The sequence below is a fragment of the Papio anubis genome, chromosome 5 (assembly GCF_008728515.1).
Source record: "Papio anubis isolate 15944 chromosome 5, Panubis1.0, whole genome shotgun sequence".
Taxonomy (NCBI): Eukaryota; Metazoa; Chordata; class Mammalia; order Primates; family Cercopithecidae; genus Papio; species Papio anubis.
This window is the reverse complement of record NC_044980.1, coordinates 31,950,271-32,094,449: the sequence shown is the minus strand read 5'-3', so window position 1 is coordinate 32,094,449 and position 144,179 is coordinate 31,950,271. Positions and strand designations below refer to the sequence as shown.

Sequence of the window (144,179 nt, the reverse complement as noted above, 5' to 3'; positions counted from 1 at the left end):
CTTTTCCTTGGTGCTTGCACACAGAAAGAAAAACAGAGCAATCTCTCTGGTGTCTCTTCTTATAAGGACACTAATCTTATCAGATCAGGGCCCCACCGTTATGACAATATTTAACCTTAATTACTTCCTTGAAAGCCCCATCTCCAAATAAAGCCACACAGGGGCTTAGGGCTTCAACATATGTATTTGTGGGGAACACAAACCTTCAGCCCCATCTCCAAATAAAGCCACACAGGGGTTTAGGGCTTCAACATATGTATTTGTGGGGAACACAAACCTTCAGCCCTTAACAGGAAGATATTACTAAACAATGTGAAGGAAAGCATTGCGGACCTAACACAGCATGAGAGAAAATGAAGAGGTAAGTGTATATGTATAGGGGTGTGTGTGTGTGTGTGTGTGTGTGTGTAGAGTGTGCACATGCACATGAGAGGACATTATTTCTGAGCAAACATTAATTGAGCACCTACTGTGGGCCAGGCACTGTTCTAAGCACAGGGACACATCAGTGAACAAAAGAGACAAGGCTCCTACCCTCATGAAGTTCACCTTCCAGCAGGCAGAGACAAACATGAACAGAGTGAGTAAATTAGGTAGTAAATTTTATCAGATGTGTACATGGGATAAGCACTATGGAAATAAGAAGAAAGTAGAGCAGGCTATGGAGACCAGGGGTAGGGATGGTGCAGGGAGGAGGCTGAGAAGCTCAATTAGGGTAATCAACATGGGCTTCATGAGAAGGAGAGAACTGAGCCAAGACTTGAGGGAGGTAGTGAGGTGGATGAGCCAGAGAAAGCGTTGCAGGCAGAGGGAACATAAAACAAAGGCATGAGAGGCAGGAAAACGCAATGACATTCAAGAAAGAATGAAGAAGTGGGAGAGGAGGGAGGGAGAGCAGGAGCTGTAGACAAAGTCAGAGTGACCTCCAAAGCCACTCCAAGGAGGACTTGGTGGGTCCCCTGCATCATTGGGAGCCACTGTAGGGTTTGAACAAAGGAGTGACACAATCTGACTTCCTGAAGCCTGGCTCTAGCTGATGTGTGTAGGGCAAGGAGCTGAGAAGTCAGTAAGCGTTTATTGCAAAGATCTAGAGGAGACATCATGGTGGCTCAGACCAAAATAGTGACAGGAGAGGCAGGAGCAGGGGTCTGATTCTGAAAGTGTTGATGGTAGAGCCAAGAGAACTTACTGACAGGCTGGGAAAGAACATGGGGAGGCAAGAATGATCTCTAGTATTATGTATACATGTTACACCAGATCGTTTCACTAGTTAGAGCTCTCCACCTCCTCCACCCTGACCTCACCACTCTTACTTTAGGGATGAGAAATGCAGGATGCAAAGAACCTCACTGAATTACCCAAAATGTCTATGTGGTTAAGGGATTCAAGCCCCAAACTTTCCTGTTTGTAATACTTAGCATAACTTCATTTTACATTGGCTGAGATCCATATTGTTAAATACAGGCATTCCTTGACCATCCTTTGAAAAATTGCCATCCTACTCTCCCTATTTCTCTTTCTTAATTTAGTTTTCTCCCTAGGAACCGCCAAAATCTAACATAATATATATTTTACTCATGTATCTTGTTTAGTATATATTTCTTCCCATGAGAATATAAGAGCAATTTTTCTGAGTTTGTTCACTACTGTGTATCTACTGCCTAGAAGAATGTCTGGTGTGTGGAAGGTGTTCAGTAAATATGTATTAATGGAATGCATGTACCAGTGCGTGAAAGGACAAGGGGAAGGAAGGAAGGAAGGAAGGAAGGAAGGAAGGAAGGAAGGAAGGAAGGAAGGAAGGAAGGAATGGAAATGGAGGGAGGAGGGAGAAGGAAGAAGGAAGGAAGGAAGGAAGGAAGGAGGGAGTGGAGGAAGGGAAGGAAGGAAGGAGGAAGGAAGAAAGGAGGAGGAGGAAGGAAGGAAGGAAGGAAGGAAGGAGGGTGGATGGAAGGAAGAATGGAAGGAGGAAGGAAGGAAGGAAGGAAGGAAGGAAGGAAGGAAGGAAGGAAGGAAGGAAGGAAGGAAGAAAAGATGGAAAGAAGGAAGGAAATGAGTCAGGAAAGACAAGTAAAGAGAGAAAAAGAAAGACAGGAACTTAAACCTCTCCAGATTTTTTAGTCTCATATATCTACACACATACATACAAATAACAGAACAAAAATTAGAAGTAATGAAATTAATTGAAAAAATTGTTTTAGAAAACCATAAAATTTACTTTTATATGTTCATTTTCCCCAAATGATACTGAATCTGGGCACATTTTCTTTATTCCAGAATATTTGCAATCCTGCCAATGTCCACTGGATGGGTAAGAAGCTATGGTAGGAGTTAAAGAAGCTATGAGATAGATTATATTTTAAATGGGTATTAAGCAATTAAATCCAGTGACTCCATTCTTTCAAGTAATGCTGAGCTGTTTGTATCAGCAGCATTTAGTGGCCCATAATTCTGAAACCCCTCAGGGAAGAAAATGCATCACTGGCTTATGTATGAACTGAGCAACTAAAATTTGAGGGCACAAGTTCAGGACCAAGAAAGCTGGCCTTTTCACCCCTGGTCCCTGTGAATCCAAATGCAGTGTAGCCGGCAGGCATGGAGGTGATGTTCTGTTCCTGACTGAATAACATTGTTCGCTGCAACTCTTCCCATATTGGAAAGGGGTTGAGTTGTGTGAAAACCCATCTCCAGAAATAAGATGTGAATACTTTCAATGAAACCATATGCAATATATGTATTTCAGTTTGCAGTTTACAACATGTTTCACATATTTAGCATATCCAGTAGGAAAGGTGGAAATCCCTTCCCCAGGTAGAAGGCAAATCACTTAAACTCAAGTTTTTCATAGTCCCTGAGCTGTGTATCTTCCATTTGCCACCCAAGCACCATTCTCCTCCCTTCTCCCTCTCCCTGTTTTCTGTGCTCCTTTGTGCCTAGAAAGTTGATCCCATTGCAGCAAGGATTCCCTGGGCTTCTGGTTTCTCACTAGGCTCATCAATGAGACACTGATGGGAGAAGGAGGGCAGTGGAGAGTCAACCTTGGACATTTTTTTCCCTTCCTTTCTTCCTACGAGGTCTTAAGTCCTCTAGGCACACCACAGTTCCTTTCTGGCAGCTTTTCGGGGTCCCAGACATGGCCTCCTTCCCTTTGCTCCTTCAGGCCTGGAGATGGCAACCAAAGTGTGAAAGAAAAAGGGGAAGAAATGTCAACAATAGCCCCAAATATCGAACCTGGTTTGAGTGTACTATCTATTTCCTGCTAGGATCCAGCAACACACACACTTAATAACGGAATAGCGGGGCTCAAACCACATCTGTTAACTCCAAGCCCAGGCCTCTTCCTCTGTGTAATAGCTGAGGCTATCAGATGATAAAGCTATACACCTTCTAGAAGAAACCAGATTGCCCCCTTCATTTTTTTAAACAATAACAAACACGTCTCTCACTCTGACTATCATTTATTCAACCTGACCACCAACACTTATTGAGAGCATGCTCTGAGCTAGGCAGTCTGCTGGGTGCTGAAAATACAAAGATGAATGGGGCACAGTCTCTATTCTCAAGTTGTTCAGGTTAGACAAAGGTGGTTGATCCATATCAGGACCCCGGGAAACTGACTTTGAGATGAACGTCAGTGTGCAGGAGTTTTCTTAGGGAGCTCTTGAAATCAACACCCATGGAATGGCAGAAAGGAAACAGGACTAGCCACAGGGAGAAGCTGAGATGTGATACAATCTAAATGGACACCTCAACCAATACTGCAGAGAGTTTTGAAGCTTAGATGAGGTTTCAGACCTGAATTTACCTGGGTTTAAGGGTTAAAATTTTTCATCTCTGTGTTGATGAATCATTGGATTCTGACCACCCCAGAAAGGGGATGTGACTTGGCTCACATGGCTCTTTCCAACAAAGGCAATCCCTTGAAGGGACTGACAGCTGATAGTTCTATAGTGGCACTTCCAGTATCTGAGGGAATATGTTCTTCATCTCTGAGGGGAATCAGTATCCCTCAATGTAGGGGAAGGAGGAGAAACAGATAATTATATAAGAATACCATCAGGTCAGCCATGGGGATGAACACAATGTATTAGGGATGCCCAGATAAAAAACTTAATCCAGTCTTGGAAGTCTTGAAGAAACTTCCTGAACAAGGTGATGCTTGACTTGAATCTTAACGGCCAAAGAAGAAATTCGCCAGACAAAGGAGGTGTGGCATACAAGGGAATCATGGACATTATGGACAAAAACAGAGGCTGACCATGGCATGATACATCTCAAAGAAGAAGGATTTCTGGTGCATAAAGTTTAAGACTGAAAGACAAGAAATAAGCTGGAAAAGTAAGCAAGATTATTGCAAGGAGATTTTGAATGCTGTGTCAAAGAACTGGAACTTTAGGCAAAGGGAAGCTACTGGGAAAGGAAAGAAAGCCCTCCTCCAGGACACAACCTTCCTTCAGCAGGTTTGCAGTGACAGAGAATGCCCTGATTAGGGGAGGGGGCTTCAAGCTCTCACCATCTGGATTGTATTCATACTGTGAGTACATGCAGCTTTCTGCCTTTTTCTTAGCTCCGTCTTCTCTACTTTGAAGGATATCCATTGAGAAGGTATCTGTTCACTAACTGTCCCACCTCCAGATATACATCCAATTTCAGTCCTAGAGGCATAGATGTGGGTTGAGGCCACATACAGACTAGCGGAAGCTCAGAGGAATTGACCATTCTGGAGAAGCCATAATTTCATTCTGTTCAATTTCATGGGTATAAATCAGCCCCGCCTAAGATGCTCAGAAGGAAAGGATCCCTGATTCTCATCCTTTTCATTACATTAGTCAAGCCCAAGAAGTGATACTCTTCTCTATATGATGCATGAACCGGAGTGCAGCCTCTGAGGAATCAGAAGGCTGTTAGGATCCTTCAGTAGCAACTGTCAAACTGAGTAAACCAGGTGTCAAAACACAGTCCTGTGCCATGACGAAATTAATCACAGCATTGAAGGTGACAGCTGAACATGTTCACACCTGACATGAATTTTGTTCTTTAATAAATGTTCCTGTTGTGTCAGGAACGTCCCTCAGGTTGGCGTGGGGACAAGCATCACTCCAGAGAACCATGTCTTCTCATAAGTCTATTTAGACAGCCGTTCAGAATTTTCATTCTAGTTAACAGGCTTAATTATAGTTGAACCACACAGAATTTATTTTTTAAAACATGATTTTTCCCAAGTTAGACAAAGGCTCCAAGTTCAGTTTCCTCAGTTTAGATGACTGAAGTGTTAAATACACAACACTGTGAAAAAAGAAGACGTTGCACACCTGGATCCTTCCATTTTCCTGGACAGGGGACCTTTGGGCTCTCTTCATCGGCCACAGAAAGTTAAAGATAAAATTCCAGGCAGAACATTTTGCTCTCTTCCAGGGAGTAAAATGAGAACACCAAAGGAGAGAAAAGCAGCTGTGGCCAGGAAGGAGCCCTGTGAAGGTCAGAGTTGAGAAAAGGCTCAATTTGTCTGAGCTGTTGCTATAGATTTAAAATCTACAACCAGGCAATGTTTTTGGCTGATTTTCCAAGGGAATATATGCTCCAAATTCATAGTCATCTATCAGGAGCTGTAAGTTGTTTAATGTTGCTTAAGATGTTTTGGGTGTTGCCAATATAGCCTTCCCTTCAGGGAACATTTTTCTCCTATAATATTTTCATCTTGGCTTGTTTAAGGCAGAGGCTTTAACAGCACATCAAGGGCTTTGCTCGGGGTATCACCACACCCTGACCACACCTCCTCATTCTATACCTCACGACATACAGAAACGAGTCTTTTCATTCATTCTTTCATTCACTAAGCCTTAAAGGATTATATCTCTTCCAGATACTAAGCTTAGAGGCCTTAAGCAAATGGGACAGATCAACAAGTCAACACAAAACCATAATCCAAGATGGTTATTGCCAAGAGATTTGGAACAAAGTGCTTTTAAAACATTTTCAACAAACTTGTCCTCAACTAAATTATGGCTTCATCTCAGTGAGTTTGCCTTCTTAGAATCTTTACTATGCTCAAATAGAAATACCTCTCATTTAACTTAGTTCTTTCCCGAAGAAAGCATTATTTTCTATTCTTTCTAATGGATCGGTCTAGAAAGTCTAAGTATGTTTTACATAACGCTATCAATTATTTATTCTCTTATATCCATATTATAGTTCCCGTATCATAAAGACCATCAGGAAATTTCTTCAAAATTCCAAGCCATTCCATCCAAAGGGCTTTTGTGCCATGAGATTCATTCAAGAGGAAGATGGCTTCCTCCTGAAGAACTGTATGCAGAATACTGAAGATATGAACCCAGTCATTGGTCTCTTAAACAGAGGGTTCTTGAGAAACAGGAAGAAGTGTCAGCTTAATGTTCTTTCAGTTAAATCATCTAAAACCATAAACAGAGGAATTCCACTTCCTGATCAGTTTATTTATCTCCAACGCCTCTGATGGATAAAACAGGCAATCTCACATTGTTGATTTGGATGGGTAGCGAAGCATTATTTGGAATATGCTAGAGGAAAGAAAAGTAATGCCAATTCTTTAGAACAATTACAGAGAAGCTGCCAATGGAGCTGGCACTTCTTTATAAACAGTTGGCTTCGAATGGTCCAGAGATTAATTGACTGGAAGGAGGAATGGCCTCATCAGCTTTCACCTTGATGTCATGAAACTACTATTACTTGCTCTTCCCTTCACAAACAAAGGCACTCAAAGCCCTTGGTGACTCAGTTTCCCTATTCCTGTCACCAAAAGCCTTCATGCCTTTCAATGACAATGCCTCTCTAAAGGGACCCCAGCCCTGCTGAACCAGGAAGAGAGAGAGCAAACAGATGCTTATCTGCATGACCAGAGGAACAAACTGCTCTCTGGTCTGAACCTGAGCCTGCAGCTGAGTCAGGCACCACCAGAATACTGTCTGGCAGGAGGCCACCGTGCAGCCCTCTGTGGAGGCCCGGGGCCCTAAAAGCGTTCATTCACTCCACGTGGGTCCGCAGTTCCCTCCCAAGTGCTACTCACCAATGGCAGACCCAATTACAGACAAGATTGATGGGTCTGCCTGGATTGCTGAACCTATCTTCATTTTTTTTTTCTTTGAAAAAACTAATCTTCACACACGGAAACTCTAGTACAAATAACAGGAGGATTTCTTTAAGCAGAGTTTAAAAGGAAACAAAGAAGAAAGCCACAAGAAATATCGCAGAAAGTGACTCAGGAAGCACTGACTGCCACACCTCCCTTCTATACCCACACCCACCCTGCACCTCCCCAACACACACACACCCTAGAAGGGCAATAATTCTTGAGGCCAAGAGTTGAAGATCCTGTCTTGCTGTGTGGGAAAAGCCATAAGCTCTGCCTACGGGAAGCGCATGGGCTTTGAGTGTGTTCTCTCGCTTCCTGGCTAGATTCCTGCAGCTTAGGGGATGAGTTTGCCCTTGTGCCATAACTTCTTAGTAAAGCTGTATTAGAATCCCAAGGCCTCTAATTTCACCTACTAGCATTTTTATTCCAGAGGAAATTACAGAATTTATGGAGCCCAGTATAAAATAAAAATCTGGGCCCCCGTTTACAATAGCAGGAGGAAAATAGTTTTTTTCTTCTTCTTTCTTCTGTGGTTCCTTTTTTGACCTGACAAAGCATTTTTTTTTTTTTTTTTTTTTTTGTAGAAGGATGTCCCTCTTTACCCAGGCTGGAGTGCAGTGGTGCAATCTCCTCTCACTGCAACCTCCACCTCCTAGGCCCAAGCCATCCTCCGACCTCAGCCTCTGGAGTAAGTGTACAAGCCACCACGCCCAGCTAATTTTTGTATTATTTGTAGAGACAGAGACTTGCTATGTTACACCCAGCCCCATTGTTTTCTTAATTTGCCACTTAATGTTGCATTTCCTTCAGTGCAAGAGAGAATATCAGAGCAAATGGAGACCCTCACAGGTGTCCAGGGTCTAACACTGCAATATACAGGCATATGCACTTGATCTCAAGCCTCCCTCCACCCATGCCTGTGCCCTCACTGCAGGCAGAAAACAGCAGTAATAACTGGACAGTCTCATGGGAGAGAGGCAGAGAAGCCATCCAGTGGCGGTAGCAAGAGACAGGGTCACAAGTGAATCAAGGCTCCACATGCCTTGTGCATGTTCCATTGTCCCATCGGATTTCACTTACAAAGTGAAAATCCAAACAGAAAACTACAAAGAATTTCAAGACAGTGACCACAGAGCATTAAACCCCAAGTAGGGAACTCTTTTCTGAGTGTGGGAACCTAGGCAACTACACTGGTGGCCCACCCATAAAGCCAGCTCTGCTTTCTTCTAATACAGGAAATATTGTGTGAGCATAAAAACTACAAGAGTTTTCCCCACCAAACATGTAGCTGTCGATTAACAGGTAGACACGTGCACACACACATTTACATTAGTGTGTAACTGGTTCTTCCCTTATTGTTTTCTTAGACTAGTTGCTCAGATGCAGGATTATTGAGACAAAGACATGAACATCGTTGGGGCTCTTGATGCATACTGACAGATTACTTTGCTAAAGAGTGTGGTGACTTTCAGTGACACCAACAAATCCCAACAGGACGGGTTTACTACATCTGCTTAGGCACTGGATAGTATTGTGTGCTGGTAAATAGTTCTGTTCACTTATGGGAAAAAAAGAGTAAACATAAAAAAATTCCATTTTAGGCTGGGCTCGGTGGCTCACACCTGTAATCCCAGCACTTTGGGAGGCTGAGGCAGGCAGGTCATGAGGTCAGGAGATCAAGACCATCCTGACTGACACGGTGAAACCCCGTCTCTACTAGAAATACAAAAATTAGCCGGGCGTGGTGTTGGGCACCTGTAGTCCCAGCTACTTGGGGGGCTGAGGCAGGAGAATGGCGTGAACCTGGGAGGCGGAGCTTTCAGTGAGCCGAGATCACGCCAGCACTCCAGCCTGGGTGAGAGTGAGACTCTGTCTCAAAAAAAAAAAAAAAAAAATCCGTTTTAATTTGGTTTAAAATATTATTTCATATACTTTTTGTATGTCTGAAATATTTTGCAATTTTTTTTTTTGAGACAAAGTCTCACTCTTGTCGCCCAGGTTGGAGTGCAATCTCACGATCTTGGCTCACTGCAACCTCCACCTCCTGGGTTCAAGCCATTCTCCTGCCCCAGCCTCCCGAGTAGATGGGATTACAGGCACCTGTCATCATGCCCGGCTAATTTTCTGTATTTTCGGTAGAGACAAGGTTTCACCATGTTCGTCAGACTGGTCTCGAACTCCAATATCAGGTGATCCACCACCTTGGTCTCTCAAAGTTCTGGGATTACAGGTGTGAGCCACCGCACCCAGCCTATTTTGCAATTTTTTAAAGAGAAAATGTCTCACTGTGTTGCAGAGGCTGGTCTCAAACTCCTGGCCTCAAGCCATCCTCTTGCCTCAGCCTCCCGAGCAGCTGGGACTATAGGGGCACGCCACCACGCCCAGCTATTTTTGCAGTTTTTAAAACATTAAAGTATGCTTTTTAGTGATATCATGTGATACTATTTCAAAATGTCACCTTTTGTGTTGATCTTAAGGTAACTATCTGTATTTATCAGAAAAGGAGAGAAGAGGGAAGGAGAGGAGAAGAGAAAAGAAAAGAAAATGAAAAATTAAACTTCAATGGGGAAGTATTTTACCTTAAAGTTATCATTGTTCAATGTGGCAGCTGTCATTGTAGAACTTGTCATTGTAACTGGACAAACACCTCTAGTCGTATGGCATGTGTTATCAGCATTCATTTTAAGGCCTTTATCATTTGCTGTTTTGTACCACGGTTGCTTGTATGCATGTTTTATTCCCCATCCTTCCACCCTGGAATAAATTGTAAACCCCCTAGGTCTTATTCAGCTTTTCATGTTCCCACATGGCCAAACACAATAATAGGAACATAGTCACCACCAGACTTCTGAAAGCATCAAGAAAATTCAAATATCTCATACATGCTGAGGTCCTTTATTCTATCCTTTCACCCTCATATGTCACTATTACTAGATTGATGAGTTTCAAGTAGAATTATATGGTAACCTTGGGTGAAAAGATAAAGAAATGAGTACAGAGTTGGTGTTATATAGATGTAAATATAAATATAAATGATAGATAATGATATTCATGAAACTGGAATATCTTCACTATTCAGATATATTTTTATTTGCTAAATCTGGCAACCCTAGAAGTCGGCTTCCCAGGCAAGAAGCAGTTGGTGGCCTGGCCCAAGCTTTAAGGATAGTGAATCCACTAATAACACCACGGGAGGTGTTCTATTCACTATTCACTATTCATTATTCACTATTCACTATACAATAGTTGCACTTTTACTATTTCCTAATTAACACTGAAATCCAGGAAATTTGGGGTGTCTTGGAACAATAGTTTCTAACTCAGCAAATCCACAAATTAAAAGTGTACAATACATTATACATTAAAAGTCTGAAAATATTATGAAATAACCAAACAATGTTGAAGTTAAACATACTATATTTTTAAAATTTTTAACTGAATACAATACACTTTCCTTTTTCATGAACCAGAGTTGAAACTAATAACAATAACATAGACAACTCAATACAAAGCTGTCTAAAAATAGAGAAACATATTTTTAAGAGATTCACCAGACAGTGCAGTTACTAGGTACACATGTCCTGTCCGGTTAAATAACCCCTGATATAAATCATATATATGGATGTAGACAGATCATATATGTCTATAGATATAGATACAGATAGATATATAAATAGATTGTGGATAATTTAAAGGATTACCATTACAGTGTTCTCTGGCAGTATATAAAAATATTAACATTAAAAACAGTTTATTGAGCATTTACTATGTGAAAGATATTCTGGATTATTGCATTAATTCTCACAACAATCCTAAGGAAACGGACTGCTGTGGTCCAGCATTTTACAGAGAGGGGAACTGAAGCTCCAGAAGATACAGGAATCTAGTGACGATGCAGGAACCGGGAATATGAACTCCAAGCAACTGAGTCCAGCTTTAGCCTCTCCAGTTTTCTACCTCCCATGGTGTCATTAATGGATTCGCTATCCTTAAAGCTTGGGCCAGGCCACCAACTGCTTCTTGCCTGGGAAGCCGACTTGTAGGGTTGCCAGATTTAGCAAATAAAAATACAGGATACCTGGTTAAAACTGAATTTCAGATAAACAGCAAGTAATTTTTAAAAATATAAGTATGTCCCAATATGGAATGGAACATACTTGTATTAAAAATGATTCATTTTTTCAAATTTAACTGTGTGTCCTATATTTTATCTGGCAACCCTTGCAGCTTGTCATCTCACAGTAACTCTGAGTGACGGTCGCAGTTTCTGAAATGACAGCAACGTGGCTTTTTGGGAAAGATAGAAGTGTAATTCTAGGTTAAAACTGGCATCAGAAACAAGAACAGACCCTGTTTCCATGGACAAAATCTCCACTTAATAGCAGCCAAAATGAACATCTCCCTTAAGCCTGCAGGTTGGACCAAACGTCCCCATTGCACACCTCCTCCCATAGGCCCTGTAAACCTTAATCAATATTTACAGAATGAGAGCCTTCTGACCTTCAGTTTCTCACCCTGTAAATAATGATAATATTTCAATGGGTTGTTTTGAAGGTCAAGCAAGGTTATGTATGTAAACATTTACTACAAATGCCGTTTCCTGTCTCATGTTTTTGGGTTTGGACATACAAAATTAAGAAATTATGTCATTTTTTCCCAAAACCCAAGAATAAATGTTAATCCCAGCCACTTTCCGTGAATATATAAATCAGGAAGTCAAATATTTAAACAGATTAAGATTAAAAACTAATATATTTGAAGGGGTATTTTTAAAGAAAGATTTAAATTTTGAAATCAGATGCAAAAAAAAAATCACTTTGCATTTGTTCTGACAATTACATACAAGTGAAAATAGCTCTTTATTCATGTTGCATTTATTCTTTATTTCCATTATTATGTGATGTCAACTTTTAAAAAATGGTATGGATACACCAAAAGCCAGTATTATCATTAAAGATCATTGTTTTTTAACTGAAAAGCTACCAAAACAATTAGACAGAACAAATATTAAAATAGGTAGTAGCTAAGAATAATATGGGCAGAGAAAAAACCAAATACATTATAGACACACAGAGTGATAATGAAACAATGATTTTCAAGAGTCATTTACCAACATTTTTTTGACATTATCTCAAGTGCTATGGAAAAAGAAGGTCTTGTTGTTTTTAGAAAGCTCCCCAGTCCCACAAATGGGAATTTCAGACTCTACTTCTGTGGAAAAGTTAATTGAACAGAAGTCTCAAATATTCAAGTTGAATTGATCAGCTAAAGAAATTTGTTCCTCAAAATTCCTTTGTAGACTGGCAGTGCTCCGTCTGACCAGGGTCAGAGTGTCAAAGTACTTGAAATATAACTCTACTGCTAGAAACTTCTGAAAGTGTTTGAAGAAACTCCAAGGAGTCTGAAGAGAAACAGTGGAGTATAGAAGAGAGGAATCGTTAAAGCCCATGGAACTGAATGTAATTCTGTGGCTACCGAGAGCAAGGAGCTGAGGAGGTGAGGTTGTAAGGAAAAGATTGTAGACTTTGCAAATCAGAAAAATCTGAATTCTTATCCTGGTTCCACTTCCAACTTGCTGAGCAGATCATTCTACTCCTCTGAGCCTCCATTTCCTCATCTTCAAAATAGAGACAATAATATCTCACAGGGATGTCATGAGTAGTAAATGCGATACTGTGGTAAAAATACACCCACTTAAAGTTAATAAATGGTTGTTATAAGTAATGTTCGTACAATATTTGTAAGAGAGTAGAACCTGGGGGCTAAATCAATGCTCGGAAAAGAGGAGATTCTATGTGGGAAGGTTTCATAGGCAGAACTCAAGAATTTTACATATGGAGTTCATTTGGGTGCAAAGAGAAAAAACTGGGGATGAAACAATAGTTATAGTGTCTAGAAAAAGAGCCGTGATTCCAGAAAGCTCTGATGTTAACTGGAACATAGACCTGGAAATTGTTGTGAAATTGCTTCCATTGTCTGTGGACTTGTCACGGAAGTCATTGGACACATAGCTCACCTTACAGATTCACTTCACACAATAATCACATCCTCGTCTGTGCTGTGCCCAGGTTTGTCGTATGGAGGCGGCACAGGAGGGGAACGATGACTCGGGACAGTGTAAGAGAAAGGTCAGGGGTTTAGAGGAGAAATGCATGATGGGATGTGATAGAGGAAGGTTTCCCATTTGTCAATCAAACCAGATAAATGCATTCTGGGCAGGTGATTTCACAGTTTGCAATGGTTCCAAATTGGAAACAGTTGGCAGACAGTCAAAAGGGAAATCATGTCAAATCAAATCAAATTATGAGTTCAGTCTCATCTCTTGCCTCTGCTGCTCTGCAGGGGTGACAGCAGCTGACTTTAGGAATCAATGAGATACCAAGCACTGCACTTCCCAAATTCCAGTAGTTGCATATGAGGGCCTCTGAGTGATTTTTTGTGAAGCCTTCTCCCCAGCTTGGCTTAAGGTAAGAGATAAGTACTCCCTGTCCCCATACCCCCAGGATGGGGATTATTCCCACCATACTGAAAATATTCTCCGGAGATGTGCTCCTACTGACCTTGTTAACCTCCTTGTGAATTCACAGGTTTGTCTAATAGAACCTCTTGTGCGAGCTAATAAGGCCAATCCCACTCCTGGATCAGTAATTTTGCAAATTCTGCGTAAATGGTCTGTTAACCCTACTCTAAAAGGTAGATATTGGCATCTCTTATTTTGTTCTTGGCTTTATAGGCCTCTGAAAAACTGAGACATCAAGAAAAATCTGAATTAATGTCCCATTTCTTAGCATATTGGTAGAAAAAAGCTGAAGAAATATATGTAAAAGTACATGCAGTCATTTTCAAGGAAGTGAGAGTGATCACAAGGGACTTTGATTTTCTACATGACGTAATTCTACTAAGTTCAAATTTATATGTGTATTTCTTGATTTTGCAATCAGGAAAAATAAGGTAATTAATGTGGATGTCCCCAAAGATCCGAGGTTAAGGTATTCATAGGGAATGTTGAATTGAATATGAAGTCCAAGGACAGAGCTGACTCTGGCTTCAAGGCATGGTGACTCCGTGAGTTTGAAAGATGACATCAGCTCCCTGCCCATCTCTCGCTCTTACACTTGACTTTGCTTTTCTCTATTTTGGCTTCGTTCCCAGGCAGACTCTCTCCACGTGGAAGTCAGTGTGCCTCCTGAAGCTCCAAATTCACCTGGTTTCTTGACGCTCACGAAGTCGGGAATAGGGAGAGTCTCTTCTTCATCTCACTCTTCTCCAACCCCAAATATTTTCAGCGGCCCTGCTAGAATTTTTGGACCAATCACTGTGTCCAGGGAGTGGGACAATTTGATTGGTCAGCCTGCGTTAAGTGGCTGCCAAGTGGCAGATGAGATAAGATCCACTTGATTATCAGCTCCATCTAAAACATATGGAAAGGGGAAGAGGCTATTCCCTAAAGTGACATAGGCAGGTAAAAGAAGGGAGAAAAGAAGAGAGAAATAGAGGAATGGAGGGAGGGAGGTGGGGAGGGAGGGACACAGGGAAGGAGATGTCTACTGTATCAGAGAGACAGCTTTTATAAGAAATATTTACCAATTGCCTACTGCATGTATAGTACTGAAGACCCTTGGAAATCTGGAATTTACCATTGAAAGCTTTAGCTGTAAGAGACTTGAAAGATCCATGACATGATGGAAAGATCAATGACATGATGGCATGTAATAAATTATATGGTGATAATACTGCCTACACCTGTGGTTTCCAAACTTTAGTGAGCACTGGAATGATTTTGAGGGCTTACTAAAAGACAGATTGCTGGCCCAGTAAGTCAGGGTAAGACCCAAGGACATACATTTCCAGTAAGTTCTTAGGTGATGCTGATGCTGTGAGGACCACACTTTGAGAACCACTGCCCTGTATCAAATGGTTTCATGAAGACAAACTAGATTACATAAGTAAAGTGGCTACTACTAATTTGAAACTCTGGTTCAGCGACAGTGGTTACCTTATTTGATGAACAAATCTATTGAACCTCTGCGTCTCGATTAGTGGTGTTCTTGAGGAATACCCTAAAATCTATTATTCTTCATCCCCTAAAATCTAATTATTCTTCACAATTGTCAAGAGTTTGATGTCCAAAGATGTTTAACCAATGGTCAACTCTGGAGAACAGTGAGATTCAACATCAGATATAAGTTCTCTGGCTAAAGCTAAAGTTTGAAGCAAATGGCCCATCCCAACCTTTCCTCAGTACTGCCCTATCTTGTGCAAAACAACGTAAGGCATGGCCAAGTCAAGGATATCATTTGAAAGAAGCCAGAAAAACAGACAGAAAAGACAGCAAAAGCTCTCAACTCAATATGCTTTCATCTCCAAAACAACATGTTCTTTCTCTTTGGTTCACTCAGTGTTTCTGACGGAAGTGAAATTCTTCTCTGGCATCCAAGAAAGATTTATGACTGAAAAAGAACAGATTTTACCTGGCAGTGGGTGCATGCAAGGTTTATTCTCTTTCATACCAGGCCCAATTACTCTTTATTTTTCAGATACTAATATTAGACCCAGTTAATCATTACACATTCCTTTTATTAGGTGAGGAGCTACATTCTTGAAACCACTCTCAAGAAAACAATCCTTCACTTCCAGACCACCCTGAGTTGTAGACTTGGGGTTTCAGCAGCGGTAGAACTATTGGGCCATGTGGCAGACTTTTGGGCAGCCCATAGACATCTGCTCTTCAGCCTCAACCCTTTGGAAGTGGTTCGAGAACTTCCTCTTTTCTTGTTCACTTGGCACAATGTTACTCCCTCTACAAACATCATGAAGGTGTTAGTACCACCAGAATATTAAACTTTATTACCTCTTTCCCTATGGGCAAAGCTGCCTGTGATGAGGTAAAGCCTGCTGGAATAGGATGTATTCAATAGAATTTATTTGCAAGTCCTAATTCAGACAAGTTAGAGCCATCTGAGTTTTTTGCAGAATCTGAAATATGAAATTTTAGACCATATTCAATTTCGTTAGTTGTAAGTGAATATGTCTTCTCTGACAGTCTTTTCTAAGTTGATTATTGGCAAATTAGCAGTCAATTTGCCATAGAAACATTGTGGTTAGATTCCAAGCCAACCCCTAGATGCCTCCTTAACTCATTTGTGCCTGAAGTAGAGTACTACCCAACAGTACCATGAAATCTCATCACCAATTGCAACTGTGTTTTTGAAATAAAAACAGTCCAAGCTCCAACTCAGAACTAGAGGATGTGGTTGCTGGGTCTCCCCTTCATTTCCTTCTGTTCTTTCTGTGGTCAGCAGACCTCCTGACAGTGGGATGGGGACTCCAGAAAGAGACTTCAACAAGGACATTTTGGGTGATGGCCGTGACAGAAGTCTAGGTCTTCAGTGAACATAAGCAAGCAGTGGCAGTTATCGACGTTTTCCATGGTAGTCCCAGTCCTTCCTGAGAGACAAGGGTGGTGGCAGTGGGGAGTAAAGAAACCTGAGGGGGAAAGGGTGGTCCGTTACAGAAGCGACCGGTTGCCAGCAGGGAGTTACATCTCTGGTTTGGCCTCCAAGTCACAAGTCACAAGAAGAAAACACTTAAGAGTCTAGAATTAGTAAGTGGTCCATACGGTGACCACAGAAGAACAAAAAACATGTTATGAACAAGATCCTTAGGAATCCACTTCACCAAACAAATAAAGTGATTTATAATTGGCAAATCAACTTGAAACCTAAATGGTTCCAATATGCTTGAAAATCGTTTATTCCCTTAAGTCTTTTAGCACCTACTTCTCTGCCACCCTTAGCTCCATTATCAGAACTGAATTCATCCAGCAACTATGTGTCGAGGGCCTACTCTGGACCAAGACCAACCTCATACATCTACTATTAGTTTGCACAACCTGCAACAATGCCGTGTGTATAGGAAATCCACTTACCTGATTCTTTCCCACAGAATGGCTTCTGGGCTCCCTCTTTCGCTCTTCATTTGTTCCTTCTCTTAGCTCTCTAAGATCACTACACCTGGCCAGTCCCCTCTGTGCACTGCTCATTCTAGAATCTCACGTCTGGTCATAACCCCAGGGACCAGACAAACAGGGTCTACCCTGCTTCCAGAACAAGAAAGCAGACATGAGTCCTGGCTGCAGCCAGGCCGTGAAGCGGAATAAATGAAGCCTGTCTCTGTTTCCGTATGCATTCTATTTTCTAGGCCATTTCTTTGGAATTGTTTCTTTTTCTTTCTTTCTTTTACTTTCTTCCATTTTCCCCCTTGTATCCTTTCCTTTTCTTTCTCTTTAGATTTTCATTTCTTCCTTCAGACATTTATCTGAGAAACTCATGCATTCCGCTAAGCAGCACGGAACATCAAGAGAGATGTTAGAATATGCTCACCCAGCACCCGCACAGGAGAGATGCACACACTGGGCTGTAAATGGTGAAGTATGAAATCCAAAATTACCTTTCCAAAAGAATTCTACTTGGGAAAGACTCCTTAGAGGCGTTCATGGAGGGCTCCAGCCTCTTAAGCTTCGTTTACATTTTATAGCTTTTACTGAATTTTCTTCAACTGTCTCCCCAAACATACTTCTCTGATCCATAAACCGTTTCCAGCGAAACTTGGATCCTATTTGGTGTAATTCCTGTAACTCTATGAGAATCTGAGACAGGCCATTCATTTCTAAGCAAAGGTCTCTGTTTAAAAGATTATGCTTGCCATTTCTCTGTCAATGTCGTCAACGCCAACGGCGTCACCCTTCCTCCTCCCGATAATCAGGGTGGTCGGAATCTTCCTAAAATAGCAGCTACTGGGACCCTGCTTGCCACTTTTAATTTCACTGCTTCTTTATAGAGCCTTATTTATATGTTAAACTATGAACAAGTCAGCTTGAATCGCCTGGGGCCAAGTGCGAGAGAAATGTTGATAACATTTGGTATTCCTGGCCTTCCCCCATGACTCCTCCATAAGTAAGAATCTTTCATACTAAAATTTAAAGAATGGATAAGGCTTAGAAGTGGCTCTTCCAGTGTGTTGTATTCTAGTTGGGGCTAAGTAATGTGGAATTCGGTGGGGGCTGTAGTATCAAGGATATGTTCTGAAGCTCTGGGAATATTATATCGTGAAGGTAGCCGCTGACTGGCAGAGTCTGAGGACTCTGAGAAATGGGAGGAATTGCTCACTGGTCCACTGTGTCCTGGAGTTTCACTTTTAAAATAATCAGAATATAATTAGGAGGCAGTCTGATCCATAACAACCACCTAAGTCAGGGAACTTCACCAGTAGGAGAGGCGTTAGCTCGGTCTTCATCTCCCCAGGACATGAGAACACACAGGCCTCTTTAAGTCACCTAGGAGATACGGAGTCTTTCTTCCAGGCATCTCACCAAGGAAAAGAACATTTTGTTAATCGTTACTCACTATCAGTTTGGCCAAAGAATTGTTTTGAGTTTTGGGGTGTTTTTGTTTCATTTTGTTTTGTTTTGGCATCTGGGTGGCACAAGCTCAAGGCCAATTTCATCATGTAAACATCCAGTTTACAATTCTGAGTGGTTTCCCTGGGGTAGAAACTCTCAAAACTGTCCTTCTGAACTTTCAGTGGGATCTATTTCACCTTGAGCCTATCTCAGCATTTTCAGTCATCCTCTGGACTCGGCGAAATTCAGTTCTCAATGCCTCTCTTCAGAGCTCAGGTTTTTCTGGCATATAACTGTTTCTCTGGTATTCCATTTTCATGTACATTTGCCCCAAAATGGAATAATCATTGAGAACAGTTTTGAGCATTCTTCAGCTCCTTCACCCCATGCCCTAGTCTCCAGGGCTCGGCATGTCTTTGGGAACAGGGCTATGCTTTGCAATGCTACTACTGGCTCTTCTCTTCCTCAAGATTTATTCTTCAAATAGTGACCTTATTTAATTCAACTTGTTCTCCTGCCTTTAGCAAATGGAAAAGTCCAGTCTAGTTTGCTTTTGTGGATGACATATATGCATTACTGATTAGTGTAATCCTCAAAGGTACTTAGAAATAACAGTCCTGGGGAAATCACAAGCAAAAAGCATTTGCTCAGGTAAGTAGGAAGCAATTGTTATTACTTCATGTTGTTTTGCTTCCTGAGAGGACTTGAAAAACTGAGAGACTCCCACTCATCTGATATGGGACAAAGAAAAAATAAAATTATTCTTAGAACCCACCTCAAGGCACAAGCTAGTCTAGCCAACACCATCTTGATTATTTAATAAGATCAACTCATTCAGATCAAAGTCAAATTTTACTTTTCCAGAGGGTAAACCTAAGAGAATATTTTTCAAACTTTTGTTTGGGCTACAACTGACAGTAAAAATATATTTTACAACATGACATGTATGATGTTGCACACACATATTTACCTGAAATACATTTTATGAAACATAACTTACCCTTGCTATGTTATAAACTCAATATTTTTGTCTATTCTATTTCATTCCATTCAATTCTATTTTGTTCTTTAAAAAATGCTAGTTGTGAAACACAAAATTGATTTCTCAAGCCACAACTCACCATGTGAAAAACACTCTTGAGGGTGGGGGGTACAGAAGTGAATCCTTCTCACAAATTCTCCAAGTCCTCCCTTTTTTATTGAAGATGGCTAAAATTTACCATTGAGGATGTCTTTGCTGTGGTTAAAAAAAAAGTTATCTTTTATTAACATGTAAGTGAACCCTGAATGGGTAACAGATTACACCTGGTCCATCATTTACACCTTTATGAAGTTGAGTTGAGGAGATCACATTGCACCTCACATCACAAATATCGCGTTACATACAGTAGTGAAAGAAAGTCAGGTTGGATAAGGGAGGGACTGGAAACGAGAACAGGAAAGCTCTGAGGCAGGAGCAAGTAAAGGGTTCCTGAGGAAGAGGATAGGTTGCCTCAATGATTCTGGGGCTTTGCCCCCTCCCCATACATAGGTGGGGAGAAGCCAGGCTGAAGGCCTCCTCAGTCCACCCAGGGGTCCCTTGCTGCCCACTCCATTTCTGCACATATCTGGGGCAGGAATGGGAATCGAACCATGGAAATGGAAGGGACACCACCAGAGCACGGTGAGGTCTGCAGGGCTGCAACCAGGAGCAGGAGGCTGCACCTGGGCCACCTCTTCCCCTTTACTGCACTCCCTCCCTCTGGGAAGGCTCTTCCCATTCTTCTCTACCTTGATCACCTTTTCCTAAGAAGGTCCCAGCTCTGCCAGCCCTTCCAACAGCACTTTCTGCCATACCATCCTGATATGGTTTGGTTGTGTCCCCACCCAACTCTCATCTTGAATTGTAGCTTCTGTAATTCCCACGTGTTGGGGGAGGGACCCCGTGAGAGATAATTGAATCATAGGGGCGGTTTCCCCCATACTGTTCTCGTGGTAGTGAATAAGTTTCATGAGATCTGATGGTTTTTTTAGGGGTTTCCTCTTTTGCTTGGCTGTCATTCTCTCTTGCCACCACCATGTAAGACGTGTCTTTAGCCTTCCACCATGATTGTGTGGCCTCCCAGCCACATGGAACTGTGAGTCCATTACACCTCTTTTTCTTTATAAATTACCCAGTGTTGAGCATGTCTTTATCAGCAACATGAAAACGGCCTAATACACATCCTTTCAAAGCAACCTGCATGCATGTCCCTCAGAGCCCTGCACGCAAGTCATCATCATTGGTTGATCAGCTGCCTGGGGTATTAGATTATCAGTTCCTTGAGAGTCCTATGGTCATTTCCAGTACCCAGCACAGTGACCACACCCCATCATTCATTCGTATATACTCCATTCACATAGCAAATATTAATGCAGGACTAGTCCATACCAGACACGGTGCTAAGTGTAGAGAGTATCATGATGAGCTGCTCTTGCAGAACTTGTCTGCTTGCTAATGTTGTCTATTTGTTAATGAATAACTATTTGCTGAATGAATGAAGGGATGAAGGAGTGCATAAATGAATCCTATGCTGCCATGTATTGTTATCTCACTGTTCCATCATACAGGCCCATCTACCCCAGATGATTTCAATGGTGAGAAAGACTTTATATTGCATGAAAGTCTGTGGCTCTGAAGTTTCTATACACTAATTCATAAAGAATGCAAGCAGCTGACAACAGCTATGTCCCCAGACCTTCTCCTCTCCAGTCTAAATGTCCCTGGTTCTTTCAGGATTTCCTCAAGATAGCAGCATTAGCAATAATATGGAATGATTTGAATTATCCCACCAGTCTAGTTGCTTTCCTCACAACAACCTCCATTTGGTCTATCATCTCCTCTAAACATGACCCCCAAAACAAAAGCCCAACCCCAGGTGCACTACCTGATTCACCCTAATCTTTATGTCCATGGATGCACCCTCCACTGTACGAGTGACTCTGTAAAACACAGCCTACATCTGGCTTCATATTAACAATGACCACCTGCTTATACTTGGACCTTATGGAGTTATTTATCCAGAAACTCCTTTTACTTCTTGAAAATTTAAAAAAACCCTCTCTTTTCCTCCCTCCCCGTAAGCATGTTTAAATGGCTATCTTGAGAACTGCCACTTTTTGACATGATTCTGTCTCCCTGGCTGCAAGGAGAGCCCTTACCAGGTTTCTTATCAGAATTCTTCCTCAGGTCTTGTCTGGCTGTATCTGAAGACCCAGCCTCTTCCAAGTCCACTAGCAAAAGTTAGAAGAGATGATCTTCAGAAGCATTTAAGGGCCATAATCCTGCCCTGTGCAGAAAGATGGTCTGTAGCAAGAGAGAATAAAACGCAGAAGAGAGAATGCCACCCAAAGAGAGGTCAGCTCAGACAAGAAATGGAGAGAGCCCAAGGCTTTTGTGTCCCTTGCCCATTTATCCCTGAAACCTAGCAGCCTTCCCTGCTCTTCCCTCAGTCTGGTTGTTCTTGGATTCTGAGAGTCAATAAATTCCCCTTTTGCCCTTTTGCCTAATCCCAGCTTGGTTTCTGTAAGTGGCAACCAAAAAATTCCTGACTAATATAACCACTAATTTTTTCTTCCTGAGTACCGCCGTGCTGTTCCTAAACCAAATATTCGCATCCTGTACTTACATGTTTTTGAACCCAAAGGCAGGATCCTACATTTACTGCTGTGAAATATCATCTTGTTTTCTTTGATTCGTAATTCTAGTATAGCTGGTTGCAAATTTGCACACACTACTATCAACTGCACTAAAAAAATGTGGCTTTTGTCCATGTTTTTTTTAACAGAGTTAGTCACCCTCATAAGTCTCATAGGTCCTTGATGGTAACACACACACACACACACACACACGCACACACTTTTCAGTAACAATATCACATTCAAAAAAGACTTTTAAGCTGGAAGAAACAGTTTATTTCTTCTGAGTTGTCAGTCCCCAGGAGCACTGCAGCCCCAGTTCTCCAAAATGTCAACTGGCTTAAGGAGGGAATCATGAGATTTGCCCATGACTGTGGCAAAGGAGCTCCAAGTCTAATCGACATCCTCTGATCCCAACTGACCTATACACTATGGAGCAATTTGTCTAGTCTTGTCCCTGGGGCGCAGAGGGCCCCATCTGAGCCTAGGGGCATCCTACTGGCACCCACAGCTGGAGTCAGTGGCCTTGGCTGTTTGCCTCTGGCCACAAACTCACCATATGCTGTTGTCAAATAAAAGCAAATCCAGACTTAGACAGAAGAGACTTCATTCAAAATAATTATTGCAAAAGGAGTAAAGGCACTATTGCAATAGGGAAGGTGTCCTATGGTAATACAGAGAGCACTGTGATCCCACATTCTACAAAAATCTTGAGAGTCAGGCAGAAAGGGGGTTTTCTTTTCTACAGAGGAGTAAACAAGGCTAAAATGAACTATAGGCAAGTGGGATGAAAGGGTGGTGTGATCAATCAGAAGATAAGATTTTACCTCAGGGCAGCCTACTCTTAGGAGGAGCTGCATGCTGCTTCAAGCTGAGCCTGGGACAAAGTTCAGAGGCCCGGGGGAAGGAGAGAATCCTAGTCAAAGTGTGATTAACAAGTGTCTTGTTCCAGCTGATCAGTGGACACAGGCAGTTCGGCTAATCATTTATGAGGCAAAGAATGGGAATTTGGAGGGTCTGTGGGTGGTCATGTCACAGGTAAGTAGAGGGCATCGATGAGTCTTATCTGTGTGCTAAATGGAAGGGTGGTTCTTTGCAGTAAGCCCTTTGCCAGAACGCCAAAGTATGAGGGAACCTCCAATCATTTTCCATGATCACAGGGCTTAGGTAAGGTTCCACGTTGCTTCTGTGAACCTTTGTTTTGACTCCAAGCTCTCTCAGCACCTCATGCCCGCCCTGGGTCATGTGAGAATTCTGGATTCCAAGAATGACACAGACAGATCATAGGAGGCTGGGAGTGGTACCTCAGGTCCATCTCTCCACCAGCCTGATACACCATGGTGGAAATTATGGCTGCCCAGCCAATTGCAAGGCCAATTCCAGAAGTTTGCAAGTTTCTTCAGGCTACACCTAAGAACAAAGGCCAATCTTCCCCAGTATGACAGTTTCCATATACCTGTCTGGATATATCTGCAGCCCTTGGACTTCTGACCTTGAATAAGGTTTCTGAGGACCCTAGCATCTGACCTCCATACCCTCTCTATCTCATTTATTTCTTCCCACAGTCCACTGGGATCCCAAGGGGTAAACTTGCCTTCATTCCTCTATAGCAGAGGCTTCTGTGACATCACACCTCAATTCCCTCTTCCCTGTTACTTAAATTGAAACTCAGTGATCAAAAATGTTGATGAGAGCTAAAGTTGAGAAAATCTTTTCTTTCTCACCATAGCTTGTTTTTCAAAATTCTGTCTGCGAGCTCAAAACTTCTATGTTGAAATATAAAAGCTGGGCTTTGCCTTTTCTTTGCATTTCTACACAATAATTCCAGTTTCTCCCAAAGAAAATGGATGTCTCCAGCGGAAAAGAAGGTTACATACAGGGAAGTTCAAATGCAAAAATCATTTTAATAAACATCAAAAATAGCATCCCCATTACATTAGCAAGGAAATAAAATTGGAACCTAATTGTGGCATCCAAATTATTTGCTAACATTCTGATTCATCCATAAATTTGAAAAACTTGTCTTTTGTATCTTCATGAGTCACTGATAAAATGGATAAAATTAATGAATGATATAGGGGATAGAGCACTGCGAAACATGACCAGAAACTTATTTGCAAATTAATTGTAATTCACAGTGAAAATTCTGTTTGCCTGAAATGTATTCCTGTTAGCCCAAGTAAATTACTTGCTTGGGGTCATGGTGCAGAGATCCTAAGGTCCTCATCTTCTAGCATTTATGTCCCCATATAATCTCTTCTCCTTGAGTTTGGGTGCTACTTGTAACTTGCTTCTAACTGATAAAATATGGCAAAGGTGATGCAATGTTTTCTCCATTATTATGTTAAGTTATGTAAGACTCCGTCTTGCTAGATAGAGACTTTCTTGCAGGCTTTGAAGAAGTGGGAACATTAGGAGGTGCAGATGGCAAACAGGTGAGGATGACCTCTAGGAGCTGAAAACGGCCTCTGGTCTGTGGCCAGAAGGAAGCTGGGACCTGCAGTTTTACAGCCTCAAGAAAATAAATGCTGCCACAACCTGAAGGAACTTGGGTATGTAAACTTCTCCAGTCAGGCCTCCAGATAAGAACACAGCCTGGCTGATACTTTGATTATTGCAGCCTGAATTCAGAGACCCCACCTAAGCCTTGATCAGACTGCTGACCCACAGAAATTGTGGGATAGTAAACATATGTTGTTTTTAGAGGCTATGTTTGTGATTATTTGTTACATAGCATAGAAAACTCGTCCAGTGATGGGACAAACTCATCAGACATGTGCCTTTTTTCTGATCCCTGCTTCAGATTGTATCACCTCTTTTTGCAGGTGATGGAGTCAATACTCCAAAGACCTAGGAACTAAGACAGCTCCCTTCCCTTCTCTGTGCCTACATTTTCTCATCTGTAAAATGAGAACATTGTACTTGGGGAAGTTTAAGAGACCTTTCAGCTAAGAGAGTTTAAGTCCCATGGTCCAAAAAGGAGATATCCTTGAAATTCATTTAAACTGAGGTGAAACAGAAAAGAATGAAGCTTGGAAACAGTGGAACAGAAATTAGCAAGTACTGAAGACAAAAAAAAAAAAAAAAATCAGCTTTGAGTATACAGTAAAAAGAGCCCATAAACTTGTAGCCCCATAGAAGTCAATGAAATGAAATGATAAGACCAGCCAGAGGCATGATGCTGGCATATTCAGCCAAGTGGGCAATGGGACTTTTAGCACATCCCAGCTTGTTCTTATGGACATTATTCTGAAGGCATCTATTAGTTTTTTAAAAAGAAAAAAAAAAAAACTAAAAAAAGTCTAATCTGAGAAACTTAGCGTGAAAATTCTCTTATCTTCACCACCCCTAATAACAGACATTGCTGTTATTCAACTGCTGTCTCGACCTCTGGATAGTTGGAAGAGCAGAACCAATGATCTTAGAAGTAAAGCATAGCAACAAACTCATGCAAAATCATTTTGTAGGTCTTCGTTTTCTAATGCAATATAAAGAAAAGCTTTGAATGGTGCTGGATTCTGGAAAGAACCATGGTGAGTATTTTCTAAGATTTCAAAGTCAATGGGGGATATAACTGAGAACATAAATTCTAAAACCATCATAAGCTGAATGCTGGAAAGAGAGACACAAGTGTTCTTTCCAGTGTGAAAAAAAAAAAAAAAAAAAAAAAAAACACAGCTCTGCTCATTAGAGCCTTAGAATGAATCTACTCTTACAGGCCTAATCCATGAATAAACTAAGAAATAGAACTTTGCTGAAAAATTCCTCATGGATTTACAAGTTGCTATAAGTCCCCAAGGAATGGGGTTTGAGCTATAAAGTTGCCTGGGGTACACAGGTCTGTACAGTGTAGTGAGAATTTGGGAACTGACATCTTTCCACAACAAAGACACTACTGATACTAAAAACCAGACCTATCTGGCTGTCTGTCCCCTGTGTTAAATAGTACTTAGTGTGGGTTTAAGAGTAACTTAATGGTTGCTGGCTTAAGAAAGGGGGAATTTTGAGGGACTGTTGGATATGTAAAAATAGAAGAGCCAATCTAGATTTCTTAAAAACCTGGGATTTGAAATCATTTAATTTAATTTTTTTCTAACCTTAAATTAGTGACTATAAATAGTCAAATAATATTCAAATTCTAATTACTTAGAGATATGTAGGTAAAACCAAAAAACATGTGTACATATATCTTTATTTCTTATTAAAAAAATAGCTATGTTAAAAAGTCCAGCAAAGAGAAGGCTTCAATAAATTTAAGCTTTATCTTCCATTTGGTACTTTATTCAATTGGCGCAAAGGAAGAGTGGACCAATAATTTGCCAACTCTCGGATTTTGTAATTAATTTAGCTGAATGTTAAATGTGTTGTTTTGGATGGATATCAGTTAAAAACAGTCACAAAACAGAACTTTGGTAAGACCAAGCTGATAATATTTGCTATCTTAAAGATTATAGGAATTTCTGATGCCAAATTCATTTTTGGAGCCTGCTTTGGCCAACTGCAACATTGCTTTATTCCTCAGCCGAAGAAGGATGCAATCTGGGAGTACAGATACTCCTCAATTCCCAAGAAGCCCATCATAAATTGAAAGTATCAGAAGATGAATACGCATTTAATATACTTATCCTAATCATAGTTTAGCTTAGCCTACTTTAAACATGCTCAGAACACTTACATTAACCTACAATTGGACAAAATCATCTAATGTAAAGGTTATTTTACAATAAAATATTGAATATCTCATGTAATTAATTGAACACTGTATTGAAAGTGAAAAACCGAATGACTGTATGGGTACTCAAAATACAGTTTCTACTGAATGTGTCTCATTCTTTAAAAAATCATTAAGTCAAACCATTGTCAGTCAGGGACATCTGTACTACAGAAGATGGGAAAATGATCAACTCCAGAGGACATAAGAATGCCGGATTCAAATAAGGACTATTTTGTCTTCTGTGTGCTTTAATCATCAGATTTAATTAGAAATCTGGAAGTTAGTGGTTAGTAGTAACCTTACAACCTGTAACAGACAGCCAGATGTTCACCAGGTGGAGAACTTCAGGGGCATGTTCTGTGACCTTTAGATCTCTTCAGGGTAGGCTTTTTATTTACCTTGAAGTTCAATCAGATGTTCTAGTTCACATTCAAGAATTCAACAAAAGGCCAGGCACAGTGGCTCACACCTGTAATCCCAGCACTTAGGGAGGCCGAGGCGGGTGGATCACCTGAGGTCAGGATTTCGAGACCAGCTTGGCCAACATGGCGAAACTCCATCTCTACTAAAAATACAAAAATTAGCCCGGTGTGGTGGTGGGCACCTGTAATCCCAGCTACTCAGGAGGCTGAGCCAGGGAGAATCCCTTGAACCCGGCAGGCAGATGTTGCAGTGGGGCACTCCAGCCTGGGCGACAGAGCAAGACTCAGTCTCAAAAAAAAAAAAAAAGAATTCAACAAAAGAAAGTTTATAGCCATTTCATTAAGTATTTTTACTTACTTACCAAACACTCATTCATCAAAGAATGTATTGATTTCCAACAGTATACAAAAACACTTTGCCAATTAAGGAGAGTAGTCTGGGAAGAGAGGTAGAGAAATAAATAAGACATAATTCCTGGCCTCTAAGAACACCTAATCCAGTAGGATAAATGAGACATATTTGCCCATAAGCACATTACAAGGTAGAATATGCCATAAGAAGAATGTAGATAATATGCAATATGAGTTCAAAGGCAGAAGGGATTATTTGCGATTGGCCAGAGTCAAAAAATCAATTCAATGGTTTTAACATTGATAACTCAATATGGAGCAATCAGAATTATCTTAGAAGCAAGGATCTCAGAAATAGGAGAATTCTGAGAAATCATCAAGTCCAGTCCTCTCTCCCATGTGTTCTAAAGTGGAAATCCATGGACTTGTTTTAGGTCTATGTGTGTTCAGATTCTCTACATTGTCTTTCATTCTGTTTCCTTTGGGGACGCACTTTATTCTACCCTGCCATTAACTATGAAAGTTCCTCAAGGATCAACCACAGGCCCATCTACCCACATCCATGACTTCAATAACTCTCTCTCTCTCTCTCTCTTTCTCTCTCATGATACGTAATCTCTCTCCAGCCTAGATTTCACTTCTAAGTTCTAGATGCACATATTTCACTGACTTCTTGACCTCTCCACTAATGAAACTTAAAGACAGCTTACACATAACATATCCAAGATCTACCTCATAATCTGCCGCTTCACACTTGGTCCTTTTTAATGAACTTCTCCCTACCCCTCCATCCAGTCCTTAAATCCCTACAACCCAATCTCTACACCCGGGAGCATGATTTTTTAACCCACATCTGACCATATTATACTTTTTCTAAAACACTTTAGCAGTTCTCCATTGTTTGTTAAAGGCTAAACTCCACACATGGGCTGTATGATTTTGAATTTTTTTGGCTGCAAATAACAGAATCACCCACTCAACTGGTTTCAATAATAATGATGTCACTTAACAAGATGTCCTTAAAAATGGTGGCTCCAGATGGATCATCCACATCTCCAAAAGCCCAGTTTCCTTCCTTCTTTCTTATTGTCATTGAATTTTGTTTAAAGATTTCTGGTTTGTGCTCACCATGGTTGTAGTCATGAAGGAAACATTTTCTTTCCATATCAATCCCTCACTAAACTATTACCAAAGTGCCCTTTCTTTGTCCCATCATTATAGTGAAGGTATTTTTGCAAGGCACTGTCAAGTGTGAGCCTGTGGCTTTGCAGGGTACGGCCTCTGTCCTGGCTGCTTTCACAGGCTGGCATTGTCTGCAGCTTTCCCAGGCACATGGTGCAAGCTGTCGGTTTATCTACCATTCTGAGGTCTGGAGGACTGTGGCCCTCTTCTCACAGCTCCACCAGGCAGTGCCCCAGTAGGGACTTTCTGTAGGGGCTCCAGCACCACATTTCCCTACCGCACCGCCCTAGCAGAGTTTCTCCATGAGGGCCCTCCCCCTGCAGCAAACTTTCGCCTGGGCATTCAGGGGTTTCCACACATCTTCTGAAATCTAGACAGAGGTTCCAGACCTCAATTCTTGACTTCTGTGCATTTGCAGACCCAGCACCACATGGAAGCTGCCAAGGCTTGGGGCTTGCACCCTCTGAAGTTACAGCCTGCGCTGTACATTGGCCCCTCTCAGCCACAGCTGGAGCAGCTGGGACACAGGGCACCAAGTCCCTAGGCTGCACACAGCACAAGGACACTGGGCCTGGCCTATAAAACCACTTTTTTCTCCTAGGCCTCTGGGTCTGTGATGGGGGCACTGCCATGAAGGTCTCTGACATGGCCTGTAGATATTTTCCCCACGGTCTTGGGGATTAACATTAGGCTTCTTGCTACTTATGCAAATTTCTGCAGCAGGCTTGAGTTTCTCCCCAGAAAATGGTTTTTTCTTTTCTACCACATAGTTAGGCTGCAAATTTTCCAAACTTTTATGCTCTGTTTCCCTTATAAACCTGAATGCCTTTAACAGCACCCAAGTCACCTCTTGAATGTTTTGCTGCTTAGAAATTTTTTTTTACCAGATACCCTAAATCATCTCTCTCAAGTTCAAAGTTCCACAAATCTCTATGGCAGGGGCAAAATGCCACCAGTCTCTTTGCTAAAACATAACAAGAGTCACCTTTGCTCCAGTTCCCAACAAGTTCTTCATCTCCATCTAAGACCACCTCAGCCTGGATTTTATTGTCCATATCGCTATCAGCATTTTGGGCAAAGCCATTCAACAAGTCTCTAGGAAGTTCCAAACTTTCCTACATTTTCACGTCTTCTTCTAAGTCATTCAAACTGTTCCAATCTCTACCTGTTACCCAGTTCCAAAGTTGCTTCAACATTTTCGGTTATCTTTTCAGCAATACCCCACTCCACTGGTACCAATTTACTCTATTAGTCTGTTTTCATGCAGCTGATAAAGATATACCCAAGGCTGGGAAGAAAAATAGGTTTAATTGGACTTAGAGTTCCACACGGCTGGGGAGGCCTCAGAATCATGGAGGGAGGTGAAAGGCACTTCTTACATGGCAAGAGAAAATAAGAAAGAAGCAAAAGGAGAAATCCCTGATAAACCAATTAGATCATGTGAGACTTATTGAGGATCATGAGAACAGCACAGGGAAGACCAGCCCCCATGATTCAATTACGTCCCCCTGGGTTCCTCCCACAACATGTGGGAATTCTGGGAGATAAAATTCGAATTGAGAGTTGAATGGGGACACAGCCACACCATATCATGATCTCATACCAACTTATTCACAAAGCACCAGCAACCAATGAGCTGCAAGATCAGAAACATTCAGTTGTGTTGGACTAAAATGTTTAATTGTGTTTGGTCCAGCATATATTGGCACACCATGTTGCCTTTGGGCTATCTCCCAACAAAATAAAATATTCATCAATTATGAGTCATACATTCTCTCCTTGCTATGTACTTTGCTGTGTTGAATGGGTGCAGGGCTATAACTTGAGATAATGAAGGTAAAGGAAATATAAGACATATGCTTTTTAAAATTTTAGTGCCATGTATTTGAGGAGAGTCACACTAGATAGAAAGGCAACATGAGATATCCAAAGGTGTGTCTCCCTTTCCCTCCTTGGGAATGGCTTGATGCCGACAGAAGCACAAGGTTGTTAAGCTAAATACTGCAGGTTCTGATTCAATATCAACTGCAAACAAAATCTGATTAACAAGAAAGTAATTTGAGGTGAAAACAATATGTTGCTTATGGTCATTCCTTAAAGGTAGCCAAAGTAACCTTTGTGACCTCGAGAAGAAGCCAGCTGTTTCAGCTTAAGGAAAGACAGAAATTAGGATCAGGAGGGAGTAGTAGACTCATGTAGCTCTAGTCTAATCCAAGAGTGTAAAAGTTGCAACACAATGACCCTATGATGAGCTCACAGAAGAAAAGCAGAAGCCAAGATGAAGTGGTCTTTCCATCATTAGCAAAATACACAGAAGACTTGTAAGGAGAGCTCTATAAAGTTTATGTAATGAAATCAGGTGGAATTTGGTGGTGAATGTTAACCAAGTGACAGTTTTGGATGAAAACCAAACATGAATGTTCTGGATATTTTCCAATCTTGATCAGGAAATGCTTAATTTGTCAAAACTCAAAACCGCTTTGCATTTTAAAGATCATTTGAATCTCCATCTGCCTTTGAAAGTTGAACTAAGTGATCTAAAGTTAACTGATCAAATGTTTTCAAAACATCCATAATTCCAGGAATCTTATAAAGAAGTATAAGAAAGACATTGCCATCTCATACCCATTAGGATGGCTACTATTAAAATAATAATAATAATAACAGAAAATAATAAGTGTTGGCAAGGATGTGAAGAAATTGGAACGCTTGTGTACTGTCAGTAAGATCATAAAATGGTGCAACTGCTATGGAAAACAGTACAAAGCTTCCTGAAAACATTAAAAATGGAACTATCATATGACCCAGGACTCCCATTTCGGGATAGATATCAAAAAGAATTAAAAGCAAGGTATCCAAGAGCTGTTTGCACACCCATGTTCATAGCACCACTATTCACAATAGCCAAGAGGTGAAAGCAACCCAAATATCTATCGACAGATAAATCAATAAAGAAAATGTGGTATATACATACAGTGGAAATTCAGCCTTAACAAAGAAGGATATACTGTTGCATGCTGCAACATGGATAAATCTTAAGGACATTATACTCAATGAAATAAGCCAGACACAAAAGGACAAACATGTTATGATTCCACTTATAGGAAGTATCTAAAGCAATCAAATTCATAGAAACAGAAAGTAGAGTAATGGTTACTAGGGGCTAGAGGGACAAGAAAAAGGAGACTTGTTGAATAGGTACAGAATTCCAGATTTGCAAAACAAAAACGTTCTGGAGATTTGTTTCACAACAATATAAATATACTTGACACTACTAAACTGCACAGTGAAAAATGGTTAAGATGGTCAATTTTATGTTATGTGTCTATTACCATAATATAACAGAGAGACAGAGAAAGAAAAGCATTGCCAATACTTTTGCTGACAATTCACTTCAAGAGAGATAGGGTGGGAGACTTCCTCACAAACAACAGAAAAATGGGTGGGAGAAGGAGTACAGTTTTAAGGGGTCAAGATTCTCTCTCCCAGAAACTTAAGAGCTACTGGGGCTTCAGTGTATTAATGAAGACAGAGTTAAAGTGATAATCTCAGGGTATCAGAGGGACTGAATAGAGTTGTACAAGTCCTCCTTTCTGCTAATTTCAAGTCTCCTCAATTCTGAATATCTTGGTAGATCCACATCTTTTGCCAACACAGACTTACTCTCTCCTCCTTAGAATATATACTACCTGAACTTTCATGGCAGGATCTTCATATGATTTGTCCCTGTCCATTTTGGGGAGATGAATAAGAGAAAGTGTTACACGCTAGGAACTAAAACACGAGAGTGGACTGGGCCTGGGGCAGGGGGAAACCTGAGTCTAAAGATGGATATGCACGGTTCTTCAGGTTGGAGCAAGGAGAGAGTTCAAAACAATCAGGCAGTGAGAAACCGCATGACAGCAATGAACTGAACACAAGGTGAGTCAGTGGGTCCGAGCCTTAGAAATGAGATCAATAGTGTGAACTGTTGGTATGAATCAGAGCCTAGGTGTTAAATGGGACCAACAGAGGTTTCAGGACTCAGATAGTTGATCTGGGTATCAGACCCAGGAGCCCTGCAGCAAAATATCACCTGCTGCCCCCGTCAGACAGCTCCTCCCAAGAGTAACGCAGACCACCCCTGCAAAAACTCACCGCACTCACACATCCTGATGCAGGACTGTGGCAACCCTGACAATTCCTACTAATGAAGAAAGGGCATCCACTGTGGATCTCATTCAGATTACATCAGATCACAAAAACTTCATCTCTGGCAGCATGGAGGACATGATTACCTGGAAATCGCCCACTACAGAACAGCTAGAAATACTGGATGAATATAACGAATATTCTTTTAAATGCATAACTGAGCTCACAAAAAAATTAAGGGAAAGCTCCAGGGGTCTGAAATGCAGAAAGAACTAAATGAACACCAGCATAGTAAGAGTAGGAGCCAAAGGGCCATTTTTCCAGGTACTAAGTGAGTGGGGAGGTGACCAGTTTGCATAAATCAATACTTGGGCTTTAACGGCCTTGCAGGAACAGAGAATAAGTGCTTCATGGAAAATTTGCCACGACTAAGTATCTCTCTTGGGTGACCCTGGGTGACTCTCAGCCTCCCAGTCAGAACCAGCCCCAGATCTTTCTTCCCATTGGCTGGTCCTGAGGAATAACAAGATAAACTTACTTCAGTGCTTCTCTGGATACATTTCTCCTTATCAGAAAGCAGAGGACACTAAAGTCACCTGACTCCAATGACAGATCCTGGAGAATCTTGGGGTCCTCAAGCCTTAGCAGCATTTAGTCACCTACAGGTCTTTGACTACTCCTCTACTTACCTAGATTCACAAAGGTTACAAACACATCTTCTAATCTCCCCGTATGCCCCATTCCAAGGCTAATGGATTCTAGAATCTATAGTCTAGAAGACCTCTGGCCCAGAACCTACCTTGCCTTAAAAAGAACAGTCAAGCTCTGAGTGTTCTTTCAAAAATGAAACAGTTCCTCCTCTTAGAAGGAAGGAGTTTGCCTTTTTCAAAAGCCAAATATGATGTCTTTCCTTTAACAAATCTCTTTGGTGACAGCTTTGGTCATGGCTACTTCAAGTCTGGGAACAGTACCTGGGAGGAGAATTGGAGGTCTTAGGAAATGGCACCAAGCTGTAAAGTCAGGGAACTAGTAGGTACCTGGATGGGGGGTGCAGGGGGAAAGGAGCACATGGTTACAACAAAAACAGAGCTCGTTGTTGGTGGTGTTCATTCTCCTCAGTAAGGAATTCCATGTTTTCCTCAGAAGGTGAATATGAGAATATCAGTTAGCCCTGTGATGATTCACTGAAATGCACCCAGAGTAGCTGTATGTTCACTGGGAGACCCCCATTGGCATTGCAGGCTGTAAATTATGGTCATTCCTAAGAGGTAACAAGAGAGGTTCTGTCAGCTGTGCAATTACTTCGTTTTGGCAGGACACTTTGGAGTCAAGAAAACATTGGCTGGAGTTCAAGGCCAAGATTTTGGATCAGCTGCCACCATAATTTTTCAGAAATGTGATGACTGTTCCTCAAGAAATAGTTTCCTAAGTAGGCTGCAGGAATGTCTCCTGTACATACTCGAAAGGGATTTAAAGAATGAAGCCCTTGGGGACCTACCAGTGCAGCTGAGTTACCATGGGCTTTTCAAGCAAAGGGTGAGAAGTCCAAGTTGCATCACGAATCCTCCTCACCAAAGGTAGTGAAGGAATTAGAGAGTGGCTTTCAATGGAGCTAAGACATGCCTGGACTCTGTATCTTCTACCTGATATATGAGCACAATAATATATAATAAAATCTGTCTAGACAACCTACATAGAGCTTCTCTTTTCTTCATTGCAAGATCTGTGCTAAACTAAACGGTGTAAGCTCCCTACAATGCCCAGCATCCTGTTTGGATGTAATGCTAATTTAGCAGACAGTCATGTGAACTTCTAAACCACCCTCCAGCTCTTGAGAGGACCACTGAAGTCCTGGTTGCTCTCATTTTCTCTTTATTGTCTATTCCCAATCCTTTATTTGTGTATCAGAAAGCATCACTCACACTTTAAAAATTCAGAGGATCAATGCAAGTTGAATACCCAAGTCTATGGCTTGGTATGAAGAACATTCTCTACCCCCCACCTTTTTTTTTTTTAGACGGAATTTCACTCTGTCCCCAGGCCGGAGGGCAGTGGTGCAATCTCAGCTCACTACAACCTCCACCTCCCTGGTTCAAACGATTCTCCTGCCTCAGCCTCCCGAGTAGCTGGAACTACAGGCATGTGCCACCACACCCAGCTAATTTCTGTATTTTTAGTAGAGGCAGGGTTTCACCATGTTGGCCAGGATGGTCTCGATCTCTTGACCTCATGATCCACCTGCCTCGGCCTCCCAAAGTGCTGGGATTACAGGCATGAGCCACCGTGACTGGCCTCTCTACCCTTTTTTATGTAATGTAACATTGTATCTAGACACTCTGTAATTAACACCATATGTTGTGGTTGTCAAGGGAAACATTTAGAATGGCCTGACTGAGGTCCTAAGATAGAAAAGAAGATAAACTTTAGGTGACGAAAGGTTAGGTGTGAAATAGAATCTGTGTTGAGTCAGAAATACCATTCTGGAAGCACAGCTATAATGCCTAGGGAGACACTGAGCATGTTCAGCCAATAGGGAGGAAGAGAGAAAACACTAGTGTTTTGAGGGCAGTAGCTTGGCCTTGCAGATAATATCCTGAAAAGATGAGATAAGACATTAATTTATTGAGCTGGGCACGGTGGCTCGTGCCTGTAATGCCGACACTTTGGGAGGCCGAGGCAGGTGGATCATTTGAGGCCAGGAGTTCAAGACCAGCCTGACCAACATGGTGAAACCCCATCTCTACTAAAAATACAAAAAAATTAGCCGGGCATGGTGGTGAGTGCCTGTAGTCCCAGCTACTCGGGAGACTGAGCAGGAGAATCACTTGAACCTGGGAGGCAGAGGTTGCAGTGAGCTGGGATCGCACCACTGCACTCCAGCCTGGGAGATACAGCAAGACTCTGTCTCAAAAAAAAAAAAAAAAAAAAAAAAAAAAAAGACACTAATTTATTATCAATTATTACATTCCTTTTAGAAATTTTGTAGGAATAAAATTAAGTATATTAAAATACTGCTCTATAGGAGATTTTAAAAGATAGCAGCTGATCTCTGAACGTTTATATAGTTAACACAAATGATTTCCAAAGTGGAAGTTGATGCTGAATTCTTCATTCTATTTAGGAAATTATAATCATTATTCCTGGGGGAGCCTGTAAAAATTCCTCTGCTTTAATATAAATGTGCTTAGATTGGTTCTACCTTATAAATATAATATTTCAAACGTCACAAGAGATAATATCTTGCAAATAGATATGGACTGAAGTCTTACTTGGAAGGCCTACAGTTTCAATTGTTTACAACTGAATTTTTATGTTCCATATATTTTATGTTTCCACCTTCACCATGTGTGCCTTGCATTTGTAAGTGGTGTGTGGCAGTAGATGCAGTAAATTTAGAAGGAGGTAAGAGGCCTGAAAGGTTCAATAGCAGAACTTCCTGTTGTCAGATTCCTAGTGATTCTCTTCCTTTTGTGTCCCCCACTCGCTTTCCTATCCATCCCCCAAATTACAATGCACACACAAACCTCACTGAAATACTTAAGGTTTCTGGTGAGACAACAATTTGGGGCTTTCAGCTGAGACCATAAAAGAATTTTTGTATTTTAAGGATTTCTGTTTCAGGAATCGAGATCTCTGATCTCCTGACAGACCTCAGAACAGAACTTTCTCCAGGGCCATTATGAAGCTGGAAAATTCACCCTAAAATTCAAGACAGTTTTCAGGGTCAGAGGTGTCCTCATTCACAAGCAAAAAAAGAGCACTAGTTAGGTTTTTGAAGCCCTGGGTTGGCCATTTTTCCGCCTTGAGTTTTAATTTCATAGAACATCGATTTCCTTACCTCTGAAAGAAAAGTGTCATTGATGGGCTGGGTTCTGGGTCTACCTAGTAGGAAGAAGAGAATGGGAGGCAGTGGTGTCCTGGTAAGCACATAAGAACCAGGTCTGAGGAAAATGTGCCATGATTTGCAGCATTTGTTGATTTCCATGCTGTAAATACTTGCACCGTGGCCAATCTCAAGCTACCAACGTGACATCATGGAACACAGAGTTGGGAAGAAATGCACAGAGCCCATCATCACATAGGATTTCCATCCTACAAAAAGGTAAATATAAATAACCTCAACAACATAGATAATAGTAATATGTAGTAAAAATCATTAGGAAGTAGTGTTTTGCATATATATAACTCAAGATTGAATTAAAGACTCAAAACTTAAAACCCAAAACTTAAAAACAAAACCCAAAACTTAAAAAAAAAAAAAACCCTGGAAGATAATCTAGGCAATAACATTCTGGAAACAGGCAAAGATTTCATGATGAAGATGTCAAAAGCAATTCCAACAAAAGTAAAAATTGACAAATAGTATCTAATTAAACTAAAGAGCTTCTGCACAGCAAAAGAAACTATCAACAGAGTAAAGAGACAACCTACAGAATGGAAGAAAATATTTGTAAACTACACATCTGACAATGGTCTAGTACCCAACATCTATAAGAAATGTTAACAAATTTAAAAGAAAAAAAAAACATTAAAAACGGGGCAAAGGACATGAACAGACATTTTTCAAAAGAAGGTATGTATGTGGCCAATAAGCATATGAAAAAAAGCTTAACATCATTGATCATTAGAGAAATGCAAATCAAACCCACAGTGAGATACCATCTCACACCTGTCAGAATGGCTATTATTAAAAAATTCAAAAATAACAGATGTTGGTGAGATTGCAGAGAAAAAAGGAATACTTATACACTGTTAGTAGGAGTGTAAATTAGTTCAACCACTGTGGAAGAAAGTATGGTGATTCCTCAAAGATCTAAAAACAGAAATACCATTTGACCCAGCAATCTCATTACTGGGTATATACCCAAAGGAATATAAATCATTCTATCATAAAGACATATGCATGCATATGTTCATTGCAGCAGTATTCCCAATAGCAAAGACATGGAATCAACCCAAATGCTCATCAATGGTAAACTGGATAAAGAAAATGTGGTACATATACACCATGGAATACTATGCAGCCATAAAAAAAATGAGATCATGTCCTTTGCAGGGACATGGATGGAGCTGGAGGCCATTATCCTTAACAAACTAACACAGGAACAGAAAACCAAATACCACATATTCTTACTTCTAAGTGGGAGCTGAGTAATGAGAACACATGGACACATAGAGGATAACAACACACATTGAGACTCATGAGACAAACCCCCATGACATGAGTTTGCCTATGTAACAAATCTTCACATGTACTCCTGGACTTAAAAAAAAAAAAAAAAAAAAAAAGTGGTGCTTTGAGTATTCATTATCTTTTTTTTTCATAAAGCTTATTTAATTATAAGCTTTTATAATTTTGTTCTTCAAGAATGGCTTAGTTTCCAACCAGTTCACAAAATTTCTAACAATTTAATCACTTGTTCTCACAAGCCAATCTCAGCCAGCTCCAGCACACTGCCAGCGGGTTGGTTTCTTTTATATGACAGAGACGAACCAGAGAATGCCTAGTCATTCTTAAATAAAATATAATAAATAATAGCTTTGAGCCGAGGCTTACTTGAATGAGAAGATACAGGATCTTGGGTGGGTAGAAATGAGAATAAAATGCAAAAAGCATCCCTGATACGCAGGGATTTTGGAGACATGGGATTTCCTTTTTTATCTCTCAAGTTAAAGCAGCTAAGTTTAGAAAAGTCTTAAAGTTAGAAAAATACGTTTTAGCGTCATCGTTTGGAAGGAGCCACTGAGTAAAACGTCTCTAATGCGTTGTCACATTATTATCATTCCCATTATTGCTGTTGTTATAATAAGCCGGTGAGTAGTGATCTGTTTCACTATAGAGGCTGCTTGTAAATGCAGCTGAAAGTTCAACCTTGGGGCCTGGTTTTGAGAAGCAGCTCTGAAAACCTTTCAAGGGAAGAGCAGTGGTCTGAGATGTTTGTTTTGCCAACGGTTTTGGTTTGAGGATGACTTGTTCATCACTCAGCTATAGTCAGAATGTGAGAGATCTTTCACAGAAGGACAGAGATACACTATTAGGAACCTGGGCTGGGACATAGGTTTTGTGTGGCCCTTAGAAGAATCAGCCAGCAGGGATTTACTGAACAGATAGCTCTAAGTCACTGGGACGAAATGAGGGAAAAACTGAATCCTGATGCCCGGAAGACAAGACACATTCTCATGTTACCATGAGTAAGTAAGCATGCAGACATGATGTCATTCCACGTAGCAACAGCCTAAAGCAATGTTTCTAGATTCAGCGATTTTATGAATTTCATTCAAGTAAAAAAAAAAAAAGTGAGTTTGCCAACTCTTTATTTTGTCAAGTAAGAATATAAAAAAAAAATCCACAATTATCACTATCATTTTTAACAGAAAAGGTATTTTCACAATTCATACACAAAATCATGAAGTTATAATGTGAGTAAAAAGCTTTACATATTGTTTTAGTATTGATATTTAATATTTGATGTTTAAGGCTGGGTCTGGTGGCTCACGCCTGTAATCCCAGCACCTCGAGGGGCTGAGGTGGGAGGACCGCTTGAACCCAGGAGTTTGAGACCAGCCTGGGCAACATGGCAAAACCCCGTCTCCACCCAAAAAAACAAAAAAGCAAAAATGTCTTGGGTGTGGTGGCATGCGCCTGTAGTTTCAGCTACTCAGGAGGCTGAGGTTGGAGGATCACTGGAGCCTGAGGAAGGCAGAGGTTGCAGTGAGCTGAGATCAGACCACTGCACTCCAGCCTGGGCAACACAGCAAGACTGCTAAAAAAATTGATATTTAAATATTGAATCAGTTTATGTTTATGAACACTTCCCTACATCATCTTAATTCATCTTAATTTTTCTGTATTTCTTAATTTACCACAGACTGGTAAAACTTTCTGAATTGATACCAGTCTACAGATGGGTATTTGGGAAGCCCTGAGCTGTGATCCTCAATTCTGCTGTAAAGACAGTCTTTTCCTCTCATCATGATTGATAGGGCAGCAGGCAACAGGGGTGAAAGATGGCAGGGCCTCTAGAGGGTTCTCCAGGTATTCATAAGGCATGCACCCTGGAGACCACCAGCAGTGCCACTGCAGCCATTGGAGTGGAGGAGCACCTGGGCTCTGCTGCCAGACTCCCTGCTATCATGTTCTGGCCCTGTCATTTCACGGCTGGGTGACTGGGACAAGTTGTTTAACCACTCTGTGTCTCATAGATGACCACAGTGCCTGCCTCATTGGGGTACAGTGAGGATTGTGTGAGACTGGTGGCTTAGCCCAGAGTGTGGAAGACAGTCCGTGTCACACACATCAGCGCTCATCCTTGCTCCAGCCAGGACCCTCACACCCACAACTTTGGGTGTGCCTCAGTGTCCTTATCTGTTGAATTGAGAGGTAAAGCCAGCTGGACTTCCTGGGTCCAGTGGGGACTTGGAGAAATTTTCTGTCTTACAAGAGGATTGTAAAACGCACCAATCAGCACTCTGTAGCTAGGATTGTGAAATACACCAATCAGCGCTCTGTAACTAGCAAGAGGATTCTAAAAGGCACCAATCAGTGCTCTGTAAAAATGCACCAATCAGCACCCTGTAGCTAGCAAGAGGTTTGTAAAAGGCACCAATCAGTGCTCTGTAAAAACGCACCAATCAGCGCTCTGTAGCTAGCAAGAGGATTGTAGAACTCACCAATCAGTGCTCTGTAAAATGCACCAATCAGCAGGAGTCTAAAAGTGGCCAATCATGGGGAGGATTGAAAAAAGGGCACTCTGATAGGACAGAAATGGAACATGGGAGGGGACAAATAAGGAAATAAAAGCTGGCCACCCCGGCCAGCTGAGGCAATCCACTCAGGTCTGCTTCCACGCTGTGCAAGCTTTGTTGTTTCGCTCTTTACAATAAATCTCGCTGCTGCTCACTGTTTGGATCTGTGCCACTTTTAAAAGCTGTAACACTCACAGGGAAGGTCTGCAGCTTCATTCCTGAAGTCAGCGAGACCGGGAACCCACTAGAAGGAACCAACTCCAGACACAGAATGAGGATGAGAATGAGAATGTACCTGCTCTGAGCCACACACTAAAGAGGCCCCCAGGGCTTCCATTATGGGCCAGTCTTAACACCAGGAACCCAGTAACTTGAGGCACTAAGTAAATAAGGTTTACCTCATGAAAAGATTAATGAATGGCTCCAGTCTATTGAGTTTCTGGTGCATATCAGTCACCACTTGAAAACCCTACAAAGGAGTTATTATCTTCCCGATTATACAAAGGCAAAAAGGTCCTATGGTTTGCAGAAGCCACAGAGCTAGAATATAGAAAAGCAGAGATTTATGATCTCTTAGAGTCTTTCTTGTGGGAAGCCACTTAAGAATAAGCCAGTTTTCAGAAAATCTGATTTCACAATGCAGACTTATTATGGAGTATTAGCATTACAAAAATACTGTAGAATTTCTTCAAGTAATAATTCCCCTGGTACAGCAAACATTTTGTTTTGGAATCAGTTATTACTTGATAAAGAAGCTAAAGAGAGAAAGACAAATCTACAGTGTCAGGCAATTCTCTGAAGGCCAGCAGTCTGGAAATTATAACGTTAAAAGGATAAATAAGGTAGCAATAGAAGAGAGAAGAGCTCACCACTTAGCTGTACACACAGGGTTTGCAAACCCTAAAATAAGTTTGTGAAGAGAGCTGGGTTTAAGAACATCAGGAGTGAAGGGAGGCTGGCAAATCGAAAACATTTGCCCTATCCAAAGACATTCATATTCCATTTCTTTCTAAAAACTGGTTGCCCAAACAAAACGCATCTGCTGACCACCCATTCATAGCCCCTGAGACACAAAATAAGGTAGAGTTCATTTCAGGTTAGGGGGAACAGGGAAGCTTACAGAGGAAATAGGATTTCAAACTGCAGATGGGTGGACTCAATTAGAAAGCAAAGGATTTTTTCAGGCAGGAGGAACAGTGGGAATTGAGACTCTCTGGCAGGAAAGGGCAGGGAAATAAATCAATTTCAGTTAAGTCAAATGCAGCATAATTTAACTGCATCGAAGCAATAGTGAATGATAATAAATCAATACAGCAAGACTGAGGTTGTAGGGCTTTGGACATCAGCTGTAGAATATGGAACCTGATCTGTGGGGGATAGGAGTACTTATGAGATGATCTTTCATCATCTCATAAAACCTTTTAAAACTTGTCTGGCTGATACGGTTTGGCTGCGTCCCCACCCAAATCTCATCTTGAGTTGTAGCTCCCATAATCCACATGTGTTGTGGGAGGGACCCGGTGGCAGGTAATTAAATCATCAAACTCATTCTCTGTCCAGTTTTGTTCCCTTGCTGGTGAGGAGTTGTAATCCTTTGGAGGAGAAGAGGTGTTTTTTTTTTAATTTTTCAGCCTTTTTGCACTGGTTTTTCCTCATCTTCATGGATTTATCTACCTTTGGTCTTTGGTGTTGGTGACCTTTGGCTGGGGTTTCTGTGTAGATGTCCTTTTTGTTGATGATGATGCTATTCCTTTCTGTTTGTTAGTTTTCCTTCTAGCAGTCAGGCCCCTCTGCTACAGGTCCGCTGGAGTTCATTGGAGGTCCACTCCAGACCCTGTTTGCCTGTGTATCACCAGCAGAGGCTGCAGAATAGCAAAGATTGCTGCCCGTTCCTTCCTCTGGAGGCTTCATCCCAGAGGGGCACCCAGCAGATGCCCACCAAAGCTCTCCTGTATGAGGTGTCTGTTGACCCCTGCTGGGAGGTGTCTCCCAGTCAGGAGGCATGGGGGTCAAGGACCCACTTCAGAAAGCAATCTGTCCCTTAGCAGAGCTCGAGCACTGTGCTGGGAGATCCGCTGCTCTCTTCAGAGCTGGGAGGCAGAATGTTTAAGTCTGCTGAAGCTGTGCCAATGGCGGCCCTTTCCTCCAGGTGCTCTGTCCCAGGGAGATGGGAGTTTTATCTATAAGCCCCTGACTGGGGATGCTGCTTTTCTTTCAGAGATGCCCTGCCCAGAGAGGAGGAATCTAGAGAGGCAGTCGGGCTACAGTAGCTTTGCCGAGCTGCCATGGGCTCTGCCCAGTTTGAACTTCCAGGTGGCTTTGTTTACACTGTGAGGGGAAAACCACCCTCAAGCCTCAGTAATGATGGACACCCCTCCCCCCACCAAGCTTGAGCATCCCAGGTCGACTTTAAACTGCTGTGCTGGCAGAGAGAATTTTAAGTCAGTGGATCTTACCTTGCTGGGCTCTGTGGAGGTGGGATCCTCTGAGCTAGATCACTTGGCCCCTGGCTTCAGCCCACTTTCCAGGGGAGTGAACGGTTTTGTCTTGCTGGCATTCCAGGTGCCACTGGGGTATGGAAAAAAAAAAAAAAAAAAAACTCCTGCAGCTAGCTTGGTGTCTGCCCAAATGGCCGCCCAGTTTTGTGCTTGAAACCCAGGGGCCTGATGGCATAAGTACCTGAGGGACTCTCCTGATCTGCGGGTTGCAAAGACTGTGGGAAAAGCATAGTATCTGGAGTGGAATGCACCATTCCTCACGGCACAGTCCCTTACGGCTTTCCTTGGCTAGGGGAGGGAATTCCCAGGCCCCTTGCTCTTCCCAGGTGAGGCGACACCCCATCCTGCTTCTGCTCACCTTCCATGAGCTGCACCCACTGTCCAACGAGTCCCAGTGAGATGAACCAGGTACCTCAGCTGGAAATACAGAAGTCACCCTTCTTCTACATTGATCTAGCTGGGAGCTGCAGACCGGACCTGTTCCTATTTGGCCATCTTGCCTGCAACCTAGTTTACACATTTCTAAGATGAAGAGGATAACCACAGTCCTAGCTCATAGGGGTGCTGTGAGAGTGCAATACATGCACACATCTAAGGTACTTAAGCCCCCCTTTGGCATGTGGAAGGCTCTCAACAAATAGCTAGTGTCATCAAATTGAGAATGGCATTCTTTCTGCTGTCTTCATTTTCCTTCTGAATAAAATGCTGAGAATAGTCATAAAGTAGTATATGGTTAAAATGCCAGGTGTCAAGTTCTATTGACAATCAGCCTCTTGCTGGATGTTTGCCTGAAAGTGTATCTTTGATATCACCCAAAAGGTTCTCACTGGGGGAACACCAATCTCTTCATGTACTGCTGGTCCTTCTCAAGCATTCCACAGAACCAGTCTATGCACCACCAGAGGGAACCTAGCAGGGGTCACTGTGCAAGGGATGCAGGGGGTGACACAGCCTGGAGTAAGCCTCCCAGATCTGCTTTATTCCATCCTCATTCTGAACTGAACTGTCAGAGGCCCTTCCAGAAGAGCGGATGTCATCTCTATTCTGGTCTCTGTAACTGCTAGCACTGGGAGGAGGAGGACCTTGTGGGTACCAGGAACCTCATGTCCTCTAGTCCAGAAAGGTCACTTTAATGCAACATTCTCTGCCAGCCTGTGTGACGCCTGGTCTCTCTCGGGCCATTGGAGTAGCGGTGGAATGAAAACCTCCTTTGTCTACACTGGGAAATCCCCTACCCACCAATACCCTTAATGAGGTGTTACTCTTGCATTTAGGACAAAATGCCAGCATTCTCTGGAAAGCCCTGGGGCTGAGGGCACCAAGGTGGGAGGCTCTTCTTTAGGACACATGAGTCCTCTATGTCATGGCAGGAACTGCTCTGACCAATCACAGTAGTGAGGGGATGAATTCCAAAGAGCAGTCCCCAGGCCCGTCTCAGTGCGGGGAGAAAGCAGGGGGTGGAAGTCTGGTACAGCATGTATGGCCCGCTGCTCCAGGGTTGGTGCCTACACTCTAAGGAGGGAATCCAGGTTTGAGTACAGCTGCACAGGCCCTCTGAAAGCTTCAGAGGTAATGTGGCCATCACTGTCCCTTTCTCGGCCCTTGTCGGGACCCTTTGGAGAGGGACGGTGTACAGGAAAGGGACCTCTTGCCTTTCATTTCATCCTCCAAGAGATCGAGGTGACTTGTCATCAAGCCAAATTGAAAAGAAAGAAAAGTGGACTGCATGGCTTTCAACAGCAGAAATTCCTTTTGCCTTAAAGGCCTCAAAAATTACCAACTGAGAGGTTTGTCTCCTTATCCAAGGAGACAAGAGAGTATAATAGAAATTCCACTGAATGTTTCACTACCTGCCAGGCAGAATCCTAAATGTAAAGTTCTCACAGTAGCCCCAAGGGGTTGGAATTAGTGTTAACCTCATTTTCACACAAGGATCAGAGCCAGGCTATGAACCCCAGGAGTCTGGCTCCAGAGTGTCGCCATCTATGAAATGGAAATGACAGAAGGGGCATGTGAGAAAATGGCATGATGGATTAATACAAAACACATAGCACATCTTGCCCTGCTTATCTTCTTCCTCCTCTCCACTCTTCAAGAACTTCAGCAGCTAATGATCATCAGCGTTGCACAGGCCTGCAAAGGGAATTTTTTTCTTGACTCTAGTTTGATGCTAATGGATGGTTTATGAAAGTGCTATTTTTTGATCAGGTGTGGTGGGTTATGACTATAATCTCAGCACTTTGGGAGGCCAAGGTGGATGGATCATGAGGTCAGGAGTTTAAGACCAGCCTGACCAACATAGTGAAACCCTATCTCTACTAAAACTACAAAAATTAACTGGGCATGGTGGCACATGCCTGTAATCCCAGCTACTCAGGAGACTGAGGCAGGAGAATCGCTTGAACCCAGGAGGTGGAGTTGCAGTGAGCTGAGATCTCACCATTGCACTCCAGTCTGGGCGACAGAGCTAGACTCCATCTCAAAAAAAAAAAAAAAAAAAAAAAAGTTATTTTTTTTTAAAGACACACGGCCATTGGTACCTCCCACTATAATAGTTGCTATTTAAGTCAATGCCAGATGCCCCTGATTTAGGGTTAGAGTAGAGCTCTAAATCAATGGTGTTTGGAGCTCCCTAGGGCTTCTTCAGTGGGCACAGCCCAAAGAGCCAGTCATGAGGCACCTTTAGCCCATCATGGATTGTTGGGTATGCATGAAATGAAATTCAGAGGGGACTGGGGAGGTCGGAATAGGGTGGAAAGATTCAAGGAGGCCATGTCTCCCAAAACAGAGATGGAAAAGTCACAATGGGAAAGCCTGTTTTCCAGAGGTTTCCTGTCTCTACCCTTCATTCCTGCCATGCCCCCATGCCCTACCCCACTGCACCCCAAGTCAGCAGAATCTCCTCAAACATTGGGAGTTTGAGTGGCATTCGTGATGTCATCTGGGGACCTCATTGGTGGTGGCAGCAGCAGCAGGATCAGGGGAGCATTGCTCCAACCATAAGAATTGCTATGTGTTTCTTGGGCTTAAAATAAATCATGAGTAACTTCCCAGATGGTGAAGCAGCTTTTTACAACCCAGAGGCAACTGGAGATGCCGGAGGCTGGTTAATCTGCTTAGTATGCTGGAACCTGGGGAGGTCTTTAAAGTGACAAAATTGACTTAGGATCTCTTTAAAATGGCAAAGGACTTAATAACATGAGTCGTGAGGTCAACCATGAAGTGCTCTCGAGCTGCAGTGACTTGAGATGATGGTTGTCATTCATGAAGATTTCTTCCCTTACCTGCTGAATCAAAGTTTACCCCCCATTTTAAAATTCTGTCAATTTGCCTTTCCTAGGCAGAAATTCTTGAGTCTTTTCATGGGGATCATTCAAATATTACAATTCATCAGACCCACCTATTGCCCTTTGACTTAAACAAGTCCCAGAAGAACAAAAGCCCTCAAAGAATATGGATATGTGCAGTGTGTGCTGGTTGAATTATAAACAGGAAAAGGTTTCTGTGGGATGTATTTTTTAATGAGAACACATTGTTATACTCTGAGTATGTGGCATTCTTGCTTAATAGAAACATTTACAAGGACACATACACATTTATATCCAAACATCAAATGAAGTAGATATTTCAAATGACCAGTTTGCACAAGAAATAAAATATATTATACAAAACAGGGGTTATATCCACAGTCATTAGTTCTCCTTTTCTACACAAAACAACAATAAATTAAATCACATTATATGCAAATAGTTGTACATTAGAATAATAAACTGTATGTAACTTGTGCAGCTTTTACTTTTACTTTTCTACCAGACTCATGGTAGGTTTGTACTGTTTGGTAGTCCTGTATTTAAATTAACAATGAATAATGTGACCCAGAAAACAGAGGTCGCAGAATTGATCTGTCACAAGGTCTATCCCACATCCTCTTGGTTTCAATTATCCACCATGCACAGAGAACAATGCTCAGATTCCCAGGACCCAACACAAAGGTCTGCAATGAACATGCTCACAGCAATGAACATGCTGTTCAGGGGCTACTTCATTGTCATCTTATAAGACACTGAAGATTTTCAGATCTTGGCAATCAATAATAAAGAGAACACCTGTTTCCAAATCTGAATTTGCCTCTGTTTTAGCCATTTCTGTCCAACTATTATGCACTGTGACAGCTTTGTTCTCCTAGCAAATAAGAAATATTTTGGTAGCCTATGTTGTGATTTACACTTGGTAAGTGGCCCTTTATTCCTTGTGCATAGAAATTTAGGCCTTTAAACATGAATCGAAGCAATGAAGCATTTTTGCTAACACTTAATTCTGCTTGTTCAAATCTCTCCCCTACGTATCATCTCGCACCTGATACATCAGAGAGCTATTATAAAATGGACTTTTACTTGTGAGACTTGACTCCCACTGAAACACTTTCGTTGTGTTTGAAGTAGCTTAAAACATGAACATTAACAGCATCAGCTGGTTTAGAATACTTTGCATTTGGTATGAATTAACATTAGTGGTTAATGAGAAATTTGAACAAACTCCAATCCAGCACCTTTTGGAAGTTATTTTAATCCTGCAGTCTAGCTGTGGGCTATGCCTGCAAAAGACATTTATGGAATCTGCGTGCTGAACACCAAAGCCAGGCTTGTTAGAGTTTATGCACATCACAGGCTCGAACTTCCCCAAGAGCAAGTGTGGTCAGGTTAGCATAAGGGTTCTGATGAAAAGCCAGCTACATTCTTACAACCAGCACTAGTTTGTCTTTCTTCCCCCGAGGAAGTATGCAGGCCTACTCACAAATTTCTACCTGCATGTGCAAGATGCTGACGCATCCTTGGAGTGACGCTGGATGTGGATGTGGGTGGGGGGCAGAAGGAAGAGTAAAGACAGTGGCAACAGGCAAAGCTACCCTCTCCTATTTCTTTTAGAGGATCAAGCTTCTGATTCTTCTTGCTCAGTATGTCCCACGCTTCTTGCTGAGTATGGCTGTTGAAGGGGGACTAAATTATTGATTATTATTCAGTTCTAAATACAACTGAAGAAGAAGCCGGTCCCTCTGAACATCATCATCTCATTCTCTCTGCTTCCACAATTACCCCTAAAATATATCCCGTGTTTTCAGACAGTTTCCGTTTTTTCCACCGAATAAGAAATTCAGCTCGTTACCAGCTTCCTCATGTAGCCCGAAACCATGGGGTGTGATTAAGTAAAACCCATGAAATGTCCGTAGGTCGAGTGGCCTAATTTGGGCTGACATTTACTCTCGTATCTGCATCCACTCAGGATCTGAGTGCTTTGTGTCCCAAGAAACACAGGTGCTTGTTCCTTCCAGTTTATAAACACTCCCAGTGGCATAACGCTCTATTTGATCTCCCAGAGACTTCCACAAATAGCCAGTGTATACTGGCTTACAAGAAGGTAGCGACACCCCTGGAACCTACTTTCTGAATCCATCACTATCTGCATGAGATCTATGCAATGGCCTTTATCTCATTGTTGACTGCATATTTTACACACACACACCCAAAATCAGCCATAACTAAAACGAAACTGATGCATTTGGGGCAAAGAAGGCACATGTGCCTTGAGTAAATTAATGATTCTAGAAGCCTGTGAATAGAGAGAAGTGAGGGCATTCCAAAGCAAACGTCTTTGAATTTAAGAGAAAGGAGAAAAGGAGGTGTTCTTTTCCCATGCATTTCTCTCTTCCCTCCATTAATCATGGGTTCTGAAATGTGAAGAATTATAGTAGGGTCTGTAGAACCATGCCTGTGGTTCCAGAAAAGACAAGTTGATGGCTCTTCAGAGAAATGTGATGTTCTCAGGGGCCTTCTCATGAAACCTGTGGTCAGTCTTGAGGGAGAGATGGACTCTGTACAGAAAATTCTTTCCAGATAGAAGTTATCTGGAGAACACTTTTATTTCTGAGTCTCCCCCTACCTGCCCCCCTACCCAAAAATCTAAGAAGACAATGATGACCATAAGACACACACTTATTTCCAACACCAAAAAGCATCTATGCATTTTGACCTGTATCAATGTCAGCTGAAGTTTGACTGGATGAGAAAATACTGATAAAGTATCCCTTTTGAAATCTGAACACCCTCGATTTCAGGGTAAAAACTTATAGAATGACTTAAGAACTAAAGCCCTATTTATTTTACTATATGACATGTGACTACTAGTAGAGTATGAATTACTAGTTGTCAAAGATGTTGCTTAGCAGTTAGGAACGTAAATCCCCAAATATAATCATGAGAGATCTGAATTCAGGGTAACCTTGGGCCAAGCACCTACATTTTTAACCAAGATTTCCAACTTAATGGAATTTTCAAAACTTAACAGAGTTTTTGTAACCCATACGCAGATTTCAAGGAAAAAGTCGTACATGACTGACATGTAAATAAGCAATCTTTTTTATTTATTTATTTATTATTTTTTATTATTATTATTATTTTTTTTTTTTTTTTTTGAGAAAGAGTTTCGCTCTGTCGCCCAGGCTAGAGAGCAGTGACGCGATCTCAGCTCACTGCAAGCTCCGCCTCCCGGGTTACACCATTCTCCTGCCTCAGCCTCCGGAGTAGCTGGGACTACAGGCGCCCGTCACCATGCCCGGCTAATTTTTTGTATTTTTTTTTAGCAGAGACGGGGTTTCACCATGTTAGCCAGAATGGTGTCGATCTCCTGACCTCGTGATCTGCCCGCCTCGGCCTCCCAAAGCGCTGGGATTACAGGCATGAGCCACCGCGCCCAGCCAGCAATCAATCTTAACATGAGAATTGATTTTAAATTGGTATAGCATCCAGAAACCTCATGATTTGTTCTGCCATTTTTAGAATACTAAATGCTCACTTGTCTTTAAGAGCTTACCTAGAGCTATCATATTAAGTTTAGGACTATTCCTCTACCTGAAGTTAAAATAGAATATATTTGTTCTAAAAATGTTAGTGTTAATGGGTTGCTATAGAAATTTTAAAAAGGTTAGAAATGTTTATACTCAAAAACTGCAACCAGGTAGATTATTTTTCTCCCGTAATAAGCACATAGACTTGAAATGTGAATTTTTTTCACAAGCACAAGAGAAAATGAGTATCTCTAAAATAAAAAAATAAAATCATTGAAAAATAAAAATGAGAGAAACAAGCTCTCCAATTCAAGTAACTGAAATGGACACAATTCTTCCTTGCTGTTTCACCTCGGGGAGTCCCAAGCGGTACAATGCTTTGCTTTCCTGCATTTTACTTCTCAAACTCTCTTCCTGCACTAGACCTTCTGAAGGCTGCCCTTCTTGCCTTCTTCTTCCATTCTTTTTGGAATTCGACACCTTTTCCTTTGCATCCAGCATGGAGAACTACAACATAGTTGTTTCCGTTGATTGTACTTAATTCTTTTATCACACCCTTTTAGCTGCCTCCCAGCTCCCATTTCTTAAACAACAGAAGAGAAATGTGCCTCACACAGAAATCATCTATTAACTGTGACTCCAGTGGGAGCAACAGAAGCAGACTTCTCCAGGGAAGCGCGCACACCTGGGCCAGCATCTGGGACAGGCAGCTTGCGCTTACCTTTGCCTGCACTGCTACTTGTGTGAACTACCAGCTTCATCACCACCAAGGGACTGCTCACATTCTCCTGTTTCCTCCCTAGACATGCCCTTCAATAGATATTAAGATAATTTTTAAACTATTTTTCAGATGCTCAAAATGTTATTGAGGAAAGACCCCAGTTATGTAATTCCAAGATGGTGCACTGACATGACAGCTTCCCATTCCTCCCTCACTGTCTATCTTCTCCATGAAGTATAAGTGAAAGTGGTAACCTGAGTTTAAACTCATGTGCAGACTACTGGGTGCAAAGCAGATACCCAATAAAAACTTACTCAACTTTGTCCAAATTCCCTATCTCCACACCTAACCCACTATTACAGTTATTCATGGATGCCTACAGAGTTCTGTGGAGTTAACTGAAACGGAATAGAGTAGCTATTTAGGTTCCCTCTTTTAACCAAAATCATCACTGGGAATTTTGGTAAATGCCACATGTAAAAGTTTTAAATTTGTCATTTCTGTACTTGCTGTCAAGTTGTAACTCTCAACAAAGTTGTTCTTGAGGGAAAAGGGCTATCTCCCTTTATAAAACTCTGTTTAATTCTAATAACTTTTTACTCTTGATCTTGAAACTCATCATTTGGCCAGAACTGGAAGGAGTATCACCGTAAAATAACTTGCATTTAAAACAGTTAAACAGTAAAAATGCAAAAGAGTTAAAATTTTGATATATTCCTGTAGAGTTTGAAATCTGAATACATTTCCACATCTCTGTAATTAAAGCAGAAATTAGCATTTGGCTGTGCCCAAGGGAAAGAGGGAAACGGGGAGAAAAAGAGAAGCATTTTTTATCATTATTGGTTTGTTGTACACTTCACCCATGCTTTTAAAATGTAAGCAACATTTAACCTTCAAAATGAAAAAAAAAAAAAGATAAATTTTTCTAATGCCAAAATATAAGATTAAAATACTTGTAAAATAAAATGTTAGTGTGAAATGGGACTTTTTTTTTTTTTTACATCAAAAAGGAAACATTTTAGACTTGCTTTTCTTCTGTAAATCCTCCCATCTCACTAATATTTACAACAATCCAGAGTAGCATTTATGAGACACTGAAAAAGGGAGGAAATCCTTTTTCAAGATATGAAGTCAGAACCTGAATGTAGACGTCAGACACGGAAGTCCTCAACCACAAACCTGTCCTCCAGCTCTAGAGGGAGTCAGGCTATATTACCAACCTTGAGATTTTTCATTACATTTTCCCCTTATTGGGTGTTAAATTCTTTCCAAGAATGTTCTACTTGTAAAAATGATTTTATTCTAGCTACGAAACATTTCATTTAAGAAAACCACATTTTACATCCTTGTGTGAAATGCTGCCAGAAGCCATCAAGATATGGAGACATCAGATTTTAAAAACATAAATCTAATCATATGCCCTTGAAACAGTATGAACATTTAACAGAGTGACATGATATCATTATTACATTTGTTTGTCATGAGATGAAAGGCCTGGAGGCAGATGGTGATTAACAATAGTTCCTGAGCTTCTAAAGAAATTTTAAAATGAAATGACTAACTGCTTAAAATAATGAATTCTTCAAGAACGCCCCTTCTGTTTCACTGATGTCTTTCATCCCATCTATCTCCTTAAAGAATCTCAGGCAGAAAAAAAAAAAAAAGCAGGGGGCTTCTTTTAAGCCACTGAAAAATGGGATCTGATGGAATCTTCCCGTAATTCCCGATGTTTTCCAAGGTTACTTTCTTCTTGCTGGTTTCGCCTCTCAATGGTTATTCTGTATTTCTTCCTGGGTAAAGGGAAAGTGAATGTCGTAATAAAACTTGCTACAAAATACCACGGTTTCTCTTACAAAGAGTGCCCTCAAGGGACATCTGGGTTTGAGTTGATAAATGAGAAGTGACAGAATATGAAACCCTGGTCAGAGATTAAAGTAGTGTGGCCCCAGGCGTGATGCCCTTATTCAAGAGAGAAAATTGGCATGCTTTTCCAAATATCACAGAACAAGCCTTCCCCTTCTTCCCTGGGTGCCTTGGGGGTTAGGTCTTGTCTATTCGGCTACAGAAGTTCTCCCTGACTCCCAGGATATGCCCTAGATAAAAATCAAATTACGGGTACTGTGGCCAAAGGAACAGGAATACAATGTTCCCACAAAGGGTCACATACGCCTAGTTACAATCCCATGCAGAAATAAAGAAACCTCGCTCTAATGACTTACGAAAAAACCACAAACTCAACCACCAAAGATTACAAAGGAATGGACCACCCTTACGGGGCAGAACGATCGGTACCTTGAACACACATACATTACTACAATTTTGCAAGCCTTGGAGCTTAACCACAGTGGCAGATGAGCATGTGGGCTCTCCAGATACTGAGCACAGATCAGCCTGAGAGCATGGGCTACGCAAAGCTCCCTCCTCCTCTTTAAGGTGAGCCCCGGCACCTAATTCTGAATTGGAGAAAGCCTGAGAAGGGAGAAGTTTATTTCCCCCTTTATCCAGATTCCCTCCCCAACTGCTTCACTTGGTGGGTGGTAGGAATTCTTGTCAGAATATCTGTGATCAAAGGGTTGGACACAGTGGCTCACACCTGTAATCCCAGCACTTTGGGAGGTCAAGGTGGACGAATCACTTGAGGTCAGGAGTTCAAGACCAGCCTAGTAACATGGTGAAACCCCGTCTCCACTAAAACTACAAAAAATTAGCCAGCCAAGGTGGCCTGCACCTGTAGTCCCAGCTACTCGTGAGGCTGAGGCAGGAGAATTGCTTGAACCCAGGAGGTGGAGGTTGCAGTGAACAGAGATCGTGCCACTGCACTCCAGCCTGGGTAACAGAACAAGTGAGACTCCGTCTCAAAAAAATAAAAAATAAAAAATAAAAATCTGTGATCAAAGGGCAGCAGCAGCTCTCTGTCCCACAGTGAGATGTAACTGAAACCCATGACCCCAGCACCCAGTATGCTAAACCACTGACCACCAAACCTAGAGTCACACCAAAAGAATGGCTGAGATTTTTTAACCACTGTGCTTCCTGGGTGAAAGGAGGATGTGGACAAGTTACAAAGAGAATCTAGCAAAAACAAATGACAAAGACAGTAGAAGAGAGTGAATTGTACCTTTACAAATGGTCCTCACCTGAAAAAGTAGAAGGCCATTAGCAAGCCAGCTCCTAGTAAGGCCCCCACAACAATTCCTGTCACTGCCGATTCTTCTAGGCCACCTGCTTGAAAAAGAAGCATAGATAACCAGGGTTCATTTTGAGATACAGTTAGAAATTCCTCGAGTTTCATTCATTGCAAGATGTCCCTCGATTTCCCACTGGAGGCAACTTTTCCTTTTTCAGGAATATTTTCTAAGGGACAGTACACTTGTTTTTTGTTTTATGTTTTGGTTTGTTTTTGCCTAGTGCAAAGCTTAAGAACCATTTGAGAAAGTGCTAGATAAACAAGCACACTATTAAGAGTGTGGACACAATGAGAACAGAAGAAAATTCAAGAATCAGAGGAAAACTGGAAGTGAAGAATTCAGATATAGCCACTCTCTTTTGAGTTTAAAGTCAAAGAATTGGGAGGCCAAGGTGGGTGGATCACCTGAGGTCAGGAGTTAGAAACCAGCCTGGTCAACATGGTGAAACCCCATCTCTACTAAAAATACAAAAATTAGCTGAGTGTGGTGGCAGGCACCTGTAATCCCAGCTACTCAGGAGGCTGAGGCAGGAGAATCACTTGAACCCGGAAGGTGGAGATTGCAACGTGCCGAGATTGCACCACTGCACACCAGCCTGGGTGACAGAGCAAGACTCCATCTCAAAAATAAATAAATAAATAAATAAAGTCAAAGAAGACAACCAGATGGACCAGGGCACTGACCCAGGGCTTCTTATTTTTCACAGATGGATGGTGACACTTCAAAGTGCTAGAGGATTTGATGAAAAATTCATTGAGTCAATGTTCTGTTTTTAGATGTTCTCTCACCAAAGCCAAAGTTTCATGTCAAAATGTCCTACATAGCTTTGTGAAAATGTGGATAACACTTTGAAACAATCAAGTTCAGTGGTGTCCCAGTTATAGAAAAATGATAAATAGCTAGCTTGTATCTAGAGTTTAGTATGCAGTCTTCGATGCGTCATCTTGTGTAATCCTCAAAACAGTCCTAAGCTTTGGGCATTTTTCTTTCTCTTTACACATTGGAAAACTGCTTAAAAAGCTGAAGGAACACTCCTAGGGTCACAAAACCAGCAAGTAACAACAGTGAGATTTCAAATACAGGCCCAATCTCCCCAGTGTGTTCTTAACACACTTCCTCCTTAATTCCTTCCCGTAATTATTGCATAGACATAAATACCTAACAGTTTAAAAGATGCCTTCAAAAGCACACATATATTAGCCTAAAATGATCAACTGGCCTCCTGAAAGACCTATATTCACTTTGTTCTCCCTCACTACCTTATTCCCTAAAACAATGATTTCTAACAACTTTCCTATTTGTAAGCTACTTATGAGGACATCCACTTGCTTCTCTACTTCTATACAAAGCTGCTCATAAGTAATACATCTTACACTTATTTGCAAATGTGTAAATGTTCAGATGTTTAAGGGATGTTATCTCTTTGGTTCTGAGGAGCTAGAAAGTAACCACAAACTTGGAAAATCAGAACGAGACTTGCTATGAGAGATGAATAAGCAAGTGATATTTACTAATTGATATTTTGATTTTCTCTAAAAGTGGAAACATGACCTAGCCAAGAGATTATAGTAAGGTTATAGTAAGAGATGTAAAAATAGGGAGAAACCACAATGGTTTCTACCATTGTGGAAGAGAAGGCTGGAAGGGAAACAAGACCTGAACGCCTCTGCTAAAGGCAAGATGCCAGTTTGTGAACTGTTGCCTCTGATGTTTTACCACATCAGAGAAAGAAATGTAAACTTCCAAAATGTAAGCCCTAGAAACACTTGGGTTTTAAACTTACATTACGCTGAGGTTAGAGGTGATGACATACATAGCAAATTAAGTCTCTAGACTTACATGATTTGCAGGGAGAGCTGTTTGTGTGCTCTACAATTCGGTTTTCATCTATTCTCAGTTTTAAAGGGCCCCAAGGATATTTGACGTTCGGCCGCATTTCAAAACGACCTTCTTTTCCAAAGTAATCACCAATAACCTATATAGAGGCAAAAAACAAATAGACAAACCGAAAGGTCAAAGGAGGCACAAAGCTCGCAGTCTTCCACAGCTATTCCCCAAAATGCACAGCCTGATCTAAACTGGCTGCCTCTGGGCATTTCATCAAATCACCGTCTCCAGGGCAAGGACAGTAAGTGCTTCAGAAAAGCGCGGTACATTGGGCAGGTTCCTCGGTTGTCCACACTGATGGTCATTGTGTGTTCTGGGGACTTTGTAAGTCAAGATTTGAAGTCGCTAATGGTGCTCTCAAGAGGGCATTAAGAGCGGTCGTGCCAGAGCAGAAGGAGGTGGGAAGTGGTGAGAGTGGTGCCCCGGGGCCCTGCCCTCACTGAAGGCCCAGCCCTGTCAGCGCTGCCCCTAGGATTCTTCAGTCACTACCACCTAGTGGAAAGGAATAATCCTGGAATTCCTGGCTTTTGCTTTGTTCATCGGACAGGGCACTGTCCCACCCACCTGTCCCAGAGCAGCCCACCCCGTCAGCCAATTATAAGGCCCAAGTTACTTTCAGGGACATGTGAAGGACAGCCAGGGTCCCCTGTATACCCGATTTAAGCGTATGACAGGTACCCAGCCTCACAGCCCTCAATCGTTCAACATATAATGAAAGAGCGTCTTTCAGGAACCTCCTGTTTGACCGCTTCCGGTTGCCAGACTTCCTTCAAGAGTTGCACTCTCCTCTCTGATGAATCCACCCTATGTGCACCCCCATTTCCAGGCTGAATTCTCTTTCTCTTAGTTGGCTCCTCTGGCCCCTGGAAAATCGCTATTCTGTTATGGTTTGATTCCATGGTTATTCCTCAGTTTCTGGTTAAAACAATTGTTTGATCGGTTCCCCAAGCCCCACTCTAGAAGTGCCTTCCCACCCAGGTTCTCGGGAGTCATTGCTCTTTTGTCTGAAAACAAGCATATGGCTCCCGAGTGGCTGGGGACATCTCCTCCCCTTCTCCTGACCGAGGTGCAGCAGGTTCTCACAGGCCATGTCAGGTCTAGAGGAAGCCTAGATCGCCACCAAAATATAACAATCGCTGGCGTGTACTGGGCACTTGCCAACGGCTTTATACACCTTCACCCCTGCAACCTCACAATGGACTCTGATGAACTGTCGCTACCCACCTTTCCCAGGGAGGAACCAGGAATACAGATGAGACACAGACCACTCAGTGGGCAAAAAAATCATTCATTAAACATAGCGAGGGTGACTCCTGCTGCTTCAGAACTTCCCACAAGAGCCAGGCATCTATTAGGTTGGTGCAAAAGTAATTGAGGTTTTGGCCATTAAAACTAAATAATTAAAAATAATGGCAAAAGCCGCATTACTTTTGCACCAACCTGATACATACAAAGAGGAAAACAGCAAGTCCCATATGCCAGGTCCCATGAAGGGCACCAGAGCGATGACCCTGGGAGCCAGCGATCAAGGAAACCGAGGAAGTGGCATTCTTTGCTGAAGCACTGCATATTTGTATAATTGTATATGTATATTTGTAATTTAAAATGTAGATAGTACTTTTCTAGGTTTCGTTTCATCTGTCCCCATAACAATAATCATGTGACATCAGCCAGGAAGACATGATGATTTCCATGTTACAGATGAGGAAACTGAGGCAGAGTTCACACTCCCAAGCACAGAAGACTCATCTTTGTGTCTGGGACACTCTTTTCTCTTCACGATGTTATCCTGAAACTACATCATCTTTGGAAACGTGAACACACATTGAGTTTGCAACCACCCACCCTCCCACTCCGCCAGAAAACTCAAATCTTAAGGGAGGAAACTTAGTTTCACTTTACTGATTTCACCCCAACACCCTCATCCATAAGACTAAGGTGTGATTCTTCGCCACTTGAAGGGTAGGATTTCCTCACTTAGAATAAACATGAAACCATTTCCTGAAGTCTTCCTTGATACCCTCAATCAAAAGTTGAGGTTTTTCAACTCATTTTTATTTGGAAGCTGCATTGGAGACAGCTCTTTGGCCACCAGAACAAATGCATTCCTCAGAGTCCCCACAAGCAGAAGGAGCAACTGGTGCAGAGGTCTCGCGTGCTCACCTCCTGGGTGCCCGCCTCCACATCAGTCATGGCAATCACAGAGAAATCCCCATATCGGTCTCCATTGGCATCTATGGACACCTGCCCGGCGATACCTACAGGACCAGAAGCGAAGAACTCAACGTTGGTTACTTAAAATACCTCTGTCTGCCAACAAAAACAAGAGAATGAATTGGCAGGATTTTTTAAACAAACTCATGCCACAGGGAATCTCATCAGACTCTGAGCATTTTTGTTGGCATTTTGGAAAGACATTGTAATTTCATCTGCGTCTGCATTCCTAAATTCTTAACATTTCTCCATTTAAAAATGAAAAGAAAAAGAAATAAATGATCTTCTTTGGGGAATATGTTTGAAAAAAAGATTAAGGCTAATCCTGAAAGCAGCGTGCTTATCCCAGAGTTTTGTATTAATTTTTTTTTAATTGCAGAGTTAGAAGTGGAGGTAGGGTACATTTATAGATTTGCCATGGGTTTGCGTTATCATTGGATGAACATTATAAAAGAAAAATCATTCCAGGGCCAGGACTCAGTGAATGTGCTTTTTTCCAGGCTGCTTTAATACACAGGAGAGCAGCGGGCCTGCTTTGTGGGTCACCAGAGCCAATAGCTAAGAAAAGCTATTCTTCTTTATCCCGGTTGAGTTCTTCGCTGATTGTTTATCCAAACATTCTCTGGACGCTTAGTACTGAATTAGTGCTGCAGCTGAGGCAAAGATGAATTGAACACATTCTCTGCTCTAGAGAGGGGCAGGCTGGACCGGGGATTTAGCTTGTTCACACCAGAATCTAACCACTTGCATTCAAATACCAGTTTTTACATTTATATAGCTCCATGACTTTGGACAAGGAACTTAGCCCTCTAAGCCTCAGTCTCCACAACTGTAAAATGGGCATAATAGAGGCTGTGGAGAAGATTAAATGACATAAAACAAATAAAGCACTTTCAGCACATTTAAGGGAAGTTAATTGTTTTCATCTACTGTCATGATTACTATCACTGTTATTACTACTATTTATTTTATAATTACTCTTGGTAGAGAAGACCTGACTGCGCCCACATCACTCAGAGGAGGAGCCAGCACATCAAGCTGGAGAATCAGGGAGGACTCAGTGAAAGAGCAGGAATTTCATAGGGATGTTGGAGGAAGTCTGAGATTGGGCAAGCAGTAACCAAGAAGTGGGAGAGAGGCTGAAAGGCTGGCCTAGATGTGTCTACCAAGGCACAGAGGCCCAAAGAGACCAGAGGAATTGTGAGATTTCTGGGAAGATGGCCCATGTGGAAAAAGGGAGTCAGTGACATATAAGGCTGGAACCGGGTGGCCACAGAAGGGAGGGCCTTGGGTATCCACTTGCTTTGGCCTATAATGGTGGCTCAGAGCAGCTAATCAATAAAACAAATACATGTTATTGGCTGATATTAAATATGTCTGTGTCATAATTCTCATTCACTGAATAAGAGATTGCATACCTCAGCCCCATTTTAATTAACTAAAGTTCTTTCCTTTTCAGCTGGGGAGAGTTTGGTGTCATTCTTAATTGGCCTTTCTATTGATTTGGTTCTCTGATTTGGTTCTCTCTGGAAGTACTGACTCCTCTAGTAAAATGAATGTCTGGGAAAAAGGATCCCAAGGGAAAGTTCCATCCTCTAGTGTGGCTTGGAGAGGGCAGGTATTTAGGTTTACTGTCCTTTGGGTTGTGGTTTGAAGGCCCACTGATTTTTCCAGACTTTGGTCTACTTTACCAGAAACAGAATGGAAGCTACCATTCACTTTGATTTTTTTTGTCTTCTTAATATAGACTGGTTACAAAGGGTACACCTACCATAAACTTGTGTATCCTTGAGAGCCTATAAAACTCTTAAGTGATAAATAGGCTTAAAATATATAGCTTTTGGCCATCCAAAACCATTTGTCATTCTGTTGAGAGGTGTTTGTGATGTTGTGTCCTGCTAAGTATTTTGCAGAGCATTTTATAAGATGAGGTGGCCCTAGTAATTTAAGACCTATTGTACCTTTAAGCTATTGCAATTCTGCCAAGAAATGGGGTGAGAATCCTCAGGGTGGCCAATTAGCAAAGTGAGACTTCACCTGAGAGTATCGTACATAAGGTGAGATTGTCAGGCTTACAGCAGAATTTTCCTGTACATAAGTAATGAGACTTTCCACCCCATTTCTATTTGGCTGTAGTGGAGCTCAAAGTTTAAGCCACAGTCCTATTTACCTTGTCACTCTGACCTCTCACACAGAGGAAATCCAGCTTCTTCCCAGGCCATTTATTGAAATGAGAGTTGATCACAGGTTTCATGGCAATAAAAGCCAAATTTGTCAAATCACAGCCAGAGTATTTTTCCCTTGACAACTTAATGGTCACCGAATGGTGACCAATAAAGTTAAAATTGTTTTTAATTTTAGGAAGGTTTGGGTTTTTCTTCATACAGATACCTTAGAGTTCTTTTTAGGCCTACCCTCAGATGGACCATTGTTTAGCAAATAAAATGGGCTCTCCAAGCAATTCAAGCCAAAAACTTACCTTGGCCTCAATTATCTTTACATTTGACCAAATGAGATTCTAATTGTAGACTGAACTGCACAGTTGATTGTTTCAGGACTCATTTCAAATTGCCTGTGTAGACCTGGCCTTAGAATACAGACATCAAGATAGCCTATGGGAAAACTGAGCCCATGCCCTGGCTCTAACCAAAATACATTCCAGCTATCATGGGCACCTACCCTCCCCTTCACACCCTCCCTCAGTGGCGCCCTCCAGCATCCCCCAACTCTGGCTCCTGTCCCTCTGTCAGAAGACCAAGAACAAATGACCACACCACGTGGTGAGTAATAGCTAAGAATGGGATGTGGCCGACCAAGGTCGTGTCCACAGATGCCAGGTTCTCAGTGTATTGTGCAAAACTTCTGGGAAATTTGGCTCTGTCCTAATATGCCCCTGGAATTATCCTGTTGGATTCCAGCTCCTCAACTGAAGCAGTCAGAGGTAAAATAAGATAATCCCAGATGTGTACTCACCCATGAACTACAATCTGTCTAATGCTAAGGGAGATGTCACTCCGGTTCTGAGTAAGACATGGCATCCACTAGAGAGAAATGAAATCTACCAGTTGCCACCATAGAAACTGCCCAGACAACTCTAGATGGAGCTCAACCTCTCCCTACTGTCCTGTCCTGCCCTTTCTAAGAACTGAGGACAAACCGAGGCACAGAAGTCCCAACTGAAAAAGAAATGTGCCCCAAATCTAAACTTGGCAGTATTTGCTCCTGCCATTGAAAAATGTCACTAGTGTGATTACAAATAGATATAGGCATACCCCAGTGCATTACAGGGCTCAAAGGAAGAGCAAGCACTATGTAAAACTGAAAGAGCTCTTGTCAGTCATTAACTAGACCAACCTCCTTATCACACAGGTGAAGAAAGAGAAGCTCAGAGGACAAGGTTACTAGTTAGTGGCTAGGATGCACTGAACCCTGGTTCAGCGATTTGTACTTTATGTACCCGGTTGTCAAGTGATACCCATAAGCGTATCTACTTTATTTCCCACATAGCAGCCATAAGGACCCCTTTTAACACACAAGGCAGATCGTGTCACTCAAAAGCCTCGGGTGACTTTCTGTCTCACCCAGGTGGAGCCCAAAGACCTCAGCAAGGCTTGCAGGTCCGCATGATCTGGCCCCATTACCTCTCGGGCTTTGGCACCTATCACACTGCCTGTCACACTTGGTGTCAGCCACATTAGCCATCTTGCTCTCTCTGGGGACACTCCATAGTCTCCCACATGCACTCAGGATCTCCACGTTTACCACTCCCTCTGGAATGCTCTCTCCTAAACAGCTACAGAGCTTCCCTCACTTCCCTTGGGTCTCTACTCAACTTCACTCTCACAGAGACCTTCCCTGACCACTCTAAACTAGCAGTCCCACTCCTCCTTGCCTGGCATTTTCTAGCTCCCTATCCTACCTTATTTTATAGCTCTGAAAGGTATACTGTATTCATTGTTTGTTGCCTGTTCCCCCCACTGGCATGTAAGCTCAACTGATTGCATGAAATGTCTTTAGTTCACTGCTGAATCCTCAGCACCTTGAACAGCACCTGGTACATAGTAGGTGCTCAATGAACCTTTGTTGAATGAATAAATGAATATAGAGTTGATATCTGCAAGGCTCCAGTAGTGAGGTCACTTCCATATTGAGTTTCATGTTCATTTTCTTTGAGTGTTGGCGAGGTGAGAGGAAACTAGCACTCTTAAATACACTGTTAGCAAGAATATAGATTAGCAGAACTTTCTGGAAGCTTTTTGGCAATTTCTAATGCACTTTAAAAAGCACCAACATACTTTTGGACCCAGAAATCCCACAAGTAGGAATGTTCCCTGTTGGAAGGACTCACAAAAATTCTTCAAGATGTGCAAGAGGCTTGTGACAGCATATTGCATAATAGCAAAAATTGTAAACAACTTTACAAGTGTCCATCAATAGGAGATTGGTTAAAGAAATTCCTGTACAGCCATACAGTAGAAAAATATGTAACTGTCATTTAAAAATGTGTTGGATCAGTGAGTTCTCATATGGAAAATTCTTTAACTTGACATACAAGTAAAACACCTAAGATGAAAAATAGCATTCATACTATGACCCCTTTCATGCAAATTTTAAGATAAGATATACAAATGCATATGTGCTGGCAGAAGACTTAAAATATTTGTAGACAGAATCATAGGAAATCGTTAATAGTGATTCACAGTGGGGAGAGGGGACTAGGTTGGGAAGGAAAGATTTCACCTCTCAATTTGCACATTTTTGTACTGTTTAAATTTCCTAGCCAAGCATAGTCTTATCTTGTACTATTTTTCAGTGCCAACAGAGGTTGCTTGAGATGAGATTATGGGCCATTTTTTGTTGTTTTCCTATACTTCCCTGTTATTAAGACAGCTGGGGAGGCCAAGGCGAGTGGATCACCTGAGGTCAGGAGTTTGAGATCAACCTGGCCAACATGGTAAAACCCTGTCTCTACTAAAAAATACAAAAATTATCCAGGTGTGGTGGTGGGTGCCTGTAAACCCAGCTACTCAGGACGCTGAGGCAGGAGAACCATTTAAAACTAGTAGGCGGAGGTTGCAGTGAGCCGAGATCGTGCCACTGAACTCCAGCCTGAGCAATAAGAGCAAAAACTCCATCTCAAAAAAAACGAAAAACAAAAACCAAAAAAACACAGGGCTCGACTGGACCTGCTAATCATCTCAAACCACCAGGTTTAACTGTGACAGTTAATGTTTTCTGCGTTTCACAAAAAACCAACATAGTCTGAACACATGAATGTATATCTGGGATTAATACTGGTTTTAAAATCATCACAAAACTCTTCACAAACTGATTGTCCTGTCATGCATGAGGCTTGTGTTCAATGCAATATTAAGAAGCATAGAGCTGTTACCTAAATAATCAGGAGACAAGGCCTTTCCTCTTTCAGTGGGGCTTTTTCAAAGCACTTTCACATGTATTAACTCATTTAATTGGCACAACAAGCCTATGAGATGGGCCGCTTTACAGCTGAGAAAAGCAAGAAGCTGGAAAGGCCTCACAGCTGCAACTGTAAAAACTAGAACCAGAAAATCAGCAGCTCAATTGGCCCCATGTCATTGCCTTATAGATGGAATCCCTACCTTCAAATGTTCTGTTCCAAGTCTGCTGTATAATTTTCCCTCCATCCTTTTTGCTGTAACCAGCTCTGAGTACTTCATGTAGAGCCAAGACGTAGAGGAGGATGGCATCGTGGAATCCTTCAACAAACATGTTAACCTGAAAAGATAACCCCAGATGCGTGAGCCAAAACACCACATGACTGACTCATGTCAGGAATAAGATGAGCAATCCAAAGGGTTAACAAGTTAGACTTGAGGGCTGTTAGCCATGGCAGAGGTGGGCAGAAGGGGCACTAACAAGAATCATGCCATGACTTTCCTGGCATGGCTCAGAGGGGAAAGCCCTTCCCCAGTTGGGGAATTTGGAAAGCCTATTACAGAAGTCAAGAAAACTGTACCTGTTAACCAGGTCAAGAATTTCAAGTGTGCCCACCTTTGCCAACGGTCCCTTTTGGACAAGTCCCCTCCTCCTTCCCCACATCTGCCTCTATCTCAAGCTTATGTGAGTTCAGCCTCCCCTTTGAGGTCTTCTCCATCTTCAACAGCCCCATGATCTCTTCATGCTCTGAATGTGGAGCATAACGAAAGAACAGTAGAGATCCATTCGTTTATATTTAACAACTGTTGATACCTACTAGAGTGCTGGTGCTATGAGTGCAAAGAAGACTAGATGCTGCAACTTCTGCCTGTCTGCCTAGCATTTGTGTCCTCTCTCCCATTAGTAAAAATGTCTTAGTCTCTCTTTCCAATTTGTGTTTTGAGAACACCTAACCACTCCCTATCCCTACTCCCTGCCAAGCTCCAAGGACAGGAATGGAAAACAGGCTTGGACTATTGGTATATCCCAGTTGAGCCCTGACTCAAGTAAGCTAGCCCTTGCCCTCAGGAAACTTAAAAGTTTCCTAAACATAGACACTGGTCATGTGGATTGGGGGAAGTCACTTCATCTATTTGAGCTTTGTTCTTTTCATCTATATATTGACCATGAGACTAATGCCTGCTTCAAGAGGTAGTTGCAAGAAGTCTGTTAAATAAAATGCTTGGTATTATCATGCCTGGCACATATCAAATTCCCAACTAACAGAAGCCAATGCTATCATGATATTTTATGGGCTTGAAAGTGTTGGAGTCTGTGCTGTGTTCAAGGTCTGTTCAGAATACAGTACAAATACCAAAATGGGAGTGGTCAGTCTGATGGGTTGGAGAAGGGTGGGAAAGAGAGGCTTAACAGCAGTGAAAAAAGTTGAACTGAGTTTTGAAGATGAGGAGATGTTTCTCAGGTGGGGGCAAAGACACAGAATCAGGGCACATTCTGACAGCCTGGTGTATTTTGGGAAGTGCAAATGTTTTGCTAGGCTGGGAGCAAGAGAAACAGGGTCACACCAAGATGGAGAGGTAAGGAGGCTGGAGAGGTAAGGAGAGTCAGATCATCGAGAATCTGGAGACCACACTGAGGAACTTGGACTGTCTTCAGCAGGCATCTAATCACTTTAGTTCGCCCCTTACCTACATTAAAAGCAACCTTTGATAAATTCTAATACCACATTTAAACCCATTATAACATTCATTGGATATGAAATGAGCAGATTCTATCTTGAAACACCAAGAGGCTTACAAACAAACTCTGTACAAAAAGTACAAAAAATCCAAGCCTTCTCATTTCAGAAGAAAGTGTCAAAGACAAAATGCCAATGATGCAAAATGAACGGGGCGTTCTGTAGATAGCCACCTGGCATGGCTTAGTGGGGAAAACCCACTACCCGCCCCATCTCTAGAAGGAAACTTCGTGGGAAGACAGCTGCAACTGACCTTCTGCATCACCTGGTTCAGATGCACAAACATTCACAAGACACAGCTCGGTGACTGGATCTACTTAACCTTATCCCACCCCTAGGATGGGAACTCCTGTTTGCATCCCAGAAGCAGATATTTCATGTTTGCCAAAAACTAGTGCTGAGAAGCAGTTTAGCCTAATGGTTAAATATCCTGGACCCCCTTTCCAGCTCTGCCACTTCCTAGTTGTGTTCTGGTTTCCTCATCTGGAAAATGAGAAAAATAACAGTACCTATCTCCTGGGGATGCCGTTAGGTTTAAACAAATGAAAAAATGTAGAAGACTTCAAAGAGTGTCTGACAGAGTCAGCATTCACTGTTAGCTTTTGGTGTTGTGACGCTCTAGAGATGGAGAATTATTAACCTAGAGATCCTGCTTAGTTTCAAATTCTTAACAGCAGTATTCAAAATATAAGTGATTTTCTTACAGGTATCATGTGTGTTATTGGCCCATTTTATACTCAGTGGGAGAGAAGGCTAGTGTTCACGTTGTTTGTGCCCCAGACAGTAGGCAGTTCTCTTTGTTCCACAACACCAAGCTCTTAATTCCACCCTACTATGACAGGTGCAGTTCAAGTGGTCATCTGCTGACCCTCTGCAAGAGGTGGAGAGTGGGAAAGACTGATGATTTGCAGGAGTTTGGAATTAGCTGGCTGGACACACAGTCCAGTCTTGGCCCTGATGGGTTACTTAATCTCTCTAATCTTCCATTTCTTCATCTGTTAAGTGGGGGTTTAGTACCATCTCACCTCAGAGAGCTCTTCTGAGGATTGAATGAACCAGTGCATGTAAAACACCGCAAACAGTTCCTAGGACCATGGAAGCAACTGACAGATTCTGACTCTTACTCCTAGCTGTCAAGCCTAAGTGTCAGAGTGAGTGATTATTTTCTCACGCAAAGAAAAATAATGTAGAAATAACATCTACAAGTCAAAGACAATTTTCTGCTCATTTGGCTATGCCAATTTGATTTTCCAAAGGAATTTGAAATTTCCACTTAGGCCATGAAGTCATTATGGCTTGAGAAAGTCTTCATGCTGATGAATTTTAATAAGTGAACTTTAGCGGTATAATTTTAATTCTCAGGCCACATTTTTTTAAAGTTTAAGGTCTATCTTCTCTTTGATAATTTTACAGAAGCCAGCCAGCTCCAGAGGAAAGTCAGAGAATCACAGAGTCATGGCCTGTGGGAGATGCCAGGTGCCCTCAGAAAGTTCTGATCAAATCCCCTTGTTACTTTGAAGACCCGAAGAGCATTGGTTGCTCTCCTCAGACTTCCTGCATTCTGTCCTTGTTGTACAAGGGTTGTGCCCTGCAAGTTCCTTGTTCCTGCGGTTCCCAAGACAGGCCTTGCTTAAATTGTGAAGCACCAGCCACCAGGCATCACCCATCCCCCTCTCATCCTCCTCCTTCCGTCGCCTCCTCGAAATCCTAACCCAGGACCACCATGTTGATGTTGGTCACCCGAAGCACTGACTGTGCGCCCCATTACCATATCCTGTCTTGCCCGTCCCCTTCCTTCCTTCTTGACATGCCTTCTGAGCTGCCCCGCTACAATCCAGGACAGGAAGAAAGATTATGTGGTGGAGAACAATGAACTTGAGTTATACTGAACGTGAGTTACTTTTGTCCTCGCAGGTTTGATGGTGGAAAGAAATAGACAGGCCCTGAATACACACCCAGTTCTGAAAATGCATTCTAGCTTGATTTGCAAATGGATCGCAAAATATACATTCTTTCTTCTCAGGGTGGCTGAGTGTCTCCCTCTCCTGCCAAAATTATCAGAAGAGCTGCTGACCCCGCTGAGGTTCGCTGGCACCCGGCCCACTGCGGGGGAGGTTTCCTAACACCTACCTCACAGAACCTCAAGCCAGAAGCAAAGCCCCAGAGACCGGCTTTTCTCGAGAACATTCTCACATCTACACGTGATTTTTAGTGGGTGGAAAGCCCATTAGCACATTGTAGACACTGAAAATTAGACGTGCAAACTAAGAAAAAAATAAGGGAGAAAAAAAAAACCCAAGTATGAAGTTGGCTTAGGAACACTTCCTATTGGCCCTCCAGGCTGAAAGGAACAAGGTCAGCTACTACGCCCCCTGCCTCTGGACAGAACAACCTTTGAACCTCAAAGTCCAAGTCCTGACCAACACAGGTCATGATGCTGTTAGCTATCACAGGTAAACAGCTGGGATTCCCCCACGGAGCAACCTGTTCTAGTAATTAGCATCCCTTATTGCCAGGAAATTTTCCTTACTATCATCAGCCATAAGCCTTAACTAAGTTCCTACATGCAGCCATTTCTTCTACTAGATGCTCAGAAAACTGGGAGAAGAGAACAATGCAGTTTCCAATCTCCACCAAACAGCACCACTGCTACCTACAAACAGGTAGACAGTTCTGTGCATGCAAGTTGCTAAGTTGTGACACGGGCCTCGCTGAAAGCCATGCTCCAGGGTAATCATTATTGGTGCTGTTTATCAAATCAAGTGGCCTTCCAATGAGATGAAAAGCTTTCATCATCTTCCACTTATTCTTGCAAAAAGAAGATAGCATGACAAGAAGGCATAAACTCTCATTCCTTTCATTTCTATTTTCTCTCTTTCTCTTTTTTAAACAGAGTCTCACTTTGTCACCCAGGCTGGAGTACAGTGGTGCAATCTCAGCTCACTACAGCCTTGACCTACCCGGTTCAAGTGCTCCTCCTGCCTCAGCCCCACAAGTAGCTGGGATTACAGGTGTGCACCACCATGCCCGGTTAATTTTTGTATTTTTTGTAGACACGTGGTTTCACCATGTTGCCCAGGCTGGTCTCAAACTGGAGCTCAAGTGACTCGCCCACCTCGGCCTCCCAAAGTGCTAGGATTACAGGCATGAGCCACCGTGCCAGGCCCGTCATCTCCATTCTCTTGATTCTGTCCTCTGCAGCTGACCAGAATGGAAGAACACTGTTTTTGCCCCGGCCTTCCTCTCTGATAGCACCTGCCAGCCACATTGATTTATTAGTGTTTTTTTAGATCCTCTATCATGGGGAGAGCTGAATAGAAATCAAGTTGTTGCTGCTGTTTATTTTCTAACTGATCATAAAGTGTTGCTGCTCACAGCCTGGCTCCCAACCATGGCAGCGAGCCACGTCGCTCTCACTTCTCTCTGGAGACGCAAATTCATAGTCAGATGAATTCCTCAATGCCTGCATTCCAAACAAGTCAGCATAGAACGCTGCGGGCCTCAGCTGTTCTGTAAAGTGAGAGTGGTCTAGCTCTTGGGGTTACTGGATATCTGAGAAAGGCTGTCAAGCTCTCAGACAGAGGCTGCTGGAAGAAAGTGACCGAGTTCAATGCTTAGCTAGGCTCTCCTGGAGCTTTGCCTTTGGTGTTCACGGGAACTCAAGCATAGCACACAGTAGTTCTACCTTCCCTACCACAGACTGGTGGTTCCCAGTGCAAAGAAGGGAAACTGAGGGTGCCAGGCAGCATTTCTCAAGAATCACTTGCAAAAGACATGCCATCTAATCACCCATTTTGGTTGAAGGGGAGATGGGGGAAAGGGAAATTTGGATGGGAAGTAGGTAAGAGAGGAGATGGGCCCATCACAGGTTTGTCCCTCATCATAGTGAACAATGGCCAGACCACCTTCTCTGACCTGAGATGAAACTGGTCCAGTTTCATTCTGGAGGTGGTAGATAGCAGAAGCAAGTGGTGTGTGCATAGCACGAAGGTTAAAGAACATTCTGCATTTGATGAACACTTTACAAATACAATACAGTACCTAGACTTTAAAAATAGAGTATCTATTTTTGTTCAATTTCCTTTTCAATCATTAAATTAAGTGTACAATTTAGGGTCACAGCAGCAACTGCCATAAATCGAGTAGCCTCACAACCTCCTCAGCACCAAGCAGAGGGAGGTCTCTTTCTTACTGACAGAGATCCCCATGTCTGTTCTGTAGAGGGACTGCCTTCATGGAATTTTCACATGGTCACTTGATGATGTATTTTAGCCTTGAGGAAAGTGAAGCTGAAAATCTGCACCCTTATCCCAGTGGAACTCTGGGAAAATGCAAAGGGCAGGTGGCTGACAGTCAGGAAACACCACAGGGAGAGAGCCGGGGTCTTCATCTGCAACTCTGTGCAAAGCGGAAGCGTCGCTGAACCCTCTGGTATACTTCTTGCTCCACAGACCGAAGTTAGAACTTACTTAGGGTGGGGTCTGACTTAAGTTTCCCAAATAACTGTCCCTATCATGGGCTCAGTTCTGCACTGGTAGCAATGCCCTGGGCTGGCAAATTAACTTGGACCTTCCTGAGGTGGGGCTGCCTGCAGACTGTTTTCCCTCTCATCGCCTAGAACAGACTGGATCATTAAACAAAAGCAATCTTAGGAAGATCATTAGGTAGAGTTAGAGCCCTCATTCACCTCCTACAATGACAGGGACAGCAGAGGGTCACAGAACTGAATCCAGAGGCATGAGCACACCTCAGCAAGGAACGCTGGTCCTGTTCGTGGGAAGCAACGAGGACATCTCTGTGGGCATCGATTTTTGGAATTGGTGGGTATGGAGCACAAGTACGTGAGAATGACTTTTGAAAATTCTCCCAAGGCTCACACAGGGCAGATGGTCATCTGATATATTTGCCCTTTGGATGTGTCACACATGCGTCATATACAGATGCTTCTCATCCCATCACCCTCTTGAAGGCTTAGTTGAGAAATGCACACACATAATGACATAATCGTTCCTGGCCTTCAGATGAGCAAGTGAGTGATGTCTGTCCTAGGCCCTGACGATTCACCAGTGCCAACCAGACGTGCTTCTGGAAGGCTGGTGACCCAACCCCCATAAGACTGCTCGGGACACATGCAGGCCTCTCTTCCCAGAGGTCTGTGTCCTATCAAGGCACGAAGTTGAGGTGGGCAAAGGCATAAACCAAAACCCAACAGGAGAAGGGCAGGAACAGGAGCAGGAGCAGGCATCCCACTCACCCTGCAACTGTGCCAGGCAGCGATACAGACAGGAAGAGGGGTGACCAGGTCAAAGGGAGGTGGAGACAGGGAAAGAGGAGGGGTACAATTTCTGGCTTTATTACTTCTGATAGGCCAAAATCAGAAGGAGCATATAATTCTAATTTCTCTGACTTCACGATACCCTCTTAAACTGGTCCTGAGAACTTCAGACAGCTTCCCTTGAACTTTTCGAGTCACCTAGAGATGTGTTTACAAAGAATAAATGGACAAAAATACAGGCTTTTATACAGGTGGCTTTTTTTTTTTAATTTCTGTTTTATACCCTAAAATGAAACTTCCCTGTTTTTATTTAAGCAATTTCAAGGTGTGGTGAGGACTAAGCTAAGATCCAGAACCCCAACTCCAACAGTTTAATTTTGTCCAACTCTTAATTCAGAGTTTCCCAAGCTGTATTCCACAGAACAGTAGCATTCCTTGAAATGTTAATGAATGGTTCTAGAAATAGCAGTATTTTGGTTAAGCAGATTTACAAAATACTAAATTAAACAAAGTCAAGCAGTTCTCTTCACTGCTGGGCAATAATTATAATAGCCAACTTTTATTGAACACCTACTATATGCTAGGAGTTATGTAAACATAGCTTGAGTTCTGTTGCACCTTACAAAACATTCATAGATGGGGAGTCTGACTAACATTCTAACAGGAAAAAGAGATCTTGGTCAGTGGATGGGGTCAAAACTCAAGAAAACGTTGAGTGGGCAAGTTTTTAAGAGTCTAAAGCTGGCTTGCCCAGTTATAACATTTATCCTATTGACACATTTGTTCAGCCAGCAAATATGAGAAAACAGTTTTGTGCTCCAGTTTGTGTTTTTAATTGGCCAATACTTGGGTGGCTCTACAAGTGAGCATGTACACTGAGAGAGACAAATGACACAAGACTAAAACTGACAATGTCCTTCAGTTGCTGTGACTGAGTTGACCTCCAACCCATCATCAGGGTGAGGGAGGGACAGAACCTGCACCTGGAGAGGGAATGACATGGCAGAAGATGGAAGAGAAAGGGCAAAACAGGACATGAGACAACAAACTAATTGTCCCTCGTCTCAACCTAGTCTTTAAACAAGCAGCTAACAACAGCTTGACTCAAGAATCGGGTCAAGTGAATCAGGATTTCTGCTAAGTCGTGAACTCACCAAAGATGCCTCTAAATAAGCCAGACATGAAGGATGAATGTCCTACCTCACACAGCAGCTAAACACATGAGTAACTCCACCAGGTAATAAAAGATCTACTGATTAAATGTTTTCCAACTAGCACTCACTATGAAATACGATGACTTTGGTTTTGAAAGTTTTTTTTTTTTTAATTGTACTTTAAGTTCTAGGGTACATGTGCACAACGTGCAGGTTTGTTACATATGTATACATGTGCCATGTTGGTGTGCTGCACCCATCAACTTGTCAGCACCCATCAACTCGTCATTTATATCAGGTATAACTCCCAGTGCCATCCCTCCCACATCCCCCTCCCCACAATAGGCCCCAGTGTGTGATGTTCCCCTTCCCATGTCCAAGTGATCTCATTGTTCAATTCCCACCTATGAGTGAGAACATGCGGTGTTTGGTTTTCTGTTCTTGCGATGGTTTGCTGAGAATGATGGTTTCCAGCTGCATCCATGTCCCTACAAAGGACATGAACTCATCCTTTTTTATGGCTGCATAGTATTCCATGGTGTATATGTGACACATTTTCTTAATCCAGTCTGTCACTGAGGGACATTTGGGTTGATTCCAAGTCTTTGCTATTGTGAATAGTGCCGCAATAAACATACATGTGCATGTGTCTTTATAGCAGCATGATTTATAATCCTTTGGGTATATACCCAGTAATGGGATGGCTGGGTCATATGGTATTTCTAGTTCTAGATCCTTGAGGAATCGCCATACTGTTTTCCACAATGGTTGAACTAGTTTACAATCTCACCAACAGTGTAAAAGTGTTCCTATTTCTCCACATCCTCTCCAGCACCTGTTGTTTCCTGACTTTTTAATGATCATCATTCTAACTGGTGTGAGATGGTAACTCATTGTGGTTTTGATTTGCATTTCTCTGATGGCCAGTGATAACGAGCATTTTTTCATGTGTCTGTTGGCTGCATAAATGTCTTCTTTTGAGAAGTCTCTGTTCATATCCTTTGCCCACTTTTTGATGGGGTTGTTTGTTTTTTTCTTATAAATTAAGTTCTTTATTCTGGAGTGATAATTATAATAATAACCTTGATAAATTACAATAATAATAATAAATGTAGCAAAACTTCATTTACCCAGTCTCATTAAGAAAAAAAAGATGTTTCAAATAAGCAAATTTTCCAGGTTCCTTAATATCAATTCTCTAAGTATCAAAACTTTTTATATAATCTAAAGACCTTTGATTGGAAATGCTCCTAAAATGAACCACAGACATTGTTGTCTTGGTAACAGAAATATGCTGACTGTGATATGTAAGGCTACGATCATGAACGGTCCAGTCGCCTCCATCACTACTGAGGTGGGGATTGTGCTGTCTACACAATGCTGACACCAAACTTGTGTTTTTCAGATATTATTTCTTCGTCCGCACTGGTGGAACATGAGCTGACGACCCTCACTCCTTCCTGCCATGCTTTCTCCCCTTGGCTGCTGGTCCCCTTCCTGCTGGGGCCCTCTAGGGATCTCAACAGCTCACAAATCCAGTCTAAATGCTTCAGGAGGGTAAGGAACACTGTCCATTGCTAGCCACCCCCCAGATGAACTCTGTGCCCTACTTCTTACAAAACCACTTGGATTCTCTGAGCATGCCTTGAGATACTTCACACCTTAGCTCTGGGGCTGGGACTGTCTTCCCGGAGGGACATGTGTCACCTAAGACAAAATTCTACTCAACTTTGCTGGCTATTCTCAGGTTACCCCTCCAGTCCACTTCCCACCCTTCTCCAGCCATCTCTGTGCCCTGGGAAGCCGACATATACTCACAGCACCAGTGGGCACCCCCCACCCTTCCTCTGGCTTCTAGTTGGATTAGCAGGAGGTGAGAGGGCAGAGGAGATAAAGGTGCGATGCCAGGGGCTGCTCTCCCAGACCAGACGCCACAGGCAGTTCCCCGCAACCGCCACAGGCCCTGCAGTTCTGGTAACTTTTCCTCCTCTTGCTCCTTCTGGTCTAGTGGTGGTCACAGCTTCCCACCATGTTCACAGGCCCCGGGGTGCTTAACTGTCCTTTGTAGGTTTTTCTAAACATAGCTTTGAAAATAGTGCCTTTACTTATAAGTTCCACTTGATTTCCTTTCAATGTGTCGAATGTATCCTCCAAAGACTCCTACAGACAGAGATCAACCTTATGTGAGCCAGCAAAGTTCTTCTCGCTGAAGTCTTCTCTGAACCATCCAATTCCTCCTTCCTTCCATAACTGCACTCAGTGAAAGTTTGTTATTATTTCACTCACCAGCCCATTTTGCACTTTTGCACATCTGCGTATCCTGATACTGCACAAGCTCCTTGATGCACAAGCGAAACCTCCAGTGTTTTTGTTACCCTGGGACCTAGCCCTGCGTCAAATACAGAAACTGCACTCACTGGAGTTAATGCTGCTGTCACCAGTCACTTCCTGCCACTGACATTGTGCCTGCCCATAGCATGCCATCGTCCCCACTCTCACTCACTCCCACTAATGTTCTATAAGCCAGGGGGAGAAATCACAAGGCTTGTTATAGCTGTACTTAAAATCAGGGTAAATAGGTTCTGAGTGAGGATTTGAAAGACTCCCCTGTGATAAAATTAATTGATTATAAATCTACTTTAGCTGCTCAGAGGCCTTTGTCACATACTTCTTTTCTCTTGACTGTGTCCTGAATACCTGAGATTACTATAAAACTGGCTCAGCAGCTGCTGCCAAGGGGAAGATTTCCAGGCTTTAACACCAAGATAAGGACAGTCATGCTATAACTATGGTATTTGCCATCACTTTTAATGCACCAACCTAATAACAATATGCTTCTCAGCCAGTGAATGAGTAAATTCATTTTTTAAGAAAGCTTTTCTATCAAGTTTGCTATTAAAGAAAAAAAAGCTAAACTAAATATTATCTCCATCATCAGAAACTCGATTCCCTACATTTGGGTAAAATTAAGGAATCATTGGCAACTTTTTGGTGTGATTAGTAGAAACATTGTTATGTTTTTAAAAAGAGTGTTCCAGTACTGGTGGCATAGTTTGTATCAGATTAACTCTCTCCAAAAATAATTCTATATCCTGGACAAATTTTTTTTTTTTTTTGAGATGGAGCGTCACTCTTGTCACCCAGGCTGGAGTGCAGTGGCGTGATCTTGGCTCACTGCAACCTCCGCCTCCTGGGTTCAAGCAATTCTGCTGCCTCAGCCTCCCAGGTAGCTGGGACTATAGGCGCCCACCACCACACCCAGTTAATTTTTGTATTTTTGGTAGAGATGGGGTTTCACGATGTTGGCCAGGCTGATCTCGAACTTCTGACCTCAGGTGATTCACCCACCTCGGCCTCCCAAAGTGCTGGGATTATAAACAGGAGCCACCGCACCCAGCCAAATTCTTTTTTGAAGAACTACTTGAAAGCACTAGAAATTGACCAAATGCAGACAGTAGCTAGCAGAGACTTGACCCTAAAAAGAAGGGACAACACTATTTGGAAACTAAATTGACAGGGCTTTTCCCTTGAGGGTACCCCCTGGTCCCAGAAGCAGGGGGCAGGTGGCACTCAAGCAGAAGGTCACAAGCTTCTTGGCTTTAAATATCAGAAGAGATAGGTGAGAGCTGGTATCAAGGGGGTAATTCCTGGGAAGAACAGAGCCACAGAGAAAGGAGCACCTAAGTCTTTTCATAAACTTCTGTGGTCCCTGGTTAATTCCTAAACTGCACATGCACAAGGGAGACATCAGGAGTCCAGTAGAAAGAGGGTAGGCTGAGAAGTGGAGGAACATCTGAACTGCTGCCATCTGCACAGAAGAGAGTTTGGAGTTGGAACCCCACCAAGCTAGAGGAAATTGGGGAATGCCTCAGACTTTCCACTAAAACTCCACAAAAGGACCACACGTTAGGAGTCAAGACTATGTCCAAAGACTAACAATTCATCCTAAGACTAAAAGCAAAACCAAAACAGAGCAATCCTAAGAAAAAACAAAACCAAGTTTCCAAAAGTTCAAGGATGTCAGTCAGTCATTTAACCACCTGCTAGAACAAAAATTAAGGCTTCAAATGAATACTCTGAATACAATCTTTATAACATATCATCCACAACATCCAGTATAAAATAAAAATATACTGGACATGCAGGGGCTGGAGAGGTGACCTATACTCAAGAAAAATATCATGAATAGAAAGTGACCTGGGGATGATATAAATGTTGGAATTAGCAGATATGAGCTGTAAGGCAGCTATTATAAACATGTTTAGGGACTTTTCAAAAAGATGGCCAAAGAGGCCGGGCACGATGGCTCACATCTGTAATCCCAGCACTTTGGGAGGCCAAGGTGGGCAGGTCACTTGAGGTCAGAAGTTCAAGACCAGCCTGACCAACATGGTGAAACCCTGTCTCTAAAAAAAAAAAAAAAAAATTAGCTGAGAGAGGTGGCCTTTGCTACTAGGGAGGATGAAGCAGGAAAACTGTTTGAACCCAGGAAGCAGAGGTTGCAGTGAGCTGAAAGTGAGCCACTGCACTCCAGCCTGGGCAACACAGCAAGACTCTGTCTCAAAAAATAAATAAATAAATAAATAAATAAATATAAATTTTAAAAAAAGATGGCCAAAGAACAAAGCTAGAGGCATCACACTACCTGACTTTGAACTATACTACAAGGCTACAGTAACTAAAACAGTACAGTACTGCTACCAAAACAGAGATATAGACCAATGGAACAGAACAGAGGCCTCAGAAATCATACCACACATCTACAACCAGTTAATCTTTGACAAATCTGACAAAAACAAGCAATGAGGTAAGTTTCCCAGTTAATAAATGGTGTTAGGAAAATTGGCTAGCCATATGCAGAAAACTGAAACTCGATCCCTTCCTTACACCTTACACAAAAATTAATTCAAATGGATTAAAAACTTAAATGTAAGACCCAAAACCATAAAAACCCTAGAAGAAAACTTAAGTAATACCATTCAGGATATAGGCATGGGCAAAGACTTCATGACAAAAACACCAAAAGCAATGGCAACAAAAGCCAAAATTGACAAATGTGATCTAATCAAACTAAAGACCTTCCGCACAGTAAAAGAAACTAGCATCAGAGTGAACAGGCAACCTATAGAATGGGAGAAAATTTTTGCAATCTATCCATCTGTCAAAGGGCTAATATTCAGAATCTACAAAGAATGTAAACAAATTTACAAGAAAAAAACAAACAACCCCATCAAAAAGTTGGTGAAGGATATGAACAGACACTTAAAAACAGAAGGATATGAGCAGACACTTCAAAAGAAGACATTTATGAGGCTGACAAACATATGAAAAAAAGCTCATCATCACTGGTCATTAGGGAAATGCAAATCAAAACCACAATGAGATATCATCTCACGCCAGTTAGAATGGTGATCATTAAAAAGTCAGGAAACAACAGATGCTGGAGAGGATATGGAGAAATAGGAACGCTTTTACACTGTTGGTGGGAGTGTAAATTAGTTCAACCATTGTGGAAGATAGTGTGATGATTCCTCAAGGATCTAGAACCAGAAATACCATTTGACCTAGCAACCCCATTACTGGGTATATACCCAAAGGATTATAAATTATTCTGCTGTAAAGACACATGCACACGTATGTTTATTGCAGCACTGTTCACAATAACAAAGACTTGGAACCAACCCAAATGCCCATCACTGATAGACTGGATAAAGAAAATGTAGCACATATACACTACGGAATACTACGCAGCCATAAAAAAAAGGATGAGTTCATGTCCTTTGCTGGGACATGGATGAAGCTGGGAAGCATCATTCTCAGCAAACTAACACAGGAACAGAAAACCAAACACCACATGTTCTCACTCATAAATGGGAGTCGAAGAATGAGAACACATGGAGACAGGGAGGGGAGCATCACACTCTGATGCCTACTGGGGAGTAGGGGGCTACGTGAGGGATAGCATTAGGAGAAATAACTAATGTAGATGACGGGTTGATGGGTGCAGCAGACCACCCATGGCACGTGTATACCTATGTAACAAACCTGCACGTTCTGCATATGTATCCCAGAACTCAAAGTATAATGAAAAAAAAATTTATATTTTTGAGTTAAAAATATAAAAAATGAAAATAAATTGAAATGAAAATAAATTTAAAAATAAAACAAAATAAAAATAAAAATAAAAAGTTGGCCAAAGAGAGTTACCAGATGGGTAATCTCAGCAGAGAAATGAAACTTGTAAAAAAAAAAAAAAAGAAAGAAAGAAATTGTAGAACTGAAAACTACAATATTGAAAAAGGAAATAGTCACTAGACAGGCTTAAAAGCAGATTGGAGACAGCAGAAGAGTCCATGATCTTGAAGGTATCACAGTAGAAAATGTCCCAATCTGAAGAACAGAAACAAACACCAGTATACAAAAATCAAGTGTATTTATATATACTAGCAAAGAACAATTGGAAACGATTGTTTTATTCTGTGTCCAACAGCAGCAAAAGACATAAAATCACTTTTTTTTAAATCAGAAATATGCAGGATCTTTACACAGAAAACTACAAACATTGCTGAGATAAAGAAGACCCAAAGTGTCTCACGTTCACGGATTGAAAGACTCAATATATCTGAGATGTCAGTTTTCCCCCAAATTGATGTACAGATCAATACAATCCAAATCAAAAATCCAGGATTTTTTTTTTTAGAAACTAACAAGTTGATTCTTAAATCAAATTGACTAGTTGATTTATATAGAAAAAGGAAAAAACATACAGTAGGCAAAACTTTTTCAAAGAGAAGGACAAATTAGGGGGCTCACATTGCCAGATTTGAATATTTGCTACAAAGCTACAGTTTTTAAGATAGTATAGAACTGGTGTAAGAATAGACAAATAGATAAATGGAACAGAATAAAGAGTCTAAACTTGAGTTTTGACGAAGACACGTGAGCAAGTCAATGGGAGAAACAAAGTCTTTTCAATGCAGAGTGGCAGAACAAAAGAAGATGGGACAAAACTAAAACTTGATTCCTAACTCACAGCAAATACAAAAATTCACTTGAGACAGATCACAGACCTAAAATAAAAGTCCAAATTTTTATGAAGCTCTGAAAGAAAACCAGAAAATATCTTTGTGACTTTAGGGTTGGCAAATTTTTTATTAAAGATGGTACCAAAAAAGCTGAACATTAAAAAAACTGACAACATCTGAATTTAAAAAATAAAATAAAATAAAGAAAACCTCTGCTCATCAAAAAGCACATTTAAAATATTAAAATGCAGGTAAAAGGCAGAGAAAATATTCATTATACATACATCTGACTTATATCCAGAACATTTAAAAAAGAACTCTTTCAAACAACAAGAAAGAGACAGCCTAATTTTAAAATGGGCAAAGTATTTCAGCACACTGGTCACAAAAGTGAAGTAGCCAATAAGCGCATGAAAAGTAGCTCAAAACCACTAGTCATCAGAATACAATTTAAACCACAACGAGGCAGCATTTTACATCCATCAGAATAGCTAAAATTAAAAAGCTGACACCACCAAATGTAGATAAGGTTGTAGAACAACTGTAACTCCATACATTGCTGGTGGGAATGTAAAATGATACTACTTTGACAGCTTCTTACACAGTTAAACGTGCATCTATGCTATGATGCCTGGACATTTACTCAACAGAAATGAAAGCATGGGTTGGCAAAAACCTTATACAAGAATGCTTATTGCAGCTTTGGTCACAATAGTTCCAAACTGGAAAAAAAAAAAAAAAAAAAAAAAATCCATCAACAGAAGAATACACAAATTGTGGTGTATTTGAACAACATAGTTATTACTCGGCAAGGAGGATTGAGTAGGTAAACAAAGCAGCCAGGAAGCTCGAACTGGGTGGAGCACACTGCAGCTCTAGGAGGCCTGCCTGCCTCTGTAGACTCCACCTCTAGGGGCAGGACATAGCCAAACAAAAGGCAGCAGAAACCCCTGCAGATTTAAATGTCCCTGTCTGACAGCTTTGAAGAGAGTAGTGGTTCTCCCAGAACGGAGTTTGAGATCTGAGAAGGGACAGACTGCCTCTGCAAATGGAAGACCCTCAAGTAACCTAACTGGAAGGCACACCCCAGTAGGGGCAGACTGACACCTCACATGGCTGGGTACCCCTCTGAGACGAAACTTCCAGAGAAATGATCAGGCTGCAACATTTGCTGTTCAGCAATATTTGCTGTTCTGCAACCTCCACTGCTGATACCTAGGCAAACAGAGTCTGGAGTGGACCTCCAGCAAACTCCAGCAGACGTGCAGCTGAGGATCCTGACTGTTAGAAGGAAAACTAACAAATAGAAAGGACATCCACACCAAAACCCCATCTGTACATCACCATCATCAAAGACCAAAGGTAGATAAAACCACAAAGACGGGGAAAAAACAGAGCAGAAAAGCTGAAAATTCTAAAAATCAGAGTGCCTCTCCCCCTCCAAAGGAACACAGCTCCTCACCAGCAACGGAACAAAGCTGGATGGAGAATGACTTTGATGAGTTGACAGAAGAAGGCTTCAGACGATCAAACATCTCCAAACTAAATGAGGAAGTTTGAACCCATCACAAAGAAGCTAAAAACTTTGAAAAAAGATTAGATGAATGGTTAACTAGAATAACCAATGTAGAGAAGTCCTTAAATGATCTGATGGAACTGAAAACCATGGCACGAGAACTACGTGATGAATGCACAAGTTCAGTAACTGATTCAATCAACTGGAAGAAAGAGTATCAGTGATTGAGGATCAAATGAATGAAATGAAGCAAGAAGAGAAGTTTGGAGAAAAGAGGGTAAAAAGAAACAAAGAAAGCCTCCAAGAAATATGGGACTATGTGAAAAGACCAAATCTACGTCTGACTGGTGTACCTGAAAGTTGCCAGGAGACTGGAACCAAGTTGGAAAACACTCTGCAGGATACTATCCAGGAGAACTTCCCCAACCTAGCAAGGCAGGCCAACATTTAAATTCAGGAAATACAGAGAACACCACAAAGATACTACTCCAGAAGAGCAACTCCAAGACACATAATTGTCAGATTCACCAAAGTTGAAATGAAAGAAAATATGTTAAGGGCAGCCACAAAGAAAGGTCACATTACCCACAAAGGGAAGCCCATCAGACTAAGAGAAGATCTCTCAGTAGAAACTCTACAAGCCAGAAGAGAGTGGGGGCCAATATTCAACATTCTTAAAGAAAAGAATTTTCAAACCAGAATTTCATATCCAGCCAAACTAAGCTTCATAAGTGAAGGAGAAATAAAATCCTTTACAGACAAGCAAATGCTGAGAGATTTTGTCACCACCAGGCCTGCCCTACAAAAGATCCTGAAGGAAGCACTAAACATGGAAAGGAACAACTGGAACCAGCCACTGCAAAAGCATGCCAAAATGTAAAGACCATCGATGCTAGGAAGAAACTGCATCAACTAATGAGCAAAATAACCAGCTAATATCATAATGACAGAATCAAATTCACACATAACAATATTAACCTTAAATGTAAATGGGCTAAATGCTCCAATTAAAAGACACAGACTGGCAAATTGGATAAAGAGTCAAGACCCATCAGTGTGCTGTATTCAGGAGACCCATCTCACAGGCAGAGACACATATAGGCTCAAAATAAAGGGATGAAGGAAGATCTACTAAGAAAATGGAAAACAAAAAAAGGCAGGGGTTGCAATCCTAGTCTCTGATAAAACAGACTTTAAACCAACAAAGAACAAAAGAGACAAAGAAGGGCATTACATAATGGTAAAGGGATCAATTCAACAAGAAGAGCTAACTATCCTAAATATATATGCACCCAATACAGGAGCACCCAGATTCATAAAGTAAGTCCTTAGAGACTTACAAAAAGACTTAGACTCCCACACAATAATAATGGGAGACTTTAACACCTCACTGTCAACATTAGAAAGATCAACAATACAGAAAGTTAACAAGGATATCCAGGAACTGAACTCAGCCCTGCACCAAGCAGACCTAACAGACATCTACAGAACTCTCCACCCCAAATCAACAGAATACACATTCTTCTAAGCACCACATCACACTTATTCCAAAATTGACCACATAGTTGGAAGTAAAGCATTCCTCAGCAAATGTAAAAGAACAGAAATTATAACCCACTGTCTCTCAGACCACAGTGCAATCAAATTAGAACTCAGGATTAAGAAACTCACTCAAAACTGTTCAACTCCATGGAAACTGAACAACCTGCTCCTGTATGACTACTGGGTACACAACGAAATGAAGGCAGAAATAAAGATGTTCTTTGAAACCAATTAGAACAAAGACACAACATACCAGAATCTCTGGGACACATTTAAAGCAGTGTGTAGAGGGAAATTTATAGCACTAAATGCCCACAAGAGAAAGCAGGAAAGATCTAAAATTGACACCCTAACACCACAATTAAAGGAACTAGACAAGCAAGAGCAAACACGTTCAAAAGCCAGCAGAAGGCAAGAAATAACAAAGATCAAAGCAGAACTGAAGGAGACAGAGACACAAAAAAAAAACCCTTCAAAAAATCAAAGAATCCAGGAGCTGGTTTTTTGAAAAGATCAACAAAATTGATAGACCACTAGCAAGATTAATAAAGAAGAAAAGAGAGAAGAATCTAATAGATGCAATAAAAAAATGATAAAGGGATATCACCACCGATCCCACAGAAATACAAACTACCATCAGAGAACACTATAAACACCTCTGCACAAGTAAACTAGAAAATCTAGAAGAAATGGATAAATTCCTGGACACATACACCCTCCCAAGACTAAACCAGGAAGAAGTTGAATCCCTGAATAGACCAATAGCAGGCTCTGAAATTGAGGCAATAATTAATAGCCTACCAACCAAAAAAAGTCCAGGACAAGACAGATTCACACCCGAATTCTACCAGAGGTACAAGGAGTAGTTGGTACCATTCATTCTGAAACTATTCCAATCAATAGAAAAAGAGAGAATCCTCCCCAACTCATTTTATGAGGCCGACATCATCCTGATACCAAAGCCTGGCAGAGACACAACAAAAAAAGAGAATTTTAGACCAATATCCCTGATGAACATCGATGCAAAAATCCTCAATAAAATACCAGTTTGATGTGCTAATCCAGCAGCACATCAAAAAGGTTATCCACCACGATCAAGTGGGCTTCTTCCCTGGGATGTAAGGCTAGTTCAACATACGCAAATCAATAAATGTAATCCAGCATATAAACAGAACCAAAGACAAAAACCACATGATTCTCTCAATAGATGCAGAAAAGCCCTTTGACAAAATTCAACAACCTTCATGCTAAAAACTCTCAATAAATTCAGTATTGATGGGACATATCTCAAGATAATAAGAGCTATTTATGACAACCCACAACCAATATCATACTGAATGGGCAAAAACTGGAAGCACTCCCTTTGAAAACTGACACAAGACAAGGATGCCCTCTCTCACCACTCCTATTCAACATAGTGTTGGAAGTTCTGGCTAGGGCAATCAGGTGGGAGAAAGAAATAAAGGGTATTCAATTGAGAAGAGAGGAGGTCAAATTGTCCCTGTTCGCAGATGACATGATTGTATATTTAGAAAACCCCATCGTCTCAGCCCAAAATCTCCTTAAGCTGATAAGCAACTTCAGCAAAGTCTCAGGATACAAAATCAATGTGCAAAATTCACTAGCATTCTCAAACACCAATAACAAACAGAGAGCCAAATCATGAGTGAACTCCCATTCACAATTGCTTCAAAGAGAATAAAATACCTAGGAATCCAACTTGCAAGGGATGTGAAGGACCTCTTCAAGGAGAACTACAAACCACTGCTCAACGAAATAAAAGAGGACAGAAACAAATGGAAGAATATTCCATGCTCCTGGATAGGAAGAATCGATATCATGAAAATGGCCATACTGCCCAGGTAATTTATAGATTCAATGCCATCTCCATCAAGCTACTAACGACTTTCTTCAGAGAACTGGAAAAAACTACTTTAAAGTTCATATGGAACCATAAAAGAGCCCGCATTGCCAAGACAATCCTAAGTCAAAAGAACAAAGCTGGAGGCATCACGCTACCTGACTTCAAACTATACTGCAAGGCTACAGTAATCAAAACAGCATGGTACTGGTACCAAAACAGAGATATAGACCAACAGAACAGAACAGAGGCCTCAGAAATAATACCACACATCTACAACCAGCTGATCTTTGACAAACCTGACAAAACCAAGAAATGGGGAAAGGATTCCCTATTTAATAAATGGTGCTGGGAAAACTGGCTAGCCATGTGTAGAAAGCTGAAACTGGATCCCTTCCTTACACCTTCACAAAAATTAATTCAAGGTGGATTAAAGACTTAAATTTTAGACCTAAAACCATAAAAACCCTAGAAGAAAACCCAGGCAATACCATTTAGGACATAGTCTTGGGCAAGGACTTCATGCCTAAAACACCAAAAGCAATGGCAACAAAAGCTAAAATTGACAAATGGGACCTAATTAAACTGAAGAGCTTCTTCACAGCAAAAGAAACTACCATCAGAGTGAAAGGCAACCTACAGAATGGGAGAAAATGTTTACAATCTGACAAAGGGCTAATATCCAGAATCTACAAAGAACTCAAACAAATTTACAAGAAAAAAAACAAACAACCCCATCAAAAAGTTGGTGAAGGATATGAACAGACACTTCTCAAAAGAAGACATTTATGCAGCCAACAGACACATGAAAAAATACTCATCACCACTGACCATCAGAGACATGCAAATCAAAACCACAATGAGATACCATCTCACGCCAGTTAGAATGGCGATCATTAAAAAGGTCAGGAAACAACAGGTACTGGAGTGGATGTGGAGAAATAGGAACACTGTTGGTGGGACTGTAAACTAGTCCAACCGTTGTGGAAGACAGTTTGGCGATTCCTCAAGGATCTAGAACTAGAAATACCATTTCACCCAGCCATCCCATTACTGGGTATATACCCAAAGGATTATAAATCATGCTGCTATAAAGACACATGCACATGTATGTTTATTGCAGTACTATCACAATAGCAAAGACTTGGAACCAACCCAAATGTCCATCAATGATAGACTGGATTAAGAAAATGTGGCACATATACACCATGGAATACTATGCAGCCATAAAAAAGGATGAGTTCATGTCCTTTGCCAGGACATGGATGAAGCTGGAAACCATTATTCTCAGCAAACTATCGCAAGGACAGAAAACCAAACACTGCATGTTCTCACTTATAGGTGGGAATTGAACAATGAGAATACTGGGACACAGGGTGGGGAACATCACACACTGGGGCCTGTCGTGGGGTGGGGGAAGTGGGGAGGGATAGCATTAGGAGATATACCTAATGTAAATGACGAGTTAATGGGTGCAGCACACCAACATGGCACATGTATACATTTGTAACAAACCTGCACATTGTGCACATGTACCCTAGAACTTAAAGTATAGTAAAAAAAAGTATTACTCAGCAACTTTTTTAAAAAGAATGAACTACTAAGATGTGCATCACCATGCAAAATCTCAAAAGCAGCATATAAAGTGAAAGAAGCTAGACACAAGAGTATAAACCACATGATTTCACTCATACAATATGTGCTGTATGAATTCAAAACTGGACAAAACTAATGTGTGGTAATAGAAATAAAAATGCCTGCTTATGGAGGTGGTAATTGATTGGAAAGGGACATGAATGAACAGTATATGACCCCGCAAATGTCCTATATCTTGACTGGAGTGGTGCTTACAAGGACATACACTTTCAGCAAAGTTGACCAAATTGTACAATTAAGATCTATATATTTCATTTCATACAAATTTTAACAAAATAATAAAGAACCTTATCTTTTAAACACATACTAAAATATTTACAGATGAAATCATGATGTCTTAGATCTGCCTCAAAATTTTCAGGATGTGAGAGTAGGGAAAAGGTTATAAATCAAATTAGATCAAGCTGATAATTGTAGGATCTGAGTGATGGGGTCACGGAGTTTCCCTTTACTGGGCTTTCTGTTTGTGTATATTTGAAATTTGCCATTTTTTATAGTTTTGCGTATTAATCAATTTCCTAAATGAACAACCTAAGCCTAGAAAATTATAGAAGCTCTTCCACAGTCCGTACCTTTAGAACACATTAAAAACCATTAATAATAAGGTCAACATTTGTATTTTTGTCCAGTCTAGTACTGGTTTCTCATCATTTAACGAAAATAATTCTTTTTTTAAAGAAAAAGACATTTGTAGATCTCAAACGTCAACCTAAAAGGATAGGGTAACACACCAATGATCAACACTCTCTTATTCCCATTTGCAATCCATCATACTGAACTGATTTAAATCATTCTGGAACCCACTTAAAAGTCTTTGGAAACTATGGAAATAATGAATTTTATATGCTTATTAGCTATCAGGAAAAATAATAATTCATTATAATTATCCTGAAAGTATCCCTTCAGTTTGAGAATTCCATTGTCTTCAAATTTCAAGAAATGCCCCATAGTCTTCACAAGGTTGGGTCATGCTATATCTTATATATTTTAAAGAGACTGATCTTTTTAGCCTATTTTATAAGAAAATTGTTTCACTCCTTTGGGCAATTAAAAGATACTCTATTTCTTTTTTGAAACCTTTAAGGCTAATATACTCTACTAATGTGGTAAGACTTATTTCTCTTAAGAAATTTACCAAAACTATACAGAGTATTCCAGATGCAGATGTATCATGATTTGGAATCATAAAGATATTCTCAATATTTTGAAAGGTAGAATGACCTGAGCCCAATAAATAGACTGGCCACCATACAAGAGAGACTCCTGGGTACATGTCTTAGGGGGATGCATTACCTCAACATTATAGGAATTCTTAACAGGCTTACAGATCACAAAATTTTACAACTGGAGGGGAATTTAGACCTCATACAGTACAACCAGTATACTGTGTACATGAGAAACTGAAGCCCCACAACAGTAGCCTGATTCACCCAACATCATGCAGAGGGAAAGATGGAGCTGCAACTAGAACTGAAGTCTCCTAACACCAAACAAGCACCTTCAACATCAGTGTCCATGTGTTTATCAAGCAACACACTTCCCTAAACACCTAACTTACACCCAGGGGTAGAACTCCAAGTATATCAGTCTCTTCTTTAGAAGACTTGATATGATTCTCTAGCAAGTATAAAGAGTTCCAAGATGTTATCCGCATAGCAGGTGGGATTAAAAGAAAGAAAGAAATTTGCCCTAGCAAACACAACTTTTAATTAACTGTCAGGAAAATATGAACTATGAAAAAAAAAGGTAACATTGGATATTAGATTTGTTAAAGTCAGCCTTAGGGTTGTTGAAAATAATTTTGTAAATTGACATAAGGCCAGAAAAGGAGGCTAATCTCTTTAGATCCACTGCTGACAAAGCCAATTCATCATTATTTAAGGATCTGCTATAATTTTTTAAGAGCTGAGATGCAGAATTTAAAGGGAAAAAAAATCATCTTAACCAGTGTTCTCAAAGAACTGAGGCATCAAAACTCTTATATGTGAAATATCACTATCATCTGATACAAGTGCCCTCCCTCACTCTCAGGGCATAATGAATACATTACGGAGGTCAGAAGTCAGCTCACATTCTTCTTCTGCACCCACATTCTATTGCATTCGTGGTAAGCCACTTCAATGTCCCTGTCCATTATCCATTCATTCAACACCGCAGCCTCTTGGTTCCTTCCCCGCCATTTTTTCATCTCCATTTAATTTCGTCAATTCACTTTTATGCACATACTCTCTACCAATGTCTCCCAGACTTTAATATGCAGACAGTGTTCCCTGAGGATTTTGTTCAACTGCAGATCATGATTCAGTAGGTCTGAGGAATGGGGGACTATGATTCTTCAGTTCTATAATCTCCCATGTGATGCTAATGCCACTGGTCCATAGACCACACTTTGGGTAGCAAGCCCATAGACCTTATTATCACCTGAAACAGCTCGATTTTCAAAATCCTTGGAAATCATACTTTTTACTACTATCCCCTTGCCTTCCTACATTCTTCTGTGGGCAAAATAAGCTCTTTGAACTCAGACTTTCATCTTCCTTGATTCCGCTTCTAGGCTTGGTCACAGAACTCTGAATGGAGCAGTCTCCAAAAAGAAGGTGATATAGATAGACACAGTGCTATTCAGGCAGAGGTGCCAGCGGGAAACTGGAAGTGGGGCTGTCACTCAGGAGAGAGGTTGGAGTCTGAGATAGAAGGTTAGGTGTTATCCACATAGAGGTGAACATCCTGCTCAGGCAAGCAGATGTGTTGCCTAGAAACAGTGTTTAGAGAGAAAAGGGCCAAGGGAAAAAGCTTGGGAAACATCAGTATTCGTGGAGTAAGTAAAAAACAGGCGTCATCAAAGAAGACTAAGAAGGATGCGGCAATGTAGGTAGAGAACTTGGAGATGACGGTGTTTTGGCAGTCAAGGAAGGAACAAATCTCAAAAAGACACAGATCTTTCCAAACCGCTCCTCTAAGAATCCCTCCATTCAAGTGGGGTTATTTCACTATTCCTTAAACGTGTCTAATGCATCTCTAATTCTAAGCCTGGATTTCCTGTATTTGCCTCACTTAAGAGGTTCGTCTCTGCTCATCTATTTTGACCCACGAGGGGCCCCTAACACAGGTGCTAAATTGTCCTCGCAGCACGTAGTACAATACCTTACCCAGAGGAGGAGCTCAGTGAGTGCTGGAGGGTGCGTATATGGGTTCAACCACCAACCATCTTCAGGCTTAACTATATGCGTGCTGATAGGGAGAGTCAAGTGGTTAGCAAAAATATATGTGCACTGAGAGGTCAAATAAACCGCAACTGAAATCTGTTTAATCCAAGGAATTCTTGAACATACGGTTACCATAAATATATGTCACCACTGAGCACAGAAAAGGAAAAATAACCTAAGATCGAAATGAATGTAGTATGTGTGGCAACAGTGGGAAAATTGGTATGTCAATCTCACACAGAATTGTTGACTAACAAAGAAATTAAATCTCTTTAAGATCTTTAAGACAGGGTAGAAACACAGCTGTCCAACACCAGTGATTTAGTAATTATCCCACATAGAGATATCTGGGTAGAAGAAATAATTAATAAAGGTCTTCAAATTCAGGCCAATAGTCATATTGTTTATTATACAAAACATAACCCTCTGTGCACCCGCCCCCCACCTCCAAATCACAGTCTGTGGGGCAAGATTTTTAAAGATCTTTATAGAAGAAACAAGTTTTTTTCTCCAGAGGAGAAAAAAAATCAGAAGACAAATACTAATCCAAACTAATTTCCTGCAGCTTGAGCTCCTTTGAAATGTTACAATCAGTAAGAGGGCTGAGTCCCCAGCAATATATTATTCCAGTTCCTCTCTGTTAACAATTGGCTGGACCCCAGAAAGGATATCACTTAAAACTGTTACTACATACACACTGCTTGCAGGGCCACAGGGAGGTTCTGCACTCGGCTGCTGGGCTGTTTTCTTTGGATACTATCACTCAAAGTGCTTGAGCTTAAAAAAGGAAAAAAAAAAAACCCCTTTACAATCATTTTTCATAACTTCCAAGAGCAACTCAGTGTGGTTTACTTCATTTAACAAATTAAAGTCTCTGGCACACCAGCTGGCACACCCTCAGGTCATCGATTATTTTAAAGCCCATCAATTAATATTTATTGAACCACTACCTTGGACTCCTCCACCACATCTACCCACATGGATAGCAGCATCAATGGCCAGACCTTATGAACCAGAACTCTGCCCTAAGACTTTAAAAATCTTTGGCTGCTGTCAGCATCAAACACCAGAGTCCTTGGTTAGTACCGTGGCCAAGGAAGCTGGCAGTGGCCTGTCAGTCTCTCTTCTTCCAAGCTGGAAGGCTGACTACATGGGCATGCTTTTCTGGGTGCTGTCAAATGATCTAAAATGCAGAGTAATTTTGCTTCTGCTTTACTAGTGCAATGCAAAACTTCATGCAAGGGAGTTTCAGCTGTGAATGTGGCCATCAGGTGGTCTGACTGAAGACATGTCTCATGAGCAGGGCTCTCTTATCAAAGGAGTAAATCCTGGCATTTGAGGGACACTCTCATCTCCTGTGACTGACAGCAAAAAATCACCTTTAAATTTGTTTACTTTAAGCCTTCCTTTCCCAGGTTCCTCCTTTAAATGCAATGTCCTGGTAAAGCTAATCTACTGAGCCTCTAATATAAGAGTTCCTCACCAAGTAAAAAAAAAAAAAAAAAAAAAGGATGCTGAGACCCTGAGGTGCTCAGAGGCATTGAAAGGGGTAAGAAAGACAGGAAACAAAAAGGAAATCCGAGCTTTTATCCTCTACAGATTTGCCTCAGACTCCTTCAGTTACACTGACGGGTATAACTACTGGAGCTGATACACGTTCTTTCTACAGGCTGAACTGGTCATGTGTCTATAGTCCATATTTTAAGTGATTGGACTATTCTAACAAGAATTTAAATTGTGTTTCAATTGTGAAGAAGTTGGCCAAATTAACTAAAGTGCCCTTCTCCTTCATACAGGAAAAAAAAAAGAAAGAAAGAAAATAGCATAGCATTTCAATTATGAAACATATTCCCACACTGCATTGCTATTTTACTCATGCATATTTAAGTGTATTGTCACCATTAGCACAAAACATCTTTCTAACTGAAATTAACTACATCACCACACATAATGGAAAAAAACCAGTGACTATCTTTCAGAAGGGCAAAATGAAGCTCATTGCTTGGAAAAGACCTTTTTCACAGGTATCGTGGCTCTTCACATTTTCAGATTGTACCACTTCAATAGTATTTTTGAAATTAATAAATCCACACCTGCCAATATGTGCCAATTGCAAGCAAATACTTATTTACAATCAAACAAAAAGCACTCTAATCAGGAGATTCCCAAGTTCTTCAAATATTCTGATTTAGCACAACTAAAGTTAATTAAATGTTAGCGGAATAAACAAGTTTCCCTTTTAGTCCAAGAAAATGGGAGGAACATATATTTTTTAGATTTAAATACCTGTTTATTTAAATATGTTCTGAACACCAACTGATAGTTCTTTAGCTAGAGAAAATGAATGGCTTTTCATCAGCCATTCCTCCTGCAAGACCTCAGTCCACTTGATTACATTTTCCTAATAAAACTAATCTTACTAAACATGTTGCCATGCGAACTCATTATTTTTCTGTTGTTAAAAGCCAACTTGTGGTTTACCTTTATTCTCTCAAATACAATTAGCAAAGCCCTCCAGTGCCTGAAAGGACCTTTATATATGGACAAATTACTCCCTGGCTGACTTGAAAGAAAGGGGGTGAGGGCGAAGGAGGGGAGGGGAAAGCCTCCTTCTATCCAGATGCAGCTCAGCCTTGCCGTCTCGCTGGAAGCAGGGCGAATACGGCTTCATTTTATTTTCTCCCATTAGCTTCTCCCATTAGCTTAGAATTTTTTATGTAGGAGTATACAATTCCAATTAAATGATATTGTACAAGACAAGAGGGCAGGAAGTGTCTGGCCAAGATTTTACTGATGATCTGATAACTTTTCAAATAATATCACCTCCCATGCTGCTTCTGTGCAAAACTAGTATCAAAATCCAAGTTGGTTTTTTGTTTTTGTTTTTGTTTTTTGGAGACTGAGTCTCACTCTTGTTGCCCGGGTTGGATTGCAATGGCGTGATCTTGGCTCACTGCAACCTCCACCTCATGGGTTCAAGTGATTCTCCTGCCTCAGCCTCCCGAGTAGCTGGAATTACAGGCGCCCATCACCACACCCAGCTAACTCTTGTGAATTTTTAGTAGAGATGGGGTTTCACTATGTTGGCCAGGCTGGTCTTGAACTCCCAGCCTCAGGTGATCCACCCGGCTCAGCCTCCCAAAGTGCTGGGATTACAGGTGTGAGCCACCGCGCCCGGCCCCAAGTTGATTTAAACAGCTTTAATGCTGACACTTCTTCCTCATTTAAGGAAATTAGAGCATTGTTTTTCAACATTTTAGACTTTCCAACATGTGACGTCTGGCTATTCTAAACAATTACTTATTAAAACCAGTCCCTTTCAAACACCTTGGCTAGATAAACCACCTGCTCCTCAACCTCTTGTTTCATACTTGAGTGTCAGAGGGAGACCTGGGAGAGAGGGAACGCCAAAACACACATCCCACCTCCCTATCAATACTGCTGTGCATTGGTTACTACTGGGGTATTTGTTTAATTAGTTAAATTTTCACTTCTAAATGAGGAGAAAAAACAAGCTATGGGTGGCCTGCTAACCTCAAATGGGCAAATATCCACGGTTATAAAATCACCCCCTGCTCAGAATACCTGGTTAGAAATAAAAACAGCATTTACCAAATTCTACCCCAAAAACAAGAACAGAGGTCACATTAAGAAATATAAAACTGAATTTGAAAGCCAAAGTATTAAGGATGCAACATTATTTTATTTAAAATGTACTTTACATGTTCTTTATAACTAACACAACTTTAATGAAACAAAACAAAGCAAAAAAAAAAATCCAGTCTCTGAAATTCATTGGAGAAATTCTGACCCACTTTTAAAAACTAGGCTCTAATTTTACGTTTGCATAACTACACAACTGTATCTTTGCAAACACATATTGGACACAGAACATTGCAATTACTTAATTTGTGTATACAACAGTAGGTTTTGCATTGAGAAACAGTTACACACCATAGAACGGTGACAGTTTAGAGCTGAAGAAACGCTGGCCCTTTGTATTTTAAAGCTTGAGTAATGAAAATTTCCAAGAGATGTTTCTGATGTAGTGTTACAAGCAGCAGAATACTTGATTGTTAAAACATTCTCCTCAGATGGGGGGTGAGAAGTGGTGACTGTGATTATTGGGACTCTGATTTGTCAGTAAGGGCTAAGTAAATTCCATACCCAGATAACAACAATGAAACTCAGTCTCTAAATTTAAGACTATTAGAAAAACACTGTTTGCCTGCATGTAATAACAAAATCCTGGGAATGGGAAGGCCCCTTGTGGTGGGGGTCCGAATCTCTGGCTGCACAACAGAGGAAGCACCAGGAAGACGAGGGACCTAGCCAAGGGCTTTCTCGGCCCAAGTCCACTGCGGTTGGCCACAGTCAGGACCCTGCCCTCCCTCCTTTGGCGCTAGAAGGATGCTGTCTGCAACAAGGATTACTACAGGGTGGATTCATTTCAGAATCTCTAAGGTACAATGGAAGGTAACTGGGGCCCTTTCAACAAGTTTATATCCTCAAATATTTTTCACCTTTTTTCTGTCTTATTTTACAACAAAAGAGTTCTAACAGATTCTAGAAAGGGTATAAAATTGCTACATTACACTGTGATAAACTACAAATAACCTGCCAGGACACAAACATCTCCAATAATATTTATGTAAATATCCCTTTTTTTCACCTTAAAATTGAATCAGCTCAATTTTTTAAAATCTACGTTAAAACCTAAAAAGTCTCCTTACACTGGGAACAGGATCCCTAGATGATGTTCCTGTCCATGTACAAAACACTCAGTTTTAAAAGCCGACAAAGAGCTATGTTAAAGGAAACAGCTCCAGACACAAAGTAAAATCAGCAGTCTTCATACACCAAGATGACAAACCCGCAGACCACCAAATTGGTATGCATTATTGTTCATGTGTTTTGCTTGTCTGTAGTTGCTTTTAAAGAATCACAGAAGTCAGGTATGTCCACAAGGGTAAAAGAATGTACTGAGCTAGTAAATGAAGAAAAGCGGTCCTTAGAAGGAAGCTATAACCAAATGGGAATTTCTAAAGGAGCTAGGGCATTTCGGACCAAAACATGTGTTCACTCATTCCCTCAAACACATCCTGTCTCTCTTACCCCTGCTTTGGTAAGATTATTCCCCACCCCACCTCCACCCCACAAAAAATGGCACCACCATCTTTGAACACTTGCGTGGTACTGAAAGTCAACAATACAGAAGAGACTTCAGGTAAATCACAGCCATATAAACACAGATTCCTTCTAAAATCCCCACCAAAATGAAATAAATAAATGTTTTAAGGCATAAACCTACAAGTCTAAAGAGTACAGAAAGGAAATAGCAGATAAGAAATATCAACAAGCTGGGCACAGCAGCTCATGCCTGTAATCCCAGCACTTTGGGAGGTTGAGGTGGGTGGATTACCTGAGGTTGGGAGTTCGAGACAAGCCTGACCAACATGGTGAAACCCTGTCTCTACTAAAAGTACAAAAATTAGTCATGCATGCTAGACGGCGCCCATAGTCCCAGCTACACGGGAGGCTGAAGCAGGAGAATTGCTGAACCTGGGAGGCAGAGGTTGCAGTGAGCTGAGATCGCGCCACTGCACTCCAGCCTGGGTGACAGAGCAAGACTCTATCTCAAAAAAAAGAAGAAAAGAAAAGAAATATCAACAAAATGCTGGAAGTTGGGAAAAGTAACTGACTCAATAGAACTGAAAAACTATAACCAAAGTGTACGCAGGAGGGTAGCAGGGAACTCCAACAAGAAACAAAGCCATTCCAGTTCAGAGACTCTAGAACTGGAGCCACTGCTACCTCTGGAGGTGGGGGATGCAGTGGCACTGAAAATAGCAAGACTAGTTGAAAGTCTGTATAGGAGCTCTCATAATTATTTTTATATAAATATCCCATTTTTCAACCTTAAACTGAGTTGGATCTCCTCCCTAACCTTATACAGAGAAGAAAGTGCCCCATCCCATTTAGGCAAAAGGCTTTAGTTTTATTGTCTGAAGATGTTGAAGCAAAGAAGATCTGAACAGGAAGGTACCAGGCACAACTGAAGACTGGGTGAAGCATAAAACTGAAAATTGGGTTTAAGTAATAAGTCTGCTGTCCTAAAGGTAAGACTCTCACTCCCTGGGCCCCCAGAATATAGGGCAGCCTTATGACCCTCAAGAAGGAATTTGGAGGAGAATTTTGTAGTAAAACTGACCAACCTAAGATAAGCAACTAACTTCCAGATATTCATATTTGGGATAATCCTTTGAATAACAAGCTTAATACATTATTATAACAAGTTCCACTCATACACACACAGCTTTCCAGGAAAGCTCCATAGTGGCTCACCCTTAAATATAAACAGACAGCTAAGGATTACCAAAAGTTTAAGAAAAGTTTATAAGAGAAAGAGATCAAAATTAATAGAAAACAATGAACTTGAAAGGCGTACACTATGCAGAAAGTAAAAGAAAATTTTTTCAAAAAACTTGTCTCTTTTTTTTCTTCTGATTTAGTTCTCAGAGGAAAAAACCTTATCTCAACAAATGTAATATACCTGCAATTGTAAGAAGCACCTTTTTTTCTAAGTTGTCCTTAGAAAGAAAATATTCTACTTATTAAATTATGACAGTCCAACAATTATAAAATGAATCTCAACTTTGGATAAGTTAAAATATTTTTTAAATTGTATTCTACAACTGATGAAAGCATGCACTCAGAAAGATAAACTATTGTATACAGGAAACAAGTCAAGGTGCTATCTTTTAAAAAGAGGGGGCACAGAAAACAAGAGAGAGCTCTTGAAAATTAAAAATATGATAGCAAAAATTAAAAATTCAATAAATAAGCTGGAAGGTAAAGGTGAGTCAATTTCTCAGAAAGTAAAAGAAAAAAGAAGAGTTGGAAAATAGGAGAGAAAATTAGAGAATCAACTGAGAAGAGCCAACATCCCATTTTAAAGTTCCAGAAAAGGCAAGCAAAAAGTGCTCATAACAGGGATGTAAAAACGCTCATATTATTGTGAAATTTCAGAATACCAGTGAATCTAGTTGTCTGCCTATTTCATTCCCCTCCAATTCATTCCCCTCCCTTCATCTGCTTTGCTGTGCCCTATATCGTATGAAAATAACTCCTCCAGGTCCCTTTCCCTGTCAGCTGACATCTAGTTGGTTCAGCCAAGAAGAAGCACTTCTTTCTGGTCCTACCAGAAAGAAGAAAAAAGCCAGGATATTTCTCCCACTTTCCCTTTGCCTTGGGCAGCATCTTTAGAAGAAGCTGCATTTACTCTATCCTTTTATCTCCCAATGGCAACCCTAACTTTGGAGTCTTGGGAAAACTATCTCTTCCGTGGTCCTTCCAGCTCTACAGGTGGTAATGGCTTTCTGTTGTTGCTAATCTCTGGCTTGCCTTATTCTGCCATTTGGTATCTCAGCTCTTTTTACACCTTAAAGGTAATTCCTCGTATTAAATCCTTGTTGAATCACCTGGCATAGGCTCTATTTTCCTGACTAGATCCTTACTGATACAATCAACAAGAAAGAGAAAATACTAAAAGCTTCTAGAGCTGGAGAAAAAGAAAGCGTGAAAAAGATAAATAATCAGAATGGTAACACTAACAGCCACAAAACAGTAGAGTAAGAGCATCAAAATTTTGAGGGAAATTAATATTCAAAGAAAATTTTATACCCAGCTAAACTGTCAATTAAATGTAAGACTAAAACAAAATGTTTTCTGATACTCAAAGTCTCAAAAGATTTTCCTTCCAGGCATGATGGCTCATACCTGTAATCCCAGGACTTTGGGAGGCCAAAGTGGGAGGATTACTTGAGCCCAGGAATTCGAGACCAGCTCAGGCAACATGATGAAACCCTGTCTCCACTAAAAATACTAAAAATGTAACCTATAGTCCTAGCTACACAGAAGGTTGAAGTGTGAGGATCTATTAAGTGCCAGAGGTGGAGGTTGCAGTGAGCTGAGATGACACCACTGCACTCCAGCCTGGGTGACAGAGTGAGACCCCATCTCAAAAAAAAAAAAAAAAAAAAAAGATTTTTGATGCATGCCTCCTTTCTTCTTCAAAACTGAGGGGAAATTTAAGAAAGAAGGAGATATGATACCCAAGAAAAGAGATATAATATAGGAGAGAACTGTAGGACATTTCCAGGTAGTATTGGAGAAATAAATTATTCTAGATTAGAGCAGGACGATAAAGGATTTAAAAAATTGACATTATCTAAAATGTTTGGCTGAGAGAGTGAAAATGAAAGAGTAAGAACTACACAGACACAGAAGCAAATAAAAAACTAAGGCAATTAGTAAGGTCAGAGAAAACAAAAAGCTGTACTGGAAAGGCTATGTAATTATAGAATACTCTATGGTTCTACTATAAGTATTTATATGGTCATAATAACAAAAGTTCTGAATTTTTTTAGCTTTTCTTCACATTTTATTTTATGAATGTATTTTTAACCAGAAACTATGTTATAAAATATTGGGAAGGTAGAAGGAAAAGGAAGAACTGGCAGAGAAAGAATACATAAAAGAGCTAGCTAAATCTTTTTCCACTTTAGGAAGTCAAGAGATAATATCAAAATTTTTACTATCAAAAACAGCAATATAAATAATCAATTTTAGAAATATGGAGAGAAACAGCAGAAAAGCAGATAAAACATTAGTGATGACTGTCTCTAGGGAAATGGGAGTTAGAAGTAGAGAAGGGCAGAAAAGAAGATTCATGTTTATCTATAACTCTTTAGTACTATGAATGTGTTTTTTTTCTTTTTTCTTTTTTTTTTTTTTTTGAGACGGAGTCTCGCACTGTCGACCAGGCTGGAGTGCAGTGGCCGGATCTCAGCTCACTGCAAGCTCCGCCTCCTGGGTTTACGCCATTCTCCTGCCTCAGCCTCCTGAGTAGCTGGGACTACAGGCGCCCGTCACCTCGCCCGGCTAGTTTTTTGTATTTTTTAGTAGAGACGGGGTTTCACCGTGTTAGCCAGGATGGTCTCGATCTCCCGACCTCGTGATCCGCCCGTCTCGGCCTCCCAAAGTGCTGGGATTACAGGCTTGAGCCACCGCGCCCAGCCATGAATGTGTTTTTAATTCATTGTGGGCTTTTCTTCAATTCATTATATTGGGCCCTTTCAATCTACAAAGTTGTGTATTATTTTGAGTTAAACAACAACAATATGAGGGAAGGAGTGTGAACTTCACCCAAAGACAGAACCAACTTTTAAAGGGCCAGGCAGCGAATGGGTCTCAAAAGTGCCAAACACAATCAGGAGAGTGGGTCAAGCCAAAAGTGGAATTTACAGGCCAGAAAAGCCAAATAAGCTGACTGAGAGGAAAATGTGTCTCCAACACTGACTCAGTCTAACATGGGAAATAGTAGCAGGGACAAATTTAAGTCTACTCTTAAAAGCATAATGCAAAAACACTGGGAATTGAAAAGACTGAACTGTCTCCCTGGTACAGAATGAATGAATGAGTATGTCTCTCGTCTCAGAAATAAAACTAATGGCTTTTATCATGTAAGATAAGGTAGCAGTTCAGCATTTAGGTCTTTCTTTAGTTTCTTTCAAGGAGTGATTTTTCAGTGCAACCTGACATACACAATGTTGTAGTACCCTATCCATGTGAATAAACACAGCTGAAGACAGTAACTGGGTGAATGGAAAATTGACAAGCCATGGTCTAGTTCAATGATTTTCTACTTTTTGCTACATTGACCCCCATTAAGAATCAGATGACGGGTGCTGACTCTTCTCTCCAAAAGTATACACATGTGCACTTACACACAACATTTTGTACATAATTATAAAGAATTAACACACCCTAAGTCAAGAAACCCTCATCCACCTAACGAGCTCATGAAAACATGAATGAATTTGAAAGGTATCTCTTACTAAAGAGCAAAATGAGCTCAGTGTTTAATTTTGATTCTCTAGAAACATGGATATTTTCACATATGTGCCACATTCGATCTGCTACAAAATAAACTGTCCAGACTCCTGTGATTATCACCAGCATGTCAGAGTGCTTTACAGTAAGGTATATGTTGTTTTTTTGTGCATGCTGGCATAGGAATACAGCTCTCACGGGCCCCCAGAGCTCACAGCCATGGATATTTATATACCTGCTCAAGTATTTTTAGGGGGTGAGGATCCCACCCCAGATGGGATCACTCATTTTCCAGGATCAGGCTCACATCCATACTTCTGGAGCACTCAGTAAACAGCATCTGATGATCAAAGGAATGATGGTTTACACTTCAGAAAAAAATAGGAAAACTAGGTCACTGAGGATGAAGAGGAGATGAAGTCCTAGCCAGACTTTGCCAAGTGTCTGAAAGAGGAGAGAGAAACCAGTATCTTACATATGTGTATTTGGGCAAGTGGGGCGCAGGGAAAGGAAGGAAATACTTCAGCCTGTGTTGCTGCCAGGCTCACTTGCAGAGCCTGAGACACATGATCTTCAGGTCATGGGTTTGCCCCCTTATGGGGTACATTGTTGTTAAAAGGGTCAGACTGATGTAGTGGAAAAAGAAAGTCACTGACCCAGGCAGGAGTCAAGGGATGCAACTAATCTTGGCTTGGCCACCACACAGTGCATTCTAAAACCAAATACCAGTGCTCTGGAATTGGAACTGTTCGTGGGCAGAGGCCAACCACCACCATCAAGACGCCCTTGAGTGAGGGCCACTGCACGTATGGGCAACCCAATAGAAACCACCAGAGAAGGCCAGGCAGGTACTTGGCAAAAACTTGTCTGAGTCATGCTTAGAGCCCCACTGACACTTGAGAACCTCTGCAGTGGGCTTTACTTCTCACTTTAGATTTCAGGTGACCTCCAGATGGTCCTCAGAACCCCCACTGCAAAACCTCATTACTATCCCCACACTATCTCCCATGGCATAAGAGAAACTGAATACTTGGCTTTGTGTACTCAATAAGGTCTAAGCATAGGACTCCACCACCAGCCAACATCACTGTACTGACTGCAATATGCTAGTTACATTTGGAAAGCCCACCCCACCTTTCTCAGCCTCAGTTTCCGCCACTGTAGAGGAAGTGGGTTTGATTTTATGTCATTTCTATTCAATAATAACAAAAATAATAACCATAATAACAACAATAATAGGTACTTTGGCCACTTCCTATATGCCATGTACACAGTAAGAGAATGCAAGCGTGGGCAGAAATAAGAGTAGTTCTTGCTTTCGAAGAGTTTACAGTAGAAGAGACAAAGGGTAATCAGAAAATCCCATACATCAGTGTGTAATTACAACCCAAGGGGTGTGCTGTGATGGAAAGGAACCGAGCACCATGACATAGTCTGGGGTGTCAGGAAAGACTGTCCTGAGGAAGTGGTGTTTGAGTTACAATCTGAAGGATGAGTAAGAGTACTGCGTGCAGTAGGCACACAAGAGTGTCATATAGATCAGCCTGGAATACAAGAAACAAAAGTAAGAGAAATGATAGCTACCATCCGATGAATACTTACCACGTATTCGTCACGGTTAGTATTCATCATTGGCAAGCACCAATGAATGCTTACCATCCAATGAATGCCTGGCATTGTGGTGAATATTATATTATTTTTATACAATTATTGAGTTATTTGAACAACTTTGTCAGTTAAAAATTATGCTTCCCATTTGATAGCCAGTAAACTAACGAACTACGTCTCAGAAAGGTGCCCAAGATAAGAATTGTAAGAGGCAGCCAGGTCTATCAAATCCCAAGCCTGCATATTTAACCACTGGGCTGCACTGCCTCCAGTGGTGGCCACTGGACCTCATTAAAATATGATGCAGGCCAGGCGAGAGGGCTCACGCCTATAATCCCAGCACTTTGGGAGGCTGAGGCGGGCAGATCACAAGGTCAAGAGATCAAGACCATATAGACCACCATAGTGAAACCCCATCTCTACTAAAAATACAAAAGTAGCCGGGTGTGGTGGCATGTGCCTGCAATCTCAACTACTTGGGAGGCTGAGGCAGGAGAATCGCTTGAACCCAGGAGGCAAGGGTTGCGGTGAGCCGGGATTGTGCCCCTGCATTCCAGCCTGGTGACAGAGTGAGATTCTGTCTCAAAAAAAAAAAACAAAAAACAATGCATCAGAATGGAATAGATTTCCCCTTGGTTCACTAGTAAAAAGACAAATACTATTTTTGGTTTTTGTTTTGTTTTGTTTTGTTTTGTTTTGGGAGGGGGGACAGAGTCTCGCTCTGTCACCCAGACTGGAGTGCAGAGGCGCAATCTTGGCTCACTGCAAGCTCCGCCTCCTGGGTTCACGCCATTCTCCTGCCTCAGCCTCCCAAGTAGCTGGGACTACAGGCGCCCACCACACCCAGCTAATTTTTTGTATTTTTAGTAGAGACGGGGTTTCACCGTTTTAGCCAGGGTGGTCTCAATCTCCTGACCTCGTGATCCTCCCGCCTCAGCCTCCCAAAGTGCTGGGATTACAGGCATGAGCCACTGCGCCTGGCCTGCTTTTTTAAAAATATTATATTACCCATAGGAATAGTGGGGACACTATCATAAGATACATGTACTAATGACTAGACAATTGTAATATATGCAACACTTACAGCCCCAGTGATAGACTAGCCCTAAACAACCGTATTTTCTGTCACACCACTTACATGCACCACCCAAGCTGAGGGAAAACTAGAGTGAACACTGGACTCAGGGAAGCTAATTTACAGGCTGCTAATAGCATTTGAGACATCCCGGCCTGAAAATCTCCAGCTAGGCAGGCATGTGTAGGTTCAACCATAAGTATATTCCCCAAAATGTGAACTGGAAAATAGAACAACTCAGTCTTGAGGTTGAGATGGTCCTAGGTTATTCTAGGAGTGCATAAATGGTTACAATCAGAAACATCTACTAATGCAACTCACATCGCAACTTTATAACAGAATAAAGAAACACTGAGTATCACAATATGTATAAGAATATACATTTGATAAAATTCATACACTCAAATATACACAGAATAAAATTGCATAGAACTTAATACATACACACACACACACACACACACACACACAAAGAGTATAGGTAAAACTGGGAAATCTGAGCATAATAATTGCATTGTATCCGTGTCAATGTCCTAGTTGTGATCTTAAAATTTTCCAAAGTGTTACCATTGCAGGAAACTGGGAAATGTATACAAGGAATCTCTCTGTACTGCATCTTAAAACTGCATGTAAATATGCAATTATCTCTACTAAAAAGTCAATTAAAAAGAGAGAGGGCAAGAGATGGATAGAGGAGAGAAGAGATCAATTTTACCAAAACAAAATGGCATTAATCCATCAAAATTTGGTAAGTTAAAAATATGGAACATTAATTTTACTAAAACCGTCATTGCTACTCTATACTCCCAATGCTTTAGTATAGTCTGTAAATATTTTAAAGTTTCAAATTTTTCATTTTCAGAAGATCATAACCTTTTTAAGGATGCTGACAACATGGTAATATGATGAATGCAATACTAACATATATGAAATAGAGTCAGTGGTATCATTTGACATGTAACACCTAAAGTAAAAAACCTATGTCCAAAGATTTTCCTTAACCTACATTATACAAACCTTGATGCTTGATGTGCTATTTTTGTTTCAGTTATCGTATTACAAGGAATCATTTTGCCAAAGAAAAAAACTTCACTAACAAGAGAGAAAAGGGAATTGCCAGTCTAATAAAGAGTGTCCCCCAAACTCCACAGCAAACATCATGCTTAAGTGGTGATGTGAACAGATATGAATTCTGGCATATACTCTTTACATTAAAGTTAAGATGCCCACTATCACTGCTTATATTTAACATGTATTGGGATCCCACTCAAGGCCATTTGAAGTTTTAATTTAATTAATTATACTTAATTTTAATTCAATATACTTAATACTTGAATTAAGTATACACACTCTTAATTATACTTTTTAAAAATTACTTTATTTACTTATCTTTTTAGAGGTGAGGTGTTGATATGTTACCCAGTCTGGGCTCAAACTCCTGGACTCAAGTGATCCTCCCACCTCAGCTTCCCAAGTACCTGGGAACACAGGCATGTACCACTGTGCCCAGCTTCTTAAGTACACTTTCAATTAAACATACTTAAAAGTAGAAGAATTTGAAAGAAACAAAACTGCCACTATTCCTAGATTATGTGATTCTTTGGAAATGCATGGTAAATTTTAGAACAAATGAGAGTCCACCAAAGTCACTGAATTCAAGATGGATAGTAGAGAACGAAGAGCTCACGATGGGTGTCATCAATTGGAGTTCTAAGAAAGCAGATGACACAACTCATTAGCACAAGTAAGAGAAGCAAAAAGACTGAGTCTAGAGAGAAGACCCCAGACTCCTACAGGCTCTCCCACCACATTAGATCAAGGACTAGTCTCTGGGAACCCAGCCACATCAGGTGCTGGCTCTTTGGCTCCCATAGTTCCTTCCCATGATACTCACCAGGACCACCTGTCTAACCTAACTTGATGAACATCTGCAGTTGGTGTTTACAAGAGCCCAACTCAGCCAGGCATGGTGGTGTGCACCTGTAATCCCACCTACTCCAGAGTCTAAGGCAGGAGGATCACTTGAGCCCACGAACAGCCAGAGCAACACAGGGAGGCCTCATCTTAAAAAAAAAAAAAAAAAAAAGCCCCACTAAAACCTACATACATACAACAGATGGACACATCTTCAGAACTAAAATAAGTTATTATAGTTAGCTCCAACTTCTACTTAAAATTCTAATTTTTACTTATTTATGAAGTCAGTTTTAACAGTCCCACTATCAGAGGGAAGCAGTATGGTAATCTAGGGCTGCAAAGAATCTCTACAGTGCTCTTATTAGGTTTGGAATGTTCTATAAAGCTTTGTAGTAGGTATACCTTTCCAGTGAGATTTTGCTTAAACTACCATTAAAATAAGATGTAATATTATGAACACAGAATAACAGATAACCAAGAAGAATTACCCAGTAGTGGGATGCCAACTTTTTCTCTGAGACAGGGTCTTACTCTGCCACGCAGGCTGGAGCGCAGTGGTGCGATCATGGCTCACTGCAGCAGCCTCGACCTCCCTGGGTTCAGGTGATCCTCCTACCTCAGCTTCCCAAGTAGCTGGGCCTACAAGTGCATGCCACCATGCCTGGCTGATTTTTGTATTTTTTGTAGCGATGAGGTTTCACCATGTTGCCCAAGCTGGTGTTCAACACCTGAGCTCAAACAATCGCCTGCCTCAGGCTCCCAAAGTGCTGGGATGACAGACGTCAGCCACTGCTCCTGGCTGGGATGCCAACTTTTGCCCAATGAGAGGAAACCAGACAACATGGCACCACTGTTGAGTTTTTAAACCATAAAATTAATATGAACCTAATAAAGTAAAATAATAGACAGTGGCGTATGTAAAAGAGTTTGATGTTTTCAATAACGACCCAGCCTACATGTGGCAGCACTACTGAAGGAAGTTCAATACCTTTTGTGTTCTTTCTTGTTTCTGAGACAAAGGATTTGGATGATGACAGCACTACCATATGTTTCCTTAAACGTAGGCTCTGTTGCAGAAACCCTACTTCTTTCATAATTCAGAACACGCTGTCCAATATGGTAGCCACTAGTCATGTGTGGCTATGTCATGTGGAGCACTTGAACAAGGGCTTCACACACCGTAAGTGTAAAATCACACTGGATTTCCAAGACATAGTACAAGAAATACATTAACATCTCATTAAAAATTTTTAATTGATTAAATGTTGAAATATTATGTTTATATTGTGTTAATTGAAATATATTATTAAAATTAATTTCGCCTGTTTTTTTTCCACTTTTTCAAATGTGTCAACTAGAAAATTTAAAATTATATATGTGGCTCACTTTTTTGGCTCACGTTGTATAACTACCAGACAGCACTGATTTAAAAAGTCAAAAGATATTTTAAATGATGTGAGTATAGTATATGCAACATTTAAAACATTAATAAATATGTGTATAAGACACTTTGCATGCCATTTGATAACAAATTCCTATAAAGACAGGTATAATCTTGAAACAGTGGTACAAAAGAGGTACCATTTATTTCGTTCTAACTTTCTGACAGGGATAGTGCTAAATGCTTCAGGTAAATAATCCGAAATCCTCCAGCAGGAACAAGTAATTTGAATCGGGGAAACGGAGCAATTTTCCCAAGATCACACAGCTCGGAAGTGCTAGACCTAGACTCTGAAGGCAGCTCTGAGGCCAATGCCAGTACTCCGTGGTACTTCAAGTAGAGAAACTAGGAGAAACCCTGTTTGGAAGTGGCCATCTCTTATGAAGTTGATCATTATCCAATTTGAGCAGGGACTATCCAGGCCGTATGCCTATCATTAAGAATGTGCTCCTAATTAGCTGGCATGATGGTGTGCACCTGTGGTCCCAGCTACTCAGGAGGCTGAACAGGGAGGATCACTTTAGCCCAGGAGTTTGGGACAGAGCGAAATGCTGACTCAAAACAAAAGAAGAGGAGGAAGAAGGTGCTCCTTTTCAGTTTTGGATGCTGTAGAGTGATTCGTTTTGAAGACCAGCACACCTACTCAACTAGTCCAGGGTGCCCACCGCTCATCCTGCTCTAAGAAAGGACTTACAGGAGTGGTGTGTTGGCCATGCAGCAAAGCATGTCAGAGGCAGTCAAAACAATGATGCCAAATGAGGTGTGGTCAGCTGCCTGCGGTGCCAGCTCTTAGATGAGTCCCTCCGCTTAATCCTCAGTCTGAACTAAGGTTCTGACTCTTGTCCACTCCTGAAATGCACTAGTAACAACAGCACTAATGGAATGTGAAGTCCTGCAATATGTGAGTAGGAAGCAACTTCCAGCAGAAAGAGGCGACAACACCATCCACAAGCAGACTAGCCAGAACGCTAAGCCAGGCTGCCAAAAGAAAGTGTCTCCTAAAACCCCAAATACCCAATGCCACCAAGTTTTGGAAAAATGAGGCATGCAAACCTTTGGCACTCCTTCATCCTTCTTCTCCCCCAAAACCCTCTTAGTCAAATACGTGATGGAAGTCTACAGACATTCTACTCAGCACCACCACAAGTGCCCATGAAATAGCAATGGTCCTTCCTGCAGCAGCTGAAAAAGTGTAAGTGAAGGGTAGAGATGATAGTGAGTATATTTGGGAGGGAAGGAGGAAAACCACTCAGAAAGAAAACACACACACACACACACACACACACACAGAAGGCAACAGTGAAATTCAGACCTGAACCTAGGAATTTTTGAATGGCTCAGAACGGGACACTCTGTCATCTCTGATTTAATTAGAAGACTGTTTTCAGGATGCTGAAGGCCTAGGTTCATAATCAGGCACTTACGTAATCCTCCATATTGAGTCCTTGTTTCTCAACAGAACTTTTCACCTCCATGGAAAACTTCTCAAACTCGGGTTTCACTGTCCTCAGCAGAGTGACTGTCTGGAGGGACGAGTATGCTTGCTTAGCTTCAAAGTCGTGTTTGTCTCCTCTCTTCCACGAGCCATCTCCTATGAAAGAAATAAAAATATTTGCAATTCCAAGCCAGCCACCAAAAAGAGGCCATTCTGCCTTTACAACTGCGATGTGCCCCCCGCATGTTACTTTTGGCAACCAGGAAGAGAAGTATTGTCATAGTTCTGCCCTTAGGTATGATGCGATGTCAAGACCATTAAAGGAGAAGAAGGCCCTTTGCACATGTGTTCCTTTGAAACGTGAGCAAGAAAGAAGAGTACTGTTGAGGTAATTGCCTTGTAATAACCAGGTAACTGCAATTTTCAGCTCTACCCCACCCCCAAAATTGCAGCACTATAAAAGAAAGAATTCAGTTTTTATTCCTTGCCATTCACACTTCTTTTTTAATACCTATGATCAAATGTGCAGGTGAATCAAGTGGCTAGTGTGGCATAATAAACCTGATGTTATGTGTGGGTGGGACGGCAGGTCACAGCGATGCACGACAATGGATATGCACAACTATTAGACAGTTAGTGATGTTACTCATAAGTGGGAGTTGAACAATGAGAACACATGGACACAGGGAGGGGAACTTCACACTCCAGGGCCTGTCAGGAGGTGGGGGGCTGGGGGAAGGATAGCATTAGGAGAAATACCTAATGTAGATGACGGGTTGATGTGTGCAGCAAACCACCATGGCACGTGTATACCGATGTAACAAACCTGCATGTTCTGTACATATATCCCAGAACTTAAAGTATAATTTTAAAAAAAGAAAGTTAGTGCTGTTAAAAAAGTTTGAGATTATTGATATTTCTTGAATCTTTTCAGGGTGAACAGTAGCTTAGGTGAACTCAAAGATTCGTGTCTCTCTAGTGCTAGCAACATCATAGAAATTATTTATTAGACAATGTCCATTAGTGCATTAGTGGTAATGAGATAAAAATTGGTAACATTTATTAAGTACATATATAATAATTGCTAACATTTATTAAGTATATATATAATAATAATAATTAACCTTGCTAACATTTATTAAGCACATATGTAATAATAATAATAAAATAAATAATAAAATAATAATAATAAAAGCTCTATTTGTTGAGCACTTTATATGCATAAAAATAATTCCTCCTCACAAGACCCCGCGATATGGGTACTATGATCCTCTCTATTTTACAGATAAGGAAACTGATGTGGTGAGAAGCTGGGTATCCCAGTCTTTCACAGGTCTCTCTTTTACAAAAGCAAAAAATTATGTGAGTAAGAATAATTACTTTTCTCTTCGTTATTTTATTTTCCAGAAAACATGTGGCTTACAGGGCCCCAAAAGACAAGGTGAACCTCTAACTTTTGACAATAAGCTATTTTTCTATGAACTATTATTATGATTCCTGGTGATCTCTGAAAATACAAGGAACTCCACCTGCCAGAGTCCAGCGCCAGCCCCCTCATCCTTGGCAGAGGCCTCGAACCCAACAGCTAAGCCATGAGAATGTCTCTGGGATATACGGCCAGGACTTTGTGGCACTCGCTCTACTCTTCCTGAAGAAGTTTAACAAAGACTTGGGGGCTTTGGAATTTCTATGACAGTGTGAATCAGACAAACATGTATGAACTATACAAGGTCCTGAGACTGGCAGGGTGAGCATTGTAAATACAGTCTCCACCACATTCAACGAGAGGCTGAGGGTGTGACACGTAAACAACTGAAGTTATTACAGGTAGGACCACAGCTTACTACGGGGGGTACAAGAAACAACACAAAGCAGAGAAGAAGAGGCAATGAGCTCTAACCTGGGGGAAGGCTGCATGTGAGGAAGAGGCATTAGAAAGGTCCTAACTGTGTGAACAGGATTTTAATAGGAGGGGAGGAGGGTGGAAGGCATGCTTGGCTGAGCCTACATCACAACACAGGCAAGGTGCAAATGTGCCTGACAGCCAGGAGGCAGCTGGGCACTTAGTCTAGAGCCCGAGAAAAGGCAGAGACAAAGAAAATGTTTGCAGAGGCATCTGTATAATCATAATCCTAATAATAGCAACCATTTATTAATTGCTTACATGTGCCAGGGAGCTGTTAAAAGATAAATAAGACACAGCTGAGGACAGAATTCATTAGGAACTAAATCTGTACTCATTGAGCACAAGATTAATTTTCAGGCCACTGAGCAAAACTTGACAAAGTCTTCCTCCTCTCCCATGAAACCTCCCAGACACTGAGGAGGCAACAGTGTGGGCAGAGTCATACCCATGCTCGGGCCAGTGAGCCATCAAGCAGGCAAAACCAGCTGGATGCTCAATCATCAAGATACAGCATGGCCTTTGTTAAGAGGCCAAGTCCATCGCCAGGAAGACCCCAAATTCTAAGAATGCTCAGGACATCTTTGTCCAATGGAGGAGCCCATTGCTTGCAGGCATGCAATAAATAGTTATTGATTCATTTTTCATTGACTCAAAGTATCAAGACTCAGTAGAGGTGATGTCTCAAGCAAAGAGGGTACGAGTTTCAGCTCTGGAAAAAAGTTTTCTCCAGGGGTCTTAGAAGGGAAATGCTTAACTCTACAGACTTGTATGCTATGTAATTAGAAAATACACATAGAACTAGAAACTGCAACTATCTCAGGGAACCAAATGGACAAAAACTTTTTTAATTTGCAAAGAAGCAAAATCCAGTATAATAAATCTGTCTACCACAATCTAAAAGGTAATGGCTTTGGAATTTTGTTTTCCTTTTTTTTTTTTCTTTTCTTTTTTTCCTTTTTTTTCTTTATTTTATTTTATTTTATTTTATTTTATTTATTTATTTATTTATTGAGATACAGTCTCTCTCTGTCACCCAGGCTGGAGTGCAGTGGCATGATCTCAGCCCACTGCAACCTTTGCCTTCAGGGTTCAAGCAATTCTCCTTCCTCAGCCTCCCAAGTAACTGGGATTACAGACATGCACCACCACATCCAGTTAATTTTTGTATTTTTATTAGGGACACGGTTTCACTGTCTTGGCCAGGCTGGTTTCGAACTCCTGACCTCAAGTGATCCACCTGCCTCAGCCTCCCAAAGTGTTGGGATTACAGGCATGAGCCACCGAGCCTGGCCTGGAGTTTTGCTTCCTAGAAAAAAAGGATGGAAATAGTAGTGCTTAATAAATTTAAGCCAAGCTAAATTGGTATCTATTCTAACCATAACTGATACTATGAGTTCCTGCTTTTGTGGGCATTTCTAACTGTGGTGTGTCAGTAACATCTCCCATATCAGGGCTGTTGAGCATTAGGAAAGCAGAGGTCGGCTTGGCATGATGCCCCATCAGTGGGGACAAACTTAATGCAGTAGACAACTGGGTGCCTCTGGAGATTTATGAGCAGAACAGAAGAGTGATATGATGAGAATCAGCCTTGGGAAATAGCAGTGGATTAGGGTGGGGGAGACACCGAGCGTTCACAGCCACAGTAATCCAGGCAAGAGGTTAGGGAAGGTTATATGTGGGAAGTCACACCAAAAATGTTAAAAATGGTTCTCGGGATGGTTACAATTATGCGCAAGTTTTCTTTTCTTTTCTTTTCTTTTTGGTATTTTTCTGAATATAGTAAATTTTCAACAATAAGCCTTGACTTTTATTATCAAAAAAAGAGAGCCCTTGAGAACAAAGGCAGAGTGCTGTGCGTTAGGAATCTTAAGACTGTACAACAGTTAGGGAGTGAGGGACAACAGAGAGGGAGGCACGTCACAGATGACGCCAAGGAGAAAAGGAAAACAGGTTATCAGTAAAGCAGCAGCAGAGCCGGGTGGAGGAGGAGGGGGTTAGGAGGACATGGAAATGATGATTTCAGTTAGGGGTATGGTAAATCCAAGGCGACTGCAGAATGTCCAAGTGACCACCAGGCTAAAGGTGGAAACACTAGTCCGAAGTCAAAAAGAGGAGTGAGGATTAGAGACCGTGCTGGGTGTCATTTCCACACAGCTCCAAGTTAGAAACCAGGGGCTGCCTCACCAGACATGAAAGACAGTGCAGAAAGCAGAGGGAGAAGGGCAGAGCACAGACACTTTGGGGGGATGCTATTTTTAGTGGGCAAGAGGAGTAAGAGGAGACAGAGAGGAGCTAACAGAGAACCAGAAGAATGCTGTGTTGCCAAAGCTAAGAGCATAGGGTTACCAGAAAGGGATGGATGACAACAAGATTGAATGCTCTAGAGCAGTGCTGTCTCACGGAGGAGCCACTAGCCACATGTGTGACTATTTAAATGCAATTAAAATTAAAAATTCAGCTCTTCAGTCACACTTGCCATATTTAAAGCGCTCAATGCCGCATGTGGCTAGTGGCTACCATATTGGGCAGCACAGACTAGAACACAGCCGTCATTGCAGAAAGTTCCATTGGGTGGCACAGCTTTGGAGGCATGGAAGCATGGTCTCAGGTAAGGCTAATGGATTTGGTCATGAGAAGCTCACTGGTGACCTTGAGGACAGCACTTGCAGAGGAGTGGTGGATACTAATGCCGTATTAAACACCCAAGCTCGCACTGGGTCCAGAATACTTATGAAAGAGAAAAGTAGTCTGCTCAGCACCAAGCCCTGTGCCCAGCAACCCTGTGGCTGAAGAGCTGCAGCCAATAAAGGGTACCCATGTTGGGGTAACTGTGCCATCCTGTAGTTCCCGGTACTTATATAGGACCTAGCACATAGTAAACTTTCAATATATATCACCTGAATGAGTAGCTGAGCCATCAGAGTCTGTCCAAGAAATGAATGCTTAGCATTCACCTGGCCTGGCCCCACAGTACTGTGGCTCTTCAGCTCTGGTGGTCATTTAAGGAGAGAAAATCACTGCCTTCCTTGGCTTACCCCCACCCTCTCCAAATGACCCACTGTCACATGCTTGCCATGGCTAGGCTGGTCCAATTACACCCATTGTTAATAACAGCACCCCTTAATGGGGGCTACCATTGTGCACGCTCCACACAGCTGTTCTAACCTGCAGTATTTGTTTCTTTAATTCTCATAACAACTCTTTGAAAAAGATTTAAGTACAATCCCTATTTTACAGATGAGGAAATTGAGGCTTAAGGAGATTAACATGCCCAAAGTCATTTAGCTAATAAATGATAGGAGCAAGATCCAAATACAGACTCCAAATACCAACGCCCTACCCAACATACACTCATTTCATCAGAGTTTGGGTGTTCTAAGACTTAAAATTGTATGTGCAGTGGTTGACAAAAACGTTAAAAACAAATGTAGCAGAGGAAAAAATATCAGAAGGGGAAGTGCCAAAATGCTGTTTAGCAGCTGTTATGATTGATGAATTATGTGAGAATTCTTTTTCTTTTTTCTATGTTCTAAATTGACTTTAATGTACATGTATCACTTTTATGGCAAAACATAATTCTAACCTCTCCCTGGTTTTTCTGTTATTTTTCCATTTTTAGCCAGTCAAATAATTTAATTTGTGTGCATCACCAATCTCTACTGAACTTCTGTTCTCATCTTAATTAGTGCTCTCTGAGTTCTCAGGAAGATAGGGAAGCTCTACAATAATAACAGTTCTGGACAGGATCACCCAGATAAATTACCCACCTAACCTACCTTCTAAGTAGGTAATGCCAATGGACCAAAATGTCAATCGGTGCCTTTAAAAGCTCTATGGGGCAATATATATTACCTTCTTTCTAGACTTTTTTAAACCTATGTTTAAAACCTAACCTATGTCTTATTTTCAATCACTTGAATTATCTTATAATATATTACCCACTGAACTCCTGTAATCACATAATTTGGGCAAATCTGAGAATCTTTTTTTGAGTGCTCACCAAGATCAAACAGTCTAGTAATTAGTAAAAATAGATACTCTATCAATATGTTTGTTTCAATCCAACATCAAATAAGTAGTGACTAAAATTAGATGCCTTGGCCGGACATGGTGGCTCACGTCTGTAATCCCAGCACTTTGGCATGCTGAGGCAGGTGGATCATCTGAGGTCAGGAGTTCGAGACCAGCCTAGCCAACATGGTGAAACCCTGTCTCTACTAAAAATACAAAAATTAGCCGGGCTTAGTGGCACATGCCTATAATCCCACCTACTCGGGAGGCTGAGGCAGGAGAATTGCTTGAACACAGGAGGCAGAGGTTGCAGTGAGCTGAGATCATGCCATTGCAATCCAGCCTGGGTGACAACAGTGAAACTGTCTCAAAAAACAAATAAAATAAAATAGTAATAAATAATAAAATAAATAAAATAAAACAGAGGCCTTTTCCTAGAAAAAGTATAGGGTTTGGTATGAAGAGGCCCAGGGAGAGGTAGATGTTGAAGAACTTTTCATGAATATATATATCTGATTATTGGGGTACAAAGTTTCAAACAAGGCCCTTTACTACTGATGTATAGCAGAAGCTCGGTCTTGGTCACTCTGCCCACCATGTGATTCTGTTGACTGCTTCTACCCCAAGGAAAAAGGTGCTTCAGAGTCTGTGGAAGATGGACAGTTGCCTTCCTACATCCACGCTGTCTTCTTCCTTAGTAACAGATTCCTAAATTGATGTAGGATAGCAGTGAGTCCAATTAAAAGCACACATTCCCTGATATCCCTTATTACTAGAGCTAGTCAGTGAAATGTAAGCAGAAGTTAATGAGTGGGGCTTCCAGGAAAGCCTTTCACAGAGAACCACGTCATCCAGGAGGGTCTCTTTTTGCCTGTTGTCTTTTCTCTTTGTCTTGCCTAGAATTAACCACATGATCCCTGGAGCTCTAGCCACCATATTTGATCTTGAGAATGGATTTTATGCACTAAGATTGAGAGTAGCAGGAAAACAGAGCCAGCCTGGACTCCTGATGACATTAGGAAGTCATCATCCCTGCCTTCAACTTCCCACCTCTGGATGTGTTTCAGGTAAGAGAATAAATCTCTACATTTGTTTAAAATCACTACAACTGGACTTCTTGGTTAGGTGCGTGAAGATGCAATTCCTAACGCACCCAGGTGATTGGGATGTATTATATTAACATTGGCTAACCTGATAACAGAATGTATGGCCTTAAATCTATCTATAAACCTATCACCACAGAAAAAAATGTATAAACTTAAGATAATTTTTTAAGTATTAGGTGTAATGGTCAAAGTAAACTAGGACTAATAAAATATAGCTAACATTTATTAAATAGTTATTCCAAGAAATTTGCAAGGTATTTTATATACATTACCTCATTTATTACTCAATCTGATGCCATAAGATAAGTATTATTATTCTCAATAGAAGAAACTAAGGCTTGCAGGGGAGGGCAGAGTTATGTTACCTTGCCAGGGTTAAAGATTAAGCTCTTAACCATCTCTTAACCTTTAGCTCTTAGAGTTAACAGCTAGTACATGGCAGAGCCTCTCAGGCAGCACAACACCAAAGCACTAAGTCTGAGCAAATATGGTGTGAAATGTAAAATATAAAGGATCTAATCAGAAACCCCAAGTATACTTTGTAAGTTGTGTAAGAGCATTCTGTATAACTCTGTGTAGTAGAATTTTCAAGAAGCAGAAAAATTAAACTCATAGGAAAGGAAGTGTTAAAAAGTTGCCCAAACATCACCAGCAATAAGTCATATAGTATGGCTTCTTATGCACTGGTATTATGCAATGAGAGGGACACAACATCACGCCTGCAGTATTCTCACCAAAATGCACAAACTCAATCTCATTGTGGAAAAATACCAGATAAATCCAAATTGAAAGACATTCTACAAAATAATGGGTTCATGAAAAGTGTCAAAGTTAGAATAATCTTCCTTACATCTAAAAAAAACTTGTTGAAATTTTTATAAGAAATTTACTTAACCTCAGTGTAAGAAAAAATTATCCTCTTCACCATGTTGAGTCTTCCAATTCATGAACAAAGTATGTCTCTCATTAATACAGATCATTGTTTTATTTCTTTCATTAGTGGTTTCATCAGCGTTTTGTAGTTTTCAGCAAAAAAATACTAGATATTTTTTAATTTACATTTTTAAATGTTTCTTTTTTGACCAAATGATATTATATTGTTGATTTTGACATCTACATGTTGATTGCTAGAATATAGAAACACAAGTGATTTTTGTATGTTGAACCTGTATCTTGGGATCTTGCTAAACTCATTAAATAGCTTTAAGGAATTTTTGTAGATTATTTGGGATTCAATACATAGACAGCCATGACATCTGCACAAAACAGCAGACTTTTTTCTTCTTTTCCAACCTGTATGCTTTTTATTTTCCTTTCTTGCCCTGTTTATCTGGCTAGAACCCCTAGTGGCAAATTGAATGAGTAATGAAGGTGAACATCCTTGCTTAGTTTCTCATATTATGGGAAAAGCATTCTGTCTTTCACCATTAATTGTGATATCAGCTGTGAGGTTTTTGTAGTATTCTTTGTCAACCTAAGCAGGCTCCCCTATGTTTCTTGTTTTATAATTTTTTATTTTTTATTTTTAAGATCATGAATGGGTGTTGAATTTTGTTAAAAGTTTGTTCTGTATCTATTGATATGATCACGTGATTTTTTTTCTCTAACTTCCTTAATTTGATGGATTAAATTGATTGTTTTTCAAATATACAACCAACTTTGCATCCCTGGGATAAACCCCACTTGGTCATAGTGAAAACTTTTTTTTAAGTGTCAAAGTCATGAAAGAAGGAAAGACTGAGGAACTATCACATACTGGAGGAGATAAAGGAGACACAACAACTAAATGGCAGCGTGAGATCCTGGATTGGATCCTGGAACAGAAAAAGAACATTAGCAGAAGTGGTGGTAAACTTCAAATAGGCCTGTAGTTTAGTTAATAATATTGTGCCAACATTAATTTCCCTGTTTTGATAATTGTACTATGGTTATTTGGTAACATTAGAGGAAGCTTGGTAAAATATGTACAAACAAGCCCCAAATAACATTTCGGTCAATGACAAACCACATATATGACAGCAGTCCCATAATATTATAAAACTGTATTTTTACTATACCTTTTCTATGCTTAGATAGAATCTATGTTTAGATACCCAAATCCTATTGTGCTATAATTGTCTACAGTATTCAGTACGGTAACTTGCTGTACATGTTTATCGCCTAGGAGCAACAAGCTATACCATATAGCATAGGTGTGTAGTAAGCTATATGCCATTTAGGTTTGTATGAAAACCATCTATGGTGTTAATACAATGCTGAACCCGCCTAACCACTCATTTCTCAGAATGTATCTTCATCATTAAGCAACACATAACTGTACATGAAGTCTCTATACAGATTAAGCATCTTACTCCAAAAATGGGAAATCCAAAATGTTCCAAAATTCAAAACTTTTTGAGCACCAACATAACAACATAACACCACATGTGGAAAATTCCACACTTGACTTCATGTGATGGGTCAAAACACAGGCACACGATATACAGATTATTCAGCATCCTTAGGGAAAAAAATAAAATTATCTTTAGGCTATGTGTATAAGGTATATGGAACATAAATGAATTTCATGTTTAGACTTGGGTCCCATCTCCAAGATATCTCATTTTACATATATATATACACACACACACACACACACACACACACATATGTATATATATATCACACAAAGATTCCAAAATCCAAATAAAAACTTGGAATCTGAAACACTTTAATACCAAGAATTTCAAATAAGTGATTCTCAACTTACATTTTTTGTAAGTTTTTATGTCTGAAATTATTTCACTATAGAAGAGTTTTTTTAAGTTGTCCAAAAATTACTTCCAGAAAGAAGTTAGGTGCAAATACAGAGTTGAACTTTTTTCTTATTTCAAGGAATATTCCTATGGTATCAAAATTGTTATAGAGCATGGAAAACAATGGAAAGTATCTCAATTAATTCTATAAAGCTAATAAGAACCTGATACGAAAATCTGGCAATGTCATCCCAAAAAAAGACTTTTTTTTTTCTGAGATCGAGTTTCGCTCTTGTTGCCCAGGCTGGAGTGCAGTGGTGAGATCTCAGCTCACTACAGGCTCCACCTCCCAGGTTCAAGCGATTCTCGTGCCTCAGCCTCCCAAGTAGCTGGGATTATAGGTGCACACCACCACGCTCAGCTAATTTTTGTATTTTTAGTAGAGACGGGTTTTCACCATGTTGGCCAGGCAGTCTTGAACTCCTGACCTCAGGTAATCCATCTGCCTCGGCCTCCCAAGGTGCTAGCATTAAAGGCATGAGCCACTGAGGTCCAGCCAAAAACTGCTCTTGAATCTCACTCATGAATATAGATCCAAAACCCTAAATAAAACACTAAAAACTTAAACTCAACAATATATCTTTTAAAAAATCATCATGACAAAGTACACTTGATTCCAAGAATGCCATGGTGGCCCAATATTTTTAAATTTATTAGGAGAACAAGTCAAATGCATTTCATATTATTCAATATTCATTTCCGATTTTAAAAATCAGACTTGATAAACTAGGAATAAAAGGGTACTTTACCATCTACTTCATGACAGAAGTCAAAATTTAAAGTATAACCCCCGTTATATGATATTATTCTGGAAGTTCTTGCCAATGCAATAAGAAAAGAATAAGAAATAGGATGTTCAACTATCAAAATGGAGAAAAAAACTGTCATTGTTATTTGAAATGATACAAAAACTATTAGAGCAGAGGATTTTAATAAGTAGAATTCTTGCAAAATAAATAAACAAGAACTCATTGCTTCTCTACATAAATATCATTCCAAAATACAATGGGAAAAGATCATGATTATAATAACAACCAAAAAACATAAAATACCTAAGAACAAACACAACAAGAAAAATGCACAATATAAATGAGAAAACTGCAAAACTTTGCTTATAAACATAAAAAGAAATTCAATTAAATAAAATAAGGTAAAACTTAGATTATACAGGGTTGACAAGGTTACAGGAAAACAGATAATCGCACACTTTGCTGCAAAAGTAAAAATGGACAATATCTATCAAAACCTAAATGGCAGGCAGCATGGTGGTTCATGCTTGTAGTCCCTTCAGACTTTGGGAGGCTGAGGCAGGCAGATCACTTGAGCCCAGGAGTTCAAGCCTAGCCTGGGCAACATGATGAAACCCTGTCTCTAAAGAAAATAAAAGAAATTAACCAGGCTTGGTGGCACATGCCTGTAGTCCCAGCTACTCAGGAGACTGAGGTAGAAGGATCACTTGAGCCCAGGGTGTTGAGGCTACAGTGAACCAAGATCACGCCACTATACTCCAGCCTAGGCAACAGGGTAAGACCCCGTCTCAAAAAAAAAAAAAAACATTAAAAGCACATAACCTTTGAGCCAGCAATTCTACTTCTAGAAATTTATTTTACAGATAATATATATATGTACAAATATGTGAGAGAGAGAGAGTGTATATGTGTGTGTGTATACTCAACACAGCACCGTTCTTAATAGCAAAAAGCTGAGAACAACATCAATATTGAAAAATAAGACTTATAAAAGATGATTATCAACATTATGAAAGAACATAGAGCCATACCATAAATAGTATGATCAATATATTGAAGAATATTTTTGTAAGACATATATTTATAAAATAGGCAGGATGTACATACTTCTAAAAATTATCAATGTACTTTTGTCTGCATGGCAGAATTATGATAACTTATTTACTTTCCCGTGCTTTTCTGTGTTTTCTAAATTGTCTACAATACTCATGTATTGCAATTAACAGGGAAAAGTAATAAAGGCTTTATCTGTGGATGAGAGGAATTCTAGTACCTAACATTTGTATTAGGTACTTGCCAGACCTAATGTCTCTAAATTCACATGCACTGCCTCTAAATTCTGTATTTGTAGTTGCCAACTTGCAAAACTCAACATACATGTTTTTCATTTTCACTAGTTTCTACCATTATTTCAATGAACTCAACCGTGCAGCCCATAGTAAAACTGCATTCTGATCTTGAGTCAAGAAGTGAAACCACCACTCTGCTTGTGTGAAACAGAGGGGAAAAGACCATCATGGCAGCAAGGAGGGCAAAATAGGGTGTTTATCTTGCAAGCCTCAAATCTCCAATTTTATCCGCTACAGGAAGCAGTGGCTACTTTTGTTTCATCAACTTTTCTTTATCTCCATGATAAGTGTGCTTTATTATCTGTATATGCACAATGATGTACTGCTCCAGTAAACCAGGATATCAGAGCAGGAAACCGGGGCTTATGTTTTAAGGTTTAGATCCTGTCCAACTATATCTCATCAGCAAGAACTGGGAAGTGAAGCTCAGTATAAACATGCCATTTGTGATATGCACACTTACACTTCCCTTACCACTGCTCCACTCTGAGCAGCCAGCATGCAGCGTTTGAGAACATGTTCTGTAGCCCTGTGCTGTCTGCTTCAGAGAGAGCCCTAACCACATTTGGGGGAGAAACGTCTTGTACCTATTATCTTTATGATCTCCTTAAACACCCTCCATAACAGGAACCCTGCAAACTTCCCCAGATTCATTATAGGGAATTAAATGCTTTCAACTCTATACATTAGTGGCTCACAACTTCTGTATAGGAGAGGTTTAAGGTGCAGTAATCTGAAAGAAAGGGGACTGGGAACAGTGGCTTTCAAATGATTTTTACCTCAATTTGCAATAACAGTTATTTTATTTCACACTGTGACCCATTGTAAACATAGGTGTAACATGCACATATACACACAAATGTGCAATAATATTACTGAAGTAAAAGCTTTCTAAAACAATACACACGCTAAGTGTGACACACCTTTACCTGTTCAGTAGTGTTATGTTCTAGTCTATTCCATTCTATTAAAAATTCTGCCCAAATCTCATTGAAATTATTCTGTTCATGATACTCTCATGATGATAGCAACATGCAGTTGGAAAAGCACTGGACAAGGGGTCTTTGGGACCTGGATTTATGATCATTTGGAGTGCAGGACTGGGCTACGCTTATACCCAGCAGGTGTCTTGACATCACAGGACTATGGTATCTTTTTGCTCTAATTGAATTGTTAGAGATCAAGCAAATTCAAGAAATTTGAGAAGCTGTAGGAGTGTTCAGAGTCACAAATTTTCAAAATTGCATTTATGGAAATCGCATTTATGGACATATTTCAAATTTTTGAATCTTTCTCACAACCCCCTTGTTTTTTATTTTAACTTTTATTCTAGATACAAGGGGTACATGTGCAGATTTGTTACATGGAAATATTGTGTGATGCTGGGGTTTGGAGTATGGTTCCCATCACCTAAGTAGTGAATGTAAATACCCAACAGCGTTTTCTAACCCATCTCCACCACTCCCAGGAGTCCCCAGTGCCTATTGTTTCCGTGTTTATGTCCATGTGTGCTCAATGTTTAGCTCCCACTTATAAGTGAGAACATGCAGTGTTTGGTTTTCTGTTCCCGCTTTAATTTGTTTGGATCATGGCCTCCAGCTCCATTAATGTTGCTGCCAAGGACATGATTCCATTCTTTTATATAGCTGCATAGTATTCCATGGTGTTTATGTACCACATATTATTTATCCAACCCACCATTCATCGGCATCTGATAACCTCTCTTGGAACCTTAGCAGAGGAGGGGAAAGTGGAAGCAGAGTTACCATAGGAAGAGCTGTTGAAGAGTTCAATGTTGAAGAAGGCGTAGTCTCCACTGGTCATGCCATGCCTGTGCGCTGCCAGCATGATGCTCCGGACGGTGTCACTGCTCGCACACATGATCACCACTAGGGGAGGAACAAACAACACACATGAGGCACCCCTTTGCAGAGCACTTTGAGCATGCTGACACCAGTGAGGGACATCTGACAAGGAATGGGATACTTGTATGGTCCTGAAGTATCTCCTCACAATCACTTATAAACTACAAATGGACCATGGAGGAACCTAGCAGATATCTCCATAACCAAGAGATGGAAGCCAACATCACCAACCATGGGAACACACACTCATGGGACACCTGGAATAACACTCTAAGGACCAAAATGTCTAGATGGGCAGTCTACATCTAATCAGAAGGAGGCAGTCACAAACCCAACTTGGGGGATGGTCTGTAGAAAATCGGTGTATGCTGTTTAAAATGGTCAATTTCATGAACAACAAAGACAGGCTGAGGAAACATTCTAGACTGAAAGAGGCTTAAAGGAATAGGCTACTGACTACAGTGTGTGATGCTGGATTGGATTCTGGACATTTTCTTTAAAAAAAAAAAAAAAAGTTCTTTTTAAAAAAAAACTGCATCAAATAAATCACCAGATTTGCCCAATATAAGATAGTGAAAATTGTCAACTGCTTTTTATACTTAATAGCATAGTAAATGCACTGTCCTGAAAAAGCAAACTTAATGATTTTAGAGAGAACATTAACTTGACAAATCAGAGGATTCAGGGAGTGCTACAAGCTTTCTGCTGTTTGAATTTTAAAACATTATTTTCAGGTTGTCTCAACATACATAAGAAATCATTTGTAAGATTCCAGGTGTCTCTCCCCTGTTCTCTCAGTTTATATCCACACTGTTGGATTCAAGAGGCTTCACACAACTCGAAAGCCTCTCGAACTGGATATTGTTGCCTACCATATAAGGGCTACACAGGCTAGAGTGAAGTAGGGCTTGACCATTACCCAGTCAATTTGACCCCTGTTGATAGACCCAGATCTCCATGACCAGATCCACTGTGTTTTGCTGCACACATACTGTGCAGAGAGACCTGGAGAGACCTGGGTGCTATAAACCGCATTATCACGATGCATGCCAGCCCTCCAAGATGTGTATGTTCTTTGTAAAAGCATGGGTGCTGAAAGACGTAAAACAAACTTCAGGCTATGCCAAAGCAGCCTTGGCAACCTGCATGGAGGTTGGGCTCTTGTTGATATTTAGTTTACTGCACACGTTAATTCAGTGTTAGATCATGACTCTGACATTTCATACCCTAGAAGGGCTAGGTATACAGCATAAAAGCTCTAGATAAAAAGTTTCTAAAACAATACAAAATTCTTAAAGATCTGTAACAATGGGAGTAGGTGTTGTTTCTGCCCTGAAAGTATAGGTATATATTTGGGATAATCAATTCCGAGATGCCTCAGTAAGAAAGTTTTCAAAGAAACTCCTAATTATTTGTTATGACTTAGATCCTTGTTTTACCTCTGATTTGATTCTAGCCTCTTAAATGAACAAAGAGTCAAGGTGTCCCATAACACATTCAACAAGGGACTGAGGCTGGACAAGTTTGAAGAATGTGATTCCAAGAGTAGATGTCTCCAGGAGGTTCTGGGAAGTTCTGGCTGATTGGCCACCAAGCAGCCCTCATCATTTTTCGAGCAAGTGATCATAGTCCAGGATCTGGCTCTCAATTCCAAGATGCAGAACCTGATTCTGTCAACATATAGAGAGTAGAATCATTGCTTAGGGGCAAGTTTCCAATAACCTAACTCAGATATGTGTAGGTAATCTGAAATGCATACTATTTAAATTCAATGAGGTCCAGGATGGTTATGAATATATTTGTGTCAACATGCCCTATAGCTGGGCATGCTAACTGGAGAGACAAATTATAAGCAGTAGGATGCAAGTAAGGATGAAATCAGAATCAGGGAGGCCAGTAGAGGATTCAGCTGTCAAAGTCACCAGGACTTGATGACCCTAGGCATCCATCTAAGAGATATATCTGGTCCAGGACCAAACAGGCAGGGTCCAAGGACCAGAGGACCAGCTTTCCTAAACTTTGCCTGAAGTTTCCCTAAACACTGGCCTCTGTGGCACCTTTTTTCTATTTTTACATTCCTGGCCCATCTCCTTCTCTCTCTTCCTGCTATGGTTTGGTTGTGTCCCCCAGATTTCATGTGTTGGAAACTTAATGCTCAAAATCATTTGTTGGTGGTATTTGGAGATGGGGCCTTTGGTAGATACTTACGATTAGATAAGGTCATCAGTGTGGGTCCCCTAAGATGGGACTGGCAGTTTAGAAGAAGAGGAAGAGAGACCTGAGTTGGCACAAATTTGCTCTCTTACCATGTGATGCCCTCCATAGTGTTATGACACAGCAAGAAGGCCCTCACAAGATGCTGGCACTATGCTCTTGGACTTCCTAGCCTCTAGAACCATACGCTAAATAAACTTCTTTCTTTATAAATCACTCAGTCTGTGGTATTTTGTCATAGCAACAGAAAACAAACTAACAGACACCCCACCACCACCAAGTCCTTCTGATGGACACATTCTTTGTTTTGTTTTTTGTTGTTGTTATTTTGTTTGTTTGTTTGGAGACAGACTCTCACTCTGTCACCCAGACTGGAGTGCAGTGACTCAATCTTAGCTTACTGCAACCTCCATCTCCTGGGCTCACGCGATCCTCCCACCTCAGCACCTTCCAAGTAGCTGGGACTACAGGTGCATGTTACCACACCCAGCTAATTTTTGTACTTTTTGTGTAGATAGAGTTCCACCATGTTGGCCAGGCTGGTCTCAAACTCCTGGCCTCAAGTGATCTGCCCACCTTGGGCCTCCCAAAGTACTGAGATAACAGGCACGAGCCATCAGACCCAGCCTACATTCTTTCTGTAAATGTTAGTACCCACTTAGACTGAGCAAGAGAGACATAGAGTGGCACTGTGTCTATCTAAGCAGATTTTGATTATTTTAGATCTTATCCATTTTGTGTTGGCCATGTGATTTAAGACTCAAAAGGAAGCCCTAATTTCCAAGTTCATAGGCAGAGCATTGTCTTTCTTGAATAAACCAAACCCATAATGCACATTATCATCCAGTTTCAGTTCAAACTGAAACAAGCACCTAATGACACTGGCAAAGCAGTCAGAGTACACGATCCTAGATTTTTATGATGCTCCCCAATCTCTTAGGGTTGTCTCACTCATGCCTAATTGAACAGCAAGTATTTTTAGTAACTTGCCTTTATACAATCAAAAGGTTTAGAATAGTTTTAATTAAAATAACTTTCTTTTCCTGCTTATGTTTCATCAATTTATATAATAACTAATTAAATTACATATTTATCATAATAAGCACACCAGCATCAACAGACTTGGGGACAACTCTTAGAAAATATATGAAGAAGTATGAGAAGTGTGTGGCACACTCAGGAGAACTCTACTAGCTGCCAGCATCTACCAACAAGTGATAAGATTTATAGAGAACAGAGAACATCAGCTAATCCTGCGACCTGCATAAATGGAGGTTAATTAAGGCAGTTTTTGTTGTATCTCAGTATAGTTAAATACATAAATATTAATTTTGGGTCAAATTGTTAAAATTCTAAAAGAGGGGATGACGATGTAACTCTAACTTCATGTATAGACTTTTCCTCATTCTACTCTATTTTATCCTCCTTGCCAAAGAACTTTCAATGTTCCATGCCACCCTCCATCATCTGTTTCCCGCAATTACTTCTGTAAATGACTTCTCACTATTGCATCATGTTCTTGCAATCACTCTAAGGACAGCAGAGAGAAATGCAAAGAGGTATCAATTCAGAGAATCAAAAACATTCCAGGTAGTATCCCTGAATCGGGGGGATAGTTATTTCCAAAACCTCAAGTTTTCATTGGGAGAAACCTCTAATGGGTTAACATTTCTCATCTCTCAATGTGCTTTCATTTTCCCTCCCCTCACCCCCAACAAGAGGAAAAGAAGTGAAATGTCTGACTGTTGAGCCTAAAACTGAGTACGCTGGCTCAGTCTTTTCTTCCTTCTTCTTTGGGTTGTGGCTGTTTGCAGAGAGCACACATCATGGGCTTCTTTTGTCACATGGTCAAGAGTTAGCAGGGGAGATTTGCAGCTAAATGGCACTGTCTGTGATTTAGTAGATATTCCTGCCTAATTCTGGGAGGAAGTAATAGCAAGCAGGCCCTTTTGGAAATAGATCTAAATCCATGTTCAACTGGTTTTATCAATAATAGGGATATATTCATATTCTCCATCTGGTTACTGTACCCAACTTCCAGTTAATTCTAAATTTAGAAGGAAAAGAGGGATATTACTGCATGGAAGCAAAGCAGAGTATGCCATGTCCTACACACTGAAAATATGATACCAAAAATGAAAAACTCAACAGTAACTTTAAAAGTGGCCAAGGAAATATCCAAACAAGATGAATTACAAAAAAAAAAAAAAAAAAGATAGGTGGTAAACAGAAGGTAAGAAAAGTAGAGGATTATTCCAGGAGGTCTAGCATCCAAATTAGAAAAAACCTAGAAAGAGGAAATAGAGAAAATGAAAAGGATACAAGTATCACAGAAATAATTTAAGAAGTATTCCCAGAATTAAAAGATATGAGTTTCTGGATAAAAGAGGCCTATTGAGTACACAAGGAAGAGGAGAAGAGTCTAAAAATTTCCAGGAAAGCAAAGCAACGAACAATAAGTTCAGAATCCAAACTGATTCCAGATTTCTAATAACAATGTTAGAATTTAGAAGACAGTAAAGCAATACTGTCACATTTTGAGGGAAATTATTTCCAACCTAGAATACTATAATTATGTATAAAGGTATGATGAAAATTTTTAGTCACAAAACATCTCAAACTTTCGGCCTTATTCATCCTTTCTCAGAAAGCTCTTGGTAGATGTGCTCCACCAAAACAAAAACATAATCAAAAAAGAGAAACACACAGGGATCTAGCTCAACAGACAGGTGATGGAAGCCACAGGAGGATGTTGAAGAACCCACAGTGGCCAACTGTGCAAAATATCTACAAAATAACTGGGATGCAAGGCTGGTTCAACATATGCAAATCAATAACGTAATTCATCACATGAACAGAACCAACAACAAAAACCACATGATTATCTCAATAGATACAGAAAAGGCCTTCGACAAAATTCAGCAATGCTTCATGCTAAAAACTCTCAATAAACTAGGTATTGAAGGAATGTATCTCAAAATAATAAGAGCTATTTATGACAAATCCACAACCAATATCATACCGAATTGGCAAAAACTGGAAGCATTCCCTTTGAAAACTGGCACAAGACAAGGATGCCCTCTCTCACCACTCCTATTCAACATAGTGTTGGAAGTTCTGGCCAGGGCAATCAGGCAAGAGAAAGAAATAAAGGGTATTAAATTAGGAAATGAGGAGGTCAAATTTGTCCCTGTTTGCAGATGACATGATTGTATATTTAGAAAACCCCATTATCTCAGCCAAAAATCTCCTTAAGCTGATAAGCAACTTCAGCAAAGTGTCACAATACAAAATCAATGTGCAAAAATCACAAGCATTCCTATACACCAATAACAGACAAACAGAGAGCCAAATCATGAGTGAACTCCCATTCACAATTGCTACAAAGAGAATAAAATACCTAGGAATCCAACTTACAAGGGATGTGAAGGACCTCTTCAAGGAGAACTACAAACCACTGCTCAACAAAAATAAAATAAAATAAAACGAAAGAGGACACAAACAAATGGAATAATATTCTATGCTCATGGATAGAAAGAATCAGTATCATGAAAATGGCCATATTGCCCAAAGTAATTTATAGATTCAATGCCATCCCCATCAAGCTACCAATGACTTTCTTCACAGAATTGGAAAAAACTACTCTAAAGTTCATATGGAATCAAAAAAGAGCCCACATTGCCAAGACAATCCTAAGCAAAAAGAACAAAGCTGGAGGCATCATGCTACCTGACTTCAAACTATACTACAAGGCAACAGCAACCAAAACAGCATGGCACTGGTACCAAAACAGAGATATAGACCAATGGAACAGAACAGAGCCCTCAGAAATAATGTCACACATCTACAGCCATCTGATCTTTGACAAACTTGACAAAAACAAGAAATGGGGGAAGGATTCCCTATTTAATAAATGGTGCTGGGAAAACTGGCTGGCCATCTGTAGAAAGTTGAAACTGGATCCCTTCCTTACACCTTACACAAAAATTAATTCAAGATGGATTAAAGACTTAAATGCTAGACCTAAAACCATTTTAAAAACCCAGAAGAAAATCTAGGCAATACCTTTCAGGACACAGGCATGGGCAAGGACTTCATGACTAAAACACCAAAAGCAATGGCAACAAAAGTCAAAATAGACAAATGGGATCTAATTAAACTAGAGAGCTTCTGCACAGCAAAAGAAACTACCATCAGAGTGAACAGACAACCTACAGAATGGGAGAAAATGTTTGCAATCTCCCCATCTAACAAAGGGCTAATATCCAGAATCTCCAAAGAACTCAAACAAATTTACAAGAAAAAAACAAACAATCCCATCAGAAAGTAGGCAAAGGATATGAACAGACACTTCTCAAAGGAAGACATTTATGCAGCCAACAGATACATGAAAAAATGTTCATCATCACTGGTCATCAGAGAAATGCAAATCAAAATCACAATGAGATGGCATCTCACGCCAGTTAGAATGGCAATCATTAAAAAGTCAGGAAACAACAGATGCTGGAGAGGATGTGGAGCAATAGGAACACTTTTACACTGTTGGTGGGAGTGTAAATTAGTTCAAAGATTGTGGAAGACAGCGTGGTGATTCCTCAAGGATCTAGAACTAGAATAACCATTTGACCCAGCAATACCATTACTGGGTATATATACCCAAAGGATTATAAATCATGCTGGATAAAGACACATGCACAAATATGTTTATTTCAGCGCTATTCACAATAGCAAAGACTTGGAACCAACCCAAATGTCCATCAATGATAGACTGGATTAAGAAAATGTGGCACATATACACCACGGAATACCATGTAGCCACAAAAAAGGCTGAGTTCATGTCCTTTGCAGAGAAATGGATGAAGCTGGAAACCATCATTCTCGGCAAACTGTCACAAGGACAGAAAACCAAACACATGTTCTCACTCATAGGTGGGAATTGAACAATGAGATCACTTGGACACAGGGTGGAGAACATCACACACCAGGGCCTGTTGATGGGTGGGGGACTGGGGGAGGGATAGCATTAGGAGAAATTCCTTATGCAAATGATGACTTGATGGGGTGAAGCAAACCAACATGGCACATGTATACCTATGTATCAAACCTGCACATTGTGCACATGTGCCCTAGAACTTAAAGTAGCATAATTTAAAAAAAAACTCAGGAGATTTAAAATAAAGAATTAGAAGATTACTTAATTATAAATCCATAGGAAATTAAGCAAATAAACAAAAATGGACTTTTTTAACTCCAAGGAAAATAACTAGGGGAAAAAAGGAAATGGCAACATAAGAGCCTATGTGACTTAACCTTAACTATCGTTTAGAAAGTAATGATAATGCTCATACTGAATACTGGGCTAACTAAAAAGATTGTGTAAGAGATGGGGTCTAGCTACATTGCCCAGGCTGGAATGCAGTGGCTATTCAAATAGTGCAATCCATAGTCTCAAACTCTTGGACTCAAGCAATCCTCCTGTCTCAGCCTACTGAGAAAAATTTTGACACAACCATATTGGAAAGATGACTGGAAAGAAAGCTTGCATGTGTGGTTAACAGGCAATAGAACGATCGAGAAGAGAATTTTCTTCCACTAGGATTCCAAGAGATAAGACCTAAAACTGAAAAAAAAGGAGCATGTTATTAAGAGATATGAAGGCCAATACCTAACAGCTAACAAGAATTGAGAGTGAAAAATGGAGAGTAGGAGACAGGAACCTTTTTATCCTCATAAACCTTGTGTAGTTTTCTCACTTTCTATAGCTGTAGAACTAAACTTTGGTAAAAAGTAAATCTAATTTTTTTCAAAAAAGGTTTCCCTCTGGTTGTTTCTACACTACATAGCAATGCATATTGTTTGCAAAATGGAGATTGAATCTTTATTTCTGTTGTTCCTAAAGCTCCATCTACTCCAAAGGCCTTTAGAATTTCCACACTGCAGCCTACAAAGCTCCTTTTTTCCCCCGCTGTGTTAGTTATTTTACACTTATCATGGGTTCTTTCCTTAAAAATGCTGCTAACTGACCACTCGGTCATTTACCCCAGACTAATTCTAAAAATAAATGACTCTTGTATGGATTAAATACTGTTATCTCTATCTCTACCAACTGTATAATGTTATACAGTCATTATGCAGGCCCAGATTAATGACATACTAATAACTAAAAGGATACAACTACAGTTCTTCACATAACAACATTTGCGTTAGGATACTTCTAGTTCTGCACCATATAAAGTGCATCGACAAAACAACTACTGGCTTTTATTGCTTGAAAAAATTATTTCTAAGCCTGTCTTCTTAAAACTAAATTTATTGTTAAGTGTGTGGAATACTGAGGGCAGTAGCTGGCTGTATAAGGAAATTCACTTTAAATAAAGATAATTGTTTTTAAAAATAATATATGTTCAGGTCTGTTTATTTTAGTGGTATTAGCAAAAGACATGACAGGAAAAAAGATTTTAAATTATTGACTTAGATGGTAAATCCTTAAAATGAAGGAATAATTGACGTCCCTTAGTTTTTCTTTCTATAGTACGCCATGTGAAATTTTAGTCGCTTTATTATTTGAGATGCTGGCATGGTCAGTGTTTTACGTGTTCAAACATGTGTGATTTGGTTTTAAAGAGAAACTTAAGTCCAAAAAAAAAGTAATGTCAATGTTCTCACCAAAAGAGGGAGGAACTCTCTCTACTTTAATTCATAATGCTTAATAGGGAATTTTTAAAAGCAAAAATACTGTCAGTTGCATTTTCACACTTGGGTGAGAATATTAGTTTGAAGAGGCCTGATTCTCACCCCACACATTGCTTCACAGAGAAGAAAACTCACATAAGGAAACCAGCCAAATCCAGAGCATCTGCATCTCAGTCCAGGGTTCTTTCCCATGGCATGGCCTCACCCTTGGGGTAAAGTGATTATCATCATATATAAAACAATAACTACAATGAAACCGCACATTTATTGAGCACTTTGTATTCGCCTGGCACTGCTCCCACGCATTCCTGGGTTAGCTCCTCTAACCCTCCCAGTTTCCTAAAGACGTGGGTGCTCTGACTACCCCCACTTTACCTAAGGAGCTTGAGGTACAGAGGTTTCATAGCAGTCCAAGATCCCCAGTCGGTGACCGAGCCACAAACTTCACTGCAACCATATACCGAAGCCCTATTTAATACATTAACTTCTTATGGTAAAGTAACTGTGTTATTTCAATGTGTTTGTAAAAGGTCCCCTAAGAGAGCTTTGTTATTAGGCAACTTTCTCTCTTGAGTGTAAGGAATTTCAGGGTGGAAGGGCGAGGACGATTAGAGAAACTGTTGTGTTTCATATTTCTAAATATCTGCCAGGTCACTGTTGGAAATCTTTTTTAGAGTAAGAATTGTAAAATACTAATCTTATCACTTGTAAAATATACAGGTCAGTTAAGCAAGCTTTCACCACTCAATGCAAACTTGGAGGAAAAAAAAAAAAAGGCAAAGAGACTTCAGCGGAACGTCTATAAGGCTTTTGAAATTAAAAAATAATTCCCAGCAGCCGACTGCAGCCCTAGTCCTCTGAAGCCCGGGGCGCACCAGTCCCCAGGCCCACCAGGGCACTGCTGTCCGCCCAGTCCCAGGCCTCAGCCACTGCTGTGAGGCTGAGGGGCCCCGGCAGCGATCTGCCCTCCTCTGGGCTCACACACGCCCTTGGTTTTGTATCCCAGGCCACGTGCGCCGGGGCAGCCGCTGACATTGGGACCTACAGGGTAGTGGCATTACGGACAAGTCAGCAAACCGCGGATCTCGCCCGTAGGGTGACACACCCCAAGCCCCAGCCCGCCTTAGGAAGTCTCTGACTTTTAGCTCCTAGCCCTCGAAAGCCGAGAACTAAAGAAGCAGGTTCCGGGAACCATAGCAGCCCGGGGCGCAGACTCCCCCATGGAGGCTGCAGAAACCCGGCGACTGCGAGTTGGGAGCTTAGATGTGGGTTCCTTGCCGAGGCGTGGCAAGCCCGCAGCCGTTGGACACACGTGCCCTTTTTCACAATCGGCAAAGCCCGCGCCCCGCCTGCTTGGCTGGCAGGGATTCGGCACAGACAGCCTGGAGTTCGAGAGCTCAAAACTTGGCCAGGCATTCCTACTGTCAAACACCTCTCGCCTCTTTGCTCTAAAGGGTGAGTCCCAGGTGGCCAAGATGGCAAGGCGGTGACTGCAGCGCCAATATTGATGGCTTCTCTGTCCACTCTCACCTGTTCCTGGGGCCCTGGCCTCAGGTTGCGCTGTCCCCTACGACCAACGCCCAGGTGCCCGGCCATGCCAAGTTGTGGACGCGCCCCGCGCCTGGCTCAGCTCCGCTCCCCTTCGGTCTCATTCGCGTGGCACTGGGGTCTCGGGGAGCTTTGCCGGGATTGCACCACTCAGATTCCAGGTGCGTGAGCGCCGAGGGGGAGCAGAGACCGTATTCCCTCATCGCTGTGCTCCTAATCCCTGACTGGAGGGAGGAGGGATCGCCGCTATGCTGGGATCTCAGCCCGCCTTCCCTCAGATTCTACCCTACAGTAAAATGGGCCACACTGGCGATTACACGTCCGCGTCCACCCGCTCCCCGCAGCCATAGCCACCATCCTTAGCCTCGAGCCCTTTGTTCAGTTGGGTTTTATTCCAACACCCAAAGACCCATGGAGAAAATTTGGAGGACAGGTGGAAAGAAGATTCAGCTCCCGTTTCTTCTAAAGGTACTCCCGCAAAGCTTAGCTCTGGGCGCATTAGAGACTGCGTTGCAGAACACGCCGGGGGAAGTGAGTGCAGCCAGAATTCAGACACACAGGGGCATTTTTGATGGAAACCACAGAAGTTCGTTTATAAGGGGCTGGAAGGGAAATGAAAGGAATGAGAAGAGTGGTTCAATAAGCCTTTAAAAGAAACCTGGGGTCTGTGGAAACAACAGCCAGGGAAACCCCGAGAGCAGGCCAGCCAAGTGGTGACGCCTAGCTGCGAGGCGTCCGCGGACGCTTCCGCACTAAGTTGGGGCGCAAGCCGGCAAAGGACTGAGGAACAAGTTCTTTCCGTCTCGGATGCTTCAGACCGTGGATGGAGCCAGTCACTGGGAGTGCGCCCCCTAATCGCCAGCCCAGTGCTGGCAAAGTGGAAACCGGGAAGAAAAAGCACCCAAGTGGTTTGACAGCACCTGTTGGACCTGGGCACGCAGGAGCTGCGGGCTCAGACGCCCTCCCCTCCAACCCCTTCACCTCCCTGGGACGCTCTATGTACACCCCTCGACCGCGATGGGCGGTCGTCAAAGGTCATCGCAGCCACACAGCGCATACCTGAACGAGTGCCCGCGCGTACCCGCCCTCAGCGCCGCAAGGGGGAGTGGGGTCTGCAGAGTGGACGGGTGTGCAGGGAGAGCCTCGGAGAGCGGTTGGGTTAGGGCCCGGGGTCCGGGACGCGCCCCTGCTCACCTCTCTCACTGGCCTGGATATTGCGCACGATGTCTTCCAGATCCAAGTCTTTGGTCTCGTCGAAACTGTAGATGGACGTGTGCAAACCCTCCTCCTGGAAGACCTCGTGGACCCCCTCGAGGGTGAAGAAGCAGTTCCGCTCCAGCTTGTCGTCGCTGTAGACCAGTGCAGCGCGGCTCCAGTGGTGGTGGCGGAACAGCGCGAGCATCATTTCGCCCATCTTGGCGTAGGCGGGCGCCACGCGCGTGAGGTGAGAGTACTCAGAGTCCTTGTGCTGGAAGCCGGCGGCCAGCGCCCCGGCCGACAGCATGGGCAGGTCCCAATGCGATGCAAGCCGGGCCACTGGCGCTGCTGCATACTCGCACACTGGCCCCAGGATAAGGTCAGGCTTGGTGCCCCGCGCCGCCGCCACGCGGTCTACCAAGCTGAAGAGCGCACGGTTCCCACAGTCCGAGTCCTCGTAAGCCACCTGGAAGCGAGTGCCCGGCGGCAGGAGCCGCCTCCCAGTCCCGTTGCCCTCCACGCTGCGCAGAGCGTACTCGATGGCCGGCCGCACTCGGGTCAGTGAAAACAAGTACGAGTCATCCTGGGGCAGTAACACCAACACCTCGATCTTCTGTGGCGGCAGCGCCTCTCTCTCCCGGCGTCCGCCGCCTATGCCCGCGCCCCCGCCGCCGCCGCCAGCGCCACCGCCACCAGTGCCGCCTGCCAGCAATGCCCAGCCGAGTAGGACGCACGGGGAGAAAGTGAGCACCAGCAGAGACCGCATCGTGCCTCAAGAAAGCGCTTGCCCTCGCCGCCGACTCGCCCTCTGCCCCCCACCCACCCTTCCTCTTTCCTCCCCACTCTTCTCTCCAAGGTCCCTGCGCCCCCTTGGGCGCTTTAACGAAATAGAATACCCCCTTCAGTAATGCGCCAAAAGATAGAGAGGAAGCGTCCTTCTTTGCAATGTCACTAGTTTTTCTTAAAAAAAGAAAAAAAGAAAAAAGAAAAAGTTCACCGGGTGTAAACCTGTGCGTCTGTACTATACATATATATACTTGTATATATTCGCCCTCCCTTTATACATATACTATTTTGCTTAGAGGTGGCTTCTTATTTGGGCGTTGCTAAGGTTGCTTTTGAAAGCGTTTTTGTAAAAGAAAAAAAAAAAGTTAGACTTGTCCAAGTGTTTGTAATTGACGATGCATCTCCCTCGCGTTTGATCTCATTGATTCGCGCCGGTTCCTGGATCCATAGCCCGCGTTTAAATAGCGTGGCAGCGGCTGAGCGTGTTACCACACATGGCGCTCCGAGGCCGGGCTTGTATTTCCAGCCGGTAGGGTGGGTAGGGGTGGGAAGAAGTGAGGGCTGGGCTGGGGGAGTCTCTCATTAACATTCTTACATCAGGGCTCCTCCCCGCACCCCTTCCCTACCCATCGCGCCCCTGTCCCTAACCACCACTCCCCGCCGGCCCTCGGCCTTTTCCTTAAAGCTGAAATCGCCCACGTCTGCACCGGCAGGAGCCCCCACCACGCCGCGTGCCTCTGCGATCCCCGCCTCTCCCTTGCCAGCTCCAGCTCCTGGCTTTAAACAAGGAAATGTGCTTTAAAGTAGAGAAATGCGCGCGCGCACGCACACGTACACACACACAGCGTGCAAAAAAAAGAAAACAACAACAACAGGACTGGGAGAAAGGGTTGGTTCTAGAAATTGTGGTTTCGGTGCAATAATCCTTAGGTGCCGCTTGCTCTCACCTTTCTGGTTGCGGCCACATTCCCTCCCGACGCACCGACGCGGGGCGAGCACCTGACCTTCCTGGTCCCTGGGTGCAAGGTCAGGGAACAAGGACCAAGGTCCCAGTGCAGATGGCTCCATCGCGGACCTGGTGTGCCCGGCTGGCCCGGGCGTCACCCACACCCCGCCTTCCTCAGCCCCGCGCCAGCCCCCTCCCGCTGGGCCACGCAGGTTCGCGCTGGAATCGCAGTGGTGCCGGGGTCACAGTGTCCCAGTTCATGGACCCTCCGTCAGCTCACTGAGAGCTGGAAAGTGAAACTTGTTGCTCCCAAAGGCGAGCGAACGGTTCAACTTCTGGAGGTGTCACAAAGCTTGGAAAGCATCCCCAAAGCGTCCTCGGGGCTTTGTTTGCTAAACCAGGTACCTAAATAAAGGGACTGCCTTTCCCAAAACGTTCCCGGTAGGTCCCCCGGGTACGACACACGCTCCCCTCCAACCTGAGCGCTCAAAGATCCAACCGCTCGTCATCTGGAGCGCTCCAGGCACTGTGCCGTGGTTCCGCGACGCCAAGAAAAGTTCTGCCTCGGAGACCCAGTCCTTTCACTGGCCACAGCCACAACAGCGGTGGAGACCGGAGGGAAGCGGCTCTGGAGAAGTCGGTGACCAGAGGAGCATCGCGGGAGTCCGCCGTGCGGCTGGGCAGGTCAAAACGGAACTGGACCTTCTTCTGCAAGTCATTTGCAATGTGAACGTGCTACACTAGGAGGGAGAATTCTGACAATTAAGTCATGCACATTTAAATACATTGAAAATGTGTTAAAATGGTCTTTCATTTAACTAGGCGTCCGTATCCACAAATTTCTTCTAGTCTCAGACCAACGCCCTCTTTCGGCAGAAACTTGCACCCGACTCAACCCGGGTGCGGCAGTCCCAGACGCGGCGTTTTTTACTCCGAGGCCCTAATGCGCTCTGGTTCTCACTTGCGACGGGTAAAAAGGCAAACTGGGGTTTCTGGAGATATGGCAACTTCTGGCGTCAGCGCTCGCCGCCCTTAACAGCACTCTCATCACTCTTTCTGGAAACGTCAATGTGATTATGGGTAATGTTTCAGCTTCTGGGTCATTTAGATTTCAGATTATGCACTGTGATCCTGAAATCTTCCCCGTTAAGTAGGAGCTTCTAATTCCTGCGAGAATTTCCATTTATTTAATTAGCGCCACTAACCAGGAGCAAAAGAGACGTCTGTATAAAATTTAATTCCACAAACAGGTAATCCACACACACTGAAAATTGAGATTTAGTGCTTCACAGCAATTACATCTTTCCTGAATTTGCAGAACGACAGGCATTTATGGCAGCATGTATTTAAAAAAAAAAAAAAAAAAAAAAGAACAACAACAACAACAAAACAAGAGCTAAATCATGAATTCCAAGGGTCTTAATGGATTTCAAAACTGGTTGCCAGGAGACATCAAGGAACCAGGGTTTCCTGTTACTCCGCGGTATGCCCTGTGTCTGGGGAACACCAGCCAATGGCGATATGATTCTGCTGTGTGTGGTGTGGGTTTATGCGGAGAGCCTGGGGTTTCAGTGGCACCAGTGTGAACGCCTGTCCCATCCCAGATGCAACCCAACCTCGCCCGCAGTTCAACAGCAGGGCAGTGCACCTAAGTTAGGGGTGAGTGCCCGTAGCCTCTCCGCAGCTTTTGGACAAGAGCTCTCGACTTGCAGTTTGTCACACTTAAGAGCACCAACAAGACCAAGCTGCGGAAGGGAAGAGACCCCAAACCATGCAGCGGAACGAATAAAAAACAAATGCCAGTGTTATGCTTTTGCTGAGGCTCAAAACACCCCTTATGAATTCCAAGGAGCAACAATTAAGATTTTTTTAAAAGCTTTTCAAATGAAAAGAGTCACAAGATTATAGGAGGACCCACCAAGTAATGTAAGTGTATGGATTTCAGTGTTATGGGTTTGTTTACTTTCCATCAAATTAGAATTTTTGCAACCAACTAAAAGTTTGTGTAAATATGTAGTTCTAAATCTTCAGACCAGAAGACTTAAATCACCCAGCCTGACACCCCTTACTCTCTAGATGAATTAAGGCCCAAACAGTATAAATTATATACTTAAATACCTCTTCATCCCCTGAGAATATTTTTAAATTGGATTGGATTCAAAACAAACCATGGACCACCAGTTACATCATGTAAAAGTGTTAGGAACAAAGTTAATTCCTACTCTAAGTAATAACATTCTTTATATCAATTTTTTATATATATAGCTAAGTTTTGAGGCTACTACAGCACAATAAACCCACAAATAACATTTTATAGTAGAATTTTTACAGCACTTTAGTCACAATAATGAACCAAAAGAACAAAAAAAGGAAAAAATAGAAATAACTCATTTCTTTGACTCGATTTTTAAACATTATTTCTTTCAATTCTGTAAAACACTGAAATGGGGAAAAAATAAGTATTTTTTTTTAACATTCAAAAGAGTGGTAACCTTTTTACTAGGTGCTTCCTTTCTGGCTTCAGTTGTTGAATGAAACCAAAGGAAAATTATCGGAAAATGCTACAAAATGAAAGAAAATTAGCCATTTGAAAGAAAGACGATGTTAGCCCTAAACAGGATATTTCCAAAACTAATAGACTTTTTATGAGGTTTAGAAATGTCTTACTTAAGATCCACAAACCATGTTTCATTGTTTTGGGGGTTTTTTTTGTTTTTTTTTTTTTTTTGGTTTTTTTTTTTTAAGCTACTACAATAAGGTGGCAAGTTTTCTATAAAGTATTCAACGGTTCGTTTTTCAGCTCTATGAAATGAAATTACTGTCTATACGTTATTTCTCACACCAGGAACGACAGCATTAATATAGGGAAACTAACATGTGATTCTTTGAAGTGTATTAGAAATTCTATCAGAAGTAAGTTTTCTCCACCAACCCTAACAGTCTTTGCAACTCTTCTCCCTTGGCATCCTGGCTGCAACCTCTAAAGTAAGAACCCATCCAGATTTTCAAAGGGCCTTTTCTACCTCGTTGAGCCAGTCCTAAAGTTGTACTCAAGAATACCCCTGTGAAGCCTGTGGCCCACAATAAAATACCTTCTGAGGCCAGAATTGTTGAAAACACACTCCCCCCTAGAGGCAGAAAAGATGAAAGAACATTACAAATAATTCAAGAACATTTCTATAATGTAATGAGTGTTGAGATTTCATTCTTTACATACAGTTGCTGTTTTAGAGGGAACTATTCAAGAAGTGGGGAAAAAAATCAATGGATGCCAAAAAATTAAATTAAAACTTTGCCTCTGGGTTCTCACTTTCCTTGGCAGGAACTTCATTAACTTACCCTTTTTCTTCTATTATACAAATCTATTATTTTAATTTTCCAGCACTATAAATAATAGTAATTTTATATTTTTTCTAATTAAATTTATGATTCAATTTCTTCAGAAGCTGCAGCTAAATGTGACCTTAAGGGGTTCTTTTGAAAACACACAGTTGTTTCTGTATTATAATCCTCTTAGATTTCTATCAACTACAATCTTTTTATCACTTCTTTGAAGATGTTCTGAGGCAAAGTGACATTTAGAAAGACTTCTGAAAAATGTATAGTCTGTGATTTAACCTGAATACTGGCATGAGATTTGCAAGCTATATGAAGAACTCTCATATCATTGATTTATAGACAAGTTACTTTATGTAGATTATTATATTCACAAAAATGAGTGTATGAGGGGACTTCAAAAAGTTCATGTAAAATGGAATTAAAAGATAAAAATTTAAAATATGAACTTTATTTCTTAACATAAGATTCATCAAGTTCAAGACACTCTTCTGAGTGGTGATCTCAACCGTGTAGTTTATCCCTAAAAAACCAAGGGTCCTGGAAACTTAACCATGTCAATGTAATCTTTATTAAATGGAAACAAAAACAAAAACAATGAGTGCCCTTTACAGATTTATTTAAGATCTGGAAACAAAGAGAAGTCAGAAGCCAGATCAGGACTGTGAGGTAGATATCTAATGATTTCCCATCAAAACTCTCACAGAATCACCTTTGTTTGATGAGAGGAATGAGGAGGAGTATTGTTGTGGTGGGGAAGAAGTCTCTGGTGAAGTTTCCCAGACATTTCTCTGCAAAGTTTTGCCTAACTTTGTCAAAACACTTTCATAATAAACAAAAATTATCATTCTTTGATCCTCCAGAAAGTCAACAAGCAAAATGCCTTAAGCATTCCAAGAAACCGTTGCCATAACCTTGGCTCTTGACCACTTCCACCTCTTGGTAGCTACTGCTTTCATTGTGTTTGTCTTCAGGATCATGTTGGTAAAGCAGTGTTTCATCCCCTGTGTTGAAATGACAACACAGGGGCCATTCTTGCATTGACATAAGGAAATAACTGAGACTGGGTAATTTATAAAGAAAAGATGTTTAATTGGCTCATGGTTCTGCAGGATGTACAAGAAGCATGGCACCAGAATCTTCGCAGCTTCCAATGAGGGCCTCAGCAAGCTTACAAGAATGGCAGAAGGCGAATGGGGAGCAGGCACCTCACATGCTGAGAGAGAGTGCAGAGTTGGCAGGGAGGTGCCACACACTTAAACAACCAGATCTCATGAGAATTCACTCACTATTGCCAAGAACAGCACCAAGTCATGAGGAATACTCCCCCATGACCCAAACATCTCCCACCAGGCCCCGCCACTGACACTGAGGATTACAATTCAGCATGAGATTTGGCAGGGACAGTTCTCCAAATAAATGCTTTGGGATCTTTCATTTGTTTAAAATTTCCATTGAAAGTTCTGCTTTTGTCTTCAACTAATCTGGCTGCAACAGTTTTGGCACCCATGGACTGGAATATTTGCTGAACTTTAATTTTTCGTCGGAAATGTGTAAGCTGAACCAATTGAGATATCTATGGTGTCGATTATTGTTTCTACTGTTAATTGCTGGTCTTCCTCGTTGATATGGTTTGGATCTGTGTCCTTGCCCAAATCTCATGTTGAATTACAATCCCCAATATTTAAAAGGGGTTTGGTGGGAGGTGATTGGGTCATGGGGGCAGTTTCTCATCCCCCTTGGTGCTGCCATGGTGATAGAGTTCTCATAAAATCTAATTGTTTAAAAGTGTGTAGCATCTCCCCCTCCACATCCCTCCTCCTCCTGCTCCAGCCATGTAAGACATGCCTCCTTCCCCTTTGCCTTCTGCCGTGATTGTAAGTTTCCTGAGGTCTCCCCAGAAGCTGAGCAGACGGCCATCATCTTGCTTCCTGTATAGCCTGCAGAACTGTGAACCAATCAAACCTCTTTTTTTTCATATAAATTACCCAATCTCAGGTATTTCTTTATAGCAGTGTGAGAATGGACTAATACAGGCATGAACAAGGCTGGTTGGTTTGTTTTTTCTCAAAACTTGATGTGGATGGTCTGCCACTGTGGGCTTCATTATCAACATCATCTTGTCCCTTCTCACAATGAGTTATCTATTTATACACTTCTGATTTCCTTAAGGCATTGTCCCCACAAGCTTTTTGTAAAGCATCAATTACTTCACCATTTTTCAACCCAAGCTTCACTGTAAATTTAATGTTTCTCCTTCCTTCAATTTCAGCAGAATTCATTTTGCTCTGATAGTGCCTCAAATTGAATCCTATTCAGACATGTCATAAAAAGTTAGTATAAGTTTGTTAAAAAATAATTTTGAAATCTATGCATAGTTTTTTCATAATACACATATTCCACAAACTTTTTGAAGACCCCTTATATGCACTTCAACTTCATGCATACCAATACTGACTACATTTAATGGCCTTATTTAGTTGTACGCTGCCTTCTTCCAAAAAGGATTTGAGAAAGCACACAAATATATAAAATCAAATTTTAGAAAACTTTCCTGCACTGGCTGGGGAGTGCAGGAAATGGGCATTGGGCCATGTGCAAATGCCAGTGCATGTTGCAGAGCCACTGGGTCTTACTCTCTTGTAATAGCCTCAGAAATGATCTCCTCTCCCATCTCAGTTTCCATAACATTGCTCAGATTTGTGATCACACCAAACTGTATTTCCATTTGCAGGAAAATATGTCTGGGTTGGGATCTAGTCTCTAGGGTGGTATACTGTGTTAAGATCATGCATTTAGAAACCTCATAAACCTGTCTATGCATTATCACCTAACCTGTTTAACCTTCACTTTCTCAATTTTCTCACTTCTAAAATAGAGATATCAATTGGGAGACAGAGCAAGCTAGCTAAATAGAAGCTCCATCAGTTGTCCTCCCCACAGGAACACCAAATTGAACAACTACACACACACACACACACACACACACACCCAAAAGAACACTTCATAAGAACCAAAAACCAGATGATAAATCACAGTACCTGGTTTTCATTTCATATCACTGAAATGGGTACTAAAAAGGGTAGGAAAGACAGCCTTGAATTGCCAATGCTACCCTTCCCCCTTCCCCCTTTCCCCTTCCCCCATCCTCCAGCAGCAGCCACGTGGTGTGGAGACAGAATCTGTGCACTTGAGAGACAGAGTGCAATGACTGTGGGACTTTGCACTGGGACTCAGTGCTGCCCTTTAACAGCAGAACGTAACACTGAGCAGAACTCAGCCAGTGCCTATGGAGGGAGCATTTACACTAGCCCTAACCAGAGGGGAATCATCCATCCTAGTGGTTGGAACCTGAGATACAACAAGCCTTGCCACAGTGGGCTAAAGTGCTCTGGGTTCTAGATAAACTTGAAAGGCAGTCTAGGCCACAGGGATTGCAATTTGTGGGCAAGTCCTGGTGCTGTGCTAGGCGTGGAGCCAGTGGACATGGGGGGCACATGACCTAGAGAGACACCAGCCAGGGTGGCCAAAGCAGTGCTTGCACCCCACCATCTCCCAAACCCAGGCAGCGCAGCTTGCAGCTCCATGAGAGACTCCTTCCTTCCACTTCAGGAGAAGAAATGGAAGAGAAAAGAGGACTATCTGGCAATTTTGATACCAGCTCAGCCACAGTAGGATAAACCACCAAAAGGAGTCCTGAGGCCCCCATTCCAGGCCCTAGCTCCCAGATGACATTTCTAGACATACTCTGGGCAAGGAGGGAACCTGCTGCCTTGAAGGGAAGGACCCAGTCCCGGCAGGATTCATCGCCTGCAGACTAAAGAGCCTTTGGGCCCTGAATAGTCAGCAGTAATAGCCAGGAAGTATTTGCTATGGGCCTTTGGTGAAACCCAGGGCTATGCTGGCTTTAGGTGTGACCCAGGACATTCCCAGCCATGGTGGCTACTGGGGGAGGCTCCTTCTGCTTGAGAAAAGGAAAGGGAATAATAAAGGGGACTTTGTCTCCTTAAGTACCAGCTTAAGTACCAACTCAGCCACAGTGGCATAGAACACTAAACGGGCTTTTGGGGTCCCCAATTCCAGGCCTTGGCTCTTGGAAATGGAGACCCCAAGAAGCCATTGGATGGCATTTATGGACATTTCCTGGGCCAGAGGGGAGCCCAGTGCCCTGAAGGGAGACTTCCAGGCCTGGCAGCATTTATGACAAGCTAACTGAAGAGTCCTTGGGCCATAAGTGAACATCAGCAGTAGCCAGGAAGTCACTCATCATAATCCTGAAGTGGTGATGACCACAGAGAGAGATTCCTTTGCTTATGGAAAGGGAAGAGAATAGTGGCACAGAATTTGGCATGTGGCTTGGGTACCAGCTCAGCCACTGTAGACTAGAGAGCCAGGTAGATCCTAAGGTTTCCAACTTTAGGCTCTGGCTCCTGGATGGCATCTCTGAACCCACCTGGGGACAGGGGGAGCTCACCATCCTGAAGAGAAGAACACAAGCCCGGCTGGCTTTTCCACCTGCTAATTGTAGAGCCCTAGGGCCTTGAGTGAACCTAACTGCTAACAAGGCAGTGGTTACTACAGACCTTGCGCAATACCCACTGCTGTGCTGGCTTCAGGTCTGACCCAGCACAGTCCCAGTGGTAGTGGCCACCACAGGGGTACTTATGTCAGCCCTCCCCAGCTTCAGGCAGCTCAGCACAGAGAGAGAGAGAGACTCCATTTGTTTGGCAGAAAATAAATGGAAGAAAAGAAGAGTCTCTGTCTGGTAATCCAGAGTACTCTTTCATATCTCATCCAAGACCACCGAGGCAGTACTTCTATAAGTCTGCAAAAGCCACAGCATGACTGGGCTTGGGATACCCCCTAATGCAGATGCAGAGGCAGTGACCAAAAACTTAGATTACCATACCCAAGTCCCTTTGAATACCTGGAAAGCCTTCCCAGGAAGGATGTGTATAAACAAGCCCAGACTGTAAAGACGACAATAGAAACCTAACTTTTCAATGCCCAAACACTGACAAACACCCACAAGTATCAAGATCATCTAGGAAAACATGACCTCACCAAATGAACTAAATAAGGCAACAAGGATCAATCCTGGGGAGACAAAGATATGGGATCGTTCAGGCAGAGAATTCAAAATAGCTGTTTTGAGGAAGCTCAATGAAATCCAAGATAACACAGGGAAGGAATTCACAGTCCTATAAGATAAATTCAACAAAGAGATTGAAATAATTTAAAAGAATAAAGGAGAAATTCTGGAGTTGAAAATGCAAATGACCTACTGAAAAATGCATCAGAATCTCTTAATAGCAGAAGTGATCATGCAGAAGAAATAATTAGTGAACATGAGGACAGGATATTTGAAAATACATAGTCAGAGGAAACAAAAGAAAAAATAATTTTTAAAAAACAGCCAGCAGACACATGAAAAAATGCTCATCATCACTGACCATCAGACAAATGCAAATCAAAACCACAATGAGATACCGTCTCACACCAGTTAGAATGGCAATCATTAAAATGTCAGGAAACAGATGCTGGAGAGGATGTGGAGAAATAGGAACACTTTTACACTGTTGGTGGGAGTGTAAATTAGTTCAACCATTGTGGAAGACAGTGTAGCAATTCCTCAAGGATACAGAACTAGAAATACCATTTGACCCAGCCATCCTATTACTGGGTATATACCCAAAGGATTATAAATCATGCTACTATAAAGACACATGCACACGTATGTTTATTGCGGCACTATTAACAATAGCAAAGACTTGGAACCAACCCAAATGTCCATCAGTGATAGACTGGATTAAGAAAATATGGCACATATACACCATGGAATACTATACAGCCATAAAAAAGGATGAGTTCATGTCCTCAGCAGGGACATGGATGAACCTGGAAAGCATCATTCTCAGCAACCTATCACAAGGACAGAAAACCAAACACAACATGTTCTCACTCATAGGTGGGAACTGAACAATGAGAACACATGGACACAGGGCGAGGAACATCACACACTGGGGCCTGTTGGGAGGTGCGGGGCTGGGGGAGGGAACAGCATTAGGAGAAATACCTAATGTAAATGATGACTTGATGGGTGCAGCAAACCAACATGGCACATGTATACCTATGTAACAAACTTGCATGTTGTGCACATGTACCCTAGAACTTAAAGTATAATTTTAAAAAGAAAAAATAATTTAAAAGAAAACAATGAAGTACATCTACCAAATCTAGAAAATAGCCTTAGAGGGGCAAATTCAAGAGTTACTGGCCTTAAAGAGGAGGTAGAGAGAGTGATGCAGCAGAAAGTTTATTCAAAGGGATAATAACGAGAACTTTCCAAACCTAGAAAAAGATATCAATATTCAAGTATAAGAAGGTTATAGAACACCAACCAGACTTAACCCAAAAAAGAACTTGAGACATTTAATTATGAAACTCCTAATGGTCAAAGATAAAGAAAGGATCCTAAAAGCAGCAAGAGAAAAAGAAACGAATAACATACAATGGAGCTTCAATACATCTGGCAGCAAACTTCTCAGTAGGAACCTTAGAGGCCAGGAGAGAGTGGCACAACATATTTAAAGTGTGAAGGAAAAAACTTTTAAACTAGAATAGTATATCTGGTGAAAATATTCTTCAAACATGACAGAAAATTAAACATTCTCCCAGAAGTACAAAAGCTAAGGATTTTGTCAGTACCAGACCTGTCCTACAAGAAATGCTCAAGGGAGTGATTCAATCTGAAAGAAAAGGACATTAATGAGTAATAAGAAACCATCTGAAGGTACAAAACTCACTATTACTGTGTAATAGTAGGTACACAGAAAAGCACAGAATATTATAACATTGTAATTGTGGTGTGTAAACTACTCATAAATTGAGTAGAATGACAACAACATAAACTAATCAAAAATAATAACTACAAGAGCTTTTCAAGACATACACAATACAAGAAAATATAAATACAAATGACAAAAAATTAAAAAGCAGGAGGATGAAGTTAAAGTGCAGAGTTTTTGCAAACACCGCATGTTCTCACTCATAAGTGGGAGTTGAACAATAAGAACACATGGACACAGGGAGGGGAACAGCACACACCGGAACCAGTCAGGGGTTAGGGGATGAGTGGAGGGACAGCATTAGGACAAATAGCTAATGCACGCGGGGCTTAAAACCTAGATGATGGGTTGATTTGATAGGTGCAGCAAACCACCATGACACACATATACCTATGTAACAAACCTACACATTCTGCACTTGTATCCCGGAACTTAAAGTAAAATAAAATAATAAAAAATACAAAAATGAAGTGCAGAGTTTTTGTTCATTTGCTTTTTGTTGTTTGTTAGTTTGTTTATGCAATCAGTGTTAAGTTGCCATCAGTCTAAAATAAGTGGGTTATATTATTTGCAAGCATCATAGTAACCTCAAATTAAAAACATACAACACATACACAAAAAATAAAAAGCAAGAAATTAAAACATACCATCGGAGAAAATCACCCTCACTAAAAGGAAGACAAGAAAGAATGAAACAAGAGAAGACCACAAAAGTAATCAGAATACTAATAACAAACTGGCAGGAGTTAAGTCCTTACTTATCAATAATAACATCAAATGTAAATGGACTAAACTCTCCAATCAAAAGACATAAACTGGCTGAATGGATTTAAAAACACAAGATCCGACCATCTGTTGTGTACAAGAAACACACTTTGCTTACAAAGACACGCATAGACTGAAAATAAAGGGATGGAAAAGATATTCCATGCAAATAGAAACTGAAATAGGGCAGGAGTAGCTATACTTAGACAAAATATATTTTAAGATAAAAACTACAAAAAGAGA

At 41.4% G+C, this 144,179-nt stretch overlaps 1 protein-coding gene across 4 annotated transcripts; it reads right to left on the bottom strand.

Annotated features, from left to right (window-relative positions):
* Positions 1–51,743: 51,743 nt before the first annotated feature.
* NPR3 (natriuretic peptide receptor 3) lies at positions 51,744–134,113 on the bottom strand. Of its 4 annotated transcripts, none has more exons than XM_009208228.4 (8): positions 132,989–134,113; positions 119,505–119,627; positions 105,812–105,978; positions 63,683–63,818; positions 58,011–58,105; positions 55,800–55,935; positions 53,910–53,994; positions 51,744–52,562 (listed from the first exon to the last, which is right to left on the bottom strand). In XM_009208228.4, the coding sequence occupies exons 1-8, from the start codon at positions 133,107–133,109 to the stop codon at positions 52,451–52,453; spliced, it is 975 nt and encodes a 324-aa protein (XP_009206492.1). In that variant the 5' UTR covers positions 133,110–134,113; the 3' UTR covers positions 51,744–52,450. The 4 variants fall into 4 exon arrangements, with proteins under 4 accessions (XP_009206492.1, XP_031521961.1, XP_003899595.1 ...); XM_031666101.1 differs by having other exon boundaries at positions 53,910–53,997; positions 132,989–134,112; XM_003899546.4 differs by lacking the exon at positions 132,989–134,113 and adding an exon at positions 131,253–132,643.
* Between the last annotated feature and the right edge of the window lie 10,066 nt (positions 134,114–144,179).

Coding starts and splice junctions, on each gene's coding strand:
- NPR3 (XM_009208227.4), bottom strand. CDS start 132,021: ATGCGGTCTCTGCTGGTGCTCACTTTCTCCCCGTGCGTCCTACTCGGC. Junction 58,106..63,682: donor TTGGAACAGAACATTTGAAG/GTAGGGATTCCA, acceptor CTGGTCCTGTAG/GTATCGCCGGGCAGGTGTCC. Junction 55,936..58,010: donor TGGAGGCGGGCACCCAGGAG/GTGAGCACGCGA, acceptor GCCTCTATATAG/GTTATTGGTGATTACTTTGG.